General features: G+C 39.0%; 2 protein-coding genes and 1 pseudogene across 4 annotated transcripts in view; 2 read left to right on the top strand and 1 right to left on the bottom strand.

Annotated features, from left to right (window-relative positions):
- Nucleotides 1–26197: 26197 nt before the first annotated feature.
- Nucleotides 26198–85108, bottom strand: ZC3H6 (zinc finger CCCH-type containing 6). The gene is made up of 12 exons (XM_030827625.1): nucleotides 84665–85108; nucleotides 60461–60641; nucleotides 57112–57234; nucleotides 50302–50578; nucleotides 48533–48666; nucleotides 43899–44015; nucleotides 43148–43259; nucleotides 38628–38737; nucleotides 37533–37786; nucleotides 35770–36281; nucleotides 35234–35467; nucleotides 26198–29447 (listed from the first exon to the last, which is right to left on the bottom strand). The coding sequence occupies exons 1-12, from the start codon at nucleotides 84694–84696 to the stop codon at nucleotides 27964–27966; spliced, it is 3570 nt and encodes a 1189-aa protein (XP_030683485.1). The 5' UTR covers nucleotides 84697–85108; the 3' UTR covers nucleotides 26198–27963.
- A 4147-nt stretch (nucleotides 85109–89255) lies between these two features.
- Nucleotides 89256–89352, top strand: LOC115838489 (annotated as a pseudogene).
- Nucleotides 89353–105587: 16235 nt separating this feature from the next.
- The window catches only part of ZC3H8 (zinc finger CCCH-type containing 8), a 41510-nt gene continuing 2918 nt past the window's right edge, over nucleotides 105588–144179 (top strand). The window contains exons 1-9 of one of the 3 annotated variants that reach the window (XM_030827821.1): nucleotides 105588–105811; nucleotides 109758–109839; nucleotides 121052–121274; nucleotides 122854–122987; nucleotides 125259–125375; nucleotides 126123–126234; nucleotides 127572–127681; nucleotides 128565–128612; nucleotides 135036–135063. In XM_030827821.1, the coding sequence (XP_030683681.1) occupies nucleotides 105738–105811; nucleotides 109758–109839; nucleotides 121052–121274; nucleotides 122854–122987; nucleotides 125259–125375; nucleotides 126123–126234; nucleotides 127572–127681; nucleotides 128565–128597 (885 nt within the window). In that variant the 5' untranslated portion in view covers nucleotides 105588–105737 and the 3' untranslated portion in view covers nucleotides 128598–128612; nucleotides 135036–135063. Of the gene's footprint in view, nucleotides 105812–109757; nucleotides 109840–111948; nucleotides 111987–121051; nucleotides 121275–122853; nucleotides 122988–125258; nucleotides 125376–126122; nucleotides 126235–127571; nucleotides 127682–128564; nucleotides 128613–135035; nucleotides 135064–144179 lie in introns of those variants that run through there. The other 2 variants (XM_003277675.3, XM_030827822.1) reach the window with 2 other exon arrangements.

The raw sequence follows: 144179 nt of genomic DNA on the forward strand, positions 1-144179 counted from the left end.
CCCTGGCAGAGAGGGGTGTCTAGGAGAGAAGAGTGGGTGTCAAGGCATCTCCTGACTAGGTGACTGCAAAGCCAAACCCAGCAGCCCCACCACACTTAAGACGGACCTTTTCTTGTCCTGTCTTCCTCCCAACCCCTGCCCACGACAGCCAATCAGCCTGTTGACCACCTGTGTGCCAGCAGCGAGCAAGAGCCACTCCTGCAGTCATTATCCAGGTTAGGAGACTGTAGCCGTAATGTGTGTAAAATAAAATACCCACAGGAGCCAGGCGTGGTGGCTCAGGCCTGTTAATCCCAGCACTATGGGAGGCCGAGATGGGCGGATCACGAGGTCAGGAGATCGAGACCATCCTGGCTAACACAGTGAAACCCCGTATCTACTAAAAATACAAAACAATTAGCCAGGCGTAGTGGCGGGCGCCTGTAGTCCCAGCTACTCGGGAGGCTGAAGCAGGAGAATGGCGTGAACCCGGGAGGTGGAGCTTGCAGTGAGCCGAGATCGCACCACTGCACTCCAGCCTGGGCGACAGAGCGAGACTCCATCTCAAAAATAAATAAATAAATAAATAAATAAATAAATAAATAATAGCCATAGGAAACGGGGTGAAGGGGGCTCTCTCTCACCCTTCCCTCTCCTGTTCTTTTAGTATTCCTTTTCATTCTTATTCTAAAGACCAGTGCTTCTCAAAGTAGGCAACCAAACCCCATTTAGTACAGGAAGAAAGCTGGTAGACGCAAAGAGCTCACCCACACCCAAGACTTATCCAAAGAGAAGCCAAAGTTATATTTTAGGACTCACTTGCTAATTCAAAACAAATTCTCAAGGGTATGAGGACCCACGTATTCTCCTAGGAGGTCGTAAACAACTGGTGGTGCCTTGGGTATCTTGGGTGGGTCTTGGCTTGGGATTGCCACACGAGTCTTTAAAAAGGAAGGAGCAGCACGATGCCAAATGACCTGGTACAGGTCTGGCTAGTTTGGGAACAGCCGCTTGAGTCCTGCATTTCAAAAAAGCTTTCCCTGTTTGCAGAGGTTTCTCTCACTGGCCTGCCATGGTGTTGGAAATACTTACAATTAGGTACTGGACATGGCTGTACTCACTCCCTTCTGATTGGAATTGCAAATTCCTCTAATGCCAAGTTTATTAGGGTTGCTTTCTTGTTGACTGGACAAGCTGGGGCCACATGCCACACAGAGGAGAGGGAACCAAGAAGTGGTTCCCCACCAGGCCAATCACTGAGAAGCACGGGGCAAGCAAAGTGAAGTTCTGCTTCCTGAGTTAGTGTCCATTCCTCATGGCATTCGGGAGGCTCCTCAGCAGGGCAGCTGCAATAGCCTGACGCCACTTTTCATGCTTGCTGACTGACAGCTTGAAAGCCCCACTCCTTCCTGTCCCCCTCCTGCCCCCTATCTGGGCAAGCCAGTAAGAAAGCCCAGACGCTGCCTCCTTTGGCACCAGTGGGAAGTTTAAGCCACATAACCCTGGCCCATGTGTGGAAGCCCTCATCCCAGCCAGTCGGCGCAAAAGCCAAGCCAGTCTCCTTTCCTTGCTCTCTGAAGCCATGTCACACCTGGTTGGGAGCCTGCCCTGCTCTGCTGGAAAGCCTCCTTCTGTGAGTAACAACCCTTTCCATACCTTCTGGATTCACATATGGCATCATCAGTCCTGACACCTGAACCAGATTTTGGGAGGGGAAGTCTATCCTTTCTGCAGGGTGCCAGGGCCTACAACAGTAGGACTTCTGATGTTTTCTGGGTTTTCGTCTTCTGTGTCTACTTCCTATGGCCTGATGAAGGGCCACTTTCCCCCTCATGCCAGACAAGGAGGTGAGGTTTTGGTGTGCCTCTATATTTACTGGAGCAGCCTATCTTTTATTTGTGTTAGCTGCCTCAATATTCACCATTATGTTGAAGATTTTTTTTTTTTTTAAGAGACAAGGTCTTGCTCTGTTGCCCAGGCTGGAGTGCAGAGACACAATCATAGCTCACTGCAGCCTCAACCCCTAGGCTCAAGTAATCCTCCCAACACAGCCTCTTGAGTAGCTGGGACTACTGGCACACCACTGTGCCCAGCTAATTCTTTTTTTGTAGAGATGGGGTCTCGCTATGTTGCCCAGGCTAGTCTCAAACTCCTGGGCTCAAGCCATCCTCCCACCTTGGCCTTCCAAAGTGCTGGGGTTACAGGCATGAGCCACTGCACCTGGCTGTGTTTAGGATTTTATTTGAATAGAGGGTTCTGTTGCTTAAAAAAATAGAGAAGAACAGGTATGGAAAAGTTTATTTAGTCCAAATCTGTCTTTTAAAAGTAAAGAAAAGTGAGTCCCCAAAAGGTCAAAATTTCAAATCAGCTAATGGCTACAGTCTCTGAGTCATTAGTTTCCAGCTGGTAAGTTCTACATGTGACTGTAGTCCTTCGGCCCTTGGTTCCAGCCACTATCCCCTTCAACCTCTATGTTTTCCACCCTGGCCCTCCCCAGGAGCCTCATACCTGCCCTGGGCCTGCTGAAAACTAACTCTGGACGTAGCGGAGGCCACAGCCTCTGTGGGGATGGGCTAGATCATGACCAGGAGGCTGGACTTCCTTCTCTTCAGCAGCCCCACCCAGATAAATGGGCCCCTGCCACCTTGTTCTGCTGGCTTTCAGGAGAGTAAACTTCTTACTAACCCAGGAAGATTTGAAGCCTTTGGAGGAGGTTCAGGAGATCACGGTTTAAGCTAAAATATGTTCATTTCGTGAGCTGAAGTAAGTGTGTCAAGCAAATTTTGGACACGTTTTGGTTTGCCACCAATTTCTTGATATTTGAACTCTCATTTCTTTGATATAGACCAAAGATCAGCTCATTACCTCTGCTAGGAAAATTGCGACTTCTGGACAAGACTTTGCCAAACTTGTCTGCATCGTTGCTAAGAACTGCATAGATCAAAGATGTTCCCAGGAGCTTTTGTGTGTGGTGGAGCAGGTTCAAACAATGAGCAACCAGCTCCGCATCATCTCCAGGTAGGAAGTAGCTCTGCTTTCTCAAGACCTGGGGGTGGGGGTAGGGGTGAGGTAATTCCTTTAAAAAATATACTTCTTTTTATTTTATTTTTATTTTTATTTTTTTGGAGACAGGGTCTCTGTCGCCCAGGCTGGAGTGCAGGAGCGCTACCATGGCTTACTGCAGCCTCAATCTCCTGGGCTCAAGTGATCCTCCCACCTCAGCCTCCTACATAGCTGTGACCACAGGTGCATGCCACCACACCAAGCTGATTTTTTTTTCTTTTTTTTTGAGATGGAGTCTCCCTCTGTCGTCCATGCTGGAGTCCAGTGACGCGATCTCAGCTCACTGCAAGCTCCGCCTCCCAGGTTCACGCCATTCTCCTGCCTCAGCCTCCCGAGCAACTGGGAATACAGGCACCCGCCACCAAGCCCAGCCAATTTTTTTTGTGTTTTTAGTAGAGACGGGGTTTTACCGTGTTAGCCAGGATGGTCTTGATCTCCTGACCTCGCGATCCGCCCGTCTCGGCCTCCCAAAGTGCTGGGATTACAGGCGTGAGCCACTGTGCCCGGCCCTGATTTTTTAATATTTTGTAGAGGCGAGGCCTGTCTATGTTGCCCAGGTTGATCTTCAACTCCTGGGCTCAAGTGATTGTACCTCCTCTGCCTCCCAAAGTGCTGGGATTACAGGCATGAGGCATCACACCTGGCCTTTTTAAATTTTTTAATCCTCCAAGAGTTTATATTTATTTGGGAAATATTAAACAAATATTGTCAATATTTAAAAATATTACAGAGGGCAAAAAACACAAGCTAGAGCCATTTCTCATTTTATTACATCTGCATTATATCTGATGATAGACACAAGAAAGAAAAAAAAGATTTAACTTGGAAAGTTAGTTTCTGAGCAAGTGTGAGCATAAAGTTAACGATAAGAAATTTTTAAAAGTCAAATGTGTTAGAACTTACGTTGCCCTTTAACACTGGTTTCTGCTCCCTTCAAAACACCAAGCTCCAGTGATACTGCTGTGTTTACGACACTGCAGGGTTAATCGACAAACACAAAGGACTGATCTTACTTTAAAGCAATGCCTGGGCTGGGTGTGGTGGCTCACGCCTGTAATCCCAGCACTTTGGGAGGCTGAGGCAGTTGGATCACTTAAGGACAGGAGTTTGAGACCAGCCTGGCCAACATGGTGAAACCCCATCTCTACTAAAAATACAAAAATTAACTGGGCGTGGTGGCAGGCGCCTGTAATCCCAGCTACTCGGGAGGCTGAGGCAGGAGAATCGCTTGAACCTGGGAGGCTGATGTTGCAGTGAGCCGAGATCATGCCACTGCACTCCAGCCTGGGCAACAGAGCAAGACTCCATCTCAAAAAAACGAAAAAAAAAAAGAAACAGTGCCTGAATTTTGACCATTAACTCTCATTTGTGTTTTTACTAATCATAGCTAACAAAAAACAATTGCATTTTAAAATAAATTAATTGCAAAGTTAATGTACTGCAATTGTCATCTGCCGAAGAAGAACAATGCCAGCACAGTGCTTATGTGAAAGTTAATCTATTTAATATGCTCAAACTCTGGAATTGAGCAATTTTCAATAAGTGCTTCCTTAATACAACTTCCCTATTGGTAATATAGAACATCATAATATAATTATGGAATCAGGCTTCATTTCAATCTGAGTCCCTTCGTTTCTACAGCAGCACATTTACCAATAACAAACTTCGTTTAGTAATATTATGTTATGGAAGAGCTTCATAGTTAGAACTATTATCAATTGTTGTAAGGCATAAAAATTGCATTGCCAAAACCAAGGCATATAAATTGTTTTTAAATTAAAAATAAAACCTGGCTTCTGTTCTCCAGGAAATAATATTTCAGGCACATCATTGTTTTAAGATTAGCTACTGGGCCCGGTGCGGTGGCTCGCGCCTGTAATCCTAGCACTTTGGAAGGTTGAGATGGGCAGATCACTTGAGCCTGTAATCCCAGCTACTCAAGAGGCTGAGGCTGGAGAATCGCTTGAACCTGGGAGTCAGAGGTTGCAGTGAGCCAAATTCTCGCCACTGCACTGGGCGACGGAGCAAGACTCTGTCTCAAAGATACAGCAACTACAATTAATTTGGGGTTGCAAATATGAGTATTGTTGTAAGGGTACCCGAGACTTGCTTTAATCAGGCAGACATGGATATGAAACATGCAGACATGGAAATGACCATCATGAAGGGGGAAGTCGTTATACTTACAGATGCCTAGAAACAGAAGGCACAGATGCCATGCGGGGCCACCAGGGAAGCACTAGGGTCGGTCAAAAGGCAGAAGTCAGGAGGAACCATGGGCAAGAGTGTTTACTGTGGTTTTCACAGGAAGGAATGGGCCAGGCAGAGAAAGCAAGCTAAGGAGTTTAGGATTGGTTAGTTTGAATCATTTCAGTGGGCTCTGGGGGTATAGGGGTTGTCTCTAGCTGTCTGGAATCTGGCCTTGGGGTGATTAGGGCAGGTGACTAGCGGCTTGAAATGTCAGAGCTTGATGAAGGAGGTGGTTGGGGGCTGTGGGCTCTGGATTGGTTGGTTTGCATATGGAAGGTGTGCTTACAGGTGAATCATTGACTGTCCCTAGGAATTGACTAGCCCTAGGAAGTGGCAGTCTCTGAAATACAGACAATAAAAAGGCATGATTTTTTTTTAAACACAGGTGTATTTATCAAGCTGTCAATCTTCTAAAGGATCTGGAAGTCCTGAAATTTTGCCAAAGTTAAAGTCACTTAAGTTTCACAGCATTTTCATTCTCAATGGTAGAGAGAAACTTGTTTAACTAAATTTAGTTACATTCAGTTTCAAAAAAATACCATTGAGATGTGCAATTCAATTAGGAAGTACGAGCCTGATTTCTGATTAGAACTTTTTTTTTTTTTTGAGACGGAGTCTCACTCTGTCACCCAGGCTGGAGTGCAATGGCATGGTCTCGGCTCACTGCAACCTCTGCCTCCTAGGTTCAAGCAATTGTCCCGCCTCAGCCTCCCGAGTAGCTGGGACTACAGGCACGTGCCACCACACCCAGCTAGGTTTTGTATTTTTAGTAGAGATGGGCGTTTCACCATGTTGGCCAGGCTGGTCTCGAACTCCTGACCTTGTGATCTGCACACCTCGGCCTCCCAAAGTGCTGGGATTTCAGGCGTGAGCCACTGCACCTGGCCTGATTAGAACTTTTAATCCTAGCCCCCAAAACAATTATATACAAAATTTCTCATTCCCTTTCATTAGATATGGTAGTTGGCATTTGTTCTGCTTCTCAGTTATTTTCATTGAAAACATACTTCTTAATTTATAGATACTGTCATATTTTCTTAAATTAAAATTGTATTTTAAAAAGTTAATTTAGACCTTTAGAACGTTCTTTCTCTGTGCCGGGCATGGTGGCTTACACCTGTAATCCCAGCACTTTGGGAGGCTGAGGTAGGAGGATTGCTTGAGGCCAGGAGTTCAAGACCAGCTTGGCCAACATGGCAAAACCCCATCTCTACTAAAAATACAAAGATTAGCCATATGTGGTGGTGCATGCCTGTAGTCCTAGCTGCTTATGAGGCTGAGATGGGAGAATTGCTTGGACCTGGGAGGCAGAGGTTGCAGTGAGCTGAGATTGTGCCACTGCACTCCAGCAGCCTGGGCAGCAGAGCGAGACTCTGTCAAAAAAAAAAAAAAAAAAAATTCTTTCTCTGAATAGTCCCCAGTCCTCACAGAAGCATTGCAGCTTTCTGAAAGAGAGTCACATTGTAAAACCTCCTAGTACTTATTTGAGATTGCATCTCTTACTTGGAGTAAAATCCACTTTTCTCCTGTAAACTTCCAAGTGTAAAGGCCTCCCTGGCAAGAAGCAAGTCCTCTGAAGAGCTCCTAGTGGAAAATGCACAGCAGCTCCTCCAGGCTGTCTTCAAGACCATGAGGGCTGCAGAAGCTGCGAGTCTCCGGGTAAGTGCTGACTCAGAGAGTGGGTGCCAGCCTGGGGTACACATGCACACCACAACTCAGGGTCACAGGCCCACAGACACATGGCAAGCTGGAGACATTCACAGCATACCCTACCTTCTTCTTAGTGGCTATATTCAACTTCATTTCTTCCCTACACCTGTCACCTGATTCCTGTGTGTTTCCGTTTGGCTAATTTCTCTCAACCTACCTTCAGTTTCACTGATCATTTCTTCACCTGCATCTAGTCCTCTGATGAGCCTGTGAAAAGCATTCTTTATAGCTGTTACCGTGTTTTTCCTTATTTCTAGCATTCTGTTTGTTTTTAATAGTTTTTATCTCTTTATTAAAATTCTCCATTTTTTGTCCTTTTTTGTCCACTTTTCCCACTCATATTATTTTAATTTTCCTATCTAATAATTTCAACGGGCCCTGGGGTATAGGGGTTGTCTCTAGCTGTCTGGAACCTGGCCTTGGGATAATTAGGGCAGGTGACTAGCGGCCCAGAATGTCAGAGCTTGATGAAGGAGATGGGTGGGGGGTGTGGGCTCTGGCTTGATTAGTTCACATATGGAAGGTGTGCTTACAGGTGAATCATTTTGCCCTAGACAAAACCCTATGCATAGATGCAGACTTTTCTTGTGTTGTAGCTCCATGGGTTCTATACACCCACACTAGCCTATTCTTGGCTGTTAGCAGTTTGTTAAAGTTTTGGACTAAATCTTCTTATCAGATTATATGCCAGCCCATCTTCCTCCTGTGCTGTGTTCTGTGTAAGCCAGTGCTTATCTCTGTCTCTCCTTGGAGGTGGTTGTCTTTTCTAACTAGTTAGTTGCCCTTCAACCTCAGCTCTCTAATGGGTTCAAGAAAGGTTATATTTTTGTGGATTATCTGACTTTTTCCTTCTTGTTAGGGTGAGAACAACACTCTTTTCAGCTTTCTGTATCCTAAGTGGAAGCTGGAAATAGTATTTAAGTGCCTACCTGAACACCTTGCTTGGGGCCTCTGTGTGTGCTGTCCCACATGTGCAAGACCCATCCCTGCCCCTGCACTTCCACCACCCCTGCCTGGCTTCTTGTTATCCTTTAGACCTGAACTGAAGTTCCACCTCCTCAGAAGGGATGACACACCTTCACTATAGCTAAACTAAATCACACTCACTTTCCTCTGTCTTAGTACGTTGTATGATTCTTTTGCAGCACTCATCGCAGTTTGTAAATATACATTTATTTTCATTCCTTGCATTTATGTATGTGTCTGGCTCTTTTCTTAGAATGTAAACTCCATGAAGCCACAGACCTGGGCTAGTGGTCTAGTGTGTTGAGGTGCTGAAAATAGAATGAGAGTTTTCATTTCAAGTTTAAAGAAACTTTGTACCAGTTAAGTTCATAGCACATAGACAAAACATGCTCAGTGAAAAGCGTTTGAAAAATGTGCAGATTTCAACTACAAGTTCCACACTCCCTTGAATATAAAGAAAGCTGAGAGAAAAGCTCAGGCCTGGCCCCTGTGGAGCAGCATCTCTCTCTCCCCACGAGCTCTGGCCACAGCCCACAGCTTTCTACTGAGCCCGCAGTGCCAACCACAGCACTGAGGCAGGACTACTGCCTTTCCCCCATCTCTGGACCGTTTGGATGCAAGAGAACCTGAGAGCCAGGCTGAGCATCTGCAGCATACACCTGTGTCCAGGCTCTGCTTGGGCCACCGGCCTAAAGACCCATGGATATTTTACATGAAGCAAACCGAATAAAGTAATATCCAAAAGGAGGAAGAACTTGGAGTGGAGGGAAAATTTCTAAAAACCAGCTACATTCTTAGAACTTTCCACTGGCATCAATATAAAGCCCTTTGATGTGTTTTGCCTCTTCTTCCAGAATGGGTAGGCTCCAGTTCAGGGCACCTCTCCAAATATGATTCCCTGATCCCTGTACAATTAGGGCTAGAACATCAGAAAGCTGGTCCCTACTCTGCTCAGAGGAATTCCATAAGGAAGATTCCAATCAGCTGAAACTGGGCAAGTGCACAGCGTCCCCCAGTGCTTAATTATCTTTCTCTCCTCCAGGGTTTGAGAGAACCTTCCCCAGATCCGGAGGAATTGGAAGTTGCTGCCTTCTGCCTGCAGTGGAGGAGGAAGCTGCTAAGGCACAGACTTCAAGAAACCTCAACCATGGACTGTGATGAGCTGGGCCTGCGGAAAACAAGCAGTAAACCGCCCCCCCCAACACTCGCTGCCCTGGTTCAGGAAGCATTATAAAAGCTAAGAGATAGCTCCCAGTCAAGTTCGCTGTTGACCTGTACTCTGACCTGACACTCTGGCAGCCTGTGGGAGGCGCCTTTTTTTTTTTTTTTTTTTTTGGAGATAGAGTTTCACTGTGTTGCCCAGGCTGGAGTGCAGTGGTGCGATCTCGGCTCACTGCAAGCTCCGCCTCCCGGGTTCACGCCATTCTCCTGCCTCAGCCTCCCAAGTAGCTGGGACTACAGGCGCCCGCCACCACACCCGGCTAATTTTTTGTATTTTTAGTAGAGACGGGGTTTCACCGTGTTAGCCAGGATGGTCTCGATCTCCTGACCTCATGATCTGCCCATCTCGGCCTCCCAATGTGCTGGGATTACAGGCGTGAGCGGCCGCGCCCGGCCTGGGAAGCGCCTTTTAAGTTGAATCAGATTGCAGGGTCACAGGGTGACACGGTGGTTTGGATGGGTGCAGTGTGGCCAGGGTCCAGCCTTGCACAAGGCTGCCCTGACAACATTACTTGTTAGGGGACATCCCTGGGCCCCTGGTGAGGCTGATTTCCTCATGAGAAGGACACACGTTTCTTGGCTTGGAAGGAACAGCACATGTAAACTGTGGAAGGAGAGGGAGAACATCCAAGTACCGTTAGCTTAAGCCTTTATTAAGGTGTTATGATGGGAGACCATTCCCAGAATGTTCTGCAGGGAGCCAGGAGCTGAAAGATATATAAGTTAGATAGAGGCAGTGAGTCAGAGCTCCCCTTGCTCAGATATGCAGACACTGTTCCAACTCTGAACTGATGGAAAACAGGTGTGCTAGTCAGGGGACAGGATGCAAGGGCTACGCATTGGGGCCGTGAAGCTCTGGCACTATTTTGTAAATCTGGGTTTAGCATTTGGGATGGAGAGGAATATTTGGGAGCTAAGGCCTTAGCCGATGCAGTAGGAGTTTTTCATTTCTTCGGTGCCTTTCACAAAACCTATTTGGTAAAGGAGAGCAAGGAGACTGATGACCTTCACCTCAGAAAGCTCACGGCCGGGAGCAGAGACCTGAGTCCTGGCCAAGGGTCAGGGAAGGAGGCTGGGGATGCAGACTGGGAGTGGGGGGTGCCCCGGAGGCAGGGGCAAGGGTCTTGCTTGTCTGGGGGTCACTGTAAGCCTCCTAGATTCCACTGCAGCCCTTTGGGACAGGGGGCCAACTGGATACTGCATGAGATTGAATTGCCCTCAGTCGGGTGGGATGATGGCTTGGATTTATAGTAAATAAAGACAAGGATTTTTCCTTTTTTTTTTTTTAAGCAGGGCACACTTAGATGAGTTTTGACACACATGCCCCCATGAAACCATCATCACAATCGAGATAATGAACATATACATTGTCTTCCAGAGTGTCCTCAAGCCACTTTGTAATCACCCACCTCCTACCCCGTCCCTGTGATGACTAATCTGCTGGTTCTTCACATGTCTGTCTTAGCATAATTTTTTTCAAAGTTCATCCATACTGTAGCATGTATTAGTACCTCATTCCTTTCTATTGCCAAGTATTGCCATTGTTTGGATATACCACTTTGTATTTATCCATTCATGAGTTGATGGACATTTGGGTTGTTTCCACTGTTTGGCTATTTGGAGTAAGACTGCTATGAACATTCATTTAAGTTGTCAAATTTATTGACATAATATTGTTCATAATATTTCTGGCCAGGTGCAGTGGCTCACGCCTGTAATCTCAGCACTTTGGGAGGCCGAGGTGGGTGGATCACCTGAAGTCAGGAGTTTGAGACCAGCCTGGCCAACATGGTGAAACTCCATCTCCATTAAAAATACAAAAAAATTAGCTGGTCATGGTGGTGTGCACCTGTGGTCCCAGCTGCTAGGGAGGCTGAGGCAGGAGAATCACGTGAACCTGGGAGACAGAGGTTGCAGTGAGCCAAGATCATGCCACTGCACTCCAGTCTGGGCAACAGAGCAAGACTTCATCTCAAAAAAAAAAAAAAGCTGTTGTATTCTTTTTTTTTTTTAATTATACTTTTAGTTCTGGGATACATGGATAGGACATGCAGGTTTGTTACACAGGTATACATGTGCCATGGTAGTTTGCTGCACCCATCAACCCATCATCTAGGTTTTAAGCCCTGCATGCATTAGGTGTTTGTCCTAATGCTATCCCTCCCCTTGCCCCCAACCCCTGTGTGTGATGTTCCCCTCCCTGTTTCCATGTGTTCTCATTGTTCAACTCCCACTTATGAGTGAGAACATGCAGTGTTTGGTTTACTCTTCCTGTGTTAGTTTGCTGAGAATGACGGTTTCCAGCTTCATCCACGTCCCTGCAAAGGACGTGAACTCATTCCTTTTTATGGCTGCATAGCATTCCATGATGTATATGTGCCACATTTTCTTTATCCAGTCTATCATTATGGACCCCCGGCCTTCTAGGATTTCTTTTGTCCCACTGCTGAGGCAATGCCTTTTTTGAGTATCTCACTCTATGTCTCATTATTACCTGGTTTATCCACTCTGGATGGTGGAAATGCAAACTGAGGGTTACAGCCCTGTTTGCTCTGGGGATTGTATCCTTTAACACTTGTCCTAACCGTAGGTATTTGTTCACACACGTGTCTGATCAGTACTTAGCTGGAGATTAGGGGAGGACCCTTTATGGCTCTCCAGGGTTTTCTCTGTGTGCATTCTCTCACCTCTCTCATACTCTGCTTGGCAAATTCTGTCCACCTTGTGCCCTCTGGACTCTCAACTCTGTTCTCAGCCCTGGGAGATTGCTGCTCTTGGACTGGACTCCTCTGTTGCACTACAACTTAGAAACTTACTCCAGGGAGTAAAACTTGTTTAGTTGAAGGACTCATCATTTTAGTTTCCTCTCTTTTAAGGATCACTGTCCCATGCTGCCTGATGCCCAATATCTGAAGACCATTGTTTTAAATGTTTTGTTCAGTTGTTTGTAGATTGAGATAAGGGGTAGGTGTGTTGGGAAATCTGGTCTTTGTTACTTCATCTTGGCCAGTGATGAAAAATACTCACTGTCTCTTTTTAGCTACTTTTCTTCTGTCTATAGACATGCTTGAGTTTTCTTTTTATTAATTACATTTCCTGGACTCTCTTGCTCTATTCATAAGTTTCTATAACTTATAGTCCATCATTGTTGTTTTGTTTACCATCCACCAATTCTTCAAAACAGTGGCTTAGTTTTTCATTGTTTCACATTTGTCAGATCCAGTGGGTTCTTCCCAGAACTCGGACTCTTTGACCTTTCAACCCATCCAACTCCAGTGACCTCCTCTTGCCATCCTCTCCTACTGGCCTCCTCTCTGCAGTTTTCTTCTTTGTTGTCCAGGGCTTTTTACTCCTTCTGCTCCATCCTACCTCTACCTATTACATTCTCCATACTGTTGCCATTCTAACCTCTCTAATTTACAACTTTGGGCATGTCTCTTTCTGGCTTCAGACTCTTCCATGGCCTTAACTGCAGGGCTGACCAAGTGTGGCTTGAACTATCCATGATGTCCCTTCTCCCCATGCCCGACCAACCGACAGACAGACAGACACACACACAGTTTCCCTTAGTTCCCAACTTGTGCTCTAGCATTACCAAGCCACTTGTGGATGCCTGGACAGAAATGTCTATTTCATACCTTCATGCTTTTGCTCTCACTGTTTCCTCTTCATAAAATGCCCTGCTCCCTGCCCCAATCCACCTGGCAAGCTTATATTTATGTTACAGGACTCAGATCAATTGTCTTCCTCTGTGAGGCATTTCTTTTTATTTTTTCACTTTGTAGAGGTGTGTGTGGGGGTCTTGCTATGTTGCCCAGGCTGGTCTTGAACTCCTGACCTCAAGCAATCCTTTGGCCTCGGCCTCCCAAAGCACTGAGAATACAGGTGTGAACCACCACACCTGGCCTGAGGCATTTCTTTAACCCTGACACACACTAACAATTCTATTCAGAATCAACAAGCTCCTCCTGGGTGCTTTCTCTGTGCTCTTCACCAACTTCTGCAAGTTCTCAAGACAGTCCTTAAGATAGCATTTGATCTGGCTCCTGCCTCTCCCGCCACCCTCCGTCTTCCCCACCCTTTTCTTATTCTCTTGCTCAGATCTGACAGTGTGACTTCATTTAATTTCCTCAGGTATAGAAATGTCCCTTTCTGACTCAGGACCCTTGAACAGCTATTCCTTCTCCCTGGAAAGCATCCCCCATCAGACTTCAGATCTTAACTTTAAAAAATCACTTTCTTGGAATGTCTTTCTTCGTCGTACTCTGCCCTTACTATTTTTTTTTTTTTAGCACTTGTCACAATTTGTATGCATATTGGTGTGATCTTAGGGTTTCTTCTCTTGCCTTTCTAGACTGTGGGAACTACAAGGATGGGGACTGTATCTGTTTTGGGGTTTGGTTTTTGTTGTGTCTTACTAGTTTACCCCTAGAACCTGCACAGAGCCGGAGGTGTTCGGTGGGTGTTTGTGAGCATTCTGCAGCATGGCCTCCAGAGGGCGAGCAGGCTCAGCCGTCCTTCCTGCAGAGACCAACCCAGCACAGGCCAAGCCCCTCATTGGAAAAGGGAGGGGAGGGTGCCCCGCAGCCCTGAGAAGTGGCATTCATCACACTTTAATAACATGCTTCACATGCCAGCCCTTCCAAACAACTGTAAACTCATAGCCTATCTGTCCTGTTTGCTGCTGAATCCCCATAAAATACCTTCCTGTATAATCTTGCACACAGTGCAGAAAACTATACATGTGGACACCCCATTTTTCCTGCTCGTATTGTCAATAAACAGAAATAAAATCAGGCTGCGTGTGGTGGCTCACACCTGTAATCCCAGAACTTTAGGAGGCTTAGACAGGAGGATAGCTTGAGCCCAGGAGTTGGAGACCAGCCTGGGCAACAGAGTGAGATCCTGTCTCTAAAAAAAAGAGATAAAATTAATACTCAGCAGCAGTGCTCCAGATTTACAGAACCATGAGCCCTGTTTTCTCTATTTCAGTATATTTTCTGGATGTAAACTCTGGATTGGAAGCTGGGCCATGTGATGACATCCATAGGCCCTAGGTACTCTAATGTCCAAAGACCCCACTCTGTCATACAGCATATGACACCCATGTGCATCCATGTTCTACATTGTTTGTGCACTCATATATATATTATCTTAATTATATACAAGCATTATGAGAATAACTTTGCTTTTGAAATCATACATCCACCTTTACAATTTTCTTTTTCTTTTTCTCTCTCTCTTTTTTTTTTTGAGACAGAGTCTCCCTGTCACCCAGGCTGGAGTGCAATAGTGTGATCTTGGCTCATTCCAACCTCTGCCTCCTGGGTTCAGGCAATTGTCCTGCCTCAGCCCTCCAAGTAGCTGAGATTACAGGTGCCTGCCACCATGTCTGGCTAATTTTTGTTTGTTTTTTGTTTTGTTTTGTTTTGTTTTGTTTTGTTTGAGATGGAGTCTTGCTCTGTCGCCCAGGTTGGAGTGCAGTGGCGCGATCTCGGCTCACTGCAACCTCTGCCTCCCAGGTTCAAGCAATTCTCCTGTCTCAGCCTCCCGAGTAGCTGGGACTATAGGCACACGCCATGATGCCCAGCTAATTTTTGTATTTTTACTAGAGATGGGGTTTCACCATATTGGTCAGGCTGGTCTAGAACTCCTGACCTCAGGTGATCTACCCACCTCGGCCTCCCAAAGTGTTGGGATTACAGGCGTGAGCCACCATTCCCAGCCAAATTTTTTTGTATTTTTAGTAGAGATAGTGTTTTGCCATGTTGGCCAGGCTGGTCTCGAACTCCCGTCCTCAAGTAATCTGTCCACCTCGACCTCCTGAATTGCTAGGGGACCTGGGAATGTGCACACACCTCATGGATAGAGGCCCCTGATTTGAAATCTTGGTCTGTCATGTCATAGCGAGGACTGGCTGAACTCCTGCTGAGGAACAGATGTTGTGTGAGGTACTGGGGAGAGGGAGGCAAATACAAAGAGAGCTCACAGTGCAACAGAGGAGACACAGACAGCCAATTGAGATTTAATCTGATCAATACCAGGGGAGCACACAGAGAACACTCAGTCCTCCCATGCAGATCCAGATGTGTGATAGACCAAGTGGAGAAGCCACCAGAAAAGGGTCTTGACTTCCAAGCCAACGAGTTTGGACTTCCTGTAGAGATGAGGAAGTCATGGAGGGCTTTTAAGCCAAGGAGTGGCGGGATGCTAGCTGCATTTTATGACAAACCAGTTGCTACATAGAGGACTTCAAATGGTGTTCTCTCCCCGTGTTCCTTGCTCCTTTGAGGTGATTCAGGAGTGGCACCCAGCACCCCCACCCCAACTTCAGCCAGAATGTCTCCACTGTTATCCATGTTGTACACTGGGGTTTCACAGAAATGCTTCGTTTGGAAAACGTAGAATATGAACTCCTTGAGGACAGTCTTTTCGTTCACTAAGGAACCAAGTATTGGCCCTGAGTAAGCGCTCAATAAATATTTGATGAGTTAATATGAATATATGATGCAGGGAATTGATTTGAGTGTTGGGATAGTTTGAATTATTATTCAGCAATTACTTACCCTGCTACCAGTTCCACTGTGGCAGAGCGCACTTTCCTGGACTAGATGTTAGTCTTGGCTGTGTAATTTGCTGTGGCAATGAAATGTTAGTGGATGTGATGTGAGCAGAGACTTGAAATGTGCTCATATGGTTGGATTTACCCCTTTATGTTCTTGTGTTTTGCATTAAGAATATGCCTTCAGGCTGGGCATGGTGGCTCACATCTGTAATCCCAGCACTTTGGGAAGCCAAGGCAGGTGGATCACTTGAGGTCAGGAGTTCAAGACCAGCCTGGTGAAAAATAGAAAAATTAGCTGGGCGTGGTGGCACAGGCCTGTAATCCCAGTGACGTGGGAGGCTGAGGAATGAGAATCTCTTGAACCTGGGAGGCAGAGGTTGCAGTGAGCTGAGATCGCGCCACTGCACTCCAGCCTGGGCAACAGAGCGAGACTCTGTCTTCAAAAAAAAAAAAAAAGAATATGCCTTCAGGAGCCGCTGACTAAAGAGAATAGGATGTGGACCTTAGCTGCAGCTTCACAAATGGATACACCTGTGTAACCACCCGCACTCACGCTATAGAATGTTTTCCAGGTCCCCAGAAGTTCCTTGGGCATCTTGAAAGGAAAGTTTCCCCCATCCCTTGCCCCAAGCAAACTTTGATTTGCTTTCAGTAACTACAGATTAGTTTTGACTGCTCTAAAATGTTATATAAAAGGAATCACATGGTAACTTTTGCATCAGAATTCTTTCATCCACATTTTTTATATACTGCATGTTGCTCTGTGTGTCAGTAGTTTGTTAACATTTTGTGGTTGAGTAACATTTCATTTGTGGATATAGCACATTATCCTCATCCATTTGCATGTTATAGATATTTGGATTCTTTGCAGGTTTTTGCTATTTTGAATATAGTATGAATGTATGACATGTTGTGTGAACATATTTATTATTTCTCTTGAGTAAATACAGTAGTCTCTTCTTCTCTATGAGGGATATACTCCAAGACTCCCAGTGGATGCCTGAAACTATGTTTTTCCTATGCATACCTGCCTATGATAAAGTTTAATTTATAAGTTAGACACAGTGAGAGCAATAAACAACAATAACTCATAATAAAATAGAACAATTATAACAATATACTATAATACAAGTAAAATAAGAGTGACTTGAACACAAGCCTGGGGATACTGCAACAGTCAATCCGGTTGCCAAGATAGCTACCGAGTAATGGGCAGATAGTGTATACAGCGTGGAGACACTGCACAAAGGGTTGGTTCATGTCCCCAGTGGGACAGAGCAGGATGGCATGAGATTTTTATCATGCTACTCAGAGCAGTGTGCAATTTAAAACTTACAAATTGTTTATTCCTGAGATTTTCTAGAGTATTTTTATTTATTTATTTTGAGGCGGAGTTTCATTCTTATTGCCCAGGCTGGAGTGCAATGGCGTGGTCTTGGCTCACTGCAACCTCTGCCTCCCAGGTTCAAGCTTTTCTCCTGCCTCAGCCTCCCAAGTAGCTGGGATTGCAGGCACCTGCCACCGTGCCCAGCTAATTTTTTTGTATTTTTAGTAGAGACGGGATTTCACCATGTTGGCCAGGCTGGTCTCCAACTCCTGAACTCAGGTGATCCTCCCGCCTCAGCCTCCCAAAGTGCTGGGATTACAGGCGTGAGCCATGGCACCCAGCCTCTGTTGAGTATTTTTGACCTGCAGTTGACTATGGGTAACCGAAACCAATGAAAGCAAAACTGCAGGTAAGGGGGAACTACTATGCATAGGAGTGGAATTGTTGAATAAAATGCTACTTGCATTCTTATTTGTATGGGAAACTACAAAACTATTTTCAAAAATGGTTGTTCCATTTGACATTCACACCATCTGTCATTACCAGTCTGTAAATTTGTTCATTCTCAAAGGTGTGTAATGACATCTCATTGTGATTTTAATTTGCATTGCCTTAATGACTAATAACATTGAGCATCTTTTCTGGTCCTATTGGCCGTTTGTATATCTTTTTATCCCGAGTAGCTGGGATTACAGGCGCCCGCCACCATGCCCAGATAATTTGTTGTATTTTTTAGTGGAGATGGGATTTCACCATGTTAGCCAGGATGTTCTCAAGCTCCTGACCTCGTGGTCCACCCACCTCGGCCTCCCAAAGTGCTGGGATTATAGGCATGAGCCACCGCGCCCGGCCTTAAAAACTGTTTCTGATGCTACTTAGGGGTAGGAGGTGGATATCAGGAATGGAGAGAGGCTTGGCTCACTTTTGGAAAAAGTGCTTCCATGGATAATCAGAGACACTTTGAAGCTACTCAAGAGACCTGCTGTATTGCATGCTTGTAAGATCAGTGGAGACATTTGCAATCTTTGGTTGTGGCTAATGTGTTCCATATTGGAATTTTGCTTTGCTTTGTAGGAATGTTTTAGGTATTTTTGCTTTCTCGAAACCATTAATATGACAACATTGCCCATGTGTCATTACTCCAACTTCAGCAGCTGATTGATTTATTGTCTTGGAAACCCCTGAGGGAAAAAAACAATCAGCATTCTTTCTTACTCATTAAGTACTTAATGTACAGTAGAAAATAATTGCAAGTATGTTAACCTTTCCAAAGCTTTTTCTAAATTGAAATTAATTTCTTCAGTCAATAAATATTTATTGAGCACTTTATTGATGGGGTTTCTAATAACTTATTGTAGTAAAAAAAAAAAAGTAACCTGCATGTATATCTCATGGTGAACGTTTAATGAATATGTACTTCTGGTCTATATTTATTTAACTCCATCTGGTCCCCTACTTTAGCTTAAATTGTAACCACTGGCATAAACTGAGTTCTTTATCATTTCTAAACCTTCAGTTATCAGATAAAGAGAGAGATTTGAGATCATCTAGCCCGAAATCCCTTTCAAGGCTTAAAAAGACCTTTATGATTTTAATTATTCCCTAGATAAAATTAAACTATTCTTTGGCTGTAAATACCATGTCTTGAGTGGACATGAAGTTTTGCTGTATATGGAGGGGTCAAACCCCAGTCTTTGGATGGCAAAAGTGAATCTGTTAAATCATCCAAGAGTGATCCCAACTGGCCCTTTATGGAAGACGTGGAAGGAGTGAGGGTGGCAGATCCTATTTTCAAGTATTGAGCTGCCAATCACTACAACAAAATACAGAATGTGCTTCTAAAGCCCCAGGAAAGAACCTGGAGAGACCACTGAAAATGGTCAACCTTAGTTCTCATTTTGTAAAACCTGAGAACACCATTACTTGAGAAGTTGTTGAATTAGCAAAGTCAAATTAATTTTGCGCTAAGTAATGATAAATATAAACACCTGCCAAAAGCCACTTGCAGACAATGGAATGAGGTCTTGAGAGTTGCAACTAAAGTTGGAAATCGCTATTCTAAGAGTTTGTGCTGTTTTCTGAGTATTGAAAAGCAGCCATGTTGTTGTAGTTAAGAACACTGGTTTGGACCCAGGCAGGTGTGTTTAAATCCCAGCTTTGTCACACATCAGTTATGGTCTTAGGCGAGCTATCTATCCTCACGATGCTGTTTGCCCATCTTTAAAATGGGAACCAGGGCTCACCTTACTGGACTGTCCTGGATACTAGGTATGGATTTGATAAGATGATGCACATAAGCCCTTGAGCACACCATCACCCAATTCGCATATATTGAGGCTTTACCGTAATTATCATAAATACTTTTGGGCTCAAAAAATGCTGGGTAGACTAATGTGCCATTGCGGAAAATGAAGTCAAAGGGGTGAAACCAACACCAGTGTGAGGATGGCAGAGATGGGCATTGTTTGATTTGAAAAAAATTATGTAACCCTACATCCACCATACTTTTTTTGATCCCTTTAGTTACTAAAATGTATCCTTGTGTGCTTGATCATTTGACATCCACCACAAAGCAAGGTGACTTCATTCACTTTGCAGTAAGCAATATTCAAAAAGCAATCCATCCTATTACTCATCTCTGTATCTCAACACCTAACAGCATATGCTAAGTGCCCAATCTTTCTTAAATGAGTGAATGAATAAATCTGCATTTTGTAGATGAGGAAAGCAATGCTCAGTGAAGTCCTGACTTGCCCAGTATTACATTGCTCAGAAGAGAGGGTACCAAGTCCAGACCATGCTATCTTTTAAGGAAGAAGCTTCTGACAGAATTGCTCAGGAATTACATCCAGTAATCTACTAGGCTCCCGTGTTTAAGACAGTGTGTTCTTGACCATTGAACATGTCAGAACAGAAGCCAGAAAACATCTTTTAATGACATTTCCTGACTTCAAGGGAAGCAATGACCAGTTCTCTGAAAGCCTTTCCTGCAATGAGATCCCATTTTGATCCTAAAGAGTTCGTGCTCTATTAAGCAGTGCATTTGCTAACAACTTCTTAGGTTCAGATCTTCTAACAGAAAATTAACTTTAGCTAATGTAAGAGACGTTTTCTGGAATGAAGGTAGTATCAGGAAATGGGGCTTTAAATGCTAACAGCATCTATGTAGTTAAGTGAAGCACAATGTCGGTGTACTAAAGATAAATTGAAGGGCAAATAGTTTAATGCTATCCCCCTTTTTTTTCCAGGAAAGTCTGGGAGGGTTCCAGTTATAAGCTTTTAAATGTGCACATGGTTCCCCTATGTTCTGTCTTTAAATGCTGAAGATTTATTAAAGCAAAGCATCACACTGCCAGACAGATATTATTAGAAACATTTTTATTTAAATTCAGACAATAAAAAGGTATGCAGAAAAAAATTACAGAAACTTGCAACAACAGTATGCAACTTGGAAAATTTATTAGTAAAGAAGGAGGGGAAAAGTTATTCCTAATTTTACCAGGTACTGGGTTAGTCCTTAATAGAATAATTTATCAGTTCAGCAAAGTATACCTCCTTGCTGGTGTCTTTTGAGCAGACAGATTAACAATGTCACTAATCTACTAAACTGATATCTAGTAAAACCTTCCAAAGTAAAATAGTCGAGGCAGCATTTCCCCAACATTTGAGATACAACTTGGGGGAACTGAAATAATTACAGTAGAAAGTTAAAAAAAAAGTCATAGTGAATAGGTACAACCTGGATTTCAGCCCACAGATATTGCTTGTGGATCTGATGGAAAACAAACAATCTTAAACCTAGACAACTCCCACCTGCCCCCGTCCCTGGCCCCAACCAGCAACACACATACAAAGATGCCCTGCCTAGACTGTGCAGGACAAAAGCCCTAGACTAATAACAAAATGACCTGGGCCCTAGAGCCCTGGATCTATGCCAAACCCTTTCTGAATCCTGGGTGGATGGAGCAGTGGGTTTAGGGTAAGGAATGTAAAAAACTTATAAACTTTGGCAAGTATACAAATGAGTCTTTTTTGATTGTCACTTTTATAAGGAAATATCATTCTACCCTTGAAAAGATATTTTTCTATCATATGTGACTTCCCTCTCAAACATTTGAGGGCAAATTTCTGTAAAATAGAGGTGGAATCAAACCTCTATTTTATAATGGTTAGTTTATCATTTTTCACTTTCTCTATTTAAAAAGTGTATAAAAGGTATAGTCTAGGCCAGGTGTGGTGGCTCATGCCTGTAAGGCCAGCACTTTGGGAGGCTCAGGTGGGTGGATCATTTGAGGTCAGGAGTTAGAGATCGGCCTGGCCAACATGGTGAAACCCCATGTCTACTAAAAATACAAAAAATTAGCTGGGTGTGGTGGCAGGTGTCTGTAATTCCAGCTACTTGGGAGGCTGAGGCAGGAGAATTGCTTGAACCCGGGAGGCAGAGGTTGCTGTGAGCTCTACTCCAGCCTGGGTGACAGAGCGAGACTCCATCTCAAAAAAAAAAAAAAAGAAAAAATATATATATACACACACATATATATAGTCTATCATTGACAAATAACCCCAAGATATTAGTGGTAATGGAGGTTTGAGAACAATATGGTTAATTATTTTTTAATTGAGCCTCTATATATTTAATTTCTTTACAATAAATTACATATCAGACCTCTGATAATGCAAATTTCACCATTCCTTTCAACCTTAATACTCTCATGAAGGTATTAAAATCAGTAATGAGCCAAGGAGTATGGGGCCTATCTGCAGAGCTAATTTCTTCTAAAATGCTATAATTAGCTATATATTCACTTTTTTCTTATAAACTCTAAGCTTAAAAAACAAGGTCAAGAATAAACAATGCTGTAAAATACTATTCCAAGAACTCACAATCTTTTTGAACTCACAGCTCTTCCTTATGCCTATAATAATTTTGTTAACAGTAGCATGACTGTTCTGTTCCAAAGGGTAACGAAAGGTGTTTAAAGACCAGATACAAGACCCAAAATTAGAGTCAAATCATAACTTGAAAGGGAAAATTACTGTTCATGGTGTCAGGATAAAAGGAATTTTAAATGCTATTGATAATTCACTAGGTTAGGACTAAGTATTTATTTTAAAATAAAAGACTGGCCAGGCACATTGGCTCACGCCTGTAATCCCAGCACTTTGGGAGGCCGAGGCGGGCAGATCACTTGAGGTCAGAAGTTTGAGACCAGCCTGGCCAACATGATGGAACTGTGTCTCTACCAAAAATATAAAAAATTAGCTGGTTGTGGTGGCGCATGCCTGTAATCCCAGCTACTCAGGAGGCTGAGGCAGGAGAATCGCTTGAACCCGGAGGCAGAGGTTGCAGTGAGCCAAGATCATGCCACTACACTCCAGCCTGGGCAACAGAGCAAGACTTCGTCTCAAAAAATAAATAAATAAAAATAAATAGTAATTAAAAAAAAAAAGACTGGGCCAGGCGTGGTGGCTCATGCCTGTGATCCCAGCACTTTGAGAGGCCAAGACTGGTGGGTCACTTGAGGCCAGGAGTTCAAGATCAGCTTGGCCAACATGGTGAAACCCTGTCTCTACCAAAAAAATACAAAAATTAGCTGGGTGTGGTGGCACACACCTGTAGTTCCAGCTACTCAGGAAGCTAAGGTGGGAGAATTGCTTGAACCTGGGAGGCGGAGGCTGCTGTGAGCTGAGATAGTGCCACTGCACTTCAGCCTGAGCAACAAAGCGAGACTGTCTCAAAAAAATAAATAAATAAAAAACAGGCTGAGCACGGTGGCTCACGCCTGTAATCCCAACACGTTTGGAGGTTGAGGCAGGTGGATCACCTGGGATCAGGAGTTCAAGATCAGCCTGATCAACATGGTGAAACCCCCATCTCTAGTAAATACAATAAATTAGCTGGGTGTGGTGGCACGTGCCTGTAAGCCCAGCTACTTGGGAGTCTGAGGCAGGAGAATCACTTGAACCTGGGAGGCAGAGGTTGCAGCGATCCGAGATTGCACCATTACACTCCAGCCTGGGCAACGAGAGTGAAGACTCCGTCTCAAACAAACAAAAACAACGACAAATAAAAAATTAAAAAAAAAAAAAGACTGGCTATGCAGTTACTTTTCTGGTGACAGAAAAAATCCTGCAGACATTTATAGGAATAAATTATTAATCAATCCAAACTTTCACCATGAAGTAATCTTGTAAGTCTGGAGGACTCTTAAAGTTATGAATTATTATGGAAACATGGAGCTCCTAAGTTGCCATAATCTGTCTTCACATTGCTTGGGGTGAGGGTGGGGACAAAAAAGAGCAGGTGGGCTGTCTACCAAGAGAGATACAACCCATAAGGTGCATTCTTCCTAATGCAGTCATGGAATACTTCTGCCACACCTGTTTAACGGGTGACAGCATCTGTAAAACTGACATTTGGATGGATGTCAGGAAGCCATCAACAAGCAGTTAACAAAGCACCCACTGTGTGCCTACAACTAGGCTTGTTTCTATGGCAAGTATAAAAATAAGGAGATACATGTGGGTGCTGCCTCCAAAAGCATAAAATATTATCTTAAATGTGCTTTCTGTTTCTTATTTTAAAATTAGAAATTCTAAGTACTATGTAGATGTTAACTTTTCTTGGGTCTGTATCCTTTCCAGGAAAGGCAGGTTAATAGGGTGGGCTTTGTCACGACTGGCAGATACTGCTGATAAATGACATACTCAAACACAAAACTCCAGCAATACAGTGACTGGTAGCTGCCAAAACTTTCTGCCAACCACATTAAACTGCTTGGGGAAAAGGCATTATGTAAATGCTAAGGTGTAACACCTAAGAAAATAGCTTTGAGCCCTTAGGCCGTTTCGTTATATATGTCAAAGCTTAGATTTCCTAAACTAAGTCTTATTTAAACTATAATTATAGTTTACAAATGCTTATATATTTTTCTGGACTTAATTTTGAACATAATGTCATCAAGTGCTGCCAAACCATTTTTGAAAAGATAATTCGAGAAATTAACAGAAAGCTCAATTATTGAAGCTTGTGGGGAGGGGGACCCTATCAGTGGACTGCATGACTGCAGACTACCCCCACCAAGGTACAGCCTTCAGCACAGTCCAACCCTCCAAAAACATCAGGGAAAACATCTCCACCACAGATTCTATGTCATGCAAATGGAAAGATTCTGACAGCCTCTTTAAGATCTCATATCCTGCTCCCTAGGAGCTTCCTAACTTCTAGTGGCCATTAACTAAAGAAACATAATACCTTTATGAAGTAAGTGGTCTTTCAGGAAGACCTCAATGTGACATGCCTGAAGAAATACATATTACAGACTGGGTGTGAATATATCTGTTGTTTCTAAGAGCTGGTGGCTCTTATATTGAATGAGCTGGCCACTTTGCCTAAACATGCTATGATTTAAACAAACACACCATGCACCATGAATTGTCATAGCATTTTTAACCCTCCATCAATATCCAACCTGTATAAAATGTGCAGAGAAGTCAGATCTTGAAGAGGCACATGTCTATATAGCTCTAAGGTAGGGAAGTCCTGTCTTCCTGATACTCATGTATTTAAGGAAATTGCTAACTTGATGGGTTAATATTCACTCAACCTCTCAGGAAATTGTACTGTTGTGTCATCAGTGCATGTCATCTGAAGCTTCATAAAATTGCTAAACCATACAAACCATACCATGTTATTTTGGAATTTGTACAACTTAATGCACCCTAATGGGAGCATAATGATTATGTTCATTCAAGTTATAAAGCAATTTTATATTTACAAATACTTTACAAAAATAATTCATTCTTTACATCAAATATGTGATCAATAAAAATTAACCCAATTTCACAAATAAGCAACTAGATACTGATATAAATTACACAGAAATCAATTCAGAACAAAAAATATGAATTTATTCTCTTTAAACTTCCAGCCCTTGTTAAGTCCTTCCTACTTCTAATTAATTCAGCAGAGTAGCTGAGCTAAAAGTTCACACAGGATTTACTACTCAATTCTTCTTCCACGCTTAAAGTAAGTAGGAAGAACACTACTCTTTAAAGTTCCATGGCTACAGGATAAACAGAAACATAAGCGCACATCATTTCACAGTTAGGCTCTTTCGGTTGCAGCCTAATTTGGGGGTTTGAAACATTCAGCTGGGAAATAGAGGGTCCATATAGAAACAGACCCCATTGTTGAAATAGAGTTTGAAATCACTCCAACATCTGATTTGTTTTCAAGGTTCACAATGAGGTCTTAACCAAGATATGAGAAAGTAGTTGCTGAATCTCAATTGTCATGATCTTCTGTGTGTTCCATTTCAACGCCCTGATATATCCACTCTATTCATCATCACAGTAAACAGGTATAGAATTTCTGTCACAAACGGTATGTGACATCTCAATGGATGAGCCTATCCAGACTCTTAAGACTCAAGTTATTTCTGTTATCTCTAAATGTGTGGCTTCTAAGAACAGGAATGTAACTTACTTTTCAATCTAACAGTGCAAATCAAATTACATGGATTCTAAAAACACCAATTGACCTAAAAGAAGAGGTATTCATTGGGGGAAAATGGCTATTCAATTTGTATGAGAAAATGGGAAGAAAGAAGAAAAATAAACTATGTTTACAGGATATGACAGAATATCCCATAAACTAATGTTATCACAATAAAAATGCTGCATAATAAATAACAATTATTTTAAACAAACATTTTCATATAAAATATATTGTCAAATTTGAAACTAAGTTCAAACTTTCTTGTAAAATAGCCTCTAGAACACCAACTGAGGTAATAGGGACTCAAGAATACTGAAAAAATGAACATTACATAATTTGCATTAATAACTTTTAAACCTGACTTTTTAATACATCTTGGAATATCTCTTTTAGTTGTAAAAAAGATATTCTGTTAAGAGTTTGGATTCTATTTTGATGTTTAGCAAGCCAAATTATCTTTTTTGTATGATGCTTAAAATGTAAACAGCATTGCTTGACACAATAATTATAAACTACATGAATGAAAGATTTGCTAAAAATTTCATTTACTAAAATCAGCCATTTTTCTGATTTTATCCTGACAAAAGAGTAAATTACACCTTGGGATATATATATGTTTTTTTCTGTCAGTTTAATCCATTTTATTGACTTCTCAATTAACAACAAAGTTCATTTGGACAGTAAATCAGAAAATACTTTCTATGGTGGCTTTAAATTACATTTTTTAACCTAAAAAATGTTATCCAGAGCCATTTCAGACAACAAATGTATCTGAAGTACAAACAGTAAAAATTCACATTCCCTTCAGTAACTCTCCTTCCACTGAGAACACAATGAACTTCTTAGGTAGGCAGAGTTCTCGTTCACTTAACCACAACCCCATTTTAGCAAAGAACTGCAGCAGGAAGAATTGAAGAAGTGATTAGAAAGGATATGCATTATTAATAATCCATATGCTATGTGAGTGTTAGGTTCCCATGAAATATTTTACTGTATATTTTTTAAAAATCCCTTCTCAAGGGCACTGCTTTCATTCAAGGAATGATTTCATTACCTACTTTCATTATCTTTTATAGTGAAATGCTCCTTTTCAAGTTATTAATACACATTGGAGTTGTTACCAGCAAACACTGTCCTACACCTGCGGTTCAAAATATGAGTAGCAGTCTAATACTTAGATTCAGTTATAAATTATGTATGTATAAAACAAATAGAGTTGCCATTATTTATATATTGCAATAAATACACAAGAATGAATACAAGTTATTTTTCATAAAATACAATTTCTAATCAATTTAGGGGATTTCCACACTATGAGGACATTAAATACTTAAAACACCAGGTAATCCCCTCTGTTACAGAATGCCAGCCGGGAGAGATCTTAAAGAGATTCTTTATTGATAGCCAAATACTGTTGACTATACTAGCAATCTGTATTTTCTTGCTATTTAAGAAAAAAATACAGAACCTAGACATTTAAAACATTATCCGTGTAATAATCACTACAGACTCTCACTGGGTCTTTAAAAATTTTGTTAAAAATTGCCAAAGTCATGATGAACACAATTAATGCAGCTACATCATTTGAAAAAGCAATAAAAATTATGCTGCTAAAGACAAAAACATTGACATACATAAACATCACAATGTAACACAGCAGTAACTAACTGCTATTTCATATGAAAAATTAAATGTAAAAAGTTATGCTAGAGAACTTGGAAATTTTTCACTTTAGCAAAATGTTCTATTTATATATCTCCAACTTCTATGATACAGTATACAATAAAATACTTTAAAAAGATATGACATTCAAATGCTTCATTTACACAAATAATATTGCCAATACTAATAAAAGTGATGCCCTTAAACATGAACTGCTCTGCTAATTGTAATTTTAAAATGTTTTCTTTACTTGATTTTACATTTTAATTAGCAGTTAGCATTACATATTAATCAGTTCTGTGCTGACAAATAGAGAGGTCCTAGTCAAAATACTGTTTCTCAAAAGTAATGTACATTATATTGCTTGAAACTAAACAACCATATAAAAAGTGGCAATCATTTATCTAAACATTGATTATGAAAGACAACTGGCATATTCAGGCAGAGTGTTGAGTTCATGATTGTTTATTTACAATAAAAGTACTTTTACTGAAGCTAACATAAGTTTTTAGGTCAATTACTACAGTCTCTTAAAGTTATAAAAATATTATATAAAATACCACAGGCTTTAGAGGCTATAACTTCATGTGGTTCTGATACTAGCAGCTGAAAAGTGTTTATAATTTAAAAATAAATAAACTATAGAGGTAAACCAGTTACAAAACAGCAGAGGACTGAGATAGTCACAAAAGTGAAAAGAATTGCTCAATTACACAATAGCTAACAAAATGGTGAAGCGGTTGGATCAAAAGTTTTGAAAACCTCTTTCAGAGATTTGTCATCTGTTTCTCTACCGGGATCATTATCTGGGGTTGGGCTCCCCTGTCCTGGCTGCCTTGCCTGCCTTGGATCACTGTACTGTGGCCTAATTAAGCCTGTTAATGCCTGAACAGGAAGGCTGTGCACTGCTGGGACCTGAACCTTACCAGAACTCCTGGGAACATCTGCCTGTGGGTCAGCTGGCCCATCAAGAGTGACTTCCACATTTGGATTGGTTTTCTGTGGAAGGATAGCTTCTCCAGGAGAAGGTTCATTTTTGTCACTACTTTTTAAGCCACCACTTTTTTTCTGGTTCTTTGAGTTTTCTCCTGAAGAAGCTGTTGCTAGCTCTGATGTGGATGATGAACCATGATCCCTAGGGTCATACAAACTAATACCACTAAGAACTGAAGTTGAAGTTCCCAGTGGAAGGCCAGCTGAGGAAGAGAGTTTAGGGGCATATGGAGGCAGAGCCCCGGAACCAGAATTGCTAGTTCCTGCCCCTGAGGGCTGTGATGAACCAGGGTTTGATCTGGCTAAGTGAAGGGCACCCTTTGATGTATGTGAATCCTTCATAACCACTTGATGAGACTCTGTATTGGGCAGTCTGTGAAGCCTAGGATCAAAATTTTTTTGTAGTCTAGGATCTCCTAATTTAGCTCCTGAACTGTGTGAGTCTCCAAATTGTTCTAGGTAGCCTTCTCTGTTTGTTGTATTAATTTTGGCTTTGGCTGCTAATTTTGGATCAATGGACACTGTGTTTTGATGAAGATCACTTTTTGTATTCCATAATCTATTTAGCCTCTGGTCAGCTATAAGTGGGGGCAGAGGTAAATTGATTGAAGACACTGGATCAGGTTTAGGTAAAGGTACTGGAAGTAAGTCTTCCGGAGCCCACACGATGTGTTTTGCAAAGTTGGGTTTGGTTAGAGTAATGTCCATTTTAATGTGACTGAACTGTCTCAATTGTGACCTTGGATCCTGGAGCATTATGCCAGGTGAGGCATCCAAAGGTATTAAGAAAGCTTTTTCTCTCAGTTCTCTTTCTGTATCTTCATCATCATCATCGCCTCTTTTGTGTTTGACATTAGTGCCAGCATTTGCATGATGCAAATCAAACTTTGCTCCACCAACAGAAGAGCCTACGTGACCACTTCCATTCCCTCTCAATTTCCTGGGATCCCATGCAAGTCTAAGATCCACTGGGGCAGACTCAGAAGGCTTTCTAATGTCTTGCCTTGGGATAGTCCTAAGCCTAGGGTCAACCACTTGGTTTCCTTTACTTTTCTCTTTAGCAAGTCTTGGATCAGTAGGAGTGCTGAGTTCTGTGGAAGGTTGTTGCTGATTCCTTAAAGTTTCTGTTTGTTTCTGTAATGTTTTCAGTATTGATTTGACACTGCTTCCTTCTTCCTCTTCACTACTGGAATACCAGTTAACTGTATCATCTAAATGCAGACAAAAACTTATTATAAACTTTATATTATAAACTTATAAAATAATAAAATTATTATATTATAATTATAAATTATTCTTTATAATATGGCTACATTTATATGTAGCCTTAATTAATATTAAAAAGCACATACTATTTCCAAAATAAGTATAATCTAACTTCAAGAAAATGCATAACAAAAATGCCAAATTTCAATACTGGAACAAAGTAAGATGTGGTAAGAAAACTATCGATTCAGTCATTATACTCTATTAAGGAAGCGGGGTGATACTAGAATATGTGTAATGTCCTTTCAGTAAGAGAAAAGGCAGGACCTTTCCTTCCAACTGGCCAAAGGGAATTCAGATATGTGTGTTGTATGTGTGGTGGGCTGTAGGAGAAAGGAAAATGCTGTTAGCATTCTAAAATGTGCTAGATCTCTTCAAATCAAGCATTCCTTAAGCTTCCTAGCTCTGAATTTATCAAGTTAACAATGGACTAAAAAGAAAACAAAACACTGAAAGTGATGGTTAAGGTAGCAATGGAAACTGAGTAAATGAGGAATGGGGTACAGACTTTTCATTTACTCTTTATTGTATGTTTAGATATTTGACCTGTGTGACTATATTAGCTATTCAAACATTAACTTTAAAAATAACAAAACTGGCTGGGCGCGGTGGCTCACACCTGTAATCCCAGCACTTTGGGAGGCTGAGGTGGCGGATCACGAGGTGAGGAGATCGAGACCATCCTGGCTAACTCGGTGAAACCCCGTCTCTACTAAAAATACAAAAAAATTAGCCCTGAGTGGTGGCAGGCACATGTAGTCCCAGCTACTCAGGAGGCTGAGGCAGGAAAATGGCGTGAACCCGGGAGGCAGAGCTTGCAATGAGCTGAAATCTAGCCACTGCACTCCAGCCTGGGCAACAGAGGAAGGCTCCGTCTCAAAAAAAAAAAAAAAACCTACCATCCTAAAACTTACATACTTTATGAGAACACTTTGAGTCTTACTCTTAAAGCCTATTTAACTCTAGCGTATTAGACACAAGTTTAAGAAGGCTACCGATCATAAGTCTTTTCTCTAGCAGAAGGAATTACAAACTGATGTTTCAGAAGGGTGATTCTCCCTCCTCTCCATTAAAATATATACATGTTGGCTCTGAATTGGCCACAAGGTATCTACTGTTCACATTCTTGCCAGAATGTAAGAGTTAGAACATGGAATACAGATATATAGATATACTGTATATGCATATATGTATCTCCATCCTAGAGTATCTTGGATCAGCAGAATATCCTAGATATTCTCATTTTTACCTCATCTCACTGCTCATTAATGCATGCCTACTACATGGAACTTTAGTGTTACAGGGTTAGTTTGAACAAAGCAGTGCTTACAAAACAAGCATTGGTATTTAGGGTAAAATGTGGGTTAAAACAGCATACGTATGTCACAATTGCAAAAAGTTTTACTCAGATCTCAGTATCTGAGAAAACTACTTCTAGACACTAGATCTCTTTTCTTCTCTTTGACATCAAGGAAATCTACAGATAGATTTGTGATTCACTTTTACCTGCTGCAATTACTTTAAATATTTCTGTATAGTAATTTCACTCCTCATAGTATTTGTTACTTCTATCATTACTTTCTTTTCATCCCCATATCAATATATTTTATCAGCATTATATATATATTTTATGATTTATAAAGCATACTTAAAATCTTTCTTAAATGAGAGTGAAAACAGTAACAGAGGGAGAGTAGAAGAATAGAGACAGGCCGGTGGAAAACAGATATTAGATAAAAAATGATAATTAGCAGCTTTTTATCAAAGCAGAGATAAAATGCATAAAAGCATTAAAATCCATAAAAATTAACACAAACACAAGTAAACCTAGGTGTTCAAAATATTTCTGTATCAGAGCCAACAACTCCCATAGAACATTACCAATTATATAACATTATAAAATAAAATTTTCTATTATCTAAAAGTTTCAATATCTTCGTTTATGAAAACATAAAACTTTAAGACTACCGGAAGATTACCCCCCCCCCTTTTTTTTTTTTTTTTGAGACAGAGTCTCGCTCTGTTACCCAGGCTGGAGTACAGTGGCATGATCTCGGCTCACTGCAACCTCCACCTCCCAGGTTCAAGCGATTCTCCTGCCTCAGCCTTTCGAGTAGCTGGGACTACAGACATGCGCCACCATGCCCAGCTAATTTTTGCATTTTTAGTAGAGAAGAGGTTTCACCATGTTGGCCAGGATGGTCTCGATCTCTTGACCTCATGAACTACCGGCCTTGGCCTCCCAAAGTGCTGGGATTACAGGCGTGAGCCACTGCACCCGGGTGAAAGATTACTATTAAAATGTTTATAATTTAAATTGTACAGGAAATTCACTTATTAGGAATCCTTCATTCTCCTGTGATGTTAGGTAAACGAAGAATTAATAATATCTTCTTTGAAAATGTAACAAAAAATGTTCACTTACATTGATGCAAGAAACTGAAGAGGACACCAAAAATTGGAAAGATATTCCATGTTCATGGATTGGAAGAATCAATATTGTTAAAATGTCCATACTACCCAAAGCAATCTACAGATTCAATGCAGTTCCAATTAAAATACCAATAGTGTTCTTCACAGATATAGAAAAAACTATCCTAAAATTTATGTGGAACCACAAAGGACTCAGAATAGCCAAACCTATCCTGAGCAAAAAGAACAAAACTAGAGGAATCATATTACCTGGCCAAATTATACTACAGAGCTATGGTAATCAAAACAGCATGGTACCTCCATAAAAACAGACACATAAGCTGGGCACAGTGGCTCACACCTGTAATCCCAGCACTTTGGGAGGCCGACGCAGGCAGATCACTTGAGGCCAGGCGTTTGAGACCAACCTGGCCAACATGGTAAAACCCTGTCTCTACTAAAAATACAAAAAAATTAGCTGGGCATGGTGGCACGCACCTGTAGTCCCAGCTACTTGGGAGGCTGAGGCAGGAGAATGGCGTGAACCCAGGAGGCGGAGGTTGTGGTGAGCTGAGATTGCACCACTGTGCAACAGAGTGAGACCCTGTCTCAAGAAAAAACAAAAACAAAAAAATAAACTAACAAAAAACAGACACATAGACCAATGGAACAGAACAGAGTAGGAACAAACCCATACATCTACAGTGAACCCATTTCGACAAAGGTGCTAAAAACATATATCGGGGAAAGGACAATCTCTTCAATAAATGGTGCTGGGAAAAACTGGATATCCATATGCAGAAGAGTAAAACTAGACCCCTATCTCTCACCATATACAAAAATCAAATCAAAATGGATAAAATACTTAAATCTAAGACCTCAAACTATGAAACTGCTACCAGAAAACATTGGGTAAACTCTCTAGGTCACTGGTCTGGGCAAAGATTTCTTAAGTAATACCTCACAAGCACAGGCAACCAAGCAAAAATGGACAAATGGGATCACATCAAGTTAAAAAGCTGCATTGTGAAGGAAACAAATGATGAGACAATACACAGAATGGGAGAAAATATCTGCAAACTACCTAACTGAGAAGGGATTAATAACTAGAAATATATAAGGAGCTCAAACAACTCTATAGGAAAAAAATCAATAACCCAATTTAAAAATGGGCAAAATATCTGAATAGACATTTATCAAAAGAAGACATAAAAATGGCGCACAGGTATATGAAAAGGTGCACAACATCATTCATCATCACAGAAATGCAAATCAAAACTACAGTGAGATATCATCTCCCCCCAGTTAAAATGGGTCTTATCCAAAAGACAGGAAATAACAAATGCAGGCAAGGATGTGGAGGAAAGAGAACCTTCATACACTGTCGGTGGGAAAGTAAATTAGTACGACCACTATGGAGAACAGTTTGAAAGTTCCTCAAAAAACTAAAAATAAAGTTACCATCTGATCCAGCAATCCCACTGCTAGGTATATACCCAAAAGAAAGGAAATCAGTATATCAAAGACATATCTGTACTCTCACGTTTACTGCAGCATTATTCACAATAGCCAAGATTTGGAAGCAACCTAAGTGTCCACCAACAGACAATGGCCAGGCACGGTGGCACACGCCTGTAATCCCAGCACTTTGGGAGGCTGAGGTGGGCAGATCACCTGAGGTCAGGAGTTCGCGACCGGCCTGGCCAACACAGTGAAACCCCATCTCTACTAAAAATATAAAAATTAGCTGGACATGGTGGTGCACACCTGTAATCCCAGCTACTCGGAAGGCAGAGGCATGAGAATTGCTTGAACCTGGGAGGGAGAGGTTACAGTGAGCTGAGATCGTGCCACTGAACTCCAGCCTGGGTAACAGAGTGAGACTCTGTCTTAAAACAAAACAAAACAAAAAACAGACAATGGATAAAGAAAATGTGGCATATATACACAATGGAGTACTATTCAGCCATAAAAAGAATGAGATCCTGTCATTTGCAACAACAAGGAACTGGAGGTCATTATGTTAAATGAAATAAGCCAGGCACAGAAAGACAAACTTCTCTTGTTCTCACTTATTTGTGGGAGCTAAAAATTAAAACAATTGAAATCATGGACATAGAGAGTAGAAGGATGGTTACCAGAGACTGTGAAGGGTAGCTGGCAGATAGGGAGGAAGTGGGGATGGTTAATGGGTACCAAAAGTTTAAAAGAATGAATAAGACCTAGTATTTGACAGCATAACAGGGTGACTATAGTCAATAATAATTTAATTCTACGTTTAAAAAAAAACGAAAAGAGTGTAACTGGATTGTTTGTAACACAGAGGATAAATGCTTAAGGTGGTGGATACTCTGTTTACCCTGATGTGATTATTATGCATTGCATGCCTCTATCAAAATACCTCATGTACTCCATAAATATATATACCTATTATGTACCCACAAAAATAATTTAAAAATTATAAATATATATATTTTAAATGCTCATATAATAGCTTGTAGCTACCTAGCGTTACATAGTTTTACATAGTTTTTCATAAATGTCATGTTTAAGAGTGGCCAAACATCAGTTTTGTAATTCATAAACAGAACTGGATGCTTTAAACTTTTCTCATCCTTTACTGAATTAATGTTGTATACTTACCAATATCAAAAATATTAAGATAAACTTAGTTTCCATATAATCTTTTTATATTTAAAAATATTTCTTATTATAGCAGATCCCTAATTATATAGCCTATGACATAAAAATATCTCTAATAACTGAATCATTTTGAAATTGGGCTAGAATTCAAAATCCTTAAACTGAAAGGTGTCCTTTTCCTGTTCTATTTATTTTCTTCAAAAAAAAAAAAGCAAAAGGCTTAATTACTTGCAAGTCTGCACAACCTTGAACTCTAGCTTCAGATGTTTTCACTGCTTCAAGTCAAACCTTTTGCAATTAAGTATTAATGCAATTAATGGCACTGAAACCACAATCACAAGATACTGGCTATGAAATACATTGGAAATAGAAGAGAGAGCTCATTTTTAATTCTTTTTTTTTTTTGAGACTGAGTCTCACTCTGTTGCCTAGCCTCACTGCAACCTCCGCCTCCCAGGTTGAAGCGATTCTCCTGCCTCAAGCTCCAGAGTAGCTGGTAGTACAGGCACATGCCAACACGACCAGCTAATTTTTGCATTTTTAGTAGAGATGGGGTTTCACCATGTTGGCCAGGTTGGTCTCGAACTCCTGACCTCAGGTGATTCACTTGCCTCGGCCATTTAAAAATTTTAACCCATCCAAATAGGTAAGATGCTATCAATAACTTCTGACACACCTTCTTCCTTGCTTGGTGCCCTGTGAGGTTGGGTGCTGGTTTGTTCTTCATCTTCTTGGTATCTCTGAGTAAGTCTGACAAAAAGAGCTCTTTGCACTGCAGGGAGGAGGCCTGGTACAGGCAGAGGGCCATGGCCCGTCCTAGTGCTGCTGCCTTCAGACCCACTCCCATGGTTAGGTGAGTCTTGAACAATAGGAGGCTGCTGCTGGGCAAATTCACCATGCCACATCCCATCTACATGTATAACATGGGGAGAGACAGTCATTGAGTGAGCACAAAACTTCACCAGAGTCATAAGAAATGAAAGCTTTCATAACAGGCACACTGGATTATCAAATTATTTCATTTAAAAATATTTCTAAAAGTTATCTAAAATTCTATTGTTTCAAAAGTTTGGCAAACTGAAAACATTTTAAGGTTTCAATCTTATCAATTTTACTTAGCTTTACTTAAAACATACGTTTCTATCATGCTTTTAATGAAAAATAGGACTGTATTTTAAATTAGGAATAAATTATTTCAAAAAGTAAACTTACCACCAGAGTTACTGGGTGGCTGAAAATTATGTACAGAATGCTGTGCATAGTAATTATCGTAAAACTCAGCTGGGTTTTGCAGGGACTCATAATTGGTATTGAGCTGCATTTCACCAGGACTTTGCTGGTATGATGAACCTGGAGAACAGTGATTCTCTCTGGGTACTTTCATCACATGTCCTGGAAAGCCTGGGGAGTGGTAAGCCCCACCCATGCTTGGTGGTGTCAAAGATGTGTCTGGTTGAACAAGTATTCCAGCTTGATTTTGAGGACCTACAATTTCAGGTGGACCAGGTGGTAAAGGTGGGCTCTGTGGCACTGGTAGACCAGGAGGTCCTGCACATGGGTGATGTCCAGGGGAGCCTGGGTGCATCACAGGACTACTGTGTCCCTGAGACATGTTAGGTCCAGGACCTGGACTTGACTCAGAACTATAGATATGTTGAGGGTGTGGACTGCTTCCCTGAAATTGTGGTCCTGGTGGTGAGGCACTGTTATAAAATGCTGGTGGCCTGTAGACAGAAATAATAATATTTCTTAGTTCAAGGAAAAAGAAACAAACAAGAATGTTAACACTTCTAAACAGATATTGGTTAAGTACTTTTTTTATATCAGAATAGAATACTGTGTGTTTAAGAAGCAATTTGTTCCATATCATCGATAGGTAGAAACACAAAATAGACCTCTTGCTTTCATTTTAGCCCACTTGCTGCTTACCGTTAGCTGTTCTAAAACTTACTGTTTTGAAAAACACAGAAAAGCACAAAGATAAATAAGAATCCCCCCAAATCCCACTACCCAGAGATAAAATTTTTATTGGTTCTCTCCTACTAGTCCCCTTTTTCAGGCATATATAACCTTTTACAATAAAATCAGAATCTACTATATAAACATCCAACTTTTTATAACAATTTGTAATTGGTTATTGCTGGCATATAAAAAGACATTCAGTTTGTGAATGTTGCTCTTCTTTCTTGACATCTTGCTAATTTAATTATTATTTCCAATAGTTTTGTCTGTTGATTCCTTTGGGTTGAGGGAAACTTCCCAAATAATTAGGCTGCCACTCCACTTCTAATCTTTGTAACTTTTATTTCTCTTATTTCATTGACCAGGATACAATATATAGTATTACCAAAATAGTAGACATACTTATCTTCTTGACATTAGTAGAAATACTTTTAATGGTTCAAATGAATTGTGATATTTGCTATAGATTTCTTGTTCCTCATTGGCTGAGACCTCCTTGCTTTCCTGAGTTGTCAGGACTAAACGAATGCTCAACAATGCGACTTAGGGCCCAGGTGCACAGACGCTGGGGGACTGGCAGCAGGGCTGGAATGATGGTGTTAGAAAATGAAAATCTGGATCCAGAGGTTTTCCGCCAATAGCCTAAGGAATTGCTCTTCAAAAATAATCAAATATGTGGAGACCTATTTCCCACAATCTGAAGGCATTATCAATGACAATGCAGCCTCATAATCAAGTGAAGATGCCAAATCCACCCACCAGGCAGGGTCCCTCAGGATTACTATGCTGAGAGGTTTCAGAAGCTGTGTAAGGATTCCATATGGGAAAGCACTGATGGCAAGCAGCAGGTGGGAACGGAAAACAAAGGGGGAAGCAACCATCTGCATGCATGCTAGATATGTGCTATCTCTAACCAAGTTTAATTACATGATTAGCTTGGAGTATGACTTAGTTTCTTAATGATAATTTTCAGGAAAAAAAATTTGATGTCATTTTGAAAGTTTTTCACTTACTTCCTCCCAATTTTATGCGCTAAATCCACAGTAGGTTTTACAACTATTTCAAAAAGAGATGGAATTTTCCTAAAATCATCAGAGAAATCTGTCTGAAAATCGTCTTCAGGATCAGAAAAGGGAAAATGCTCTGGAGGGGTTGGCAGAAGCCCAACCCCTGGAGGTGGTTTGGGAAGAGGAGTTATGCCACGCTTTCTAAGTTCCTCTAATTCTCTTTCATCTTCATTTATGAGTTCTTCATCAGTATTCAACACCTAAAAATAATTGGCAAAGATTACTATTTCAAAGCGAGTCTTTTCCTCACATTTAAAACTAGAAGACTTAAGTTTGATTAGTAGAAAAATAATATTAAAGTTGAAATGGGCTGGTTGCAGTGGCTCACGCCTATAATCTCGACACTTCGGAAGGCCAAGGCAGCTGGATCGCTTGAGCCCAAGAGACCAGCCCGAGCAACATGGAGAAACCCGTCTCTACAAAAAATGCAAAAATTAGCTGGGCATGGTAGTTCCCGCCTCAGAAGGTTGAGGTGGGAGGATGGCCCCAGGGGCGGGGGCGGGGGCGGTGCAGGGCAGGGGGTTGGCAAGGAGCAGGGTGTGGAGGTTGCAGTAAGCTGAGCCAAGATCGCGCCACTACACCCAGCCTGGGCAACACAGCGAGACCTTGCCAAAAAAAAGAAAAGAAAAGAGACAGACAAAGAGAGAGAGAAATAAGAAAGAAAAAGCAAGCAAGCGAGGGGAGGGAGGGAGGGAAGGAAGGAGGGAAGGAAGGAGGGAAGGAAGGAAGGAAGGAAGGAAGGAAGGAAGGAAGGAAGGAAGGAAAGAAGGGAGGGAGGAAGGAGGGAAGGAGGGAAGATGGGAAGGAGGGAAGGGAGAGAGAAAGAAAAAACAGTTGAAATGGTTTGGAGATAGCTAACTCCTCATTTTTTATAAACAGAATGAGGTTCAAAAAGATAAAGAATATTGCTCAAATAGAATAAAATATAAAACAGTAAACTTTCAATTTCTCAGCAGTTTTATAAAATATCACTTATAAAATATGATTCAAGTCAAATGTATTTGTGGAGGGACATAATCAAGGTACAAAAACCTTACTCACTTTGTCCAAAAGTTTCTTTGTTTCTTTAGTTAGATCATCATGGGAAAATTTACAGTTGTCTCCCTGGTAACATTTTGCTCCACTATGATAGAACTTGCATGGAAATTCATGTAAATAAAAATATTAAGGAAAAGACCAAGTAAAATCAAGGTCTAATTTTTTTTAAACCAAAATCTACAACTGTTAGACAAGATGATTAAGTTCTAGAGATCTGCTATATAACATTGTACCTATAGTCAACAATACTGTATTGTATACTTAAAATTTTAAGGGAGTAGAACTCATGCTAAGTGTTCTTAACACATACACACACAAAACCATAACTGTGCTGAATCAATAAGGCTGTATTATTATATATTATACTGAATTTACTATAATCACATCAGCTTATTTTTAATTCTATTAAGGTTAAATATTTTAATTACACAAAAACATTCCAACAGCTTTTTTCTCTATTAAAACTAGAAAGCCACTTTTTAAAGGAAAAAAACATTTATCACGATTATAGCAAACACTATTATAATTACATAAGCTCTGTTACTTTTCACAATAAAATAAAATATTATATAAATTTTGTAGCAAGAGCATATGTTTATAAAGAAAATTAAGAGGCTTAATATGTCATGTTAAAGGCAAATATCCCAATAATCAACTACAGACTAATCTTAAGATTTTGGAGACAAACTTATAGAGAAAATATTAAATCTAGAAGTATAGTGAAAAATATACCACTCTCAGGTGATGCATGTTCAGGGAATAGCTGGACGGTTTTAGGAAATTTATTACTGTAAACACTGATAAGGTCAAGAAAAAAATTATATGATCATGTTGGCAGATGCAAAAGGCAACTGATAAAATTCAAAATCTGTTTTAGATTTCTTTTTCAGGTTTAAAAAAATCCTCTTAGTAAAATAAAAATAGACTTTCTTAATTGATTTTTTAAAACTTACTTTAAAACTGCAGCCACAAGCTAAAACAAAAAGGCACTATCATTAAAACATGTTTATGTCTGCCACAATCACTATTATTTAACATTCTTCTGGAAATGTGGCCAATACAATTAAAATTAAATAAGAGGTATAAATATCGTAAATGAAGTAAAATTATTATTATTTACAAACGGCATAACTATGTAACAAAAACCCCATAAGAATAGATGGAAAGCTTTCAGAAACAGAATAAAGTATTTGTTTTCTAAAGAAATGTGTCAAATCTGAAAAAAATTATTTTTCTTGAATAGGACAAATTCATTACATTTTGTTTTTACTATTTGCCAAATCACTTCTGACCTGAGAATATTACATTTTTTAAAAAAAGGAAGGAGTATTTGCCTTACCAAATACCAAACATACTCTTACAGAGGGGAATAACCAAATACCACAATAGATAGGAGTAGTATAGAAGCCGAATTGTGTACAAATGAGAATTTAGGGTCTGGTAAAGATGCCATTTTAAATCAGTAAAGATGAGACAATGAGTTAATCATATGGGAAAAAAAAGGTCCTTATAACACACTGTGTATTAAAATACAGTCCATATTAATGTAAATGTTAAATTTAAAAATACAATATTCACAATCATTATAGATTTCATTTTTGTAAAAAATTATGTGTATAGGCTGGGCCCGGTGGCTCACACCTATAATCCCAGCACTTTGGGAGGCCGAGGCAGGCGGATCACCTGAGGTCGGGAGACTGAGACCAGCCTGATCAGCATGGAGAAACCACGTCTCTACTAAAAATACAAAAATTAGCCAGGCGTGGTGGTGCATGCCTGTAATCCCAGCTACTCGGGAGGCTGAGGCAGGAGAATTGCTTGAACCCGGGAGGGTTGCAGTGAGCGGAGAACACGCCATTGGACTCCAGCCTGGGCAACAAAAGCAAAACTCCGTCTCACAAAAATAAAAAATTATGTGTATAAATATATACAGATCCATTCATACATACATACCAGCATAGAAAAAAAGTCTGAAAGGCTTTATGCCATACTGCAAGCATGGTTCTCTGTAGGATGACATTACTTAGGATTTTTTTTCTAAGTTTGTTTGAAGGTCATCAACCATACCAAAGTAGAGAGAATAATAAAACGAAGTCCCTCTCATGTTGACCTCATAGGTTCAACAACTTTCATCATTTGTTGTAAATATTTCCATACCTATTCTCAACAGATAAGGACTATTGTTTCTATTGTTTCTTTCCTTTTTTTTTTTTTTTTGAGACGGAGTCTTGCTCTGTTGCTCAGGCTGGAGTGCAGTGGCACCATCTTGGCTCACTGCAACCTCCGCCTCCCAGGTTCAAGCAACTCTCCTGCCTCAGCCTCCCAAGTAGCTGGGATTACAGGCGCACGCTACCATCCCCAACTAATTTGTGTATTTTTAGTAGAGATGGGGTTTCACCATGTTGGCCAGGTTGGTCTTGAACTCTTCACCTCAGGTGATCCACCCGCCTCGGCCTCTGAAAGTGCTGGGATTACAGGCATGAGCCACTGTGCCCGGCCCCTTTCCTCTTTTAAATTAGTTATGGGAGTGGGGGAGGTGTCTCACTATGTTACCCAGGCTGGTCTCCAACTCCTGGCCTCAATCAATCCTCCCACCCCAGCATCACAGGTTAGGATTACAGGTGTGACCTACCATGCCTGGCCAGAAATACTTTTTCTTACCAATCACGACTTCATTACCAACCTGGCAAAATTAATGTGCTAATTTCAATTAGTAACCAGTCAATATACAAATTTTCCAGACTTTTAAAAAAGTATGTTTTTATAATTCCTTTCTTCAGATCAGGACATAGAGATGATCCACAAATTGTATCTAGTTAATATATCTCCCAAGTTACTTTTATTGATTTCTAGAAGTTCCCCTTTCCCTTTTATTTTTGTATCATTTGTTAACTTTAATACTGGTGATAGATGGTATTCAAATACTCTCTACTGTATCATATCAAAAGGCATTTAATATCTGGTTGTTTCTTTTTAGTAATGTTAAGACTGATCAGTCCTTTCAGGTGTTGTCAGCTCCATCCATCAATTGTAAAGTTCCTAATTAACTTTTCACCTCATGATTTTAGCAGCCATCAGTAATCACTGTCCAGGTCTATTGCGGAGAAACTGCAAAACGTGAGATTGCTGGCTCAAAGGGTAAATGCATATTGCATTTACCAAGCTCTCCTCCATAGGAATGCACCATTTTGACATTGCCAGCATCAAGGTTTTCTCACATCCTTGCTAACAAATTTCGCTGTCACGATTTTTTTATTTTTGCAAACCTGACACAGCTGCAAATGTTATATCAGTGTAGCTTAAATTACATTCCCCTTATTAGGAACAAGATTGAACATCTTTCTATATGTTTTGGGACCATTTGCATTTCTCTTTCTGTGAATTATCTGTATCTCTTGCCTCATTTTTCTTCTCAATGTTTAGAAACTCATATATTAAGGGTATGACCTCTTCGTAAGTGATATAAATTACACATAATCTTTCTCACTTTATTATTTATCTTATTATTTAGCTCATGTTATATGTATTTGTTTTGCAAATGCAAGCTTTTTCATGGAGTCAAAATTTCAATCTGTTCCCTTTTGGCTTCTGGATTTTGAGACACAGGAAATTTTTCTGTTCCAATTTATCATGTATTCCTCTGGTAATTGCATGGTTCCATTTTTTGACATTTTGATCTATGATAACAGGCATTTTTCGTTTTATTCACTTTCTTTGTTTCACATTTTTTAAACACGACAACAGAATTTAAAAATTTATCTGGAAAAATAAACATCAGAATCTACCAAATATTACAGTGGCTGTTGTGGCAGAAATAATCACAGCAAAGCAAGACAGACATGAGGGTGAACAAATCCATGGAGCCAAACATGAAGTCCAGAAAAAAAATCCATATATAGAAATATTTTATCTGTGACACAGTTTCAATTCTGTGGGGGAAAGCTTCATTAGTCATAAGTGGTACTGAGCAACCTGATAGGTATTTGGGGGAAAATTAACATGGAAACATTGCAGAATACATTTTTTTAAAGGACCAGAACACTATATATAGTGAAATTCCAATTTGGGTAGAAGCAGGAATACAATTTAAATTTAAATGTAGAGTGGGGAAGAATATACAGCATCTACCATTGAGTGGTAAGATTTGATAAGACTTTTATAATTTTCACAATGATAATTTATTACTCCCAAACTTAAGTAAAATAATTATGGAATAAAATAAGTATTTTGCCAACTACTCCTTCAGGAAGCACAATCTCTTGAAACACTTTAAGCTGATTATATTAAAGTAACTTCCCTTCACAGAATTTTTTCCAAAGGGCATTTATCTCATTTCCCTAAAGAATAAAAGTCAGTTTGCTCTTTTGAAGTACAAAGTTTAACCAGACTGGGTTTATGTAATGTGTTGTTTTAAATTTAAAACCAAACTAGGCTTTCTAGGGTATATTTATTATTTTTTAAAACCTCAATGATGCTTTAAAACCCCAGCATTTTATTTAACATACATTTTAAATAAAGGATATTATGCATATAAATGCAGTTCTCTCCTTTGGTACAATATCCTTGTAAATAAAATTTGCAGATCTCTTTTCTTTTCTCCAACTCTGCATCATGATCAAATTTACACTGATCTCCCTATTCACAAAAAAAAAGAAAAAAAAGAAAAGAAAAAGAAAAAAGGTAAGAAACAAAGAGAAACAAAGAAACAACAGCTGAATTTTCTACATGGTGTCTCATGGTAAAATTATGATCATTATCTTCAGTCTTTAATAATGAACAAATAATAACTCAAATGACCCCTTAGAATTCCTGCCCGAGACGGTGGATGTAGCTACATGCATTGAGGCAGCACAGTGAGCAAGACCTCACAGGATACTGCCTGAATTGGCAACCAGCACTCATCATTTCTTGCTGAGCTACCATGGGAACTTACTCAACCTCTTGGTGCCATGAATAAAATGGGGATAACAACATTAACTACTTTGTAGGGTCACTGTAGGATTAAATCATTTAATATTAGTTGTACTTTGAACAGTACTTGCCATGTAGCATTATGTGTCTTTTAAACAAATCCGATTTCAACAAATTATGTTATTGTCCCAGAACATAATTAAATGAGCTCTAATGTACGGTATTTCCATGCAAGATACATTTTAAAGACCTAGTTTTACTACAACTACATGTGAAGAGAAAAAAATTCACCATCCCCCAAAAGACTAATTTTAAAGATTATTTTGGAAGTTAAAATGACTTATGATACCTCTATAAATTTACCTTAATACATCTCCCTTCCAGGAAGTATTTACAGATTTGTTTTCCTTTGTGTTCCACTGTGTGCTGATTAATAAATTCCTGAGTCATAACCTTCCATTTTTTCCCTGGTTTACTATACTGCAAGAAAAAAATTTCATTTGAATGCAACATATGAAATACTAATAGGTATCAAAATGTATGATTAAGTTGATCTGGAAAAAAGTACAAATTGTACAAAAACTGATCAAGATTGAACATTCTGATGCTACTCATTTATTTGGAGAGAGATGTGTGTCTAGTAATCTACTTATGCTACTAGTGATTGCAAAACAAAGCCTATTTCTTTCTATTTTAATGAAGATGAATAACTATTTTTAAATTATAAAAAGCTTAAAAATTCACAATTCTCAATTTGGGCAAAGACACAATAAAATATGCACTCATATTATTGATAGGTATGTTAAAAAGACTTTAAAATATCCATATTGTTTGACATACAACTTGTACTTTTTGTGATTATTTTGAAAGAATTATCAGGGAGACACACAAAGATCTATTCATATAATAAAATACCGACATAGTAAAACAAATAGAAAAACGAGAAACACTACACACATTTAAAACTAGAAGACTGGTCAAATATATTATGATACATTTCGGTGGTAGAATATTATGCAGTCATTAAAAAATCAAAAACTTTGGATCATAAAAAATGTTTACAGATCAGGCATGGTGGCTCATGCTTGTAATCCCAGCACTTTGGGAGTCTGAGACCAGCCTGGTCAACATAGTGAAACCCTGTCTCTACTAAAAATACAAAAAGTTAGCCGGGTGTGGTGGCACACGCCTCTGTAATCTCAGCTACTTGGGAGGCTGAGGCATGAGAATCGCTTGAACCTGGGAGGTGGAGCCTGCAGTGAGTCAAGATCATGCCACTGCATTCCTGCCTGGGCAACAGAGTGAGAGTGTCTCAAACAAACAAACAAAAAACAAAAAAAAAGTTTACAATATTTTATGAAGTAAAAAATTGATCCCAATTCTACAATAATAAATAAAGGCAAAGGAAAAAAGACAAAAAGAATATACCCCCATATTTTACAGTGTATGTCTCTGGATGGCAGGATTAGAGATTTTATGTGTGTGTGGTTATTTTGTACTTTCTTTAGGGGAAAAAAAGGGCAAACAAACAGGCAGCATGTATTACCTTTAACTTTTAAATATAAAAAGTTAAGAAAAAAACTTAAGAAAATTAAAGGAAAAGAAATCTTATAGCCCTACTTGTTTTCCTTACTTCTCCTGAGTCCCCTATTCAACTTCTGCTTTAAGTATAAGATTGAGTAACAAGGCAGAGTATGATGCCTAGCCATGTTAAATGTAATGAGTTACATTCATCAACTCTAAAAAACAACATTATTTTTCAAGCACCTGGCATGCACTGTGCCCTGTACATCACAGGAGTTCAATGACTATTTACTCTTCTGATTTGATTTCTGTTTTCCCTTTTCTTTTAATTTGCTAAAAGATAGAGCATAAAGTTCAAATCTACTGAAAACAAGAAACTGCCTCACAGCAAACATTGAGGCAATAGATGTCTAAATTGAAATCTGATCCCCAGCACTCACAGCTGAAATCACATTTTACTGTAAGAATTCTAAAAAAGGTACAAGAATACCAAGTAAACAGATAATCCTACAGATTCGTTTTAAAAATATAAATATACCTAATTTACCCCAGGAAAACACAATGAAATTGCTTATAATATACTCTGACAGAATCATTTAAAGTGTCTCAAGTCTATATAAATTTGATTCACAAACATTTTTATGCTTACAGATTCGTTTAGAATAAGCAGATATAAATGACCAGCTCACACAGGCATTCAGTACAAAGAATCGTGACTGTTATAAAATAAAATAAACAGCCAAAGAAAGTAAATTATGCAAAAATCAATGAGCCAACCTGAGGAATATAACTCTGAAATTAAAAAGTAAAAAAATTAGGTAATCTCAACACACACACACACACACACACCCTGAAAAATGCAACAATGAAACTTAACGTTTCATTAATAACTTACTCTTTCTGTATACATTACTTCCAAATAATGTTTCATTGTTTTAATAGAGGATTGTGGTGAGGAAGTGTTTTGTTTTGTTTTTTAGTTTAGTTCCACTTAAATGAGTAGAAAGTATCTCAGTGTCCACAGCTATGGGAAACCTGACTATAATCAAGGTACTACAGAAAATCTAAAGCAACTTTAACAAATAAATTTTTAGGGCAAAATTAAGTGCCTAGAAGATATGGCAAGTTAGCAGACTGACAGAACTCAGGAATTGTGCCTTGCAACTCCTCCTATATTCTTTGCATTACAACACAGTACTGTGAATAAAAAAACAATATAAGAAAGAAGGAGAGAAAGAGGGAGAGACGGAGGGAGAAAAAAAACCAAGCTACCTACTGTACTTGGTCGTTTTAAAACTTATTTATTTTAGAAGATATATTGATACAAGAGACAACAGCATAAAATATTAATATATATCAGGTAGAGGAAATGTAAGGATCTACCAGGAAAATAATATTTACTACAAAAAATGTAATAGGTACAGTAAACACTAAAAAAATTTAAGAGTATTATGGCCAATAAAATGAAGAAGCCTTTAAAATTCAGTGAAAGTTTGCTTCTTCGTGACTACTCTTGATTTTTCAAAAAAATTATGATGCATCTGAAGGTACCCCTGAATTGATTTGGCTTTGGAGACTCTCATAGTCTCTGAAAGGCCTAGGATGGAGACGGATCTATCTTGGCCACTCTGCTGTGGCCTGCATGTTCATGCTATTCTGGATGGGCCACCTACAGACCATTCCTGAACATGAACTGCTTCCTTGGGCTCTGGCACACTCCCAGTTGTTTCTGGAATCATAAGAAATGTCTCTCATGATAGCCAATAAACTGACATGATTGATAATGTATTTTTATCTTGATTTTTCTGTTACATGATTATCTTTTAGGTATAGCCCAGATCTACAGACATCTAAAATGTTGTGCTTGATGGGGCCCTTAGAGTTAACTTAATACTATACCCTCATTTTGCAGATTAAGCAAATTGAGACAAAGAGACAGGTATAACTTGCTCAAAGTCACACTTTCCTGGAAGCTAATTTTGTTTAAAGGTATAGGGTGTAAGAACTGGGTATAGGAGCATGCTTACTTAGAAAGCATTTGTATTAGTTTGGGTTAGGGAAATCAGCATATTCTAAAGGTCTACTGGTGTCTAAGAAGATGACAGGCAGGTTTTTAGTCACCCCAAAATTCTAAAATAATAACCATAATAATTCCAAAGCTGCTGTTCCATGGAACAGTGAGTGGCTCAGTGAATGTTAGTAGGTGTGTAGGAAAAAAAAAAGTTTGTAGTTGAGTAAATGATGTTTGAACAAAATAAGCTTCTTTTTGCCTAAGCTGCTCAGAAGCTTTACTACATTAATGTCAACTGAGACTCTCCAAAAGCAGATGGCATGTGCTGGGTTTCGCAAATTTATTTGGGTCTGAACTTCTTTTTTTTAGGTCGCATCTGTTAACATCTCCTTAAACAGTATACTAAGGAGTGCATATTAAGAAATCTCTGCCCATTATCTTTAAACTGAGAGATCAGAAAACCAAGCATTTTCAAATTATAGCATATAGCTATTCCTCTCCGCTCTCACACAAAGTTGCAGCTTTTTTTTTTTTTTTTTTTTTTTTGAGATGGAGTCTTGCTCTATCACCCAGGCTGGAGTGTAGTGGAGCCATCTCGGCTCACTGCAACCTCTGCCTCCTGGGTTCAAGCGACTCTTCTGCCTCAGCCTCCCGAGTAGCTAGGACTACAGACGTGCACCACCACATCCGAAAAATTTTTGTATTTTTGTAGAGATGGGGTTTCTCCATGTTGGCCAGTCTGGTCTTGAACTTCTGACCTCAGGATCTGCCCGACTTGGCCTCCCAAAGTGCTGGGATTACAGACATGAGCCACCGTGCCCGACCAACGCTGCAGCTTTTAATGACCCACTATTGCCTGTATAATTCAATCAAATCTTACTAGAACAGAAGTAGAATACAGGAATTGGACCACTGTAATCCAGGGAGTCACTACAAGCTTAAAGTTCATGAGTACAACTCAATTTGACATATATTTATTGAATATCTACCACATGTAACATACATAAGTTCACCTTTCCAACCATTTATATCCCCCTTTCTTCTCTTTCAATCTTTTCAACTCTAAAAAGGAAGTTAATTTACCAATGCCTCCCTTCTTGTCCCCCCTACATATTGAGCTATTAGCATTTCATTGCCAATTACATCTGGGGAAGATGATTCCTAGGAAAGAAAAGCACAAAAGAAGACTAATAGAGGATATATTTTTGCTTTTAAACTTATCAATTTTATTTTGAGGTTCTTTCAAACATAATAATTTTATTTCAAAGTCACTGAAATCTGTAAATTAGTTTCACAACTCATTAACAACTATTTTTTGGAGGTTATTGATACTCATTTTATCTGAACTGGTAATTTTTCATTTACTAGAGAAGTATCATTAAAATCACAATGCTTTCTTTGCCATCAAATAAATTAAAAGATGAGAAAGCTCCTCCCCTCCTTATATATAAATTCTTAGTACCTCTTGAAAGTCATCCGATACTGAAAACACATTAGGCCCTTTATTGGTTCTTCCCCCACGTTCTTTTCGTTTGATTTTCTTCGGCAAGCCACGTCCACGACAAACATTAAAACTTTTAACTCTCTGTTCAATACCTAGAAAAGTTAAAATGTACTTAAATTTAAAAGAAAAACAGCATACCTTTCAATTTATTAGTTTATAAGGAACAGCACATTTTAATAGTCTATAATATACAGTGCATTCTTTTTTTTCCTTCTAGATTCAATGAAAAAATTAAATCTTTATATCTTATCTCCTTGGTACTGTTTCTTAAGGGATGTTAACAACACAGGAAGGCAAGGAACAAGGATACACGTGGCTAGAGAAGCAAAATCAAGTTTTATTGTGTTTAATTTTCCTTAGCATAAGATCATTAACAAGGCTGTTTTTAAGAGAATCAAATATTATATTCCTATTTAAGGAAGACATTGTAGGTATCAGTGGTTAATTAGTAGCAAATCAAATTTCCACTGGTAATTTTGAGTAGATATATATACATATATCTCCAGGAAAAATTATACTTCTTTTGTTTTTGAAAAACTTAGTATTTAAAAGTATGTAAAAAGATACCCAAATTACAAAAATTAGTTTTTCTTTTTAGAGGCAGGGTCTCACTCTGTCACCCAGACTGGAGTACAGTGGTGAGATCATAGCTCGCTGTAACCTTGAAGTCCTGGGCTCAAGCAATCCTCCCTCCTCAGCTTCTTGAGTAGCTGGGACTTTAGGTGTGAGCCCTTGGCCTGGCCAATACTCAGTTCTTTAAGAGCACAAACAAGTAGGAGCTTGAAAAGAAAAGCCCCAGGTGGGAAGGGATGAGCAAGACTTCTTTGTATTACCCTTATTGTCCAAGTGGGATGATCCCTGATACCACAACATCTAGGCTACAGGAACAAACTTGCTCAGTACAACCGCATATGTGTAGAAAAATTATTTTCCCTTTATTTCAGCTAAAGCCTACATTCATATTTTTCAAAGAAATTTTGCTAGGAAATCGAGAAAAAATAAAGTCATAGAAATAACCAAATTTACTCATAACTGATTCCTGTATGCAAAGATAATTAAAGGGTAGTTATACAGAGTGTGGCTCCTCACTACTTCATTTCAGTCTCATATTGCTCCACTTTTCCAGAAGCAGATATATTGACTAGCCAATACTTAAGGCTGATTTGAGCCTTAAATGACTCATAGTTTCTTCACTTATTGTCAAGAGCTGGCAACTTGTCCTAGTCTCTCCAGGGACCATGTAATACAATATTGCAGATAAACAGGTGATCAGTGCAGAAATGTCTTTAGATTGTTTTTATCTCCAATTTTAAAGGATGTTCATAGTCCATGCACATTTGCCTAGCAAAAATGACTGCTGTATTTTAAAGCCTAATAAAAGAACAGCTTCCCAGCTGGTCTAAATTTAAAGCAATACATACAGCAACAGAGACAACTGTATACTGACATGATACAGAAGCAAGGGGAAAAATGTATGAAAGTTGTATTGCATTTTTATGTATTTTTAAATCATTAGAGTATCTTTCCAACTGAAATATTCGTGTATCATACGGATTGAAATATTTGTAGATTCTGTTCTCAAGGTCTACAAAATAAAAGAAAATTAATTTAGGTTCCACAAGAACAAGCTAATCTTGAGCGGGGATAAGTTTCTAACTTTTTAATCCATAGCTGCCTGTTTTAACAAGGTTCTCACATTCTAAGACAGACTGTAATTTCAAACTTACCTTGCTGAACTCCTTTCATTCTCTGTTTTTTCCCTGATTCTTTAGAAAATGATGACCCTAAAGCAATATTTGAGGTTTCTTTAGCTTGCCTGTATTGTTTCAGCTGATTGGCAAAATCTTCGTCTGTTTCCTGACCGTAGTTACCAAAGTTGTCATCACTGTAGTTACCGAAGTTGTCATCACTGTAGGTGCTGTACTCATCATATTCTTTATTTTTAAATTTTTTGTTATGTTGACCCTTCTTTGATGTCATGTAGCTTCCTGATATATGTCCACGCTAAGTGAAAATGGACAATCATTATCAGGATTTTTCAATTATATATAGCAATTGACAGTAGCACAGGACATCCTTTTCCCCCCAGCAAGTTCGGAGAAAGGAGAAAAGATAGTTATAAGTTCTGACTCTTGATTAGTACTTATCTATGATACTACTTAACACTAACTTCAAAAGCCTAAATGTTATCCTGAGATAATTAAATATTGTAATCTTTATGCTTTAGCCTTTGCTTTCTATGTTCTATGTCTCAGTATCTTACACACAGGAAAAAGTAAAAATACACACCATCATACATAAATTTTTCCTCCAAAAAATGAAAAGGGCTTTTTTGAAAATAGGGAAAAGACAGTTAAATAGCTTGGGGTGGAGGAGTGTGGTAAAACATACTATTTCTCCTAATACTGGAAAATTCTCAAATTACATTATATTTAATAAAAAACTGTATTTGTGGAAAATTTTATAAAAAGAAAATGTCTATATCAAGGATCTAACAGAAAAAACAGAGCTTTCCCTAATAGTGAAAAACATCTAGTGAATAAGTTGCTCATTAGAAACTGTTCATTACAACAAACATTATTAATTTTATTGCTTCCTTACTAAAGCATGTGAAAACAAAGAATACACTTTAGTACTACAAGTTTATTAAATGACAGTATTCAGGTCTGTCTCTATTCACTGAAATATTTTTATTAGTTCTATTGTAACCTCTGTCAATTTTTTTTAGTAAAGCGAGAAAAAATTGCACATAATTACAACTTAAGTATCTAGACAAATCCAAACCAAGTAATTCATCTTTAGCTTAGTGCATTTTATTTTATTTATTTATTTTGAGACAGTCTCGCTCTGTTGCCCAGGCTGGAGTGCAGTGGCATGATCTTGGCTCACTGCAACCTCGCCTCTTGGGTTCAAGCGATTCTCCTGCCTCAGCCTCCCAAGTAGCTGGGACTACAGACGTGCGCCACCATGCCCGGCTAATTTTTGTATATTTAGTAGAGATGGGGTTTCACTATGTTGGCCAGGGTGGTCTTGAACTCCTGACCTCGTGATTCGCCCGCCTCAGCCTCCCAAAGTGCTGGGATTACAGGTGTGAACCACTGCACCTGGCCAGCTTAGTGCATTTTAAATGTGATATTAAAATACTACTCTGGCCGGGCACAGTGGCTCACACCTGTAATCCCAGCACTTTGGGAGGCCGAGGCAGGTGGATCACTTGAAGTCAGGAGTTCGAGAAGAGCCTGGCCAACATGGTGAAACCCCATCTCTACCAAAAAATACAAAAATGAGCTGAATGTGGTGGTGTACACCTGTAGTCTCAGCTACTTGGGAGTCAGGCGGGAGAATTGCTTGAACCCAGGAGGCGAAAGGAAGTTGCAGTGAGCCAAGATCGCACCACTGCACTCCAGCCTGGGTGACACAGTGAGACCCTGTCTCAAAATAAATAAATAAATAAATAAATAAAATAAAATAAAATACTACTCTGGCAAAATACCAATATGAGACTACGTATTTAATGAAATGCAATGAAGTATTAGATCTTTCTAATTATAAAAGAGAAAAAATAACTAATCAAGAAAACCAATTCACTCATCAATTTTAAATTTTAAAAACACTGTATCATATTTTGGATTTGTTTTAAGTAGTACTTTTTAAAGTTTATAAACTCCATTCTTAGTCTAGCACTTCAGAAGTTCAAAAGGGAATTTATGATTGTAGCCAAAACAGTGTTTCTGACATTTTTTAAAAGCCACTATGAAAACTAAAGCAAAACAAAAAATAATTGCTTAGATTAAGTTGAAGATTAAATTAACTAGTTAAATGATGGTTACATTTCCTTTTATTAAAACTGTGACTATATTAATACTTGATATATTTCAACACTTTATGATTGAAGATTACTTTGTTAATAGATGAGTATAAATTTTTCTCTGGAGATTAGATGCTTCTCATAGAAGTTTTAAATTCTTAACATTAATTCAGTTCTCTGGTTGGCACAGCTTTATCAAAATAATCTCCATGTTCCTACCTTAAGTAGAATTATCCCTAAATTTTTATTTACCTCCTCCCTAGATTCCCAACTGTAAATATTCTTAATAGTCCCCTAAGAATGCACATTGCATCCCAGGGCTCCTTCTGTGGTTAAAGACTTCTAGTGTGGACTCCTAAGGTCCTTCACATTCGCATTCACACCATGTTGTGTGAGTTTTCCAGGAAGCATGAAATGAATGAAGGGATACAGAGCAGCCCCGCTTTTCTAGAGTGGTTCATATATTCCTTATGGTTCATACAGTCATCACTGGGATGAACAAAATCCACTCATGGGCAAGTGTCTAGCAAGTATTTTTTCAAGTCTAACCAAGAGAAGATAAATGAAAAAGACAATAAATTCCACAAAAATAGATAGCTTTTCTAATCACTTTGCCGACTGATTATTTGGCTATACAAACTGCTAGAATGTCTGTAGGGATAGATTTGGTTTCTGTAAAACAAAAACAGGCCCCACAGCAATCACTAGAAACAAATAAAGGAAAAAGAGGCCTTGAAAAAAGATGAGGAAAAAGGAAGCTAAATTAAGTTCTCTAATTTAACTGCTGGGGGGTTAACAGTATATTCAAATTTTGCCCTGTAATTGTAGAAGTTACATAGCAGATATTTGTTATCTAAGAAAAAAGGATTTTTAGATGTAGTTAGGATATAATCTTAATTCTCAGTGAGTCAACTGTAAAACATATATATGGAAGAAATGGTATTGAACTTTCTCTTCCTGTAAATAGCAGACTGGGTAATTCAGACTAGTTTTCTCTCTTTAAAAAAGTAGAAAAGATGGACAAAATATTTTTCTTAAATCCGTTTGTAGACACCAGACAGCTAACAAATTAGTGAAGGATTACTAGACCAATACCACGGAGTAAATGAAAATCCTGAGAAGTGGGCAGCATTTGGAGCTGCATTTGCTCCGAGAGTATCATCCCATCAGGAAGAACCAGGTGAAAGATCCAACAGCACTTTAGACTGTCTCTGTTGTCTATGGAAACAAAAGGTGGAGTCCAGAGTCTGGAAAAGGTGGAAGCTTAGTAATCCCCATCCTCAATTATAAGGGGATCTCAAAATGCGAATCAGAGACTGCAACCCAGCCTTCAGGAATCTGAGTGGCTCAGAAGTCTCAAATCCTGAAATTGGAATAAAGTTTGTAAGGGTCACCAGAAATCTGGCAGAAGTAAGTAAAAATCCTTTCTGAAGGAAAAGAACATCATCCTAGGCCTAAAGTTATTTCCACAAAATGCTCAGCACAGAATAGAAAAAACTGAAAACAGAAATAGGCTCATGAAGAGATAGGATCACATGAAAGAGAACCAGCAAAAAATAACAGGCAATAGAAATACAGACTTCAGTCTGTGCGCGGTGGCTCACACCTATAATCCCAGCACTTTGGGAGGCAGAGGTGGGCAGATCACCTGAGGTCGGGAATTCCAGACCAGGCTGGCCAACATGGTGAAACCCCGTCTCTACTAAAAATACAAAAATTAGCCAAGTGTGGTGGCGTACGCCTGTAGTCCCAGCTACTTGGGAGGCTGAGGCAAGAGAATCGCTTGAACTCGGGAAGCGGAGGTTGCAGTGAGCCAAGATCACACCACTGCACTCCAGCCTCGGCAACAAAGTGAGACTCCGTCTCAAAAGAAAAAAAAGAAACACAGACTTCAGATATAGAAATTTATATCTGAAGTCTGCTATTTTCAAGTAAAAGACAATATAAGCATTTCAGCAGCAAACTTGAAACTATAAAAATGACTTAGAAGATTTTAAAAAACCAAACTTCTACATACGAAAAATACTTAATAGATGGGTTTAAAGGCAAATTACACTCTAGCCTGGGTAGTAGAGCAAGACCCTGTCTCAAATAAATAAATAAATAAATAAATAAAAGCAAATTAGATCTCTCTGAAGAGAAAAGAAGACTAGAGAAGAAAGATTAGGTAAAGCATATGTGGTAAAATGTTAACTGGGGAATCTGGATGAAAGATATACAGGAGTTCTCTGCATCATTCTTGCAACTTTTTTGTAAGCCTAAAATTATGACAAAATGAAAAGTTATAAAAAATGAGGATAAAATAAACACATTGGCCCAACAGCTGAGAGAATTTGATAGCAAACCTGTGCTATAAGATATGCTAAGCAAAGGCTAAACGATGCAGTGCATCTGGCTAAAAGAAAATGGTAACATATTAAAACTCAGATCTACAAAAAAAGTGAAGAACACTGGAAATGAAACGTAGTGAAATATAAAAGACCATCCTTTTTCTTAATTCCTTTAACTGATTTTTTTGAAGCAAAAATAGTAACAGGATGTCTACAGGGATATATAATAGTCAGTGTAATATTAACAATACATATTTATTAACAATAAATAACTGCATAATGTTTAAAAAATGTGAGATACCTAAAACATCTGCATTACTGTTTATACATACAAATTGATTTTGCCTCCCACAGTGGTCACATAGAAGGCTATGTACTTATTACAATAATGCTGCCACTATTTTAAATATTTGGAACTTCCTCTTTGGGGTTACTTTCAGTGATAACTTAGGAATCCAGAACTTGTCTCATTACTTGATATTTTCAAATGTCTTCTTACCTGAAATAATAATGCCCATCCTTAGCATCTTTTCATTCATTGTAAGAGCCTCCAAATGACTTTTGAATATTTCTAAAGGATAAATCTAACCACATATCAGTGTTGCTGAATTAAAAGTTTTGTCATTTGTGGTAAAAATATTTTTAATGAATAGTTATAAAATGTTCTGAGAAATAGCAACAACCACTGACTAAAATCACTGGACATATTGACCTTATAAACATTCTGATATTTACCTAACTAGATAAAATTATTAACTAGTGTATAATTCTTTTCAAATTTTAAGAGAAGATATTTTAATAAAACCTCATTTATTTAATGGTCACTTAGCAATCTCAACTGTAAAGGCGGCAACAGTGAATCAGACTATAGAAATAACTCTAACAAAAATAGTATTTTGGTTTCTAAACTCACAAGAGATTAGGAACACCAAATTAGGAGAAAAAATAGTGCTCTTATAGACCAGAACAGTGACAGACTTGCAAAAACGAGAACTCAGAAACTCTGGGGCTTTTCAGATAAGTGCACACTGATCCAAATACTTCCTTGTGACTCTGAGAAGCATCATTACTTGCCTAGCACAAAATACTGTATATTTGGAGATAGGGCCTTTAAAGAGGTGACTAAATTAGAATGAGCCTGTTAAAGTGGGCTCTAATCCAGTTTGACTGATGTCCCTACAATAAGAGGAAATTTGGACAGAGAGAGACACCAGGGGTTCCTGTGCACAGAGTATGACCATGTAACGACAAAGCAGTGAGAAGGAGGCCAGTGACAAACCAAGGAGAGAAGTCTAGCACAGATCCTTCCCTTACAGCCCTCAAAAGAAACCAACCCTGCTGGCACCTTGATCTGGGGCTTCTAGACTCCAGACTGTGAGAAAATACATTTCTATTGCTTAAGCCACCCAGTCTATAAAATTTTGTTATGTTAGCCTTAGCAAACTAATACATTATGTATTCTTTATGTTCAAAGATTTCAAATTTATAGCCTATGTCTGATAAAATATCAGAAAGAATAAAATTGAAAGCTTAATTTTTCTCTTAAAAGGGCAATACTCAAAACCACAATGAGATGCTACTTCATACTCATTTTCTGTTTCCAAAAGAAAACAAGGAAAAAAAAACACGTTGGCAAGGATGTAGAGAAATTGAAACCCTCAGGCATTATGTAAATAATGTAAATGTATTTTTATACTTACATTATTGTAATGTAAATAATATGTAAATATTGTAAATAATGTAAAATAGCGCAGCCACTGCAACTCCAACAGTTTCGTGGTTCCTCGGACAGTTGGACATAGAATCACTATATGATCTAGCAATTCTACTCTTAAATATATACCCCAATAAACTGAAAGAAGTCTTAAAAAGATTTTTGTATACCCATGTTCATGAGCAGCATGATTCACAATAGCACAAGGTAGAAGCTTTTTTTCCTGAACACCCACATGTCCATCAACAGATGAATGGATACACAAAATGTGATATATACATACAATGGAATATTATTCAGCCTTAAAAAGGAATGAAATTCTGACACATGCTACAGCTTGGGTGAACTTTTAAAACATTATGGTAAGTGAAATAAGCCAGATACAAAAGGACAAATACTGTATGATTCCACTTACATGAAATACCTAGAATAGGCAAATCCATAGAAACATAAAATAGAATAGTGGTTTTCAGGGGCTAGAGGCAGGGGAAAACGAGGTGTTATTTCTTAATAGGTGCTGAGTTTCTGTTTGGAATGATCAAGAATTTCTAGAAATGGATAAGTGGTGATGATTGAACCACACTGTGAATATACTTAATACCACTGAATTGTACAGTTAAAAGAGTTAAAATGGTACATTTTATGCTATCTATGTTTTATCACAAAACAAAAAAAATGGCAATACCTGAGTAAATGGAATGTCATAATCCCTGTAGAAACCAGTTCTTTTTTTATGGGAACTTTCTGTATGTTCAATATCTGAATCAAGGCTGTAGTCCGAACTATCATCACTAGATGGGGAATTATGCTGAAGGGAGGGGAAAGACAAATATGTTACATTTGCAAAAGGAAGAAAATTTAACTAGTAATTAGATAAGCTTGTTTCAGCCTGAGATACCAACCAGTAGATTATATTATTCCAGGAGACTCTGAAGTACTACTGAAAAATTCTTGCCCCAAAGGCCACCACCATTCCAACTTCACTGAGGTTTTCTGAGAAGTATATCTTCCTCTCTGCTCAGAGACTTTATGACATTTTCCTCATCATCCCTTTGACCTAAACAGAAATATTCTGCCCCTGTGCTCTAAAATGATCTACATTTAAGCTAAATCTAAAGAAAGTAAAATTGGCTCCTAGATCACCAAAAAAGGTCATAGAACATGAGTAGAGTATTAATTTGTTTTTACCTAAAATGGCTTTGGAGTTCTTATTCTATTGCATGAGTACCCTAAAACTAAAAGATACCAAAACATTACAAATTACAAAAATAAAATAAATCTGGCCCACAAAATTGAACAAAAGTGAAAGGAAAAGCATAAGTAATTGATAATGATTATTGATGTCAAGTATAATGATAATTGATAACAAGAGTAAGCTTTTTCAAGTATTAATACAATTTCAAAAAAAATGGGACCAAATCTCCTCCATCTGGTCAGAATGATTACCTTCCCGAGTTGAGCATTCTCTTTAAAGAGTTCTTACATTTCTTAGCAATGAAAACACTAGCTCTGTGTATTATTATTGTTGCAGTCCTAGCATCTAGATCTAGTACGAACTCAGTAAAAATTTGCTGAAATGATTGAACTCTGATGCTCTTACAAGAGAAGGCTCTGTTTTTCTCTAACCCATCCTGAAATGTTATTTTAGGAAAGACAAAGTGCTTTCCTCCATCTTGTTCCTAAATGGTCTGCAGTTTGGTTTTTATGATTTTATTGCTTTTGTCTTTGTTGATTTGATAGGTGATATAAAGAAATATTTTTATAACTATGCTGTCAAATGCTTCAACTTTAAGTATCTAATCATTCTTGGCTAGGATTTAAAATAAATAGTGTCTACTTAAAAGCCAAGTTTGCTCAGTCACCATCAGAAGTCAGCTCTAGCTCTAAGGAAAACCTTTCACCTGAAAAATACTAATAGAATTATACTCTAAAAAGATTTGGTCTTTGTGTTTCTTGGTAGGGTAGATTACAAACTCCAAAAAGTCTCAGACTTTTTGACTCTCTAGAATTAATTTTGTTGGGTAGTACTTTTCTAGAAAATTTTCCATTTCATCTTGCTTTTAATATTTATTTTCATAAAATTATATACATAAATTTCTTATGATTTTAATTTCCTTTTTGGTAGTTATTTTGCCCTCAGCATATATACATTTATTTTTCTTTTCCTTTTTATTATTTAGTTTGGTCAATGATATATATGTTGTTGATCTTTTTAAAAAAACTATTGGTTTTCATTCTAATTCATTCACTTCTGCTCATAACTTTATTAAGTACTTCCTTTTTGTTTTGTTTTGTTATTATTCTATGCTGTTTGATCATAGCTTATATTGTTTTCTTAATTTTTTGTCATTTTAAAATATTAGGTTAAATTTTTCATAGACTTTGTGGGCATGCTTTCTTTTCTGGGAGACTTACTCTCCATTATTCTCTTTTATCTTACAATAACAACTATGGAATGTGACCATAGTCCTATCTTGCTTCTCATGTGAAAAAAATGGATGGAATGGACCAATAAAGCTTTCCTAGCTTCACAGCTCTAGGGTTATCTCTTCAGTTGTTAGCATGAAGTATTCAAAAATATGGCTATTTTCTGAGCTATGCCTCTTCTGCTTCCTTCCCCCATTTGTTATCTGACTATTTCTTTCCTTGGCCCTATATGCCTGTTTCTCAATGTAGATTTTACTTCCAGCTGTTACCTCCTCAGTGTGGGACTCTGTCGTAAAAAGGAATTTGGTTGATTTGTTTTTGGGGTTCATCAGGTCCAGATCTTTTCAGCACCATCCAACTTCTGTGGTCACCTTATATTCATGCATTAACTGGTGATAGCACAGCCCCCTCCCAGTTTCTGTTGCTGTTCTCAGGCCCATGAGGTTTCCGTGCTGGGCATTGACCATTTGAGGTGAATATCTGTTGGCAACTTGGTTTCTGGAAGTCCCTTTATTTTCCCTCTGCTTCATTTGTACTGATGCTGTTGTTACACTGGTCTTGTTGCTGTCTATTGTTTGGCTCCAATCATTTGTATTTTTTAGGTTTATTAGAGATAACTTGTTTCTTCCCTTTTTTGTAGATGTTGTCAATGGGTTTTGGTTGTGTTATCCTAATTGATGTGATTTTAATGGAGGAAATTCAGGGAGTTTCAAAACCTGCTCCTCCATTGCTGCCAACTTGTCCGTGATTTCTCAGTCAGCATAGGTTCCCCTTCTTCCCTACCCCCAATCCACATAATTCTCCATCTAGTACCCTGTTGTTTTTTTGATAGCATTTGTTTTTCATTTGTGTGTTGCCTCTCTCCTTCCCATTGCAATGTAATCTCTTTCAGAGCCAACTATTTCACTCACTACTACAACCCTCAGCATACAGCATAAAGGTTTCCATAGTAAGCATTTGATCATACATCTAAATGGATAAGTAAATAAATAGATGGACAATGCCAGTGCTGCTAATCTGTATCTGTAGAGAATGAAACTCTCTTTCCTTAATCTTCCAATATCCATGTATACAATCTTCCATCAATTAAAATATTATTTATTTCAATCTGCATTAAAATTTCACTTGAAGCCTGGCGTGGTGGCTCACACCTGTAAACCTAGCAATTTGGGAGGCCATGGTCAGCAGATCACTTGAGCCCAGCAGTTTGAGCCCAGCCTGGGCAACATGGCGAAACCCTGTCTCTACTAAAAATAAAAAATTAGCCAGGTGTGGTGGCGTGCGCCTGTAGTTCTAGCTACTCAGGAGGCTGAGTGGGGGATCACCTAAGCCTGGGAGGTCGAGGCTGCAGTGAGCCAAAATTGTGCCACTGCACTCAAGCCTGGGCAACAGACCCTATCTCAAAAAAAAAAAAAAAAGAGATTTAACTTAATTACTTTTTAAATCTTTAAGATAATTCATATAATCTTTGTTTAGAAAGTTTAATCACATAAATGAAAATATCTAATCCATATGTTTTATAATAAAATGACTTCTACTTTCTAATTTTCAGTATCTTATATTTCATAAAAATTTATCAAAAGAATAAAAAGTAGATTCTAACTAACCTTATGTTTCTCACGTTTTCTCCTTTTGGATTTTTTCTTCTCTCTCTCTTTCTTATGTTTTTTTCTTGATTTTCTGTAGGCTTTCTCACTTTTCTGCTTTTCATTCTCTTTTGCTTCTTTTTCTTGTATTTCTTCAAATCCTGCATCATCTATTTCACCATCTTCTAATTCGCCATCTTCCCTATAGAAGGAAAATTTTAATTTTCAAATATCATTCTAAAACAAATCTTACAGAAAGATTTTCAAAAGAAAAAAGCATATGCCAAGGATTTATGTTATATTCATTTAGACAAGCACTTGAAAAATTTTTCTATAAAGGCCCAGATAGTATTTTACATTTGCAGGCCATATATGGTTTCTGTTGCGAATTCTTCTTCATTTAACATTCCTTTAAAAATGTAAGAACCATTATTAGCAGCCGAAGTTTGCAAACCTCTTAGATTAAAATCACTGATTCTCACAAAATGAATGCATGAATAAATACAGTGCTATCCCAAAGTACTGCAATAGTTACCATCTACTAAACTTTCTTCAAAAAAAGAATTAAACTAAAATGCTCTAAGAAACACTCGACTTACAGGAAGTTATTTTTAACTTAGTGGCTCATAGACAGCTACAGTTTTAAAATAAAAGCAATCTAAGAACCAAGAACGGGCTGCCCTTGGGGAAAGAGGATCTAGGATCCAGTTGGTGCAGCTTACGGCTTGTCCCTATGCGTACAGTTCTTAAATTTTTTTTTTTTTTTTTTGAGATGGAGTCTCGCTCTGTCGCCCAGGCTGGAGTGCAGTGGCACCATCTCGGCTCACTGCAAGCTCCGCTTCCTGGGTTCACGCCATTCTCCTGCCTCAGCCTCCCAAGTAGCTGGGACTACAGGTGCCCGCAACCACGCCCGGCTAATTTTTTGTAATTTTAGTAGAGACGGGGTTTCACCGTGTTAGCCAGCATGGTCTCGATCTCCTGACCTCGTGATCCACCTGCCTCGGCCTCCCAAAGTGCTGGGATTACAGGTGTGAGCCACCCACCACACCTGGCCAAATTATTCTTTTTTTATTTTTATTTCTAAAAAATAATTCTTTTAATAGATAATACAAACATGTGGCTTAAAGGGAAATCTCAAAAGGCACATAAGGAGCTGTCTCGTTTTAAGTTAAAAAATACTGTATCAGTATCAAATAATTAAACATTTCTTCATTTGAATCATAACTTTTTCCTTTATTGTATGTTCCCTTTCCTGTGCTTATGTATTTTCAGAAATTTTAGTTGGTGTGCATACCACAATTTGTATTTTGTACTTAAATATTATACATTTCATGGCCGTATATTTATTTGATCAAGTTCTTTTATATCAAATAATTCACATAGAGCTGGGCATTTGATTGCTTGTCAATAACTCAGCAATAAGCATTTTTAAGCATGAAGTTATTCTTTGGTTGAATTTATTCTTGATATGGAGCTTACTTAAGAGTGAGATTTCTGGTCTACAGAAATTACCATGCTCATGAATTTTGACATGTATCGCCATGGCTTTGCACAAGGGCTGCAGCAATTTAGATCATCTTTAGCAGTGAATCAGCGCATTAGTTTTACTACAACTTTACTAATGTTGGTGGTGGAATTTTAGTTGGTTTTCTTTGCCAGCTTAATAAGTCAAAAATTTTACTTTCTTTGATGCCTAGTGAAGTTGAATTTTCCCTGCCTGTTATATTGCTTGCATACTTTGCCTGTTTGTCACTGTCCTTCTTTTGGATTGGGGTCATACTATTTTTTTAAACTTATCTGTAGAAAACATTTTATTCAAAACTAGTACTGTTGGTCATATTTAATACAAATATTTTTCCTAATCTGAAAAAAATAAAAATTTTTTTAAAGGCAATCTATCTATCTACATGTATTTTTCTTTTTTTTTTTTTTTTTGTCTCACTCTGTCACCCAGACTGGAGTGCAGTGGCACGATCTCAGCTCACTGCAACCTCCACCTCCCAGGTTCAAGCGATTCTCATGCCTCAGCCTCCCAGTAGCTGGGATTACAGGCACACGCCATCACGTCTGACTAATTTTTGTATTTTTATGGAGATGGGGGTTTCACCACGTTGGCCAGACTGGTCTCAAACTCCTGACCTCAAGTGATCTGCCTGCCTTGGCCTCCCAAAATACCGTGATTACAGGCACAAGCCACCGTGCCCAGCCAGTCTATATTAATTCTTACCAACAAAGTAAACACTAAGTAAACAAACAAAAAACCAAATTTCCATACATAGTAACAAAACTCAAGCCACAAAACAATTCCTCAACTTGAATCTGTAAAAAAAGATTCATAGTAAAACTATAAATCTAATTTCCTTCCAAATACTAGTATCTTTGCTACTATGGAGACTGAATCCTAGAAACAAACTGCCTTTTATATTGATTATGACATTTTTATAGATAGAAACCAAAATATTCATTAATAGTATTTTAAAATGCAAATAAACCAACTGATACACATGGAAAGATGAATACATAATTTAATCACACTTCCAAAACACTATAGTTTGAAAAAGTACAAACTACTACAAATAGTACATGCAGAAAGGTAACTGTTTATGTATAAATGGCAGCAAATGAAAAACAACTAAACTATGGTGTGGGCATTTTAAAGGTAATTTAGAATTACCAGGTATGTGTAATTTCTAAAATACAAAACTGATCATGTCACTCTCCTGCCATAAATCTTCAATGATATATGATATATCTCAAATCTGCTTCAAAATAATCCACTATGGATAGTGGATACGGTCTTAATAAGATTGGCCATGAGTTGGTAACTGCTGAAACTGTGGAATGTGTATACGAGGATTCATTCTATTCTTTATACATTTGAAGTGTTCTATAATAAAAAGATAATCTTCAATGGTTCCCTCTGCTTACCCAGCTACCTTCAATTTCTCAAGTCTACAAGACTTAAAAAGTGCCTAAAATCTCTCAATGCCCAGCTCACGTCACCAGCCTCACCACACCTCATTCACCTGGCTAATTCCAATTCAATATTTCGGATGCAGTTTAGATGTCATTTCCTACAAGATGTCTCCCATTACTACCCAGGTTTAGGTGAGATGCTTCATTCTAAGTACTCCTCTGCTAGTTCTCATTTCTCTTATCATTGCACTCTGTACATTATGTCAAATGACTTGTTTGTTCATTGGTGAAAGCAGGGTGTATGACTGTCTTTTACAGAGGTATCTCTAGCGCCTAGCATGGCACCTTGCTACTTACTGAATCACTGAATGTATAATACCCATAACTCTTGCATCATGGAAGAGGCATATGATACGACCTTAAAGTGGCTGTAAAGTCACTGGAATTTTCCCCAGCTTCTATTATAAAATCAAAGAGGTAATATTCACTTAGACTTGAAAATTGCTTATGAGGCAGTCTTGGCATTCTGGCTATTTCAATTAAAATGTTTTAAACTTTTATAAACTATAAAACCTTATAATCCAAGAAAATGAGTGCACATAGTCACCAAAAGACAAGTATAAGAATGTTTTTGACAGCTCTAGTCATAATAGTAAAAAATTATAAATAACAAATCTCTATAAACAGGCAAATAGATATATAAATTATGCTTTATTTATATCACAGAATACTACAAAGAAAAAATTAACAACTGCTACAAAAAACAATAGAGAGGAATCTTATAGACATAATGAGGAGTGAAAGAAGCCAGACACAAGACAGTACTGTATGATTTCATGTATATGCACTTTGAAAACAGACAAACCAATATATAACAGAAGTCAGAATAGTGATTACCTCTTGCAGGAGTGCAAGTGACAAAAAAGGGGGTATTAAGAAAACTTCTGAGGTATTGAAATATTCTGTATATTAATCTGTGTGGTGATTACTATATATACATTATACATACTTGTAAAAACTCATCAAGTTATACATTTAAGTATTGTGTACTTTGCTATCTATATTTATACCACAATAAAATTTAAAACACAAATGACAAAAAAAAATCTATGAGTGTTTATCCTTTCTTTGACTGCGCCTCTCCTTCAACGTGAGCTCGTTAAAGCATAAAAAAAATTACATCTGGAAATCACTGCTTCATATTTAGCATTTTAACTAGAGCTATTTAAAAACAAAGTAAACATGCTAAAAATGCCCATAAACTTGTGTCCTACTTTACATACATTATTTAAGTGTGAAATATGGGTCATTTATATTTGTTATGAGATATAAAACATTGCAAGCTTTTAAAATTTTTTTTCTTTATTTTCCCTTAGCCTACTTATCATTTCAGCATTCATATAATAGCAGATTTACACTTGTACATGTTTGTATGGCTACAAAAAATACGAGAGAAAGAGGAAATAGAGAACAACGATTCACACTATGAACTGTTTCCAAACCCTTTGAAATGTCAGCTTTGGACACATGTGGAAAGCATGTGTGGTATAATGGAAAGAGAAGGAGATTTCACGAGAGGAAAGCTGGATTCTAATTCCAGCTCTATCACCAAAAAAATAAAATTTCTTAATTGAACACCTGGTAATGTATCAGATACTAACAGATACAAAAATAATGTATCAGATACTATCAGATACAAAAATAAAAAAAAATTTCTTAATTGAACACCTGGTAATGTATCAGATACTAACCTAGTGATCTTGAGAAATACCTAGAAGAGGTAACAGAAATAATTAGGAGTGCTTATCATTCTCTAGATTTTGAACTAGCTTAATACTATTATATAAGAGCTGTTTTGTTTACTAAACACAAGATTTTTAAAAAATGTAATACATCAAATAGGTAAGTTCCTTAGTCAATTAATTATATATAGGTGACGTTTTATTAATATAAACACAATAGACTGATTATGTCCTTTTTAAAAAAGGAGCATATTCATGTTCTTGTACCAATGACTGGTAAATAACTGTCCAGTTAATAAACAAAAATAATTTTAAAAGATTTTATATCTTAGGCAAATCTATATAGATACAAAGTAGATTAGGAGTTGCCAGGTGGATTAGAGGGAAAAATAGGGAGTGAATACTAGTGGGTAAAGGGTTACTTTGTAGAGTGGTGAAAATGTTCTAAAATTAAATAGTGGTAAGGACTGTACTACTCTGAATATACTAAAAACCAGTGATCTGTACACTTTAAAAGTGAAATTTATCTCAATAAAGCTGTTATTTTAAAAAATAGTTAAAACATTTTTTCTCTAGATCTAAGTATCTAGATTGAGACAACTGGGGAAAATCATAATACACTATGGTATAAAAATTCAAGACTCTGAAAATGGTCAGTACCCTCGTCACCCATGATGTTCTTATTCTAAGGTAATTATTCATTAAATCTTTACAAACTGATATGCCTTAATAGAGGATTCTACTTTTTTCCACTCTGATATTGATGGCTATTAAAATAAATTAACCTCAACTATTCAGTCTTACCTCCACAGTAGTTTCTGCTTTTTCTTTATGCTTGCCTAAAGGCTCCTGTTACAAGCTACAGATCAGAAACTGAGTCTTCTGGAAGAAACACAAAAGCCTCTATAAAAGACTATACAAGTACTCCTGATAGATGATAGCACAATGACATTACTCATGAATGCAAACTTCTTGGGATAATATGATCACCACAAAAAGAGACAATCTTCAGAATGCACCAAGTGACTGTGTCGGAATCTCTAGGATTTCTTTCCAGTCCAGGAGCAAACAACTTAATAGAAGTAGAATGCTTATCCTAAGACCAACAGAACAAAATTTCCTAGATGTTTGAAATGATTACTTAGAACACTTTTCTTTTCATGCTTTTGTACTAATTCACACGGTCGTTTCTTCCTTACTATAGATAATAAGGTAGGATAACTGCTCTGCACTGGTGCCCTGGAAAACTTGCATGCCTCCACGTAGGCCACTTAGGTAAGCCCAACGATAGGCTGACCTAAGCCTTGGCAGAATGCTCTGTGTTCCTTCAGAATATGGAAAGATAGGCAGTATTGTGAGGTGCTGCTACAAGGCTATTTCTTATCTACCTCCATATTTTGTGGGAGCCTGCTGGGAGGCAGTTTCTCATCCACCTTCCCTGGTTCCGTAAGGTCTGAGATTCACCACCTTGCCCACTCCTTAGGATGTAGCTGTAGGCTAAAAAATTGCTTAGCTACAGGATGGAAACTGTTCCTCAGCAATAGAGTGCCCACCATTCATGTTACCTATCATGTGGCCCCGTTTGGTTTCAGTGTTACCCTGCAGATGAGGGACATGATGAGCTGACACCATGCTGATCATGCATTTGTCTAAGTAATTAATAAACTGAATATGTCAGCTTGCTTGATAGGTAACTTGATTGAGTCTAGGCTTTGCCCATGCCTATTCTGATCTTTTCCCTCAACCTAAATAGCATATATATAGTTCTCTTGATTAATCCTTAAACTAAGTCCCTACCTTACCCCCACCAAACTAGTATTTCTCCTCAAGGAAAATACTGTCTGCTCACACTGGGGCCATGGAAGATCCATCTGACATGAGTTTTTGTGATTTTGTTTATCTCAAAACTTGGCCTTCGGCATTTATATCTTGGATGACTTTTCGTATCTCCATTTTCTCTTTATAGTTTCATAAACAGTTCCTCTTGAAAAATTATCAGTGGTAAAATCTGATGAGTATCAATAGTCTTCAAAGTGTTCTTTATCTTCATCCTTTATCCAATACATTCTTACACCCTCTGAAATTATTTAGTTTGCAGAAACTTAGCTTACCCCTTTTTGACTATCTACAGCCATGGCAATTTTTACTTGGTTTGTTTTACTGCTCAAGCCAGTCTTAGAATTTGTCAAAGCCTCAACCCAAATATAAAATCCTTCAGGAATGAGACTTAGTACAAATATATGGGCAGTATTATAAATTTTAATTAGCCTAATGGCCTCCATAGTCCTATGACAACCTTTGCAATTTTTGTTGAACTCTATGCAAGTTATCTCTACCCAAGAGATAACTGAGAATTCCTTTCTTACTTACTTTTGTTACAAGTAATTCCTCTTTTGTTTTTAAAACTACATGTGGCTCTCCTAATTTTTACCTCCTGAATCAACAACATATTTACTTACATTTGCCTCATTAGAACCTAACTTGCATATACACATAATAACTCTAGGTAACAATGTAATAATTAGATGATTTAAGAGACTTCTCATGCCTTCCAGGAGATCATGCTTACCTGGGAGTGTCTGAGAGGACACTGATCTCCCTGGATGGGGGTTACAAAACTTGAAAAAGCTATCAAAACTTGGTTAATAATGCTGACTGAAAAGATAAAGCCATAAAGCCCTAGAAGTACAACAATCTAATCTAAAATAATTAATCCAAGTGGTTACAGATAACGGCATAGCTTTACATTGCTTAATGGTACGCCAAGAAAAAAATATGACATATTGCTAACATTCCCTGATGAATGTGGAGGGAAGGTTGACTAACCTATAGTCAAACTGAAAGAAAAGACAATTTGGCTAATCAAAAGTGGACTCAGAAGGACCCTTGAGATCTGACCTCCTGGTCAAAGTAAGGAAATCTTTGGTCATCAATCTGAAGTGACTTCCAGTGTCCCCTTATCATCATTCTGGTTATTCTTGTCTCACAGTCTTCTAATGCCTGGTCTCCAGAGCTGTATATGCCACTGCATAGCTGTTACTTCACTGATGGCACAAAAAATTATTTTGCAATGGAAGGAAAAATAAAGGGATTCTGATATTCAGTCAGGCCAAATGCCAAGCCCTTCAGTTAGAATTCCTACAAAGGTAATAAGCCATACAGCAGTGAATACGTAATCATCTGCTCTACTTCCACAGGACTAAGGGATGGTCAAAATAGGGAAGGGGATTGTTAAAACTCTGCCAGGTTCCCAGTCTGTGCACTCAAAAGTGTTGACCTTATGTCCCTGAGCTTAACACTCATATCCCATCTCAGACCTCTTTGTTAAGCAATGTCTGTGCTTTTGTGACAAAAGCAGAAAAAATAAAATAAAATAAAATGGAGAATTTCGAGTCCCCAAATGAACCAATTAGAACTTAATGCCTAGAACTGGCCAAGCACAGTGGCTCACGCCTGTAATCGCAGCACTTCAGAGGCCAAGGCGGGCAGATTGCTTCAGGTCAGGAGTTTGAGACCAGCCTGGTCAACATGGTGAAACCTTATCTCTACTAAAAATACAAAAATTAGCCAGGCGTGGTGGCAGGTGCCTGTAGTCCCAACTACTTGGGAGGCTGAGGCCAGAGAACCTCTTGAACCTGGGAGGCGGAGGCTGCAGTGAGCTGAGATCAAGCCACTGCACTCTGGCCTGGGCAACAGAATGAGACTCTGTCTCAAAAAAAGGAACTTAGCAGCTAGAATCCTTCCCAACATGTAATAAGCTTTATTTTCTTCTTCATCTATCTCTTCCACTTTCTGTGCGGAGAGAAACATTGAACCCAGTACTTAACCAGCAAGCAGATTGATTTAGATTTATTTAGTTAAGCCCTGGTGGTGGTTGTATTATTCCTTAAAGGTATTTATAAAATATTTTTTTGAGGCTGGCACGGTGGCTCATGCCTGTAATCACAGCACTTTGGGAGGCCGAGGCAGACGGATTACCTGAGGTCAGGAGTTCGAGACCAGCCTGGCCAACATGGTGAAACCCCGTCTCTACTAAAAATACAAAACTTGGCCAGGCATAGTGGGACATGCCTGTAATCCCAGCTACTCAGGAGGCTGAGGCAGGAGAATTGCTTGAGCCCAGGAGACAGAGGTTGCAGTGAACTGAGATCGTGCCACTGCACTCCAGCCTGGCCGGCAGAGTGAGACTCTGTTCCAAAAAATAAGTATTTTACTGAACAAACTATAAAATATGTAAATAATCACATAATCACAGTTAAAATTCTAGAGATTAAGATGAAACTAAAACTGCGATTAGCTTACACAGCGTATGCCAGAAACTCCTAACTAATTTTTAGATGTGAGTTGCAAATCTGGCTTTAAGCTTCAGGAAACAAAAATTAGGCCTAAGACAACAGTGTTTCCAAGACAAAAACAGACCAGTTGCTCAAGAAAAGCACACTTTTTTTCTGGGAGTAAGATCAGAGAGAAATTTCTCCTCTGAGTCCTCATAATGACAATATTACCTGATATAATGGATAGTACTTGATATGGCAGACACTGTCCTCGAGAGTGTCCATACAATCAATGCAACATTTTATTGCTTACAGCATATGACAATTTGAGCCAAGGGCACACTACCAAAGTTCAATTAAGAAAAAACAATTATGTAAAGGAACAAAGTACTACTGTGCAAGTACACAACTGTCTTGACATTCTGACTTAATCCAGAGATGAAATCCAAAATATCTGGAGCCACAATTCTTAAAAACTATATGTATGTAAGAATTTTATGTCCTTCCAGCTAAAAAAAAAAAAAAAAAAAAAGGCCATTCATTCATTTAACATCTATTTATTCACCATGTTCTCAGTGGGAATACAATGGTAAACAAAAACAAGAAAAAGACATGGTTTCTCCTCTCATGAAGTTTTTAATCTTGGGGCAGCACAGACACCAATCAAAGAATCACACAAATAAACATAAAATAACCACACAAGTATACGAAGTATGTAAATGGTGCTATGAGTGCACTCAACAGGGGAAAGTCATCCGTCAGGGAAGTGTGGAAGGCTTTCCCTGAGGAAGTCATAAATAAACTGAGATGAGGAGTCTGCCTGAGAGATAGGGGATGGCGAAGGGACCTCTGCAAACAAAGGAATAGGATGAGCAAAACCTCTGTGTAGAAGAGAGTATGACACACTATAGGAACTGAGACAAGGCCAGTGTCACTGGGTCATAAATGTGAATTTCTTCAATTCCTCAGGAGTTATTTGAATGTTTGTCAGGAAATGGTGGTCACCAGGGCAGACCAGTTGGGTAACAGTATGGGATTTGGAGTTATAAGACGCTATAGGTTTTTTTTTTTTAATTGAATAACATTTTTTTTAAGTGCTCAAAGAACATTAGTCCAAACTTTTTATTGCACAGGTTTTTCAAAAGCTGGGCATGGTGGTTCATGCCTATAATCCTAGCACTTTGGAAGGCCGAGGAGGGTGAACTGGTCAAGCCCAGGAGCGTGAGACCAGCCTGGGCAACATGGTAAAACCCCGTCTCTATAAAAAAAATACAAAAATGAGCCAGGTGTTAGATGCGTGGCTGTGGCTCCAGCCATTCTGGAGGCTGGAGTGGTAGAATCACCTGAGCCTGGGAGGTCAAGGCTAGAGTAAGCTGTCATTGGGCCACTGTATTTCAGCCTGGGTGACAGAGACCCTGTCTCAAAAACAAAACAAAACAAACAAAAAACGGTAAAAAGACTTAACTATATGAAGCCAGAAAATCATATAAAGCTAGAAAATGGGTCACCCTATTTCATTTCAGGGTCTCAGATAAGTTGATAAAGAGCGGTTCAGGGCTGGTGCAGTGGCTCACGCCTGTAATCCCAGCACTTTGGGAGGTCGAGGCAGGCGGATCCGAAGGTTAGGAGATCGAGACCAGCCTGGCTAACATGGTGAAACCCCGTCTCTACAATAAATTAGCTGGGCGTGGTTGCAGGCACCTGTAGTCCCAGCTACTTGGGAAGCTGAGGCAGGAGTATGGCGTGAACCCGGGAGGCGGAGCTTGCAGTGAGCCGAAATCATGCCACTACACTCCAGCCTGGGCGACAAGAGCGAGAGACTCCATCTCAAAAAAAAAAAAAAAAAGAAAAAGTGTTCAGGGCCTGGCACGGTGGCTCACGCCTGTAACCCTAGCACTTTGGGAGGCCGAGGTGGGCACATCACTTGAGTTCGAGACAGCCTGGCCAACATGGTGAAACCCCGTCTCTACTAAAACTACAAAAATTAGCCGGAAATCGCTTGAATCCGGGAAGTAGAGGTTGCAGTGAGTCAATATTGTGCCACTGCACTCCAGCCTGGGCAACAGAGCGAGATTCCGTCTCAAAAAAAAAAAAAAAAGAAAAAAAAGAGTGGTTCAGTTCAGCTCCACATCAAAGTCAGTAGGGTGGTGGTGGCGGGGGGTGGGGGGGGGGGTCGGTGGACGGTGAGAAGAGGAATGCTCAAAGAAATGAAAACTATTTTATTAATAAGGTTTGCAGTTCGAAAAAGGGCTGAGCACCAACATCCAGAAGAGAGAGTGGAATATAGTGAGGTAGGTGATTGCCAGAACAGCAATTTCTACCTAAAGTTAGAGAGGATCCAAACCAAAACAAAAACCAAATGAAATCTCTTATTTAATGAAGACCCACGGTTCTGGCAAAGTGAGGTCACCTGAACCTGGAAATTAAAATAGGAGTGTTAAATGAGAATAACCAGCAACAAAAGATTTCTTAAAAGGACTACTTAAGGCTTTAAACTTAAGTGGCATGTTAAAACTAATTACTTATCATAGTAAGGTAGAAGAACACAAAGCTCTAGAATCAGAAAGATCTGTGTTCAAATTCTGCTTCCCAATGTACTACCTATATGAACATGAACAAATTATGCCATCCCTCTAACATTCAGTTTCCTTCTCTACAAAATGGGATGAATTAATCACCCTTACCACTGCAGAGTTGTTTAAGGATTGAGATGACGTTAATTACCTAGCACTGTACCACCTAGTAGATAGCCCTCAACGAAAGCTTCCTTTCCCTTCGCGACTTAACTCAACTATACATATCTGAATAGAATTACTATGCTGGACTACAAGTACTTCCACAGAAATGAACTGGGAAAGGTTATAAATCCAAGGAGAAGGGATTCTAAGAGGAAAGTTCTCTTATTTTCCTTCAGAGAATACCAATGAAAAATTATCTGGAATAGGTTTAAAAAAAAATGAAAGGAAGCTGGAATAGACCAAGTTTGGAGTCTGTTCCTGAAGGTATTTGTACTTTATTCCATCTCTATGAAATACTCAGCAGCAGTCTGCATGAACACCTCTCATATTCTCAAAGTCTCCCCAAGGCAACAATAAAACAAAATGGAGTATGACATCTAGTCATCACAGGGATTATGGTGACAATAGATGTTAATGATGATTCAAAGTAACCAAGTAAAGGATAAATCAGCAACTGTCTAGTAAAACAGAAAGGCCATGTATTTTATGTACAAAGAGTTCCTTCAAAATGTTTCCAACGGCCGGGAGCAGTGGCTCACACCTGTAATCCCAGCACTTTGGGAGGCTGAGGCGGGCGGATCACGAGGTCAGGAGATCTCGAGCATCCTGGCTAACACAGTGAAACCCTGTCTCCACTAAAAATACAAAAAAATTAGCCGGGCGTGGTGGCATGCACCTGTAGTCCCAGCTACGCGGGAGGCTGAGGCAGGAGAATAGCATGAACCCGGGAGGCAGAGCTTGCAGTGAGCCGAGATTGCGCCACTGCACCTCCAGCCTGGGCGACAGAACGAGACTCCGTCTCAAAAAAAAAAAAAACTTCCAACAAATTGGTTTTTGATTAAAAAAATCTGATAATTATTAATTATCTGCCCCCATCCAATGCAAGATGGAAGTAGTGCTGAACATTAATCTAGAAAATTAAGAATTTTTAAATATGTCCATAAGCTTGTATGTTTGACATCATGAAGAAAACCACACTATTCCTAAAATATATTATACTTTATGCCATAAGCAGAGACAGACTATTGCATGAATAAACCAAACTGTGAATTAGCTTGCCATAGCTTTTTTTTTTAACATTTTAAAAGTTATTATTTTTATATTTCATTTACTGTCTTGGGTATCTAAGCTAGAATTGACTTACTTTCATTACCTTTCAAATTATCCTCTTGATTTAGGCTTTCAGTGCAGACTGGAGAACTAGAAATTCCACAGAAACAAATCTCAGAAAATAAAATTCCCCTAGAATATGAGTATCAGAAAATAATATTCTAGGTGTCATGACATCAAAAGTTTAAAAAGTTGATACTTTCCACAATATTTTCATATAGCAGTTCTCTAGAAATGCTTACTGGATGAACCTAAAATGAACCAGAGTGAAACCGCCTGTTACCCAGTAATATCCCAATGGGCATTTGGTCTGTAAATACCTAATATCCCAATCCAGTATCTACTACTAGATTAACTGTAATTGTAAGGTACGCAACTGGGGGGCATAGGGGAGTAGATTTTTTAAAATAAGTGTTCCAAATTACACTTTGGCCTAAGTATTCAGCCAAAGCATGCTTCTCCAATTCTGCCTTGGCCCATCTCAAGTCATTTTTGGTATCTCTGAATGTCACATGGTCAGAGATTGCATGATCATTCAGTTACCATCATATCTAAACAGTATAATAAAAATCTGGCCAGGCACAGTGTCACGCCTATAAGCCCAGCACTTTGGAAGGCCAAAGCAGGCAGATCGCTTGAGCCCAGGAGCTTAAGACTAGCCTGGGCAACATGGCAAAACCCTGTCTCTACCAAAAATGCAAAATTTAGTCGGGCGTGGTGGCGTGCACCCATAGTCCCAGCCACTTGGGAGGCTGAGGCAGGACAATCGCCCGAACTCGGGAGGCGGAGGTTGCAGTGCGCTGAGATTGCACCACTTGCACTTCAGCCTGGACGACAGAGCCAACCTCGTTTCCAAAAAAAAAGTGAGTTGTGCGCTGGGTCGCCAAGATGTCGTTCCCAAAGTATACTCCTTCGTGCCTGGCCACTATGCCCTCAACCCAGCCAAATAGGACATATTTTCGGAAAGCTGGCGGGCGCAAGCCAAGTGGTTGACCATTAAGAGCCTGGCTGAAACCTACTTACCCTAACTGCTGAGGGCTCATCGAAAATCCTGCCTTGATTCCTTGGACCTATGCAAGATCAGCAAATGTCTTTCCTAATTTCAGACCCACTCCTAAAAACTCACTCTTGGGAGCTCTGTGTGGAACTGGGCCCCTCTTCTTCTGGTATTATGTTTTCAAAACTGACAGGGATAGGAAAGAAAAACTTATCTGGGAAGGAAAATTGGGTCCAACATTTAACCTGTCACATTAAGTCTGGCAATGATGACTATATGTATTCTTGCTTAAATAAATCGTCTATTAATCATTAAACAAACAACAACAGAAAGTGAGAATTTTTTTTTTTTTTTTGAGACGGAGTCTTGCTCTGTCGCCCAGGCTGGAGTGCAGTGGCACAATCTCTGCTCACTGTAGCCTCTGCCTCCTGGATTCAAGCAGTTCTCCTGTCTCAGCCTCCCAAGTAGCTGGGATTACAGGCACATGCCACCACACCCAGCTAATTTTTGTATTTTTAGTAGAGATGGGGTTTCACCATGTTAGCCAGGCTGGTCTTGAACTCCTGACCTCAGGTGATCCACCCTCGACTTTCCACAGTGCTGGGATTACAGGCGTGAGCCACTACACCCGGCCCGAGAATATTTTTTCAAGTATGTCATTTAGGTGCAGTGGCTCATGCCTGTAATTCCAGCACTTTGGGAGACTGAGGCCAGCAGATCCCTTGAGGCTGGGAGTTTAAGACCAGCCTGGCCAACATGGTGAAACCCCGTCTCTACCAAAAAATACAAAAATTAGCCGGGTGTGGCATTGTGGGCCTGTAGTCCCAGCTACTCAGGAGGCTGAAGCAGGGGAATAATTTGAACCCGAGAGGCAGAGGTTACAGTGAGCCAAGATCCTACCCCTGCACTCCAGCCTGGGTGACAGAGTTAGCTGCTGTCTCAAAAAAAAAAAAAATTTACTCTTAGTATTTGAATATTCATTTTTCAATTTAAGGTGTTTTACATAAAACTTGGAATGAAAATCTTTTTGTGTCACTTTGTTAAAATTTTCTCAATTAGATGAAGTATAAATGTACATTAATGCAAGAAGAAAATGTCACAATGATTATGAATGCTACTTATGTACAAAAGAAAGTAACAATTTTCAAATAGGCAAATAATAGTGTAATAATATTGAGAGAGTTAGCTAATGAATTTAAGAAGAATATTAAATCCTTTTTCAGATGACAATTATAAAAACTTTAATGAAAAATACACAGCAGAATAGAAACTTTATATCATAATTTCAATTGCATTCAGTTGTCATACCAGTATGAATTATACTAAACAAAATCATTTCTAAAGACTACATTTAATTTTTAGTTATTTTATTCCATGAATTTTTTTTCTTCCTTTTTTTCTGAGACTCACTCAAAATCCATGAATCTTCTATGAGAAAATCTTATTTGGGGATTCTTCACATTTTTTTGTAGACAAATTAAAAGCAGAATGTTAACTCTACCACTTCAGAATTTTATGAGGAGGAAAACCTCCAAAACTTATGTACAACATAATCATTTTTGCTCCAGATATTATATATGTGTATACAATTTATATACACACACATATATATAAACACAGACACATATAAAGATGTTAGAGGAAGAAAGTTCCTCCACCTATTTTGTATTCCACTAACTTCAGTGGAAAGTGACCCTCAATTTAGTGTCTGTGTGCATGACAGCAATCACAGGAACAATCTAGCAACAGGCAGCCCTGAGAAAATTATCATTACTGCATTATAATGTCCTACTCTTAAAATAAGATTACTAATATTTCTAAGAACAAATTATAATAACTTCAGGGATAACATTTCATATCTTCACATATGCCAGAAGTTTACTCTATGATGATGATACTGACTTCTGCTCCAGCTTTAACAAATACTGGTTTTCACATTTGGCCATTTGGCATTCAAAAAAGGGGTATTTTGTGCACTAAATGTACAGCCAAAATATGTAGGTAATTCCTATGTCAATTCATTATTTCATTCCATTTTCATGTGCTTATATAAAACATAATTTTAAAAGAGGATCTTATATATTCCAAGGATGTAGAAAACAACTCACAGCCTCCCTTATGGGTCTAACAGGAGATATCATAAAAAACTCAATCCCACACAGAAGCACCAGTGATCTAATAACATTTTATTGTTAACTGCCAATAATCAAGAAAAATCCATGCAAGAAAAGTGTTAGTTCTTCTGATCTCTATGAATTTCCAATGAATTCCCTTCACAGGCTGAAACTTGTAAACAATAGAATTGCTTTCCATAGGTAAAAACTTACAGATCTAAGTTAGCTAGACTTGACTTCATAGTCTCTTAAAATATAAAGATTATTAACATCCTTATACATTAAAATTTTAATATTTTAAGCTTTAGAAAAAGGTATATTTTAAGATTTAGACAAGTGTCACATAAGATGAATTTTTAATTAACTAAGATGAAATTGTCTGTGATTCAGTAATATCCAAAATAAAAAAATTTATAAATGCCCAAAATCTCAATCCGGCAACTGATACCAGAGTAACTATCCTTATGAAGCAAGGGAAAGATGGCTGAAACTGCCATAGATAGGCTGTGGTTCTCACTCAGCTACTTAGTCATCTTGGACAAGTTATTTGCCCTTCTAAGTCTGTTTCCTAAACTGTTAAAATGAATATATTAATATCTTCTCTGTCTATATGTACCAATTGAAGTTATGGAAATTATAAACTCTGATATATGTAAAATATTGAGTATCATGAGGGTTCCAAATCTAGGATCTTTATTTTCATACCAACTTTATGAATAGACTGTGATTGATTTTTATGTAGTTTTATGTTTACTTTTAATGTTTACTCTCTTTAGAAACTACTTGGAACTTGATTATTTATTTATTTATTTGCCACTCAAGAATGTGGGTATGATTTATGAAAGTGTATTAACAGTTATCTGAAGTACTAATGTTAAGCTAGAACTCAAATTACAAATAAAGAAAAACAAAACAAATATAAAATCATTTATAATAGAGAAAGCTTGCTCTTTGCCAAGAGTAATAATAATCTGCTGAAATCATTATTGTTAGTCACTTAATGACTACTGTCTTGGTTGGTACACATCAGCAGCAGTCAAATAACACCTCCCAGAACCCAACCACCCAAAAAAAGATATTGGGAATAAGAATGTCCTCAGAAAGCTCAACTGTAAAACTAAAACATAAACCAGAACATAGATTAGGAAGTCAAACACAGAGGACCAAGTAAAAGATAGGACTAAATTTAAGATACTAACATGCAATGAAAAGAAATATATCTACCAGAAATACGGAGGTGAGTAGTTTGGTAAGCAATGGAAGCAGTGAAAAAGGAAAGGTACAAAACACTATCATGTAAGCATTAACCAGGAGAAAGGATATCCTATAAGGCAGATTGATGTAAGTAACTGCTTGACAAATATATCATGGAGCTGAGGTTATCACTTTATCACAGCCGATGCCATTTAAAACTTCTAGTCATTTATAATCAACTCCCTTGTTGTTATCTCATGATCTTGTTCAGTAGGCAACTATTGAAATTTGGTTTTCCTTTCAGCATTCTACATTGAAAGAATACACTCCCTGATGTACAATTCTAGTCCTTATTTTACTTGAATAAACTGGCGCTCTCTTGTGATGGGGATGTATATGCTCAGATAAGAGTGTGGGCTCTGGAATCAGGTTACTTTGAGTTCCTACTGACTTACTTTGTGATCTTGGGAAATTTACCAATCTGTTGTCTGTTTCCTCATCTGTAGAAAGGGGGCCTAATACTAGGACCTATTTCCCACGGTTGTTGTGAGGATTAAATAATTCATGTAAAGCACTTAAAACAGTACCTGTCACATAGCAAGTGCTAAACAAATGCTAGCCTGGTTATTATTTTTGAACATGAATTAACATTCCTGTGTCTGATCGCTCTGACACTGATCAGTTTCTAAATCTAAAACATTAAAGCAGGGCCACTATGTTGCACAACTCCGGGGGCATCAATGCACAAGAGAACAGAGTTCTCCGGCCACTCTGAACTCATGGCATGACCTGGTGAATTCAAGGTCACCCACCTGTGAGGTTCTTTTTGGTAGCCAATCTGTCCAAGTGAAAACTTGACTTAAGAGTCATAAACCTAAAATGTCTACCCTAGTGAGGCAGATCTCCTAAATAAGTGGGCACACCTTGAGTGGTGAGTTTGCCAAGAAACTGAGTGATAAGACTGTGGAGTGTAGAGCACAAGTCAAGCCTTAAATGCTTTCAAATACAGATATTTTAAGACATTCTGTCAGGCAAAAACAACAGTATAGGCAGATTTTAGGCCTGAAGTCCACCAGTTTGCAAACCCTGAAGCACCCTTTCATTCAAACCTTAAAATATTTTAACTTAAGATAATGTATATCCTGTGACCTATTTTTAACCTTTATTTTTCTTTACTGCTCTGTGACTATCCCTTCTTTTCTCCTCCCTTGGTTTCCAAAAAGTTCTGTGCTCTTCTCCATACCTTTTGACACACATACCTTGAGTGGTATCATTCATTTCAACTAACATTTCAATCAGCTAAAAATTCCAGATATTTATATCCAACTCTATCAATGCTAAGAAATACCTCATGAATTGTGCCTGTCTACTTTCTCACTGCCAATGCCTTTGGTCAAGTCCTCATCTGATTTCTAGACATTTACAATAACTTTGGCTTATTCTATTCTCTCATTGTCCACATCCAGCCACCAGCAAATCCTATTGGTTCTAACACCAATCAAACCATATCCACAATCCAACCATTTTCACCTAAACCATCATCATCTGTTACCTAAATTACCACAGCAGTTCCTTTTACTATTCATTTACCTCATTTACCATACTACTCATTTACCATATACCATAGAGGATTCTGTCCCTCCTCTGTTTAATCCCCCATTAGCTCCCAGGTCACTCAAGAGTGAAATCCAAGGTCCACACAATGGCTTACAAGGCCCTATACAATTGCCTATTACCCCTCTAATTTATTCTCTTATTACTCTCCCCCTTGCTCATTCTTTTCTCTGGCCACATCCCTTGTGTTTTTCTCAATCATACCAGGCTCATTCCTGGTCCAGGCTTTCTCTACCTCCCACTCCCTTTATATGGATGCTCTTTCCTCAAATGTCTTGGGTCTGGATTGTTGTCTTGTATCAGAGCTCTTTGCTCAAATGTTACTCTTTCATAAGTGCTTCCCTAAACACCTTGACTCCCCATCTCCCTTTCTGCTTTATCACCATCGAACACATCTGTTTTTCATGTTTATTTTCTGTCTCTCCCAAGAAAATGTAAGTTTCATTACAGCAAGGTTTTTCTTTATTGCTGTATTCCTGATCCTAGAACAATATGTATTAAGCTTCATGTTTAACGAAAATGACTGAAAAGCTTCCTAACTTGTCTTCCTTCTACTGATCTCCCCTTCTGTAGTCCACTTCCTCCTATCCCCCAGGTAGTATACCAAAAAATGCATCTGATCATTCTCCTGCTTAAAAGACTTTGATGGGATCCCCACATCCTTCATGGTCTGGCCCCAAATTTAATCCGTTTCCCCATTCCCCAAAATAGTTGTACACTCTCCACATACTAATACTTTTATCATCCCTGAACCTACTTGTGCCATTTATCCATGCTTTTCGTGTATCTCTGTATTTACTTGGCCAAAGTTTTATTCATCCTCCAGGTCTAGTTATGCCATGATGTCTCCCAGAAGCCTTCATCTGTGTACCCCCACAGCACTCAGTTCAGGCCTCCATTATAGTACTTGCGCTATACTATGTATTTACCAATCTGTTTCTGCAACTAGATTATAAGATCCCAGAGAGCAAGTTCATGATGTTGTGTCCAGAGTTGTTTTACCAGTGCTTAATACTGTACTTGGCAGAGAGGAAACACTGTAAGTCTGAAGAATGAAAATGTAATGAATGAAATTTTAAAATGAATGAAATAATTTGTTCATGAGAGGTTGGGGGAAAAAAGAGTCTTCCTAAGAGTCAGAGTGCTTCACGATATCAAACCTGAGACCTGATATAGTTTTTACATTTGCTAAAGAAAAATTTCCTTTAGTAATTTCAACAATAGTTCAATTAGTGGATTCAGGAATCGAAAGTAAGTTAATAGCTAGTCAGGTATTTACTCCACCGAACATACTAATTTACAAAACAGATATTGTGTGAAGCAAAAAGTGTACTCTAATCTGAGAAAAGGCATCTGCAATTTTTTTAATTAAAATTGATTTTTTTAAGTGGGAAGGAAAATTGAAAATGCTCTAGTGCAACTACTTCATTTCACAAATGAAAAAAATCATGAAAAGGGGAAGAGCATTAACCCAACTTAGAAGATCAGGATCAGTACCAAGGTTTTATTCAAAATGAAGGGCTCTCTCTCAAATGTAACACATTACAATTCCAAACTACTCAAGAATGAAAGCCCAGAACTTACTCCATTACTTTGCTGTGCAAACTTAATGAAGAGTGAAGATAATATTGCAAGTAGGAAAATAATATTGCAAGACTGAAAATAATAATACCTGGGTTCTTATCTAGGTTGTATTTGTGAAATCTCAGACAATTCACTGAACCTTGTAATACTACCTTAATTAACTACCACATGGCATTAATGTGAGAATTAAATGAAAGCCCTGTTGCAAATGAAAAGTATAATCATCTTTTCCATCCTCATCCCTTCAGGTTCTCCAGTGCAGTCTCTTAGCAAATTTTCAATCTATATGGGGGGCCATAAACCACTTGCAATTCTGACTAGTTGGACTTTTGTTATTCTTGTAGTACAGGACAGAAAGCTGCGAGGGAAGGGTAGGGAGGTTGTTTATACATTATAAACCTCCTCCCAAAGGAGAGTATTATCCATATCACCTATCAATTAAAGACTCTTTGAGACTCACAAGCTCTTAAAAGGTTCATGTTAAAAAATTATCTTTTTCCCCAGTACAAGCCCTACAAAACCTTTTACCATTAGTATATTTCAGAAAATTCTTTAACAATTACTTGGGTTATATTTATCTTTTCCTACTCTACTACAGATGTGTCCAAAGCAGGGACTCATAGTATTTCATCTTCAGGAGCTGTGAATTGTTTTAATTGGGTCAACATCCAGTTGAAATATAAAACTAAGCGGCTGGAGTCCTGCCTGAGAGAACTGAATGAAAAAGAACTGAACGATGAGAGACCAGAATTATACCTCCCCCTGATTTCCCCCAACTCTTTCTTCTCTTTGTCTATTATATATTTCTAAAGACCTTTAGAAACTAGGCTCTGGGCTTATGCAAAAGTCCTCTACTACATTCTACATAGCCACAAGTTTATTTACAAGTATTTTTATATTAATAACATTTTATAAAATACAATGTTTTAACTCCAGGTGTGAAAATATTTAAAGGAAAGTACGCTAAATGGATTTTTTTAAAAAATTATTCATTTGGCAAACAATCTTGTACAAAATGCTCACTATATAACATGTAAAAGGCCGGACGTGGTGGCTCACGCCTGTAATCCCAACACTCTGGGAGGCTGAAATGGGAGGATGGCTGGAGCCCAGGAGTTCGAGACCAGCCTAGGCATATAGCGAAACTCTATTTCTTTAAAGGAGAAAAAAATTATGCATTCTGTGAATTCCATTTACATTTAGAATCTCATTCTCACATAAACAGTAATATTTTAATTTGCATAAAATCAAAGCAATTGTAAATATAAATCATAGGCTTCATTTTTTTTCCTGCATACACAATATGCCTTAATATTTGAAAATGTTATAAAAAGAATATCCTTGGCTGGGCACAGTGGCTCACGCCTGTAATCCCAGAACTTTGGGAGGCCAAGGCTGGTGGATCACTTGAGGTCTGGAGTTCAAGACCAGCCTGTCCAACATGGTGAAACGCGGTCTCTACTAAAAATACAAAAAATTAGCCAGGTGTGGTGGCGGGTGCCTGTAATCCCAGCTACTCGGGAGGCTAAGGCAGGAGAATGGTGTGAACGCAGGAGGTGGAGCTTGCAGTGAACTGAGACAGTGCCACTGCATTCCAGCCTGGGCGACAGAGCGAGACTCTATCTCAAAATAAATAAATAAATAAAAATAAAATCCCTGAGACAAAGCCTAGCTCCATATACCAAGTTTCATATATTTTTCTCCACTTAATTCACAGAAACTTTTATAACAGCATAAAATAGCTATAATATGGAAAGATACAGTATTTTGGGAGCCTGCAGATTAGTCCATTTTTTCCCCAAATTTCTTAAGAATTTCCCAGGGAGCCTATGAAAAATATCCTAGAGATTCTGATTCAGTTGCTGTGGGCAGAACAAAAATTTATTCCCCAAAGTGATTCTCACGATTAACTATCATTGGGAAACACTGATCGAGTACAGCGGTTCTCAATTTGGCACATATTAGAACTTCCTGGGGAGCTTTTAGAACTCTTAAACACCCAGGCTGAGGTCCAGACCAACAGAAATAGCGCCAATACTTTAAAGAAAAAAAGTCCCCCAGGGAAGGTTTAGAACCATTGATCTGATCTTGTAGAATTTTTCCTGACTTCTAGTTCACTTTGTTTTTGATGTAGTTGTTTTGTTTTTCATGTGGGTTGACAAAAAAAAGTGTGAAAAAAAAAACCATCTCCTTCATCTCAGCACAATGATGCCACTTAACAATTGGCTAAGTTAAAGTGGAGCTAACCTTTTTGTTTCAGAAATCACTAGAAAATACTTTTAGTCCGAATTTTAAATAAAATAGACTAATCTTAATCTTTAGCTCCTACTACCAACCTATTAACATATCTTACAAATAATTCTTTAAAGTTTTCTTTCTAACCTCTAAACCAGTATTTTAAAATTTCAAATTCTTTAAAAGGTCTGTCATCATAGTTCCTTACCAGCAAAATTATTTCGATACTTGAATTTGATGACATGGTTTTTTTATGATGTACAATACATAACTCCATATACTGAAGTTACTTTGTGCACTAAGAGAGGGGAACAGATATCCTTCTTCCATATTAAAAAAAAAAAAAGGATTTTAGGCTCCATTAGCAAAACCCCATCATTGGTTTGTCCATACCGCAAGAGGAAGGTATTAGTCAACCCATTCTAAGAATTTCCTTTTTAATACAAAAGATAACATTTAAAAAATCATTAAAAATGTGCCAAGTGCAAGCTTATCATTTTTAAGAGTGCATTTTACTTTCCAAAAATTATTACACTTTGATTGACGTGCCCTCTGGGAATCTACCTTTATTATTACAATACTGAAGTTGTTGAAATACCATTTTTATCCCTCTCAAGATTGCTAGGTATTCAGATATTTCAAATTTCAGCAGTGTTTGTGATTTTTGCTTCTGGGTTTTAAAAAACGTGTTTAGGATGCTTTACCAAGCCGATCACATTACTACAGATAAAACTTCAGCAATGTATATAGTCTATAGCAAAATGTATATTTTTGATTACTTCTATTCACAAAGGAGTAATTGTGAGGTTCTAGATTTTCAAATTAATATTCTAAGTAAGAATCAGATGCAATGGATTTTGTTTCAGTAAGTTTAATGAATGAAAGCCCCCCTTTCGCATTTTAAAGATATATACGAATGAAAATTTGAATTATAACCAAAATTTAAGTATGCTACAGTATACTTTGTAAATGTCCCCAAACTCGAATGGAATCAAGAATGTGCCTCTTAAGGCACAGAGCAAAAATAAAAAATCAGAATCTCAATATTCAAGTGATACACACCATCTAGAAAATTGGGCTAGCCGGAATAATCCATGGAGTTTTTCCGTTAGGGTAAAACTATGCTAAACTAAGTTTCTGCAAAGCCTAAGTATTTTGTGTTAACATATTGAACTTGAAACTTGCCATCTCAAATTCCAAGGGATAAGACTGTATACAACAGATGGCCTTTTGGTTCTGCTTAAAACTTCCCTGAAAACCAAATGTTTATTTTTTAGAGGTGTTCTCGGTTCTCGGGAAGTAGTCAAATAGCAAAACACCCGTTCCTGAAAATTCCTGGCTGGTCCTATCTGGCCGGGAGCACCGACACCTGGACAGGAAGAGGCAGGACCTCAGCACCGAGCCGGGACGCTGAGAGCCGCCCGGCGCACACGGAGCCCGCCCGGGGGCGGGGGGCTCGCACGTGCCCGGCCGGGGGCGGGGCCGGCGCCGGCGAGCAGCGACCCCGGCTCGGGGAGGCGGGCGCGGCCGGGCCGACCTCCCCCGCGGCCGCGATCCAGCAGTTTACATAAGGGTGCGCGTCATGGAACTGACGGAGCCACACAGAGACGTCTAGGTCATGCAGGAGGCGCCCGGCCCCGGCCCGCTCCCGCCGCCCCAGACCCCTCCTCTCATCCGACAGAAAGACAGACAAGAAGGGTTCCCGACCTGTCGTGCCCTGCATGTTCAGAGTCTGTCATGTTTGGTCAAGAACGGGGCGGGGCTGGAGGGCAGGTCTGCGAGGCCGGCGGCGGCGGGGCGCGGGGAAGACCCCTGCGCCGCCTGCGGGAACCTGCTCCCGGCCGCCGCCGACAGGTGACGAAGTGGTAAAAACTCACGGTTACTAGTGAGCGACACAGACACAGACTTTCCAGTCTATTAACAACCACGCCAGAGAGGTGGGGCTCTAACTGCAAACACTGGGCAACGGCCCCGCGCTGCCGGCGCTGCCGCTCTAGTCTCTATTCGCCGCCGGTGGCTGTGGCGTGGGAGCGGGCGGGCGGCGTGCAGCGACGCGGGGATTTGGACAGTGGCCGTAACGGTGATTTCTCCTCACCAACATGGCGGCACCCGAAACAGGCGGCTCGAGAAAATGGCGCCGGCCGCAACACCTTGCCCGGGACTAAAGGGCAAGAGAGATTCCTCCGCGAGCCGCGGCCCTTGCCCCGCCCCCCGGGGCCGAGCGCGTTGATCATTGGAGGAGAGTGCCCGTCAATCACCTGCAGGGGCGGGTCTTCGCCCTTCTCTGTGCAGCGGCGGAGGCGGCAGCCTAGTGGCGGGGCCGGGCTGCGAGAGACGCGGCCGGATGGCTCCTGGAGTGTCTGCAGGAGGGGGAGGCGGCCCACGGGACCTACCAGGGCCACCAGTGCCTCTGCTCCCGGCCCAGTACGGGCCGCGGTTTTTCCTGCGAGACGCCCGCTGCCTGAGGAGTTCCAGACGCACCAAGCAAACGGGCCCCAAAACCATTAGCCGAGGCGGACAGGGGTGGGATAACAAAGAACAAGGCGGCTGTAGAATCCTTAAATTTTTTTGTTAAAACCTTTGTTCTTGTAATAGGGAAATGCAGTTTCTCCTTCACAGTTGTAGCAAGTATCTGTTTTTGTAACGTTTAGTGCTCAGAATCGTGTTTTAAGGAAAATAGCTTGCCATGCAGTTTTTTCTTATATTTGCTGTTAAATTTACCCAAATATTACTTAAAATAGTAATAGCTATTGAAATAATTATATAAACGTTACTATTTCGTAATAATATTAACATGTAAAATGTATGGGAGTATTTTATAAATAAAAAGTACTAGGCATGCTTTTTTTTTTGAGATGGAGTCTCCTCTGTCGCCCAGGCTGGAGTGCAGTGTCGCGCTCTCGGCTCACTGCAACCTCTGCCTCCCGGGTTCAAGCAATTTTCCTGCCTCAGCCTCCGTAGTAGCTGGGACTACAGGCACGCACCACCAGGCCTGGCTAATTTTTGTATTTTTGGTAGAGATGGGGTTTCCGCATTTTGGCCAGGCTGGTCTGGAACTCCTGACCTCAGATGATCCGCCCTCCTGTGTCTCCCAAAGTGCTGGGGTTACAGCCGTGAGCCACCGTGCCCGACCATGCGTGAGTTTTTTATACTTATGAAGTGACCTTAAAAATTTTTTTAATGACAAGTCAGTGTTTTGGCTTAATATATTAGTCCTGAAGGAAAGTTCCTTGCTTTTTACTAAAATGATAGACTTAATAATTAATCCAAATATCTGACTTAATTTGTCTTTCCTTAATAATACATTTTACTAATACATAAATGGAATGCATTCAAAAACAATTGCAATGAGTGGATTAAATTAGAAATGTAAAGTTTTTTGATATTAACATATACATTGAAAATAAAGGCCAGGTGTAATGGCTCACGCCTGTAATCCCAGCAATTTGGGAGGCTGAGGCGGGCAGATCACCAGAGTTCGGGAGTTCGGGACCCGCCTGACTGACATGGAGAAACCCAGTCTCTACTAAAAATAAAAATTAGCCGGGCGTGGTAGCCCATGCCTGTAATCCCAGCTAATCGGGAAGCTGAGGAAAGAAAATCGCTTGAACCCGGGAGGCGGAGGTTGCGGTGAGCCGAGGTTGAGTCACTGCGCCCCAGCCTGGGCAACAAAAGCGAAACTCTGTATTAAAAAAAAAAAAAAAAGTTGAATACAGCCAGTGACAGGACCTGTAGTCGCACTTTTTTTTTTTTCAGTTGAATGCAGCCAGTGACAGGACCTGTACTTATAGCCACATTTTACCATAATAAATTTGTAGGAAGCTTCATAGATCTGAAGAAACTATGTTAACATTTGGAGTTACATTAAAATCTCAGGACTTCGGTTTTATTGTAACTGTTTTAGTTACTTTAGGCCTTTCTATAGCTAATTTGGGTAGCTGCTTTCTTGAAGTTATCCAAAGGCCCTTGTGGTAAACAGTTGCTGTTCTTTCTTGCACTTCTGTTTTCCCTGTCCCCTGTATCTGGAGGTCTGAGAATTCCTTTCAAACCTTCGTTAAGGTGTTTGGTTTGTGTTGGTGTAGGACAGTGCAGTTCTCTCTGGATGAAAAGCCTCCTTTTCTAACCGTTGGCATGCGCCACTTAAGTTTGATGATGAAATTTGTCATCAGGCCTTGGTCTTTTTCTCTAGGTAACAGAAAGGGGAGGTGTGTGTGTATGAGCATTGAGGGGCAGTGCTCCTTTGAGGCTATGGGTTTTTAGAATCTAGAAGTGCTTAGAGATCTGTGACACCTTGTCTTTAATTGCCTCAGTTAAGGAGCAATATAGGTATCAAAGAGATTACACTAATTAATTTTAAACCTAACAGATTTTACCTGATAATGACATATGGATCATGAGAACTGCAGAACTCTTGTCACATAATGACCTTGTCCAAACCTCAGCAAAAAGAGACCACCAAACTATAGCAAGGCTTGTAGCAGCATAAGGTCGTGTTCGTAGGATGATCGCATATCTCTCCCCAGGCCTCTCGGGTTAAATGTCTCCCAGAGAAAACACTGCCCACCTGGCCGTAGGCGCTTGACCCCCTTTCTTGGAGCATTTACAAAAAAAAAAAGCTTAAAATTGTGAGTCCTTCCTCTGTCCCCTTGACATGTATGTGTTCTCTCCTACAATTCAGGAGTATCTTTCTCAAGGACCTGAAAGCCATTCCTTTGAAATTTAATCATCTGGAAGGTTGCTATCTCCCATTCTTGGTGGGAGGGTAGAATCCTGACTTCAGTGATAATCGCTAGCTAGCTGATGCAGCTGGTCTAATCACTTTCATACTGACTGACTTTGAAATTTTTTGCATGCATTCCGGCTCTTTCCCCCTCCCTTATTCTCTCTTTAAGCTGCTCAATTATCTCTGCATTGAAATGGAACGCTGCTCTTTCCCCTTCTGTTAGTAATTACTGAATAAAATTGGTTTTCACCACTTTAATGTCCAGTTTTTTTTATCTTTGTCAACCTTCCCCACCCCCTATGCACACAAAAATTGTAACGGACATAAAGGTACCAACACTTTATTTTGCTAAATAAATTAAACATATTAAACATCTTACAGTTATTTCATAAAAGACATTTTAACATCAAGAAAGTAGGAAGGATATCATTTTTGTTTCGTTGGTTTTTGTTGTTGGTGGTTTTTTTTTTTGAGACAGAGTTTCACTTCACCCCATGGAGTGCAGTGGCACGATCTCGGCTCACTGCAACCTCCGCCTTCCGGGTTCAAGCAATTCTCATGCCTTAGCCTCTCGAGTAGTAGCTAGGATTACAGGCACGCACCATCATGCCTACTAATTTTCGTATTTTTAATAGAGACGGTGGTTTCTGCCATGTTGGCCAGGCTGGTCTCTATCTCCTGACCTTGAGTGATTCATCCGCCTTGGCCGTCCAAAGTGCTGGGATTACAGGCATGAGCCACCGCGCCTGGCCAAGGATATACTTTAAAAAGCCAATTACTTTACTTTGAATTCCTTCACATTTAGTGTTAAGAAAAATTCCTTTTATTGCCCGTGTTTTGTCCCAGATGGTAAGAATAAGCCCTGGTATACCAAGGCTCCCAATATTGGACCACTAGACATTCGGAGACTGGTCAGGCTTGGGACAAAAGCGGTCTCCTAGGTGATCGTCCTAGCTGGAGGATTAGGGGGCCTTTTCCCCATCCTTCCTGGTAGCTTATACAAACCCTAAATGTATATGTGACCCTAGGCAGGGGGACGGAGCCCCAGTTACAACTATTTTCTGCCTACCTACCAGCATAGGGGCTTAGAGTTAGAATTAAATTGAGAGGAATAATTCCCTGTACAGTACACATTGAGGTTACAAATGAATGCTTGTGTTATTCACTGGAAAGTTTTTAACACACACACACGCACACACACACCCTAAAAATACAAGCATCTGAACAGTAGCCATGTCTTTGAAAAAGTACTTTTATTTTATTTTAAAACAGAGTCTCACTCTTGTCACCCAGGTGGAGTACAGTGGCATGATCTCGGCTCACTGCAACCTCCACCTCCTGAGCTCAAGCGATTCTCCTGTCTCAGCCTCCCGAGTAGCTGGGCCTACAGGCGTGCACCACCACACCTGGCTAATTTTTGTATTTTGTAGAGACAGGGTTTCACCATGTTGGCCAGGCTGGTCTCTAACTCATGACCTCAGATGATCCGCCCACTTGGGCCTTCCAAAGGGCTGGGATTACAGGTGTGAACCACAGCACCCGGCCTGAAAAAGTACTTTTAAAATGTTGCCTCCAATTCTTTTGCGGCTCATAAGCATGATGATTAGATTTTCATGTGCACGTGTGAGATGTGCCTCCTCAAGCCTTGTTATGACCTCAGCACATCCAGATGTGCTGGAGTGCAGTGGCACAATTATAGTGCTTAGTGATCTGTGACACCTTGTCTTTAGTTGCCTCAGATAAGGAGGAGTGTATGTATCACAGATATCACACTAGATAATACAAGAACTAGAACTGCAGCCTTCTACCTCAGCCACCACCATCACCCGCCGTCCACACCCCCCCACCACCCCAACTAACTGGGACTACTGGTACACTCTATCACATCTGGCTTATTTTTTATAGAGGTGAGGTCTTATTATGTGCCCAGGCTGGCTAATTTATTTGTATTTTTGTAAAGTCAGGGTCTCGCTGTGTTATTTAGGACTCATTTCTCTTAATACAATTTTGTAATTTTTTCCTATGTCTTTATTTTTGTAGAGACAGGGGCTCGCCGTGTTGCCCAGGATGGTCTTGAACTCCTGGCCTCAAGCAATCCTCCAGCCTCAGCCTTCCAAAGTACTAGCAATACAGGATTAAGCCACCACACACGGCCTTAAGTTTTAATATAGAGTTTAGAAGTAGTCATTTAGAATTTATAATTTGATACAACTTTTAGAGTTATCAAGTTCCATAAAGAAAACTTGAGATTTTTATTAGCATTGCCTTGAATTGATAGACCAATTTTGAAAGAACTGACGATTGCTTAGTTGTGTCTTTCATTTTATGAATATGTAATATCTCTCCATTTATTTAGGACTCATATCTCTTAATGCAATGTTGAAATTTTTCCTATATGTCTTTCATTTATATAAATATCTTGCATCTTTTATAGATTTATTCCTAACTATTTGGTATTTGTATTAGTTTTCTGTTGCTGCATAACAAGTTACAACACACCTAGTGTTTTATTTCTTCCTTTCCAATCCTTAGACTCCAGTTTCTTTTTCTGCCCTGGCTGGGATCTCCAGCACTAGGACATGCAATCCTGTGTTAAATAGAAGTGGTTATGTTGGATATCCTTGTCTTGTTTCCCAGTGTTCAAGGAGATGACTATAAAGTTTTCCCATTTAGGATGATATCTGCGTATTTTATATACAGTCGTCCCTCAGCATACATAGGGGATTGGTACCAAGACCCCTGCATATACCAAAATCCACGCATACTCGGCCTTGGCAACTCTATTATATGAAAAGTGGGTCCTTTGTATACGCCGGTTTCTGCACCCCTCCGATACTCCCAAGTTTGGTTGAAAAAAATTTTCATATAAGTAATTCATTGATTTTTTTCCCTAAGAATTCACTTTTTACTGTAGGTCATAATTTTTTACTCTTATTTTTATTGTCTCTGTTTCATCAATTTTCACTCAATCATATTATATCTTTATTCCGCTTTCTTTTTGGTTATTATTTTATTTTTAACTTCTTCATTCATTAATTTTGATGTATCTTTTCTATTATAAGTATTTATGGCTATAAATTTCTCTTGAAGAACTGCTTTTGCTGAATCCTATAAGTTTTAACATGTGGTATTTTTATTTTCATTCAGTTATTTTATAATTTTTATTATAATTTACTCTTTAACCCATGAGTTACTTAGCAGTGTTTTTAACTTCTAGCTTAACTGCCATGAGGTCATAAATTGTGGACTGTATAACACCTATTCTTTACAATTTTGAGGTTTTGTGTATAAGATTCATTTTTGTAAATGTTCCATTTGTGCTTTAAAAATGTAAATTCTCTCATTGTTAAATGCAGAACTCTATATATGTCCAGTAGGACAAGATTATTCATTGTAAAGTTCTTATTTTCTATATCCTTGCTGATTTTTCTTCATCTGTTTGATGAAACAATCAAGTAATTTAAATCCCTTGCAATGATGTATTTCTCCACTTCTTTTACAGTTATATCACATATTCTTCATTTATTACAAGGATATTGTACAAAAGTGCCCAAAGTTGTTTCCCTTCCTAGTAAGTTATTTAGTAACTTTCTCCATTTCTAATGATGCTGTTTTTCCTAAAGACTTTTAAATCTTTTTTTTTTAATATTCATATAGCTATAAAACCTTTCTCTTAGTTTCTGTCTGATGAGTCTTTTTTTTTTTTTTCATTGTTTTTTCAGCATTTCACAAGCTCAAGGCTCTGTACTACCCTGATTTTAGTTTGGAGGACACCAATATAAAATGTGGGTCACTGTCTGTCCAAGGCAGTGGTGAGGGAAACAAGGGCACAATTGGAACAGTTTCTTTTCTAATTTATCCTCTCACAACCTTCCCAAGCTGCTTCCTGCCCCAGGCCCAAGACACCAACTGTTGTGGTTTGAGTGTGTCCCCCAAAATTCATGTGTTGGGGACTTAATCCTCAATGCAACAGTATTGGGAAGTGGGGCCTAATGGGAGGTGCAGAGGTCATGAGGGGTTTGCCCTCATGAATGGATTCACGCTGCCATAAAAAAGGATTGCAGGAGTTGTTTCTCTCTCTTCTGCGGCTCTACCATGCGAGGACATGGTGCTCTTCCCTTTCTTGCCCTTCCATCTTCTACCAGTGGGGACACAACAAGAAGGCCCTCACCAGGCCACATGGCAGTGCCTTGATCTTGGACTTCCCAGCCTCTAGAACTGTGAGGAATACATTTTTGTTGTTTCTAAGTCAACTAGTCTCAGGTATTCTGTTATAGCAGCACAAAACATACTAAGACACCAACCCACAGCCATCAGTTTAAAACAGCACCTAGTCCCACAAACTCCACCATTGCCATGGAATCTCCAGAGGTTTCTCACAATTTTCTGTTACTTGTTACTTTGTTAACATTTTACCATATTTATTACACTATTAGCTATCTATTCTTTCCTTTATCCATCCATCAGTTGATTTTATCTTTAGACACATTTCAAAGTAAGTTGCAGACTTCACTGGTTTTAGTCTGTTTGGGCCACCATAACAAATTATCATAGACTGGTGGTTTATAAACAACAGAAATTTATTTCTCACAGTTCTTGAGTCCAGAAAGTCCAAGATCAAGGTGCCAGAAGATTTGGCTGGCTTCCTGATTCACAGATGGCTGTCTTCTCATTGTGTCTTCACATGGTGGAATCGACAAGGGAGCCCTCTGGTTTCTTCACATGGTGGAATCGACAAGGGAGCCCTCTGGTTTCTCTTTTATAAGGGTACTAATCTCATTCAAGAGGGCTCCAACCTCATGACCTAATCACCACCCAGAGGCCTCATCTTCAAATACCATCACATTGGGGATTATGTTTCAACATACTGAATTTCAAAATTTCAAATTTTCAACATAAATTTGGGAGGAACACAAACATTCAGTCTATAGCACCTTCTAAACACTTCAGCATACAAATCATTAATTAGAATGTAATATTTTTGCAGTACCATTTTAAGGTAAATTTTACATACAGTGAGGTGCAGAATCTTGAGAAAACAATTTGATGAGTTCTGAAAAATGCAGGAAATACATACACCTGTGTCACCCAAATCCTTATGAAAACATAAAACATGACCATACCCTAGAAATTTCCCTCCACCCCTGCCCATTCAATCCTCATCTGCATCCAGAGGCAACCATTCCTCTGACTTTTTTCACTATAAGTTAGTTTTGCCTGATTTAAAACATGGTGTGATTTATAAATAGAATAAATGCTGTTTTGTGTAAGGCTTTTTTCACTCAGAAAAATGACTTTCTTCATTTATTTTTTATGTTAAAAATTGCCTTTTTTCAGTTTTTATATCTCTTGCTTTTTCAAAATCTTAGAGGGAAAGCATTCAATCATATGAAGTATGCTATTAGCCGTAGTTTTTGACATGCCCTTATCAGATGGAGGAAATCTATTTTTTTGTTTTTGAGATTTTTGTTATTTATTATTGATTTCTTTTTTAATTCCACCGTAGTTAGAGAACATACTTTATATTATTTCAATTCTATGTCATTTGTTAAGGTTTATCTATTAAGGAAATCTTTCTGTTAAGGAAATCTATCTATGCCTAATTTGCTGAATTGATGTTGGATATTGTCAAATAATTTTCTGCATCAGTTGATGAGATCATATAGTTTTTCTTGTTTTGACTCACAACATGTTGGATTGCACTGAATGATTTGCAAATAACAAACCACCTTATATTTCTGATATGAACTCCACTTAGTTGTTGCATATTATTCTTTTTATATTGTTGGATTTGATTTTTAACATTTAGTTAAGGATTTAAAAATCTATGCTCAGGAGGGATATTGGTCTGCAGTTTTCTTTGTTTGTTTTTGACTGTTTTTGGAATTGGATTAATGCATGCCTAATAAAATAATTTGGGAAGTGTTCCTTTCTTTTCTATTTTCTGCATGAGGTCATATAAAACTGGTATTTCTTCCTTAAATGTTTGGTAGAATTCTCCAGAAAAACCATCTGGGGCTTGAGATTTCTTATTTTAGAAGGTTTTAAGCTATGAATTTAATTTCTTCAATAGTTATTGTTCTGTTAGATTGTGTACTTTACCTTAGATGAGTTTACATGGTTTGTGGTTTGTGAGGATTTGGCTTTTAATCTAAGAGGGTTTCATAAAATTGACTTACTTTTTTTTTTTAAATTATCGGTGGAGTCTGTACTGAAATATCCTCTTTCATGTCCGATTGGTAATTTGTATCTTTTCTCCTTTTTCTTTTCAGTTTTGCTAGAGATTATCAATTATCTTTTCAAATAATTAGATTTTGGTTTAACTTTATTGTTTTTCTGCTCTTATCTTTCATTGATTTCTGCCTTTATCTTTAATATATCATTCTTTCTGCTTGTTTTTTCTAATTTCTGAAGGTAAAAGTTTATTTATTTGAGATCTTTAAGTATTTAGAGCTCTAAAATTCCTATAAATACTGCTTTAGCCATATCTCACAAATTTTGCTATGTTGCATTTTCACATTCATTCAGCTCAAAATATTTTCTTTCTTTTTTTTTTTTTTTTTTTTGAGACTTGAGTCTTGCTCTTTCGCCCAGGCTGGAGTACAGTGGTGCAATCTCAGCTCACTGCAACCTCTTCCTCTCTGGTTCAAGCAATTCTCCTGCCTCAGCCTCCCGAGTAGCTAGGATTACAGGTGCATGCCACCACACCCCACTAATTTTTGGTAAAGATGGGGTTTCACCATATTGGCCAAGCTGGTCTTGAACTCCTGACCTCAAGTGATCCACCCGCCTCAGCCTCCCAAAGTGCTGGGATTGCAGGTGTGAGCCACTGCACCTGGCTTCAGTTCAAGATATTTTCTGATTTACGTCGTGAATCCTCCTTTGACCTATGGAATTTTTAGAGGTATGTTGTTTAATTTCCAAGTATTTGGAGGTTTTGTTGTTGTTGTTGTTATTTATTATTGATTTCTTATTCAATTCCATTATGGTTAACAAATATACTCTCTATTATTTCAATACTATTACATTTGTTAAAGTTTATTTTATAACCCAGTTTATGGTTTATCTTGGTGAATTTTCCATGTGCTTTGTATATTTGTGCATACCTATTTAGGACTATTATGACTTTATGGTGAATCTGCCTTTTTGTAATTACACAACATCTATATTTATCTCTGCTAATTTTTTACTGTAAGGTCCACTTTGTTTGATATTAATACAGTCACTTTGGCTTTCTTTGGTTTAGTGTTTCTTAGTATGTATTCTACCAACCTTTACTTTTAACCTGTCCATATCATGTTTAAAGTGAGTTTCTTGCCAGGGGTGGTGGCTCACACATGTAATCCCAGCACTTTGGGAGGCTGAGGTGGGAGGATCACTTGAGCTTAGGAGTTCGAGACCAGCCTGGCTAATATGGTGAAACCTCATCTCTACTAAAAATACCAAAATTAGCCGGGCATGGCGGAGTGCACCTGTAATCCCAGCTACTCAGGAGGCTGAAGCAGGAGAATCCCTTGAACTTGAGAGGTGGAGGTTGCAGTGAGCTGAAATTGTGCCACTGCACTCCAGCCTGGGTGACAAGAGCGAAACTCCATCTCAAAAAAAAAAAATAAATAAATAAATAAATAAGTAAATAAAATAAAATAAAATGAGTTTCTTGTAGAGAACACACAGCTAGATCATATTTATCCATTCTGACAATCTCTTTGTTTTATTTGGTAAATTTATCCCACTTGCATCCAATGTACCTATTAATATGTTTGATTTTAAGTCTATCTTTAACATTTTTTCTATTCATTCTCTTATTGCTCTTCTATTTTTTTCTTTTCTGCTTTAACATTTTGGGATATTCTATATTTGATTTACTTATTGTGTCTTTGAATATTCATTGAGTTTTTAATTTTAGTTTTTATATTTTTCAGTTCTCAAAATTCCATTTGGTTCTTTATGTCTTCTCTTTTTTTACTGAGATGCTCTACTTTTTCCATTTGTTTCAAGGGCATTTAGTGTAGCATTTTTATAAAAATCTGTTTCAAAGTCTGTCAGATAATTCCAACATATAAGTCATCACGGCTTTGGCATTTGTTGATTGTCTTTTCCCAGGCAATTTGAGATTTTCCTGGTTCTTTGTATGCCAAATAAGTTTGAATTGTATCCTGGAGATTCTGAATAATAATATGCTATAAAACCTCTGGATCTTAGTTAAATCTTATGCAGAATGTTTATGTTTTTGTTTTTATAGGTAATAGATCAGGTTAGGTTCAGGCCTCGATTTCTAACACACTGCGATTCCAGTGCCTGTTCAACTGAATGCCTTTGCAATGCTATTTGAATCTTAGATCTGTACTACCAGGGACCAGTCAAGACATGGATGAATTATGTCTATTCAACTCTCAAAAGTCTTTGGCATGCCAATTAGGATCAGATCCATGCATGTGCAACTGTATGGTAAGCCTGGGGGTTCAGAAATTTATGATGTCATTTTTCTAGGCCCCTTCTTCATTATGGTCTTCTAGAAATTTTTCAGGTCCCTGAAGCTTTATGTTCTGGTTGTCCAACCAGAAAGCTTGAGCTTCAGTTACCCCCACTTCTGCATACATTTGCAATTGTACCTATGTTTGGGCTTAGTGGCAGGAGGACCACAGAAAGAAGAAAATTTAAAACTTAACACTATTTCAGTGGTACTTTGAATTGTCATCTTCTTCACCAATCTGCATGCTTTAATTACTTTCTAGAGTCTTCAAACAATTCCATGCATCCTATCTAGGTAAACCTATATTCAGGGGATATAATGTGCTTTTACTATGTTACCTAGAACCAGAAATCCCATCATATATAAACTTTAACTACCAAATACCTTAGTAATATTGTTCTATTCACTAAATATTTACTTAGAATGATCAGTTTCTTCATTCTCCATTTTTTTCTTGTAACTCAAACCTTTCACCTGAGATTTGCTGCTATCAAATTCATTCTTTCTAATTTCTAAATTTATTCAGAATCTCCTAAATAATTTGCTCATAGTGACCTCTCTGTTTTTGTTTTCCTAAATATATCTTATAGCTCACCTCCATTTTTGAATAATATTGTTTCAAGGTATAGAATTCTAGTTCCTAAGTTTTATTTCTTTCAATTTATTGAAGATATAATTTTATTGTCTTCTGCATTCCCTTGTTGCTGCTGTGAAGACAGCTGGCAGTCTAATTGTCATTATTCTGAAGGTAAACTTTTAAAACTTTTCTGTGGCTATTTTACATATTTTCTCTGCTTTTCTGTAGTTTCAGTATGGTGTGTCTTAGTATGGATTTCTTTTGATGATCCTGCCTAGTATTTGTTTAATGTCTTGATCTGTAAATTGGTGAGTTTCAACAATCTGGAAAAGTCTGTCTTTTCTTTTTTTTCTTTCTTTTTTTTTTTTTTTTTTTTTTTTTTTTTTTTTTTTTGAGACAGAGTCTCATTCTGTCACCCAGGCTGGAGTACAGTGGCACAATCTCAGCTCACTGCAACCTCCACCTCCTGGGTTCAAGCAATTCTCCTGCCTCAGCCTACCAAGTAGCTGGGATTACAGGTGTGGGCCACCAAGCCTGGCTATTGTGTATTTTTAGTAGAGACAGTGTTTCACGATGTTGGCCAGGCTGGTCTTGAACTCCTGATCTCAAGAGATCCACCCGACTCGGCCTCCCAAAGTGCTGGGAATACAGACGTGAACCACCACACCCAGCCAGGCTTTTCTTTTCAAATATGTCCTCCTCCTCTTTCTTTTTTTCTTCTGTTCTTATTATTAGTTATATGTTAGACATTTAAATCTATTACTTATGTTTTTATAATAATCTGTTTTGTAACTTCCCTTTTTTGGGTGGCAGTCTCTCTATGATGTACTCTGGATAATTTCTTCTGACTTATCTTCCAGTTCACTAATTTTCTTTTAAACCCTGTCTACTCTATTAAAGCCATCTTATTACTCAAAGTCTAATTGGATAATCAGAATCACTAGAAGATAAATAAATAGATAGATGACAGATGATAGCTAGCTAGATTTACAGGGATTTGACCTTATGCAATTGTGGGAGCTGTTTAAAACAGTCTGTAAAGCTCTCGTCTGATATTGGAGCTTCAGAGCTGCAAGATGGGGCCAGGCACAGTGGCTTATGCCTATAATCCCAGTACTTTGGGAGGGTGAGGTAGGAGGATTGCTGAGGCCAGGAGTTTGAAACCAGTCTGGGCAACACAGTGAGAATCCATGGGAGTGCAGTGAGCTATAATTGTGCCACGGATGGAGCAAGACCTTGTCTAAAAAACTTTTAGACCTGCAAGGCACATATTCAGGAAGGGAAGTTGGATGTAAAGTGGGAGAGAATAAGGACAATCTAGAATCCCTGAGCATAAACCCAGAACCTGTATTAGTCTCTTAGTCTGCTCTACTTTAATGATGTAGGTGTTGTGCAGGAGACTCTTGAGCCCTTTATCATGGAACTAAAGACATGCTTGGCCCAGAATTTAGAAAATCTGAAGGAGGATCTGGGATGAGTTATATCAGGTCTTGTTGTTGTCCCATATCAACAAGGTAAACCAGTAAACAACAATGTGCATGAGTTGCAATAGCATCTTCTGCCCCTTCACTGACCTCCTGAATGTAAAAAGCAATATGGCTACTGTTTTACTTCCACCTCCCAAATTTTATGCAAAATCTATCTTGTGGTCCACCCTAACTAGAAATATGCAGGATAAGAATCCTGGAAAACATGGGTTAGCCTACCTAAGATGACATGTTACAAAATCACCAAGTATACACTAAGATGACATATTACAAAATCATCAAGTATACACTTATTTTTTTTTGAGACAGAGTCTTGCTCTGTCACCAGGCTGGAGTGCAGTAGCGCGATCTCGGCTCACTGCAACCTCTGCCTCCCGGGTTCAAGGGATTCCCCTGCCTCAGCTTCTTGAGTAGCTGGGACTACAGGAGCCTGCCACCATGCCTGGCTAATTTTTTGTATTTCAGCAGAGATGGGGTTTCACCATGTTGGCCAGGATAGTCTCCATCTCCTGACCTCGTGATCAGCCCACCTCAGCCTCCCAAAGTGCTGGGATTACAGGCATGAGCCACTGCGCCTGGCCCAAGTATACACTTTTTAACTAGGTACCTATAAATATCTCTTTAACCCATATTTAGTTTTCAGATAAAAGCAATAGCAAAGTCATGCCTCTGCCTAACATGATGCAACAATCCCCCATTCCACCAAAAACATGCTACCCATTTTCCCAAGAAAGGATAAAAAGTCCCTTTTTCACTTCTGGGTGATGTTCATTCTTCTTTGAATTCTTCTTTTAGCTCAGTCACATGCCTCCTTTTATATCCTATAACTTAAATAGAGATATAAAGTTAACTACTATTAACATATTTTGTGTTAGATGGTAGGGGAATAGTAGAAGGGAAAATTTTAAATATATATGTGTGTGTGTGTGTCTATGTGTGTGTAATTCCACACACATATTTCCATAAATTTATATCAAATTAAGAATGATACATTCATAAATCTTGCAATCATTTTTGCTACTGGTCATGTAGTTGGGAAGCAGCATCATTCGTCTGGGGTAATTCCTTAGGTTCATTGTCTCATGCCAAGGAAATCGAGGATGCAGACACACAAGGACTGAGTTTAAGAGCAGAAGTTTAATAGGTGAAAGAAAGAGAAAAGCTGCCTCGTGCAGAGGAAGGGGTCCCCCAACATTTCCAGGTTCAGGGAGAGATGTGGGTGGTTTTATAGATGAGTTTGAGGAGCTGGTATCTGATTTACATAGAGTGCAAAGGATTGGTCGGACCAGGTGCGCCATTTACATGGTGCTTGAAGAAGCTAGCAACCCCGCCCTAATCTTTTATTATGCAGATAGGTTTGCTACCTGGCTGGTGCCATGTTGCCTGTTCCCTGACTGTACATGTGGTGACAAAGAAAAGGGAAGATGGAGCCTCCATGTTGGATATGCCTGGCTCCTAGGTAGCCCTTTTCTATTGGCACAGCTGCCGGCATTTACCTCTGCAAGGTTCTAGCTTGCTTTTCTATGTGTGCTGCTTGATTTTTCAGGCTGCTCTTTGTTAGAAATGATTTTGAAGCTGGTTTTTTATTAAAAGGGAAACCTTACTGAGGACTCTCTTACCCTCACTAACAGCCTAAACAATTTCTTTTAAGCTCCTGTATCAGTTGCAGCTTATATTTGTACAACTACCTTCTGCTCCTACCCTTTGCCATGTTCTCTTTCCCAAGCTGGTCTTGACTCCTTGCTGGGTGTGAGGCAGGAGAATAGGGTCTGGAGGCAGGGAACTTAAGGCCAATTCGTGCTGAATCAAGGAAAAACACCAAGGTCTGGGGGCAGGGAATCTGAGGCCAATTCATGCTGACTTCCCAAAGCTGGATCAAAAGGAAAACACCTGGGTCTGGGGGAAGGGATCCTAACGCCAATTACTGTAAATATCCTAAAGCTGAACCAAAAGGAACTCCCCCCCATCTCCTCACACCAGAGTAGCAAAGGATCAAAGGCTACTCTCCCTACAACTCTCCCCCATCTACCACATCTCAGATGGAAAAGGAAAGTGTCCTGGATTGGCCGAGGGCCTGGCAGGGACCATCGCTTCATCTACATAGGGCGCCAATTCACCTCAGCCTTTAATTAGCCAGAGACCAAATCCTTCATCTATAGGCACCTCAAAAGGAGTACTTAAAACCCAGAAAACTTTGCAACTGGGCCCTTGAGCTGCTTGCTCTGGCCCATTCCCACCCTGTGGAGTGCTTTCTCGCTTTAATACATTCCTGCTTTTGCTGCTTCGTCCCTGTGTTTCATTCCTTTGTTACTTTGTGCGTTTTGTCTAATTCTTTGTTGAAAATACGAAGGACCACCACAACTTACACTCAAGTGCTCTCCTTCCGATAACAGGTGGGTAACCCAAACCTTCATGCCTGAAGGGTTTGGGGCACTTTCAGTGCTGCCTGTGGTGGTGGTGTTTTCTATTAGCTTTAATCATAGAGCATAGGATTACTTAGTCTCCCGCCCAGGAAATCAGCTGCATCCTAGACATACTATTCCTTAACTGTATTCTGTAGTCAGGATAACTTGATAGTTAGGATTAATCACCCCCGCCAATACAGTAAGCCCCTTCTTTACCTGTTAATGCACTGGCATGAGGAGCCTAAGGTGGCCAAACGGCAGTCTCAACGTCAAGTTTAATGGACTCATTGTCATGCCCCTTGATGCAAACATTCCTACTTTGGGGATTAACTGTACACCAGTGGTTCTCAAGTGAGGACGATTTTGCTCCCCACAGAGGACATTTGGTAATGTCTGGAGACATTTTGGGTTGCCACAACTGGGGAACAGCCACTACTGACATCTAGCGGCAGAGGCCAGGGATGCTGCCAAGCTTCCTCCAATGCGCAAGACTGTCCCCAATTATCCAGGCGGAAATGACAATAATGTTGAGGTTGAAAAAGTCTGCTCTAAACCAGCAGAGCCCAAAGTTGTGGAGATAGGAAGCAAACATTATTCTAGGGCATCACTAGAAATAATACAGAGAGGATCTATTCCCACTTGCAAGCCTTGATTCCCAGACCCCGAGTATACTGGCTATGGGAGAAACAGCACCACCTATTGGTGATTGCTGATTTATAGCACATACTCATAAGGTATTATATCTAGCTCATACTGTAACTGAGTTATCACAGGCCATTTCACCATTTTAACATGCCAGCTGCTTTTATTTTGGTAAAAGAAATATAATATAAAATTTGCCATTTCACTTTTTTTTTTTTTTTTTGAGACGGAGTCTCACTCTGTTGCCCAGGCTGGAGTGCAACGGCGCCATCTCGGCTCACTACAACCTCTGCCTCTCGGGTTTAAGCGATTCTCCTGCCTCAGCCTCCCGAGTAGCTGGGATTACAGGCGCCTGCCACCACGCCTGGCTAATTTTTGGATTGTTAGTAGAGACGGGGTTTCACCATGTTGGTCAGGCTGGTCTCGAACTCCTGACCTCAGATGAGTCACCTGCCTTGGCCTCCCAAAGTGCTGGGATTACAGGAGTGAGCAACTGTGTCTGACCAGCCATTTTTAAGTGTATAATTCAGTGGCATTAGTTACATTCACATTGTTGTGCAACCATCACCATTTATGTATTTCCAAACTTTCCCATCACTCAAACAGAAATTCTGTCACTTTTAAGCAACAGTTCCCTGTTTCACCCTCTCTCAGTCCCTGGTAACCTGTAATCTACTGTCTGTCTCTATACAATTCCCTATTCTAGATATTTTGTATAAGTGGAATCATACAATATTTGTCCTTTTGTGCCTGGCTTATTTAATGTAGCATACTGTTTTCAAAGTTCAGCTAGGATAAAAAATTCAGTTCTGACAGCATGTATCAGAGCATCATTCCTTTTTATGGATAAATAATATCCTATGTGTATATCACATTTTATTTATCCATTAATTAGTGGATGGACACTTGGTTTGTTTCTACCTTTTGGCTATTGTGAATAACGCTGCAATTAACAAGAATGTACAAATATATGTTTCAGTCCCTGTTTTCAATTCTTCTGGGTATATACCTAGGAGTGGAATTGCTGGGTCATATGATAATTTTATGTTTAGGCCATCTGCTTTATAATAATAGGGAATTTCACTTATCTATTGCTATACAGGATAGCAAATTAGCCTAAAACTTTGTGGTTAAAAAAATAAACATTGATCTTCTTTATTATTATTATTATTATGTTTTGAGACAGAGTTTCACTCTTGTTGCCCAGGCTGGGGTGCAATGGAGTGATCTCGGCTCACTGCAAACTCCGCCTCCTGGGTTCAAGGGATTCTCATGCCTCAGCCTCCCAAGTAACTGGGACTACAGGCATGTGCTACCACGCCCAGCTAATTTTGTATTTTTAGTAGAGACGGGGTTTCACCATGTTGGCCAGGCTGGTCTCAAACTCCTGACTTGAGGTGATCCACCTGCCTTAGCCTCCCAAAGTGCTGGGATTACAGGTGTGAACCACTACACCTGACCCAACATTAATCTTCTTATATCCTCTGTGGGTCATGAATCTGCAAGCTACTTAGCTGGGTGGTTCTGTCCCACAGTTTCTCATGGGACTACTGTCAAGATGTCTTCTGGCTTGCTTAGTGCTGGGAGATCTGTTTCCAAGGTACCTCACCCATATGGCTGGCTCTCCACAGGCTGCCTGAGTGATTCATGACATGGTGACTGACTTCCCTTCATGCAGATGATTCAAGAGAATAAGGCAGAAACTACAATGTCTTCTTAGGACCTCAGAAATCATGCATCATCACTTTTGCCACATTGTATTTGTTAGAAATAAATCAGTAAATCCTATCCACATTAAAGAAGAGGGGACTAAATCTCCAACTTTTGCAGGGAGAAGTGTTAAGGAATTTTTAAACACATTTTAATATGAACACACCATCCACTGTTTTTTTTTTTTTTTTTTTTTTTTTTGAGACAGTCTCACTCTGTCTCCCAGGCTGGAGTGCAGTGGCGCGATTTCGGCTCACTGCAACCTCCGCCTCCCGAGTTCAAGCGATTCTCCTGCCTCAGACTCCCGAGTAGCTGGGACTACAGGCGCACACCACCCCACCCAGCTGATTTTTGTATTTTTATTAGAGACAGGGTTTCACCATGTTGGCAGGATGGTCTCTGTCTCTTGAACTCGTGATCCACCGGCCTTGGCTTCCCAAAGTGCTGGGATTACAGGCATGAGCCACCGCGCCTGGCCCCATCCACTGATTTTTAAAAATTTCAGTATTATATTTTTTATTTCTAGAAGTTCTACTTGGTTACTTCTCCCCAATTTCTCTATGACACTTTTTATAGTTGCTTTTTTATTAGTTACATATTACTATATAGTAAACTACTTAAAAACTTAGTGGCTTAAAACAAGAACCATTTATTTAGCTCACAATTATGTGGGTTAGTAATTTGGACTGGGATCATCTGAGAGACTTCGGTTCTCTGCAGGACTCCATCATGTGTGTGCTCCGCTGTATGTTGCCTAGGAGGCTTTGCTTTTAGGGTTTTGCTAGCTGTTGACTGGGTGTTTTTGCTCTCCTCCGTTAGCCTTATCTTCCACATGCCTCTCCCTTATCGTCAGCAGGGTAGCCTGAGCTTATTGTCCTGAAGAAGGCAGGCATATAAGAGACAGCAGACACATACAAAGCCTCTTGGGGCCTTGGGTTGGTATTGGCAGGCCACCTCTGCATTCTACTAGTTAAGACAAGCCATTCTATCAGGCAAAGTCAACTCAGATTAAAGAGGAGGTGAAATAGATCCTACCTCTTTGTGGGAGGAGCTGCAAAGTCACATTGCGAAGGACATGGATACAGGGAAGGTTGGAGAATTTGGGGCCATTTTTGGCATCAATCTAACACAAACATATGTAGCCTTTTATATAGTCTTTGTCTGAAAATGCTAGTGTCTGATGCCTTTGCAGGTCAGATGTTTTAGCTGCTTTTTACCTACCAATCTAATTTTCATTTGTGTCTGGTTATCTTTTGCTGTATGCTGGACGTTTTATATAAAAAAGTGTGTATGGTAACAATGAGTTCTATAATAATGCTTCCTGCTAAAGAGGGGGTAATTCTAGTTTTTATCTCCTTAATTCAATTTTTCCTCTCAATTTTTAGTAATGATTCATGTTCCATAGGTGATGGCCTATAATATAAACAACATGGGAAAGTAGAATTTCCCTGGGGAAGATGTCTGGCTTATAGTTCCCTTCACTAATCGGTAAAGGGATCCTGATTCATGCCAAGAATCAAACAATCCCTTCACTTACAGAAGCAAGTCAGGTTCTCTATCACTGGCCCAACCTAGGGTTTGAGCCTTCCTTTCTACTAGTCCCTTAAATGGCATACATTGAGCAAAACTGAGCAATTCCCTGTTCTGCAACAGCATGCTCTATTTTCTTGCCTTCATACAATTCTCTCTACTTGGAATGCCCACTTCATCTTTTCCTATGGAAATATCTCAAGACCCAGCTCAAATACTCCCTTATTAAGAAGCCTTCCCAACTGGATGCAATTTTTTCCCTCTTCTGAATCCTCTTAGTATTTGGTACTTTTTAATGGACTTTTCTGTCTTGAGGTTACTTGTGTATTCATTTTAATTCCCATTCAAATGTAGAGACCCTACAAGTTACATTACCTGACTACACATCTGTTTATTCATTTCAAAAATGTGAATGGTAATAGAACATCTTTTACAGGGCCGTTGTGAGGATTAAGTTAGCTAACATATGAAACGCTATTTCTAAGGAATAGTAGTGGAGTGCTCAGATAAATGTTAGCTGTTACTACCATCTCTTAGAAATACTGTGATTTTGATGGAAGAGTTTTTACCAAGGTGAAAGCAGAATCCTAACAACTCATTTTAAAAATTCTGGGCTGGGGCTGGGCGCTGTGGCTCATGCCTGTAATCCCAGCACTTTGGAAGGCTGGGGCGGGCGGATCACGAGGTCAAGAGATCGAGACCATCCTGGCCAACATGGTGAAATCCCTTCTCTACTAAAAATACAAAAATTAGCTGGGCGTGGTGGCGGGCACCTGTAATCCTAGCTACTCAGGAGGCTGAAGCAGGAGACTTGCTTGAACCCGGGAGGCGGAGGTTGCAGTGAACCAAGATCACGCCACTGCACTCCAGCCTGGACGACAGAGCTAGACTCTGTCTTTAAATAAATAAATAAATTAATTAATTAAATTAAATAAATAAACAAAATTCTACTATCTGAGGTGATGGACAAAAAAGCTTACGGAAGGGCAACCACCGCGGCGCCTGCGCAGAGCCGAAGCGAAGGAGGCAGGGAGAGAGCGGCCTTGCCCAGAGTCGCGGAGGGCGGCGCAGCGCATGTGCGGGGCGGTTGGCTGCGCGGGGCGGAGCCTGTGGCCCTGGCCGGGCTCTGAGTCCGTCTAGTCGCGTCCGGGTTGTTACTCTCTCGGGTTGTCACTCTCTCGGGTTGTTACTCTGTAGCTTCCCGGCTCGCGAAAGGGAGGACCTGTCTGGGTCATGGATTTTGAGAATCTTTTCTCAAAACCCCCCAACCCGGCCCTCGGCAAAACGGCCACGGACTCTGACGAAAGGTGATCTCACATCTTTTCATCCTTTGAATGCAGGGGCTCAGCGGGACTCCGCCTCTTAGTTTCTTCTGGATTGGAGGCAGTCAGGGGCCACGTCCGGGCCGCGTCGCGAGGGCCCGTGGGGAGCACGTGGGCCGGCCGGGCGCCACCGTCTGACCTATAGAGGTGCGGGGTCCGGGTGGGAGCAGAAGCTGAACACGGGGCTCAGGCGTAGGCCGCCACGGCCGGGGCTGTCGAGAGCCTGGGCGGGGGAGCGGGGTGGAGGCGAGAAGGCTCCGGGATGCGCCCCTTTCTCTGCACAGCAGCGGGTTAGGAGCCCGCCTCTGTGGCCCCGTAGCGTCTGTCTTTACCATCGTTGCCTGTTTCCACGAGAACGTAAATTCCCAAAGGACACTGATTTGACCTTTTTCACTGGCACATGCTAGGCTGTTTTCTGTAGAAAGGATGAAACCACAAGTTTATTAAAAGGTAAAGAATAGGGAATACTCTGCCATTAGTCCACTGATTTGCATGGAAAGACCCGAAAGACTACAAGAAAGCAACAGACATCATTTGGACTTAATATTTCCATTAGATTGGAAAAGCAAGTGAGACTCTTGGTCAAATGGCCCTAATTTGTAGATTATATTTTTGGAGCAGTGTACAGTGATTTGAAATGCTAAAAACCACCATCTTTGTTCTTAAACCTACGTCTTTTATTTCCCTCAACTGAGATATGTTTCCAATTGTGATTGATTTTACCTCTCAATATTGCTCAGCTGTTCACTATCTCAAATTTTACCTTAACTGATCATCCAGAGTTTTACCTTGTGCTTTACATGAAATAAATCATTTAATCCTCAAAACAAACTTAAAGAGAAGATGATGCTCTCCTCGTTTTACAGATGGGAAAACTGAGGCACGGGGAGGCTAAATAACCTGCCGAGATTGCACAGTGTAAGTGAAAGAGCTATGTCCAGGATCCATGATTTTACCACCAAGCTTCTCATGCAAAATGACTAAAATAAAATAAGGCCTATAATTGGAAAGAGACAAAGACACTAGTTACTTGCAGATGATATAATTTACTAAGAAAAATAACTGGTACTAATTGATACATTAAAAAAATCCATAAGAATTCATCACAAAAAAAGGTAATAGCAACATGTAAAAATCCCAACAGCAGCTATCAGTTTCAAAGTGTATTGGACAAAAGCTCCATTCCCAAAAACTTGACTGCAATACATAAAAGACACTTGGAATTTTGCCAAAATGATGGGTGAAGGATGGTATGGAAGTATGGTGAGCTGTCCATATTATTTGCCCATTTTTCTCCTTTTTGGTCTTTTTCAAATTCTAGGATCTCTTATCTGCGAATACTTTACTCCCAATTGTCATTTGTCTTTGCCTATGGCATTATTTTTCAGTGTAAAAAGGAATGGGGATGTTGTGGTTTTGTTTTATGCAGTCAAATGAATCAGTCTTTTCTCATATGGTTTCTGTTTTTTTTCCGAGTAATTTGTGATGGGAATACTTCTCATTCATTCAAAAAATCGTATTGAGCACCTGCTACGGCCTTGGGGATATAGTAGTAAATGAAGAAGAGATGAAAATTTCTGTAGTAATGAATTTACATTATTAGGGGAAGGGGGAGACATACATAAATATATCATATTTTAGGTGGTACTAAATGCCCTGAGAAAATGAATGAAGGGTAAGGGGAAAATAAGTACTGGTGGGATGGCAGGGAGGGGTAGTTTTTTTGTTTTTGTTTTTGTTTTTTTTTGAGCAGAGTCTGACTCTGTCCCCCAGGCTGGGGTACAGTGGCGCGATCTCGGCTCACTGCAAGCTCTGCCTCCCAGGTTCACACCATTCTCCTGCCTCAGCCTCCCGAGTAGCTGGGACTACAGGCGCCCGCCACCACGCCCGACTAATTTTTTTGTATTTTTAGTAGAGACGGGGTTTCACCGTGTTAGCCAGGATGGTCTTGATCTTCTGACCTTGTGACCTGCCTGCCTCAGCCTCCCAAAGTGCTGGGATTACAGGCGTGAGCCACCGCGCCCGGCCAGGAGGGTGTAGATATTTTAAGAAGGTAGATAAAGAAAGCCTCACTGATAACATTGGTAAGTTTTAAAAATCTGTGTAGGGACCTGAAGGAGGTGAGGGGGTTTCATAGTCTAGAGGGGTGGAGAGGAGTCTGTGTAAAGGTCCTCAGGGGGAGTGAGCTTTGTGTGATTGGGTTAGGGGAGCAAAGTTGCCAGAAGGACAGCTGGGGTGGAGTAAGAGGGACTTGAAAGTCTGCGAGGTATTGGGGTAGGGTTAGGGGAGCCCAATCATGGAGGAACTGGTAGGTGCCAAAATAAGGACTTTGGCTTTTACTTTGAATGAGACAAGAGACCATTGGAGGGTTTTTCAGCAGAGTGACATTTGAAATATTTTAGCAGGGTCATTCTAGTTGTGTTGAGAGTAGAATGTAAGGGTGCCAGAGCAGCTTGTTGTATTAGTGGCAAGAAGTGGTCAAACGTGGGTACTTTGAAGATAGAATAAACTGGATTTCCTCAGAGATTGGATGGGGATGTGAGAGAGGAATCAAGATTGACTTTAAGGTTTTGGTAGGGATCTTGAGAGGGATGGCATTGCCGTTTTAGATAGCAAGAAGGATTAGGCTTCAGAGAGAAGAGCAAGAGTTCAGTGTTGGATGTTTTAAGATTACATATGTCTAGTAGATGTTCAGGTGGTTATGTTGACTAGGAAGTTAGCTCTGTTTGGTTTTAAGAAGAGGGGTTTGGGTTGGAAACTTGGATATTGAAAATCAACTACGTACAGATGATATTCATAGTGATGATATAGAAAGGGATAGCCTGGAATGAGAATATAGATGAGAATATAGACAAAGAAGAGAAGAGGTGAGAACTAACTTAGAAAGCTGTGAAGATGAGGAACCAACAAAGGAGACTGAGAAGTAGTAGCTATGGAAAGAAGAAACTAGAAGAGTCCACTATCTCTGAAGCTAAGTAAAGAACATGTTTTACAGAGAAGAGGTGGTCAACTCTGTCCTATCCTGCTCATAGGTCTAATATGGGTGCTGAGTATTGCAGACCTTAACAGTGAAAGCAGACATCTATTTAGAATGGGCAGTGTTGAATAACAGTGTGATTGTAGGGCACATACTTGGGAGCTTTGCCATTATTCAGATACATCTATACATTTTATTCACCAGTTTCTTATATTTCCCATCCCTCTTGGGTTCATATTTAGTTTTGCTGGAATATCCTCAAGTAATTGTCTCAGACTATTATATATATGCATGGTCAACTTCTCAGTCCTGTAAGTCTGAAAACAGTTTTTCTTTTTCATCTTTACACTTAAATGTGTTTGTCTCGCTCCTAATCTCAAAAGGCACTCTGCATTCTGCCTAAAATACCCTTCTCTCTCACATTCCTCTTTCCTCTTTTTTGGCTAACCCATAAGTATCATTTAGGCTCTGAATGCCTTTGATCCCCAAGTCTGGGTTGTGTTCCATGTATATGCCCCCATACTTACCATACCATATTGAAATAGCTTTATTTTTTTCTCCCAAGGAGATAGAAAGCTCTCAGAAGACAGTGACAGGGTCTGTATTTTTCATTGTTGTAGTCCAGGGCCTAAGGCCTGGAGCCTCGTACATAGTGGGTACTTAGTAGTTGTTGAATTAATGGAATGATGGATGAATGAATGATTTATGTAGCTGCTAATACTTGAACATTAAGGTTGTATAATCTAAAATTTTACAGGCTATTCATAAATATATATTGACATTTATTGGTCATCATAATTTTGTACATTTTCTGGAGTATTTGGTGTAGAATTTGAATTTGTAATTTCTTTGCGGGTAAGTTGAAGACAAGCCAAAGCAGTGAATTGTAATGCTGTGGTATGAACACTTCAGGTTGAAAAAACTCTTTTGTGTTATTTGATATTTTTGCTACAGAATCGATGATGAAATAGATACAGAAGTAGAAGAAACACAAGAAGAGAAAATTAAACTGGAGTGCGAGCAAATTCCCAAAAAAGTAAGATTAAGTTGACAACTGTTTAAGTTGAAAACGCAGATTTTTTTTTCTCAGGTTCACATGGAACAACAAAAAAAGAAAAAACAGATAGAAATGGATATGAGAAATTAATGAAGGATCCTACTTGTCTCATTTTACCAGCATTTGGGACCCAGTTACTTAATATCAAAGAAAACTGGTTATACTTTCTAAATAAATTATTATTTAATAACTTTATTGTCATTTAACATGACGTATTTTTAATAATTGCATTTATTTCAATTTTTGTTATTTCTGAAATGGACTGTAAACAGTTTCAAAAGCTTCTTTCAAGTTGGGTTAACATTTTTGAGGGTTATGATTTGTTAACTTAACCAACCTTAGTGATTTATAGCTTAAAGCCCATATTAGTTCATTAGGGCTGCCATAACAAGGTACCACAGACTGGGTGGCTTAAACAACAGAACTTGGCCGGGCGCAGTGGCTCATGCCTGTAGTCCCAGCACTTTGGGAGGCCAAGGTGGATGGATCACGAGGTCAAGAGTTCGAGACCAGCCTGGCCAATATGGTGAAACCCGTCTCTACTAAAAATACAAAAAAATTTAGCCAGGCATGGTGGCACGCACCTGTAGTCCTAGCTACTAGGGAGGCTGAGGCAGAAGAATCACTTGAACCCAGGAGGCAGAGGTTGCAGTAAGCCAAAATCCTGCCACTGCACTCCAGCCTGGGCAACAAAGCGAGACTCCATCTCAAAACAAAAACAAAAACAAAAAACCCAGAACTTTATTGTCTCAAGGTTCTGGAGGCTGGAGGTCCCAACACAAGGTGTTGGCAGGGTTGGTTCCTTCTGAGGGCTGTGGGGAAGAATCTATTCATTCGTCTCCCCTAGCTCCTGATGGAGTGCTGGCAATCTTTTGTGATGGCTTGCAAAAGTATCATCCTGATTTCTGCCTTCATATTCACATGGTGTTCTCCCTGTATGCCTGTGTCTGAATTGTCTGAATTGTCTGAATTTCCTTTTTTTGAGACAGAGTCTTTCTCTGTCACCCAGGTTGGAGTGCAGTGGCACAATCTCTGCTCACGGCAACCTCCGTCTGGACTCAAGCAATTCTCAGCTTCCCAAGTAGCTGGGATTACAGGTGTGCACCACCATGCCCAGCTAATTTTTATGTTTTTTGTAGAGACAAAACATACATGGGGTTTCGCCATGTTGCCCAGGCTGGTCTCGAACTCCTGGGGTCAAGCAATCTGACCGCCTCGGCCTCCCAAAGTGCTAGGATTACAGGCCTGAGCCACTGTGCCCGGCTGAATTTTCCTTTTTTATAAGGAAATCAGTCACTGGACTAGGGCCCACCCTAATGACCTAATCTTAATTAATTACACTTGCAATGGCCCTATTTCCAAAAAAGGTCACATTCTGAGGTATTAGGGGTTAGAAGTTCATTATAAGAATTTTGGGAGGGTGCAGTTCAACTCATAACAAACATAATGTCTATTCCTGTCTTGCCCTTCTTTTCTGTTTTTGAACATGGAGAAACCCCATCTCTACTAAAAATACAAAATTAGCCGGGCGCGGTGGCAGGCACCTGTAATCCCAGCTACTCGGGAGGCTGAGGCAGGAGAATCGCTTAAACCCGGGAGGCAGAGGTTGCGGTGAGCCGATATCATGCCATTGCACTCCAGCCTGGGCAACGAGCAAAATTCCGTCTCAAAAAAAAAAAATTGAATTTTAACACACTATAGAAGAATGGGTTAAATTGTCACTGAGACTTATAAGACAGAAATAGACTTTAATAGTATATCTTTTACTTAGCTTGCTTGCTTGCTTGCTTTTTCTTTTTCTTTCTTTTCTTTCTGTCTCTGTCACCCAGGCTGGAGTGTGGTAGCATGATCTTGGCTCACTGCAACCTCCTTCTCCCAGGTTCAAGCAATTTTCCCACCTCAGCCTCCCAAGTAGCTGGGACTACAGGCAGATGCCACCACACCTGGCTAATTGTTGTACTTTTAGCAGAGACAGGGTTTCACCATGTTGCCCAGGCTGATCTCAAACTCCAGAGCTCAAGTGATCTGCCAGCCTCAGCCTCCTGAAGTGCTGGGATTATAGGTGTGAGCCACCATGCCCAGCCTCCTTAGCTTTATAAAAGAATACAGGACAGATGATAAAGCAGGTACAGTATCTTCATCTTCTTGGAAGCCTCTCAGCTACCCAAGTAAGCAACTTCTTTTCCCCTTTGGGGCCTATGCGGGTTCCAAAGATAAGAGCCAAGGTTGACGACAAGAAATTGCAACTTCAGCTTCCCGTAAGTTTTTTATACTGCTTGAGTCACATAGGCCTCAGTCTTTTTGCCCACTTTTAGCCCCTCCAGACTTTGTATTATATATTATAACCTTCCACAGCAGACATGCAGAAACAACATTCTACAATTGTCTTATGTAGTTTCCACAAAACAGTACTGTGAGAAGATGGACTCCTAGGTTATTCTCAACCAGGCTTGCTTCAGTGCAGGCTCTTCACTCACAAGTGTGTAAAAGGTGAATACATTATCAAATAAATATCACAGCTAATTAATTAATTAACTTATTTATTTTTGAGACAGAGTCTCACTCTGTTGCACAGTCTGCAGTAAAGTAGCAAAATCTTGGCTCTGCAACTTCCACCTCCCAGGTTCAAGCAATTCTCCTGCCTCAGCCTCCTGAGTAGCTGGGATTACAGGTGCCTGGCACCCACCTTGCCTGGCTAATTTTTGTATTTTTAGTAGAGATGGATTTTTGCCATCTTGGCCAGGCTGGTCTCGAACTCCTGAGCTCAAGTGATTGGCCCGCCTCGGCCTCCCAAACTGCTGGGATTACAGGTGTGAGCCACCATGCCTGGCCATAGCTTATTTAAAAGAGAATACCCAGGTAAACACTTTGCAAGTTAAGAAAGAGCATGAGGGTTTGATTTCATACCACCACAATAAAACAAATATTGCAGTAAAGCTAGGCATAGGAATGTTTTGGTTTCCCAGTGCATATAAAAGTTACGTTTATACTATATGGTAGTCTGTTAGGTGTCCAATACCATTATATTTTAGAAAACAGTATATATCTTAATTAAAAATTCTTTGTAGCTAAAAAATGTGAACAGTCAGAGAGTCATCTTTTTGATGACAGAGGGTCTTGCCTCAGTGTTGATAGCTGCTGAGAGTGGTGATTGCTAAACATTGAGGTGGCTCTGGCAATTTCTTAAAATAGGACAGCAGTAAAGTTTGTCACCTCAATTGACTTCTCCTTTTACAAAAGATTTCTCTGTAGTATGTGATGCTGTTTGATACCATTTTACCCACAGTAAAAATTTCAAAATTGGAGTCAATCGTCTCAACCCCTGCCACTCCTTTATCAACTAGGTTTATATAATATTCTAAATCTGTTGTCATTTCAACAATGTTCATAGCATCTTCACCAGAAATAGATTGCATCTCAAGAAACCACTTTGTTCACTCGTAAGAAGCAGCTCCTCATCTGTTCAAGTTTGATCATGAAGTTGCAGGAATTCAGTCACGTCTTCATTCTCCACTTCTAATTCTAGTTCTCTTGCTTTTCCACCACACCTGCAATTACTTCCTCTACTGAAGTCTTGAACTCCTCAAAGTCATCCCTGAGGGTTGCAATCACCTTCTTTCAAACTCCTGTTAATGTTGATATTTGACCTTCTGCCATGAATCACGAATGTTCTTAATGGCAGCTAAAATTGTGAATCCTTTCTAGGTTTTCAATTTACTCTGCCCAGATCCATCAGAGAAATCACTTTCCATGGCAACTATAACCTTAAAAAAGTGTATTTATTTCTTAAATAAGACTTGAAAGTCAATTATTCCTTGATCCATAAGCTGCAGAATGGTTGTTGTGTTTGTGGACATGAAAACATTCATCTCCACCAGAGCTCTTGGGTGACTGGGTGCATTGTCAATGAGCAGGAGTATTTTGAAAAGGATATTTTTTCTGAGCACTAGGTCTCAACAGTGGGCTTAAAATATTCAGTAAACCATGCTGTAAACAGATATACTGCCATCTAGGCTCTGTTGCTCCATATATAGAGCACAGGCAGAGTATATTTAGCATAATTCTTAAGGGCCCTAGAACTTTCAAATTGGTAAATGAGCATTGGTTTCAACTTAAAGTCACCAGCTGCGTTAGCTCCTAACAAGAGTTAGCGTATCTTTTTGAAGCCTTTTAAAGTATTTTATTTGTATAAATTTATGGGGTGCAAGTGCGATTTTGTTACATGCATAGATTGTAGTGGTGAAGTCAGGGTATTCTTTGAATTGAGGTATTGACTTCTCTCTAGTTATGAAAGTCCTAAGTGGCATCTTCTTCCAACAAAAGGCTGTTTTATTTACATTGAAAATCTGTTGTTTAGTGTGGCCACCTTTATCAATGATCTTAGCTAGATCTTCTGGATAATTTGCAGCTTTTACATCAGCACTTGTTGCTTCATCATGCACATTGCATTTTGAGATGGAGTCTTGCTCTGTCACCCAGGCTGGAGTGCATTGGCATTACCTTGGCTCACTGCATCCTCTGCCTCCTGGGTTCAAGCGATTCTCCTGCCTCAGCCTCCTGAGTAGCTGGGACTACAGGTGTGCACCATCACACCCGGCTAATTTTTGTATTTTTAATAGAGACAGGGTTTCACCATGTTGGCTAGGCTGGTCTTGAACCCCTGGCCTCAAGTGATCTGCCCGCCTCGGCCTCCCAAAGTGCTGGGATTATAAGCGTGAGCCACCGCGCCTGGCCTGTCGTGCACTTTTATGTGATGGAGACATCTTCTATCCATAAACCTCAAGAACCAACCTCTGCTAACTTCAGGCTTTTCTTCTGCAGCTTCCTCACCTTTTTCCACCTTCATAGAATTGAAGAGAGTTAGGGACTTGCCCTGGATTAGGCTTTGGCTTAAGGGAATGTTGTGACTGGTTTGATCTTCTATCCAGACCAATACAACTTCCTCTGTATCAGCAATAAGGCTGTTTTGTGTTCATATCATTAGTGTGTTCACTGGAGTAGCACTTTTAATTTCCTTCAGGAACCTTCCCTTTGCATTCACAAGTTGGCTATTTGGCTTACGAGGCCTAGCTTTCAGCTTGTCTTGGCTTTTGACATGCCTTCCTAAGCTTAAATCATTTCTAGCTTTTGATTTCAATAGAGACATATGATTCTTCCTTTCCCTTGAACACTTAGAAGCCATTGTAGGGTTATTAATTAGTCTAATTTCAGTATCTTAGTGTCTCAGGGAATAGGGAAGCCTGAGGGGAGAGGGAAGGAGAAAGACAGGAGAATGGCTGGTTGGTGGAGCCGTCAGAACACATGCAACATTTATCGATTAAGTTCGCCATCTTATGTGGGCTTGGTTCATGGCACCCCCTCAAAAATTACAATAGTAACATCAAAGACCACTGATCACAGATCGCTATAACAGATACATTGCGAGAATTACCAAAATGTGACACAGAGACACAGAGTGAACACATGCTTTTCAAAAAATGGTGCCAATAGACTTGTTCAATGCAGGGTTGCCACAGACCTTCAATTTGTAAAAGAAATGTGTTATTTGTGACACACAGTAAAATGAAGGACATTAATTAAGGTAGGCCTATAACTTTCTTTGTAGATATCTCACATCTTATATACCTTTTGTTATATTTATTGCTAAGTGTTTAATGAAACTATTGTGAATAATATTTTTTTAAGTATCATTTTCTAGCTGTTGGTTTCTCATTGGTTGGCATACACCCATCTGTAGGGATGCATGGAAGACAGATTTTTGAGTTCTTGTTAACATTTCTGAAAATATCTTGAATTTATCCTTATTGTTGATAGTTTGGCTGAAATAGAATTAAGTTTGAGGTTACTGCTCCATTGTCTTCTACTATCCAGTGTTACAAAGGTGAAATTTACCAATTTCATTCTAATATCTTTGTAAGTATCCTGTTTTGTCTGGAAGCTTTAAGGCTCTTCTCTTCGTTCTTGGCAGTCTTAACTATGAGATTGTGAATCTTTTTTCATTCATTCTGCTTAGTGCTATTGTGGTGAGATTATTTACTCATATCCTTTTATATGAGACATATCTCTTATTTTTTATCTTTTTTCTTTATATCCCAAGATATTTCCTCTGTTTCTATTTATCGTTATTTCATAAATTACAATTTAACTAAGATCTTATTCTTGTTTTGATAGCTTTCTAACATTGTTTTTGAATATATTTTTAATATTTGTGTATTTTTTAATTTTCAAGTTTTTTCTCAAATGATAGTTGCTTCTTCTGGATCTGTTTTTCAGTTATTTTCTTGCTTTTTTGTTATGTTCTGTAGATCAGGAATCAGTAAGCATTTTCTATAAAGGACAAGACAATAAATATTTTAGGTTTTTAAGGCAAGAAGCAAAATCGAGGATGTTATTTAGGTACTTATAATGAAGGAGAGAAAACAAGTTTCCACAACACAGCCTTTGACTGATAGACTTCAGTACATAATAATAATTGTTTTTTAATACAATTCTAATGAGAAGAATGGGATTCTTCTTTGTGAGGTAATTATTTGCTTAATTGGGGTTCAAAGTTACTGTTCCTTATCAAAATTGATTGCAAAGATTCATCTGTTAAGCTGATATATAATAAGACTTTATTTCATCTCTGAAAATGTCTTTTCACTACAGATGGATATTGCCAAATACTGATATCAGTTCACCAGAATATGATTTTAATTGAGCATATTCATTGCTTGGAAGACATTTATGGAACTTTATTCGATTCTTCTCTTAGATTTGTCTTTTAGCATGTTACTACATTGCAGATGAATCACTGCCAATCAAAGGTTAGGTGGAAGCTCCTCAGTTGCATAGTTAAATGGATTTTGAAGCACTTACTTTAAAGTCTGAAAAAACACTCTGGAACTGTTTGGGTATGCAAAATATATCTGCTGCAAATTAATGTAGGTATGGAGATCTTGTTCCTATTTTAACTTTGAACAGCACAGTGATACCGAGCAGTGTCAGTAACACCTGTGAACTCATTAAAAGCCAAGGAAAACCACTGGAAAGTGTTTACCTGGTTTTAAATTGTCTGATGAAGCTCCAGTTTCCTCATATCTTTGAGCAGCTGTTCTTGCCAAAAGGCCACTTGTCTTAAGAACTTTATTTTCTCTGGACAGATTTCTTTAACTGCTGTAATCAATCATGATTTAATTAACTCACTATAAGCTTTCTTTGGCTACAAATGAAACTTACTTTGATTATAGCTTTGTTTTTGTTTTATTTTTGGAAAGAAAGAAATCTGTGGATGTGATCATTTATTTTAAATTGTCTAATTTTTTTTAAAACTTAATTTTAATCAGAAGAGAGCTGGAGTAAATTTTTCTAATTTTTCTGTTACTCTCATGAATTGGGAATATTGTGATGAAATGCTTAATACTGTAATGTCAACATACATTGTTTTCTTTTAGCACTACTGTAGTATTGTTACATAATAACCACAGTGATTTGCCATCTGACTTGACAGTATAATAATCCACAATTCACTGTGCCTTTAAATACTTGACATTTGAAGTCTGCTTTTTGTGTTTTGATGTGGTAAGTACGCTCTGGAAATAAAAAAAATTAAATGGCATGAGGTACTCAATGAAGCACTCAAAATGTTGTCAATTTATAACAGCATCTCTGCAAAGTGATGAGAATGCCATGAAGGTCTCTTGCAGCTACTCAGCTCTGCTGTTATAGCAAAGAAGCAGGCCATATAATATATAAATGAATGAGTGTGCCTATGTTCCAATAAAATTGTATTTATGGACTCTGAAATTTGAATTTTATATAGTTTTCAAGTGTCATGAAATATTCTTTTGATTTCTTTTGTTTCAACCATGAAAAAATATGTAAAGTTCATTCTTAGCTTGTGGATGCTTACAAACACAGGTGGCAGAGCGGATTTTGCCCTTGGGTTGTAGTTCACTGACTCCAGCTCTAGATTTTTGTCACATGCTTTTGTATTCCTTTGTTGTCCATTCATTTAAGAAAAGCCCAGAGAGTTAATAGATGTCCTCTGCTGATGTGTTGGTAAGTCTGTGTCTCTAAAGGCCTTTTCTCTAAATAGGAAGCCTGACGGGGTGGTGAGTGAGTAGGCTGTGTGGATAGGAGGTTTCCCAGCAGTGTAACAGTTCTCAGCCCACTTTGTGCCATGCACCCCCTTTAGCAGTCTGGTGAAGCCTATGGACCCCTTTTCAAGTTTTTTAAGTGTATAAAATAAAATGTCTGATTACAAAGGAAATTGATTTGATTGAAATACAGTTTATCAAAATATTAAAAAACAAATGCTATAGAGTAATATGTTCTTTATTACTTTATCACTGAATATTAAGACCTAGCAGAGCAGTTAGTCTGATTCTAATTTTGCAGTGGTCATGAACATAAAAGATATTTTGAGATCTGCAGCAACTATAATGTGATACTTGAAAATACCTGTGATTTGTATTAGTGACAGTCACAGGCACTGCTGATACTGCTATATTTTGTTTCCTATGTTCAAAACAGAATAACATATTTGAACATACTTCCTTTGTTCAAATACTTCCTTTGTTCAAATGTCAATTTGGAGGTTGATGAAAATAATATGTGGTTTTCTTCTCATTCAAGTTCACTGACTTTTCTGAATTCAATCCATAGGCCCTTGAGGGGGGTCTCTGGACAGCAGGGTGAGAACCCCTGCTTTATGGTGAGTAGGATGGAGTATTTTTCTAGTAGGGGTTGCTCCCAAATGCCAGCCCGTGGAAGATGTAGTACCTCCATGTGGGTGGTCGTAGTACCCACATCTTAGCTTTTACCAGACATTCTATTCTATTTCTTTGGATAACAGCCTTCTCTTTTTTTCCTAGGGAAAGTACCTGGGTGATTGTGTTCTGGAGAGGGAGAGGGCAGAGAGAATTTGTTGTAACAGCTTTGTCTGTTTTATGTAGAATTTTAATTCATTCTCATTTATAGCCCCATTCTCACACTGTACCTAAGCCCACCCTTTAGAGCATAACTTCCTTTTTGTCTATCAGAAATTTGACTCTTAATTCCTGATGAATACACTTCATGCCTTCTATACACACACACACACACACACACACACACACACACACACAGAGACACTGTTACCTGTACTTTAATTTTGGAGGTTTCTGGAGGCCATACTAGTTCAGTAAACCATCTTGAATAAAAAAAGTTATTTAGACTCTATTACAAACGGAGAAAGGGGTTGTAATCATGTTCGTATACTTTTTAAATTATACAAAAAACAACAAACTGAAGCAATGAGTTTATAGCTAGCTAAGTGAAGAAAAGTATTCGATTATTTGTATTTTATATGTTTCAATGCCCTCTGAAAAGAATCATTAGTAATATTCATCCCTACTGTATTAATAAAACAGCACAATTGATGATTGTCCTGGCTTTATTAATGTTGCCAGATTGTTTCATGTCTTCATTTAATATAAGTCCAACGTATTATTACTTGTCGTAAAAGGAGTCTGCTTCAATACTGTAGGCCCATGTGTTTTGTGCAGGCAGAAGGAACTTAATCACTCATTTGGATCATTTTAATATTTTGATTCAGATGCACTGAAGAAAATCTCACCTCTATATATTTGATTAAATTAAACTTCCTAGGAGCTGCTGCATACCGAATAATCTTTTTGGTTCCCCCATGTCTACTAAATAAAATTAAAGGCCAAAACCAAGGTAAACATAATCTATCACAGGAGTCGGCCAACCTTTTCATAAAGGATCAGTTAGTGAATCGTTTCACCTTTGTAGGCCATGTTGTCTCTGTCACAAGTAAGACAATATGTAAATGAATGGATGTAATTGGTGTTACAGTAAAACTGTATTTCAGAAACAGGTGGTGAAGCTGAAAGTTTGCCAACCCCTGATCTATCGGTCCAGAAGTTATATTTACAAGTTTATTCTATGGTGTTAGTGGGAAAAAGGCACTCTTTCTTGAAGACCTAGAGCCAAGAAGTTTGGTGGCCTGAAGATATTAGATTGGTTGGTAGTCTTGTCTGGTGTAGTGAAGATAAGGTATAATTGAGGCCATTGTCAGATCAAGAAACTTCCTCAGCTTGTTTGGATTCTTTAAGCAGAGAGCAAGTTCATTTTCTAGGCTTATAATCAATCCTCTGGTGGAACAACTCCTAACTTTGAAGTTAACCATCAGAAGTAAACTGTTGGCGGGCATGGTGGCTCATGGCTATAATCCCAGCACTTTGGGAGGCCGAGGCAGGTGGATCACTTGAGGTCAGCAGTTCGAGACCAGCCTGGCCAATATGGTGAAACCCCGTCTATACCAAAAATACCAAAAATGATAGGCATGCTATTTCTTCCTGACATCAGAATAGGAGCCCTTTGATACTTGGTCATTTTTTAAAAATAAACTTTCTGATTAAAATGTGTCATACATACTAATTATACCGTTTAATATACCTGTGTCACCAACTGTAGACACACATGTAACCAATACCTGAAAAATTTTTATGCAGAAATTGCTTTAAGTCATCTGCTGTGATCAGCTTGGGCCCCTCTAGGATTAGCTCCCATACCTGGGTTCTTCACCCTTGCCTTGGGCACTTGCAACAACAGAGTTAGGAAACTCTTTCTGAAAGTAAAGTTAACTCAATTACAGAGAATAGGGTAGTTCTTTATTCCTTGTCATCATTGCTGCTACCACTCCTGCGAGTTACAGGAGAAAGACTAGGCTTTGGTAGCTTAGATGTATCTTAAGTGTAAGTGGGTTTTCATATGGACTATTACAATTTACTTGGTGTTTTTAAATGTCTTCAATAATTTATCATTTTGTAAATTATTGTTTCATTTAAAAGTACTGTCAATGCAAAGGCAGAAATGTAATGTGTGAACTGTAATACTGTAATCCTCTCATATCAAATAATTAAGATTTAGGGGTGTAGACTTTTAATTCAGTCAAAGGCATACAATGTACAAATTTAGAATCTTCCCTCAAATCATCTTTAAGGATAGATAAGTCATAGTGGTTTGTTAGTTTAATTCTGGAAATTTTCAAATATATGAGTGGAGAGAATAGTATATGAACCCCATGTACCTGTTACCCAACTTCAACAATGACCAGTTTATAGCCAATCTTGTTTCTTCTGTATCGCCAGATTGTTTTGAATCATGCTAGGTTTTTAAAATTGAAGTTTTAATTTTTACTTAGTTTAGACACTTTGGAAACTCTGCAATATCACCAAAAAGTTCGCTGCGTAGAAAATCAAGAAGTAAGGACTATGATGTATATAGTGATAATGATATCTGCAGTCAGGAATCAGAAGATAATTTTGCCAAAGAGCTTCAACAGTACATACAAGCCAGAGAAATGGCAAATGCTGCTCAACCTGAAGAATCTACAAAGAAAGAACGAGTAAAAGACACCCCACAGGGTAAGAGTCAAACTATTTTATCATTTAAAGTTTATGTAGAGAAGCAGTCACAGTTGTCCATATATGGACAGAGGATTTTTCCTTGCACTTTATCACATGGTAAGACTATGGTTTTCATGGATATTTATACCAGACATGAGCTTGCATGGCCAGAGACCCCATCTGAGACCTGGCCACTTGGTGCATTAAATGCTCAGTTTGTAGGGGGAGCTGGAGGATGGAGATGGGTTATCAAAGGCCATGACTATTTCTAAAGGGAGAATGCTAAAGCCCTGGCCTCTGCATGTATGAAGGATAGGATGTGCCTGTTTGTATTGCTGTCATTTAAAGAGGAATTGACTGGAATGGTTGTATGTCAGACTGTAACTCAGAAATATATTCTTCTAGATTACTAAAATGAGATTTAGCCATAAATATGAGGGCAGATGGCAATTATAAATGAAATTTTTGGCCAGGCACGGTGGCTTACGCCTGTAATCCCAGTACTTTGGAAGGCCAAGGCCGGTGGATCACTTGAGGTCAGGAGTTCGAGACCAGCCTGGCCAACTTGGTGAAACCTAAAAATAAAAAAAGTATCAGTATGGTGGCACATGCCTGTAATCCCAGCTACCCTGGAGGCTGAGGCACAAGAATCACTTGAGCCTAGGAGGCAGAGGTTGCAGTGAGCCAAGATTGCACAGTGCACTCCAACCTGGACAACAGAGCAAGACTCTGTCTCAAAAAAAAAAAATTAAAATTTTAATGCTGTCATTTTTTTGTTGTTTTCTTTTCTTAAAATGGATCTGTATTGCTTGAGCCCAGGAGTTCGAGGCTCCAGTAAACTATGATTATGCCATTGCAGGATGGAGGATAGATAAATAAATAAAAACTTGATCTATTTAAAATGTTTTCAGTGAAAAATCTGACAGTAATATATGAGGTCATTTTAAACACTTAGAGCTTTTACTGTTACAGTTCCTAATTAGATCCATCATACTCTGAACGCTTCAAAAGGATCTGCCTTAGAGCTTGTAAGACTGATTTTATTATCTTGCTTTTTTCTTGACAATGCCTTATATATTTTTAAAAACAATGAATGGAGAATCCAGGATGTATTATCATAATTCTCTTTTTGGTCCCGTAGTCCCAGAGCTTCTAGAAAAACTGATCAATATCATGCCAGTTTTCACTTATTGAGCCTTAGAGAACTTTCCTCAATTATTGTAAATCATACTTTATTTTTCCGTTTGTTTTGAGACAGGTTCTCACTCTGTTGCCCAGGCTGGATTGCAGTGGTGCAGTCATAGCTCACTGTAACCTTGAACTCCTTGGCTCAAGCAATCCTCCTGCCTTAGCCTATAGTCCCAGAGTAGCTGGACTACAGGCGTGCACCACCATACCCGGCTACGTTTTTGTAGAGACAAGATCTCTAGGCTGTCTAGGCTGGCCTTGAACTCCTAGCCTTGAGCAGTCCTCCTGCCTCAGCCTCCCAAAGAGCTGTGATTACAGACATGAGCCACTGCACCCAGCCCCGTACTTCTTAAAAGTAAACTGCTATTGTAACTTTATGTCATTTTTTAAATTAATTTTTTGTTTTTAGCTGCTAAACAAAAAAATAAAAATCTTAAAGCTGGTCACAAGAATGGCAAACAGAAGAAAATGAAGCGAAAATGGCCTGGCACTGGAAACAAAGGATCAAATGCTTTGCTGAGGAACAGTGGCTCACAGGAAGAGGTATAAGAACATATGCTTCTAGGAATACCTGACCCCTGCATGCTTTTGGACTTGATCTTATACTTCAGTGACAAGAAGTGCTATGTGATATGGAGAGGTGGAAGCATCCCACAGAATCGGTTTTCAGATGAAGATGTCCTTTTACTATCACTGGGTTCTCCGTGTTTCTTATTGCAGCTTTCTTTTTCTCACTAATTAGCTGCCAGCACCACTTTTAAGCCTTAGTCTTCTCACTGTTGTTCCTGAATATATGCACACAAGTTCCTTGATTTTTATTATTATTATTATTTTTTTTTTTATTTTTTGAGACGGAGTCTCACCTTGTAACCCAGGCTGGTGCGATCTCGGCTCACTGCAACCTCTGCCTCCCGGGTTCAAGCGATTCTTCTGCCTCAGCCTCCTGAGTAGCTGGGACTACAGGTGTGTGCCACCACACCCGGCTAATTTTTGTATTTTTAGTAGAGACAGGGTTTCGCCATGTTGGCCAGGCTGGTCTTGAACTTCTGACCTCAGGTGATCCACCTGCCTCGGCTCCCACCACCCACCACCTCCCTAAGTGCTGGGATTACAGGCATGAGCCACTGTGCCCGGCCGCTCCTTGATTTTTTTTTTTTTTTTTTTTTAGTGTTATACTATCAGTGACTCTGGAAAAATGGGAAGCCCAGAGAAGATCAAATAGTCATGAGGCATTTCAAAGGCCACTGAGTCTTACAAATTTTTTACTACTAAAGTCCCTCATCCTGGCTCCCTCTGGAAATTAAAAATCAGTATTTCTGAGCATTGGCCTTACCAAATCTCCCCACTCCCCACCTTCCGGTATTTTGATTTTGGTTTTTAGAAGTTCCTTTTCCTTGGTCTGTAGATGTAAGCAGGGTAGAATAATAAGTACCTCTTCTGGATTCTACTTTTCTGAGGGCTTTTAACTGGATGGCAACTTTTTTTATTAGGCTTGGTCATGGGGACAAGGGTAAGGGGTGTTAAAATATTAGAAATGCCAAATATTCTAGATTGAAAAACATTTATATACAGTCTATCCCCTGCCTCCATATTTTATGAAGGAGGAATCTGAAGCCCTATGGTTCAAATAACTACCCATAGTCACACAGGGCCAAGCCAGGACTAGGATTTTGTTTCTCGACCCCCTGTCAATATTCTCTTTGATGTGATTTACATGGCTCAAATGATTATTCAGCCAAAGCTGACAGCCCTTCTACACAAGGAAGAAATTGTAAACATACATAGTAGAATTTAATAATGTTACCAAATAAAACAAAAGATTTAAACTGGCAGATATTTATAAGACATAAATTTGATGGTGCCAAGTGGAAATTTGACATTATTATAAATGACTGTACACTCAGCTCCCTTGTTTGTACATACTGTATTCCTAAAACTGTATTCAAAAATTTGGTATACAGAAGCTGTAAGCTGTAGCATAAGTTAACATGTAAAAAGTACCTTATGTTTCTGAAGAGCTTAAATGTATTATAAGATTTTCTTCCTTTTTTTAATATAAAAATCTCCTTTTATACCTTTATCACCATCTTTGATCAACTCACACCCAGTGAGCATCTCATTGAAATTATAGATTCCACTGCTTTTGGTTCACTTTGATTTCCAACTTTGTCTCTATCGCTCTAAAGATCTTTGTTCTTAGACTTCATTTTTTAATCATAAAGACTATCACTTTCATTTAAATTTTTTTTTTTTCCTCCCTGAGATGGAGTCTCGTTCTGTTGTCCAGGCTGGAGTGCAGTGGTGCAATCTTGGCTCACTGCAACCTCTGCCTCCTGGGTTCAAGCGATTCTCCTGCCTCAGCCTCCAGAGTAGCTGGGATTACAGGCGCACACACTCCCAGCTAATTTTTGTATTTTAGTAGAGATGAGGTTTCACTATGTTGGCCAGGCCAGTCTCGAACTCCTGACCTCAAGTGGTCCACCCGCCTCGGCCTCCCAAAGTGCTGGGATTACAGGCGTGAGCCACTGTGTCTGGCCCATTTAAAAAATTTTTTTCATTCATTTTTACAAAATAAAGGCAATGTATAATATTCAAATCAATACAAACACTAATATGCAATGATGGAATGCTGTTGAAACTGACAAAACATTCATTTTTAACCTGGTGTACAGAAATCCAAGTTTTACATATGAAGGCCAATTTAGAAGAGTCACCTTTAAGGCTTTGAAGTTGGTTTAAATAATTTTGTGCAACATAATAAAATATTTAATTTTCTGTTTCTTACATTTAGTTTTTTTGTTTTTGTTTTTAAAGGATGGTAAACCTAAAGAGAAGCAGCAGCATTTGAGTCAGGCATTCATCAACCAACATACAGTGGAACGCAAGGGAAAACAAATTTGTAAATATTTTCTTGAAAGGAAATGTATTAAGGTATAAAAATGTGTAAGCAAAAGTCTACTAAAATGTAAAACTGCTCTTTCTGTTTGATACTCTTTTAATTCATACCTTTAGGTTTTTAAAGCTGTTTCATTCTGGAAAAAATTCAGTTAGAAAATTTTAGTGAAGTATGCTTTTATGTTTAAAAAAGTAGACAGGCCTTGTAATCCCAGCAGTTTGGGAGGCCGACACGGGTGGATCACCTGAGTCAGATAATTTTTATTTATTTATTTATTTATTTTTTGAGATGGAGTCTCACTCTGTCGCCTGGGCTGGAGTGCAGTGGCGCAATCTCGGCTCACTACAAGCTCCACCTCCCGGGTTCACGCCATTCTCCTGCCTCAGCCTCCCAAGTAGCTGGGACTACAGACGCTAGCCACCACACCCGGCTAATTTTTTTGTATTGTTAGTAGGGACGGGGTTTCACCATGTTAGCCAGGATGGTCTTGATCTTCTGACCTCATGATCCACCCGCCTCGGCCTCCCAAAGTGCTGGGATTACAGGCGTGAGCCACTGATAATTTTAAAAAATGCTTTATTTTTAAAAATGTTTGGGACTTAAGTAGATTTTAAGCAGATATATGTGATGTGGTTATAATTTATTAACAATTAGAATTTGCTACCTCTAAGACTTTGGTTCTTTCTGGAATCATTTGCTTATTTAAAGTTTAGTAGGAATTAAATCGTAATGACTTGACTATGAGAAATAATGGCTTTTCCTTGCTCCTTCTTTTGGCCTAGGGAGACCAGTGTAAATTTGATCATGATGCAGAGATAGAGAAGAAAAAGGAAATGTGTAAGTTTTATGTACAAGGATATTGTACCAGAGGTGAAAACTGTCTGTATTTGCATAATATCCTTTATCACAAGCTATGGTGACTTTATTATTTATAAATATTTACATGAACATTTTAAATGTGCAAAATTTTTAATGAAACCAGTGTTTTAGCTATACCAAAATGATATTATCCAAGCCCAACTTAGTATCAAAGTGATTAAATTGTACATGGATTTTTTCATAAGCAAGAAAAGAGGAATTCTTTAGAAAATCTCTCAAATGATGATTCTTTCTGCTCAACCTGGGTGGTATAGAGGGTCCATGAGACCTCTTCAAATCCCAGAAAGACTTATCACAATTTCTACTGTGACACTGACTAATTGAATCTATATTCAAATACGCTACTTCATAAAAAGGCAGGGATTACATAATTTGGTAGTACCTGTTTTCCGTGTATTCTGTACTATGTAGAAATTAATCATCCCTTAATTTGCAGAATAGCCTTAGCTCTTCAGTGCAAATGGCACAGACAAGTTGTAAAAACATGGAACATAAACATTTTAGGTTAATAGCACCTTTAGTCATCACAAAAAATTTTTTTTCTTCAGGCATTCAATATAAGGAGTATCAAATTGTAATTTGAGGATTGTTTTCCTAGAAAACAATATTGAAGTTATATAAATTTATTCTGTTGTAAACAAGTCTAATGTACAAAGGGTCCAGATTTGTAAGATATTTATTGTTGTTGACTTTGATTCCTCCACCCCCAAAAGAATGCTTTAAAAATGATCACATTTATCAAGGTATTTAAAATATATACCCCTTTCATATATGAAACATGCCTGTACTCTATTATAAGAATGGATGTGAAGGAAAAAAATGTCCTGTGATAGCCAATAAACTTGATTTATGTACGTAGTCTTTCTAAAATTAGATTTTTTAATGTATTCCAGTTAATTTATTATCTCATACTTTAAATAGAGAAATCCAGTTTCTACTAGTAGGAAAGGTCTTTTTCTTTCTTTCTTTTTTTTTTTTTTGAGACATTATCTTGCTCTGTTTCCCAGGCTGGAGTGCAGTGGCACAATCTTGGTTCACTGCAACCTCCGCCTCCCAGGTTCAAATGATTCTGGTGCCTCAGCCTCCTGAGTAGCTGGGATTACAGGCGTGCCTGCACCACCATGCCCAGCTAATTTTTTTGTATTTTTAGTAGAGGCAAGGTTTTGCCATGTTGGCTAGGTTGGTCTTGAACTCCTGGCCTCAAGTGATCTGCCCACTTGAGTGCTGGGATTACAGGCATGAGCCACTGCGCCTGGCCACAAAGGTCTTTATTTAGGAAAAATAAAGTCATTAAGTTAATAACATTATTTCAATTGGATTAAAACTGTTGTCTTCCTTAACACTTGGGTTACATGAATATCCTTGTAAGTTTTACCATACAGGAACAAAATGTTATCAGGGAGAATATTGCAAGTTTTCTCATGCTCCACTGACTCCTGAAACACAAGAATTGTTGGCTAAAGTAAGTATAATTTTTAATAATCTTTTGTTTTTTCTTTTTTAAGGAATATGTTTGAACTAAGGATGAGAATTTGAAGATAATTAAGGAGAGTGCCTCTTAGGTTAGCATATGGGCTATATTAGGACTGATAAGAATTCAGTTTAAATATTTTTCATTTGTATATGTTTTCTTGTAGCTGAAAGGAAGACGTATATTCACTGCTGATTTAAGTTGGAATGATGTAAAATCTTCAGTGTAATTAGCCATTTTAATAGCTAAACTAAGCTAAACAAAGCAAATCAAATAAGAAAAATAGTATTCCTGTTATAAAGACTCTTGGAAGGAAAGTTACGAGTTACGGGTTTATAAACATTTTAGAATTACATCAAATAATAGTTAAGTAGTAATTTCAAAGTGTTTTCTTCAGATATTCTTTCAGTCTGTGAGAAAAGGTTATTGAAAAATTACAGTCATTTGTATTCTTTCATTTCTCATGTTAGTTGTAGCTAGTCTCTTAAAAATTCAAAAGTATACATGAACATTTAAAAGATTCTTTTGAAGTCAACCACACGTATGATCTTGTGGCAAAATGTTCCCTTAAGCATATGCAAATATTACAAAGTCAAAGGTGCTTGTTTATAGATATTTTTAGGTTGTAAAATATGAATGGTTAATGTGGAATTAGAAGTTGTACCAAATATTTAGTTGTTTATTTGTATGAAATAGATACGGAAAAGTGATATATATAAAATAAGTTTTTCAGTTCCTGTAGTAGTAGTAAATAATATTAGATGATTATTAGGATGAATTTGATTGGAATCATTTGAAAGTTATGAGTGTGACAGTGTACCTGAATTAGACATGAATGCATAAAAATGATTATGTGATTTTTTTTTCATATTAGGTTTTGGATACTGAAAAGAAGTCATGTAAATAAAATAGACATAAAAAGGTAAAATTAGAATTTACCACATTTCTTTTTTTCTTGTCTGAACATCTCCAGAAGTTGGCATGCAACTTCAATAGGGTTCTCAAATAGAAGTATTTTTCTTCTTCCTCCCCCACTAAAAAAGAATTATAAAATATTTGATATATTTACATACCTATATGGATCTACATCAGCCTGCTTCCTTGTGTGGTCTTGTCAGGTATATTTTTGTTCTCCTCTTGTGTTTCTTTGTAGATTTACCAAATACATATAATTCACAAAACAATATATTTAGTTTTGCTTATATTTGGATTTTATCAGACTGTGTCATACTCTCTGTATTAATTGATGACGTGGCTATTTTCACTCAACATTATTCATTCATGTAGATGCATGCAGCTGTCATTCATTTTTACTCCTATGTAACATTTCATTCTATGTTTATATTAGTTATTTAGTCATTCTATTAATGAATATTTAGGTTATTTTCAATTTTTAAAAATACAAACTGTTGTAAATATCCATATACATACCTCTTGGTATGAATGTGCACAAGTTATCCACAGTTTGTGCCAAGGAGTAGAATCATATCATCATAAAATTTAATATAATATCAGTTTTTTCTCAAGTAGTCATACCAGTTTATACTCCTACAAACTGTGTAGAAGAACTCCTGTCACTCTACACTTGCCAGTACTTTATACTGTCAGTACTTTAATTTTAACCGATTTAGTGAATGTAAAAATAGGATCTTGTAACTTAATTTGCATGAAGTACAGCATCTTTTCTTATGCTTACTGGCTTTTGAGTTTCATCTTTGATGAAATGCCTGTTAATGTCTTTTGCCCATGTTTTTATTGGTCTGATTGTCCTTTATACATTGATTTTTATATATTCCTTATATAATTCTTTGTGAGTTATGTGTGGCAGGCCTTCTCCCATTTTGTGGACGGTCTTTTCATTTTTTTTTTTTTTTTGAGGCATCTCAGTGAGTAGAATTACTTATTTTGGGAATCTTTTTGTTTATGGCTAGTTTTGTGTTTTGTGTCTCATTTAAGAAATTATTCCCTATCATGAGGCTGTAAAGTAATTTAACTTTTTTTTTAAGTTTTGGAGCTTTGCTTTTTACATTTATATATTAATCCATTGGGAATTGTATTAACAGTTGGTACAGTAATGGTGCTTAGCAAAAACAACTACAAGGTTCTCAGTAGTGAATAACACAAAGTGCTTATTTTTTATGCATATATAGATTGGCTGGGAGTTGGCTGATCTCATCTGGCCTTGGTTGGGTTGGCTCTGTTTCATATGGCAGATCTGCTGGGACAGTTCTGCCCATACTTATCTAACTCTCCTGGGACCAGTGGGCTAGGTAGGGCATGTTCTTCTCACGGTGTTGGCAGAAACTGAAGAGGGCAAAGCCCTGTTTACAGCACATTTACTTATAACCCATTGGCTAAAGTAAGTCATATGGCCAAGCCCAAAGTCAAGGAGAAGGAAACTGTACTCCACCTTTTGTACTTTACATGTGGGAGGAACTGCTAGAATAAATGAAAAAAGAGTATAACTGTAACTCTAGGGAGAAAAGAAAAAATAATACTAATTGACTTTTTTTAAATGGTATCAGATAGAGGCCTCATACCATTCTTTTTTGTTGTTGTTGTTCCCTTTTTCCCATATGGATAACCAATCTCCCAAGCATTATTTAATTTAATAGACTGCTCTTTCCCCCACTAACCTGTAATACCCCTTTTGGTATATGTCAAGTTTCCATCAAGTGAAGATCTGAAGGTCTGTTTCTGGGATGTCAGTTCTTCTCCATTTGTCTTTTTCTCCAGTATATATTATCTTAATTACTGTAGCAACACTTGTTACTATCAGTCATTTTGATTATAGCTTTTCCAGTAGGAGTGACGCTGTATCTCACTGTAGTTGTAATTTTCATTTCTCAAATGACTGTGAACATCTTTTCATGTGCTTATTGGCCATTAGTCAGTTTAGATCTCTGCCCATTTTAAAATTAGATTGTTTTCGACCGGGCGCCGTGGCTCACTCTTGTAATCCCAGCACTTTGGGAGGCCGAGGCAGGCGGATCACGAGGTCAGAAGATCGAGACCACGGTGAAACCCCGTCTCTACTAAAAATACAAAAAAAATTAGCCGGGCGTGGTGGCGGGCGCCTATAGTCCCAGCTACTCGGAGAGGCTGAGGCAGGAGAATGGCATGAACCCGGGAGGTGGAGCTTGCAGTGAGCCGAGATTGTGCCACTGCACTCCAGCCTGGGCGACAGAGCAAGACTCTGTCTCAAAAAAAAATAAAAAATAAAAAATAAAATTAGATTGTTTTCTTATTGAGTTTTAGGAGTTCTTTACATATGTTGGATACAGATCCTTTATTAGATACATGATTTGCAAATATCCCAATCTGTGGCTTGTCTTATTTTATTAATGGTATCTTTTGAAGCATCAAAGTTTTCATTTTGATGTCATACAGTTTATCAGTTTTTTCTTCTATGGATCATGCTTTCCGTGTTGTAGCTAAGAATTTATTGCCTAACAAAGTCACAAGATTTGCTCTTATGTTTTCTTATAAAAATTTTCTAGTTTTAGCTCTTGTGTTTATGTCTATGATTCATTTTGAGTTAATTTTTAGGAATTGTATGAGTTAAGGGCAAAACTTTTTTTTATATGTAGATATCCAATTGTCCCAGCACTTTTTTTTTTTTTTTTTTTTTTTTTTTTGAGACAGAGTCTCACTCTGTTGCCAGAATGGAGTGCAGTGGCGCAGTCTCGGCTCACTGCAACCTCTGCCTCCCAGGTTGAAGTGATTCTCATGCCTCAGCATCCCGCGTAGCTGGAACTATAGGCGAGTACCACCATGCCTCTAATTTTTGTATTTTTAGTAGAGACAGGCTTTCACCACGTTGGCCAGGTTGGTCTTGAACTCCTGACCTCAGGTGATCTGCCCACCTTGGCCTCCCAAATTCTGGGATTACAAAGGTGAGCCACTGTGCCTGGCCACCAGCACCATTTTAAAAAAAGACTGCCCCTTCCCCCTGACTTGTCTTCACGCCTTTGTCAAAAATCAACCGACTATAAATGTATGGATTTATTTCTGTACTCAGTTGTGTTCCATTGACCTCTATATGTGTGTCCTTATACACTATCACAGTGTCTTGATTACTACAGCTTTGTACTAAGTTTTGAAATAAGGAAGTGTAAGCTGTCTAGCTTTGTTCTACTTTTCAAAGATTGTTTTGGCTACTCTGGATCTTTTGCTTTTCCATATAAGTTTTAAGATCAGCTTGTAAGTTTCTGCAAAAAAACCCATGCTAAGATTTTGATAGGCATTGCATTGCATCTGTGGAAAATTGCACATAGAATTCTGATCTATGAACATAGAATGTCTCTCCATTTATTTAGATCTTCAGTTTCTCTCCGTTTTGTAATTTTCATTGTACAAGTGTACGGTGTACACTTTTTTGTTAATTTATTCCTATTCTGTTTGATGCTATTGAATGGAATTGTCATTTAAACTTTATTTTTAGATTGTTCATTGGTAGTATGTAGAAATAGAATTTATTTTTGTTATTGATCTTGTTTCCCAAGACTTTGAATTCATTTATTAGCTCTAGTAGGTTTTATTTTGTGTGTGCATGTATTCCTTAGGAATTTGTATATATAGGATTATGTTATCTCTTCCTTTTTCTTTGAGACAAAGTCTCACTCTTCTCCCCCAGGCTGGAGTGCAAATGGTGCGATCTCAGTTCACTGCAACCTCGGCCTCCCAGGTTCAAGTGATTCTCCTGCCTCAGCCTCCCGAGTAGCTGGGATTACAGGCATCTGCCACCATGCCCGGCTAATTTTTGTATTTTTAGTAGAGACGGGGTTTCACCATGTTGGCCAGGCTGGTCTCGAACTCCTGACCTCAGGCAATCCACCCACCTTGGCCTCCCAAAGTGCTGGGATTACAGGCGTGAGCCACCGCGCCTGGCTACCTCTTCCTTTCTAACCTTTCTAATGCTTTTTATTTCTTTTGTGCCTGATTTCACTGGCTGAAACCTTCTATACGAGGTTAAATAGAAGTGAGAGCAGATAATGTTGTCTTTGTCCTGATATTTGGCAGAAGCATTCAGTCTTTCACCAATACATAGGATTTTAGCTGTAGGTTTTTATAGATACACTAGTTCAAGGAAGTTCTCTCCTATTTCTAGTTTTTTGAGTACTTTTATCATGGATGAATCTTGGGTTTTATCAAATGATTTCTGTGCATCTGTTGAGATGACCATATAATTTTTCCTCTTATTTTATTCACATGATATATTAGTTGTAAAACAAATCTTGCATTCTTGAGATAAACCCCACTTGGTCATGTTGTATATAATTTATTATTGGATTTCATTTGCTAATATTTTATTAAGGATTTTTACATCTTTTTCATGTTTATGAGGGATATTCATGTGTAGCTTTCTTTTCTTGTGATGGCTTTTTCTGGCTTTCGTATCAAGGTAATACTGGCCTCCTAGAATGAGTTGAAAGGTGTTCCAGCTTCTTCTATTTTCTGGAAGAATTCATGAAAATTTGTTATTATTTCTCCTTTAATTCACCAGTAAGACAACTGGGCCTGAGCTTTTTTTTTTTTTTTTTTTTTTTTTTTGAGACAGAGTCTCACTGTGTTGCCCAGGCTGGAGTGCAGTGGCACAATCTTGGCTCACTGCAAACTCTGCCTCCTGGGTTCATGCCATTCTCCTGCCTCAGCCTCCTGAGTAGCTGGGACTACAGGCGCCCGCCACCATGCCCGGCTAATTTTTTTGTATTTTTAGTAGAGATGGGATTTCACCGTGTTAGCCAGGATGGTCTCGATATCCTGACCTTGTGATCTACCTGCCTCGGCCTCCCAAAGTGCTGGGATTACAGGCGTGAGCTACCGTGCCCAGCCGCTTTTTTTTTTTTAATTAGAAGATTTTACATAACAGATTCAATTTCTGTCCTTGTTATAAGTTTATTCAGGTTTTTCTTTTTTAAAAAACATCAGCTTTGGTAATTTGTATCTTTCCATTAATTTTGCTATTTCATCTAAGTTGTCTACTTTGTTGGCGTAAATTTATTTATAGTATTGTCTTATAATCCTTTTGAATTCTGTATCATAAAGAGATTTTCTTTTTTTTTTGAGATGAAGTCTTGCTGTGTTGCCTAGGCTGGAGTGCAGTGGCACAATCTCAACTCACTGCAACCTCTACCTCTTGGGTTCAAGCGATTCTCCTGCCTCAGCTTCCCAAGTAGCTGGGATTACAGGTGTGCGCCACCACACCTGGCTAATTTTTGTATTTTTAGTAGAGATGGGGTTTCACCGTGTTGGCCAGGCTGGTCTCGAGGCTCCTGACCTCAGGTGATCCACTTGCCTTGGCCTCCCGAAGTGCTGGGATTACAGACGTGAGCCACCACGCTCACTCTGTTGTCCAGGCTGGAGTGCGGTGGCATGATCTTGGCTCACTACAACTTCCATCTCCTAGGTTCAAGTGATTCTCCTGCCTCAGCCTCCTGAGTAGCTGGGACTACAAGCACTTACCATCATGCCCAGCTAATTTTTGTATTTTTAGTAGAGACTGAGTTTCACCATGTTGGCCAGGCTGGTCTCGAACTCCTGACCTCAAGTGATCTGCCCGGCTCAGCCTCCCATAGTGTTGGGATTACAGGCATGAGGCACTGTGCCTGGCCAGCTTTGTGACATTGAGGCTTTTAATCTATGAATATGTTGACTGTAGTCTTTTTTTAGACATAGGGTCTTGCTCTGTTGCCTAGGCTGGAGTGCAGTGGCACAATCATAGCTCACTTTAGCCTTGAGCTCCTGGGCTCAAGCAATCCTTCTACCTAAGCCTCCCAAGTAGCTGGGACTGCAGGTGTGTGCTACCACACCTGGCTAATTGTTGTCTATAGTCTTTCAAAATGTCTTTTGATAACATTTTATTATTTTCCCCAGTGGGTTGCATATTTTTGTTAGTTTTTTTGTTAACAATTAACTATTTTGAGGTATACAGAACAGTCAATAAATTGCACCCATTTTAAATGCACACATACAAAATAAAACCTACTAGAGTTAATAAACAAATTCAGCAAAGTCTCGGGAAACAAGATCAATACACAAAAATAAATTCTGTTTCTACATACTACCAGTGAACAATCTCAAAATGAAGTTTAAACAACAATTTCATACAGTAGCCTCAAACAGAATAAAATAGGAATAAATTAAAAAGGTGTACACTTGTACACTGAAAATTACAAAACTGAGAGAAACTGAAGATCTAAATAAATGGAGAGTATACAATTCAATGAGTTTTGACACATGTATAACCATGTGGCTACCACCACAAACAATAAATAGGACATTCCGTCACCCCAGAATGTTCCCTGTGACACTTTACTACAATTCATTCTTCTCCTTTTCTCAGACCTCAGGCATCCACTGGTATTCGTTCAGTAAGTATCGATTAGTTTCGCCTGTTCTAGAATTTCATATAAGCAGAATTATATAGTCTCCACTCTTGTGTCTTTTGCTCAGTATGGTGTTTTCAAGCTTCCTGTTTTTATGTATATTAGCAGCACACTTCTCTTTATTGCTGAATTGTATTCTTTTGTATGGATATACTTGTTTATTCATCTGTTGATGGACATTTGAATATTATAAATAAAGCTTCAGTGAACATTTATGTTCAAGTCTCTGAGGCAATGTAATTTGAAATAAAAGCAATGATAGTGTATTTTTGTCCTGGGTTTTAAAGAGACTGCTATTAATATTTTCCCCACTGAATACAATGTGTCCTGCAATTTTCTGGTAGAAACTCTGTCAAGTTAATGAAATTCTCTTCAAATTGTAGCTTGGTAAGAGTTGTTGGACTTTTTGTTTCTTTGTTTTCTAATCATGAAGATTATGTTGACTTTTTTGGAATTCTTTTTGACATGACCAGAGTTTTTCTTTTTATTCTGCCAAAGGAACAGATTATATCTATGCATTTAAAAATACTAAGCCACCCTTACATTCCTGATTATAAATGTGAAGTTTTCAAATATCATTAATATTATGCCAAAATATTAATGCCTTTTGAGACACGGTCTCACTCTGTCACCTAAGCTGGAGTGCAGTGGCGTTATCTCAGCTCACCACAACCTCTGCCTCCCAGGCTCAAGCAATTCTCCTGCCTCAGCCTCCTGGGTAGCTGGGATTACAGGCACCTACCACCCTGGCTAATTTTTGTATTTTTAGTAGAGATGGGGTTTCACCATTTTGGCTAGCCTGGTCTCAAACTACTGACCTCAAATGATCCACCTGCCTTGGCCTCCCAAAGTGCTGGGATTACAGGGCGTGAGCTGCCGTGCCTGGCCTTTATTCCTTATATTGATTATTTGTGCCTTCTGTTTTTCTTCATCAATTAATCTGCAGTTTTGTAGTTACATTATTCTCTAGAAAGAACCAACTTTGCTTTCTTTAATTCTATTTTATACTAATTTTCTATTTCATCAATTTATCTTCTAGATTATATCAGTCCTTTTACATTGTTTGGGCTTATTTTGCCCAAAGATTGATTGTTAGCATTTCTTCTTTCTTAGCACATCTAAACCTATACATTTCTCTTAATGTAGTACTTTACTTACATCCCCAAAGTTTTTTAAATTAAATATTCTTATAAAAGTAATATATGCAGATAGTTTAAAAAGTCAAGAGGTTATACAAGAATTATCATGGAAAAACAGCAGTCCTTCATATCATGATTATTTTTGTAGATGCTAAAAAAGCTTTCTGCTAAATTCAACACTCATTTCTTTTGTTTTTTATGGCTTTATTTATTTTATTCTATTCTTGAGGATTGTTTGTGTGTTTCTAGGAATTTGTCCATTACATCTAAATTAATATATTGACATGCGATTGTTCATATTATTCCTTCTTTAAATATTCTTTACTTTTTTTTTTTCTTTTTTTAAATTGTACTTTAAGTTTTAGGGTACATGTGCACAATGTGCAGGTATCTCCTAATGGTATCCCTCCCCACTTCCCCTACCCCACGACAGGCCCCAGTGTGTGATGTTCCCTACCCTGTGTCCAAGTGTTCTCATTGTTCAATTCCCACCTATGAGTGAGAACATGCAGTCAACACTTATTTCTTATTTAAAAAAAAAACTAAAGAAAATAGGAATAGATGGATACATACTTTAAAAGATTTTATTGTGATAAAATACACATAATATTTACCATCTTAACCATTTGTAAATGTACAGTTAAGTAATGTTAAGTTCATTCATATAGTTTTGAAACCAATACCACCACATATATCACCAGAGCTCATGTTTTTAATCTCAAAACTAAAACCCTGTATCCATTAAACAAAAACTCCCCATTTCCTCGTCTTCAAGGCCTTGACAACTACCATCTTGTTTTCTGTCTCTTGTGATTTTGACTACTTTAGACATCTCATATAAGTGAAATCATACAGTATGTCCTTTTTTTATCTCATATAAATGAAATCATACAGTTTGTCCTTTTTGACAGACATTTCTGTCACCACCATCCTATTTTCTGTCCCTTGTGATTTTGACGAATTTAGGTATCTCATATAAGTGAAATCATATATTATCTGTCCTTCTTGACAGACTTATTTCATTTAGCATAATGTCGTCAAGATTCATCCATATTGTAGCATGTCAGAATTTCTTCTTTTTTTTAGGGCCCAGCCTCCTTTTGCCCTGGAAACACCCAGACAGCAGGGCAGGCAACTCCACCCACCCCCCACCTCTTGTAGCCAGACAGGCCAGGCCACACCTGCTAGAGCTTCCAACCCAGTGGTCCCACTTCTACCTGAACTCTGCAGGCAGGTGCAACTCCATGTTTACCCAAGAAGTACACAGACAACAGATTAGGGCTGACCTAGCAAGGATACAACCTATCTGTCAACTGAGGTTCCTGTCTGAGGGACAGCCCCATGGACAAGAACACTCAACAAAAGAAACACGGGCACAGAGACAGTAATCAGAGAGGGCTCCTCCAAGACCCAGGAGCAGGCTAGAATCTAAGCCAGTCAACTGAACCCACCTTATACTGTAATCAAACCCCCAAGGTTATCAAGAAGAAAAAAAGCAAAAAATCCACCCAAAGGACAGCAACTTCAAAGACTGAAGAACATCAGCCAATATAAATGAGAAAGAACCAGCATAAGAACTCTGGCAACTCAAAAAGCCAGAGTGCCTTCTTACCTCCAAATGACTGTACCAGTTCCCTAGGAATGGTTATTAACCAGGTTGAAATTTCTGAAATGTCACAAATAGAATTCAGAATATGGATAGGAACAAAGATCAATGACATACAGGAGATAGTCAACCCAATCCAAGAAATCTAAGGATTACAATAAAACAATACAGGAGGTGATAGACCAAATGACCATCATAAGAAAGAACCAAACTGACCTGATAGAGCTGAAAAACACACTAGAAGAATTTCACAGTGCAATCTCAAGTTATCAGCAGAATCAACCAAGCTGAAGAAGGAATCTCAGAGCTGGAAGACTGGCTCTGCAAAATACCTCAGTCAGACAAAAATAAAGTAAAAACAATAAAGAAGACTGTATTCGTTCATGCATTGCTATAAAGAAATACCTTAGACTGGGTAATTTATAAAGAAAAGGGGTTTAATTAGCTCATGGTTCCACAGGCTGTACAGGAAGCATGGAGGCATCTGCTTCTGAGGAGGCCTCAGGAAACTTACAGACATGGCAGAAGGTGAATGAGGAGCCAGCATGTCGCATGGCCAGCAAGAGAGAGTGGGGAGGAGCTACACACTTTTAAACAACCATATCTTGTGAGCATTCACTCACTATCACTAGGACAGTACCAAGGGGGATGGTGCTAAACCATTCATGAGAAATGTGCCCCCATGATGCAGTCACCTCCCCACCTTCAACATTGGGGATTACAATTCAACATGTAAGAGCAGGGACATAGATTCAAACCATATCAAAGACTGAACAAAACCTCTGAGAAATATGAAATTATGTAAAGAAACCAAATCTATGACTCATTTCCATCCCTGAAAGAGAGGAAGAGAAACCGAGCAACTTGGAAAACATATTTCAGGATATTGTCCATGAAAATTTCCCCAACCTTGCTAGAGAGGCCAACATTCAAGTTCAGGAAATACAGAGAACCTCTGCAAAATTCTACACAAGAAGATCATCCTCATGACACATAGTCATCAGATTCTCCAAGGTCAAAATGAAAGAAAAAACGGTTAAGGGCAGCTGGAGAGAAGGGGCAGGTCACCTACAAAGGGATCTTTTTTGTTGGTTTTTGAGACGGAGTTTCACTCTTTTTGCTCAGGCTGAAGTGCAATGGCACAGTCTCAGCTCACCACAACCTCTGCCTCCCAGGTTCAAGTGATTCTTTTGCCTCAGCATTCTGAGTAGCTGGGATTACAGGCATGCACCACCATGCCTGGCTCATTTTCTATTTTTAATGGAGATGGGGTTTCTCCATGTTGGTGAGGCTGGCCTCGATCTCCGGAGCTCAGGTGATCCACCTGCCTTGGCCTCCCGAAGTGTTGGGATCACAGGTGTGAGCCACCGCTCCCGGCCCTACAAAGGGGTCTTTAGGCTAACAGCAGACCTATCAGCAGCAACCCTACAAGCCAGAAGATATTAGAGGCCTATATTCAGCAGTCTTAATTTTCAACCAAGAATTTTATATCCAGCCAAACTAAGTTTCATAAGCAAAGGAAAATTAAATCCTTTTCAGACAAGCAAAGGCTAGGGGAATTTGTTACCGCCAGACCTGCCTTACAAGAGGTCCTGAAGGGAGTGCTAAATATGGGAAGTAAAGACCATTGCTGGCCACTGCAAAAACACACTTAAAAGTACATAGGCCAGTGACACTATAATGCAGCCACACAAACATGCCTGCATAATAACCAGCTAACAATGTTATGACAGGATCAAATCTGCATGTATCAATACTAACCTTGAATGTAAATAGGCTACACACTCCAGTTAAAAGGCACAGACTGGAAAGTTGATATAGAAACCCCAATGGTATGCTGTCTTCAGGAGGACCATCTCACATGCAGTGACACCCTTAGGCTCAAAGTAAAGGAATGGAGAAAAATCTACTAAGCAAATGGAAAGCATAAAAAGACAGGAGTTGGCTATTCTAATTTCAGGCAAAACAGACTTTAAACCAACAAAGATTTTTAAAGACCTATGAAGTGACTTAAATAACCACGCAATAATAGTGGGAGACATTAAACACTTCACTCACAGTATTAGATCATTGAGGTAGAAAAGTAACAAAGATGTTTGGGACCTGAACTCTATACTTGAACAAATGGACCTAGTAGACATCTACAGAACTCTCCACCCAAAAACATCAGAATGTACATTCTGCTTATCTGCACGTGACACATACTCTAAAACTGACGATACAACCAGGCATAAAATAATCCTCAGCAAATTAAAAAAAAAAGTCACCCCACTCACACTCTCAGACCACTGTGCAAGAAAAGTAGAAATCAATGCTAAGAAAATCACTCAAAACTATACAATTACATGGAAGTTAACCTGGTCCTGAATGACTTCTGGGTAAATAATGTTGTAAATAATGTTGTGAAGACTTTCCCGTATCTTTTCCTCTATGAGCTTTATAGATTTAGCATTTACATTTATGTCTTTGATCCATTTTGTGTTAATTTGTGTATGTTGTCTAAGACAATGGTCCAACTTCATTGTTTTGCATGAGGAGATCCAGTTTTCCTAGCACCATTTGTTGAAAGACTGTCCTTCCTTCATTGAATGGTCTTGGTACTTTTGTCAACAGTTATTTACCACAGATGTGAGGGTTTATTTCTACCCTCTCCACTGTGTTCCATTGCTCTATATGTCTATCTTTTGTGCTGTTAGCACACTGTTTTGATTACTGTCACTTTGTATTGAACTCAGGAAGTGTGAGTCCCCCAAATTTGTTCTTTTTCAAGATTTTTTTTTTGGCTATTTGTTCCTTCAGATCCCATATGAATTTTAAGGTGGATTTTTCTATTTCTGGAAAAAAACATCAATTTGAATTTGATAGAGATTGCATTGAATACATAGATTGCTTTGGGCAGTAATAACATCTTAACAATATTGTCTTCCAGTCCATTAACATGGGATGTCTTTCCATTTATTTGTGTGCCCTTGATTTCTTTCAGCAGTGTTTTATAGTTTCTATTACACAAGTCTCACCTCCTTGATTAAACTAATTCCTAAGTACATTTGGCCCTTGAACAACAGAGGAGTTAGGATTACTGACCCCTGCAGTAAAATCTGCATATATAGATGCAGTCAAAAATCTGCATATAACTTTTCACTCCTCAAAATCATAACTAATAATAGCCTACTGTTGACGGGAAGCCTTACCAAGAACATAAACAGTCGATTAACACATAAGTAAACTCTCTCTCTATATATATATATATTTCCAAATTGTAGTGAATCCCCAAAAAATTTTCCAATGTATTTATTGAAATCTATATATAAGTGGATTCATACAGTTCAAACTTGTGTTGTTCAAGAGTCAACTGTATTCTATTGTTTTTGGGTACGGTAAATGGAATTGTTTTAATTTCCTTTTTAGACTGTTCATTGTTAGGGTGTAGAAATACACCTGATTATTGTGTGTTGAGGTTTTCTACATAGAAGATCATTGGGGGGATACTTTTTTAACATGATAAAATATGCTATACCTTAATAGGAATGCATCATACTCAATAGGGCAAACAGTAGAGGCATTTCCACTAGAGGAGTCTATGTTCCATTGAGACTGCCTGGTTTCTAAACCTTGAGTAGAGTTCCCTTCTGAAAACATCTGCCTTTGGGGTGAGGTTCATTTAAGAATGTCCTTGATGAAGCAATAACAATTATTAATGTTATTAAACCTCACATACCATCTTTTCAATATTATGCCTAGCAGAATGGGAAGATATATACAGTACTTCTGCAACTGTATTCCTAAGAAAAGTACATGTGCTGTTTATCTGAGTTGCAAGCTGAATGAGTTGTTTTTCATGACTGCTATTTTTACTTGAAAGAACAACTGAGAGCTGGGTGTGCTGGTATGAGCCTGTAATGCCAGCTGCTGTGGAGGTGGAGGCAGGAGTTTGAATTCAGGTCCAGCCTGGGTAACACAATAAGACCCTATCTCTACAAAAACAAAAAACACACAAGAAACCAGACACACATACAAACACAAACAAACAAAACCAAGGGGCAAAATTTTTTTTCAGATATAGATGTTTGACAGGAACTTTTTCAGAAATGAACAGAGTGACCCTGTTCCTTTGAGGAGGACAACTGAAAATATTTGTCGTCAATGATAAAATTCAAGCTTTTAAGCAAAAATTATAATTTTAGAACATTTGATCTGTCCCTGTGAGCTTGAAAGCTTTCCTGTACCTAAAGACTGTTTTGGCAAGATTCATTGGTGATATTAAACAATGTGACTTTTTAAAAACACTGTACTATATAATGAAACGTGGAAGATCTGCATAGATTAGTAAACTGATATTTTCCAAATAAACAGTGCACAATATGACAAACTTACACATGCATAAAGCACCCATCCAGCCTACAAAGACCCATGGATTTTAATGTAACAGTATAAAAAGTTCATTGATGTGGTTTCAGATGTTATACTGCAACTTGAAAATGTTTCCATTTGCTTTTAATATTCATTTGCCCGTCACTTTATTTTTAGCTTTTCTGTTTTTTTTTTTTTTTTTTTGAGATGGAGTCACCCAGGCTTGAATGAAGTGGCAAGATCTTCGCTCACTGCAACCTCTGCCTCCTGGGTTCAAGCGATTCTCATGTCTCAGCCTCCTGAATAGCTGGGATTACAGGCATGTGCCACCATGTCTGGCTAATTTTTTTGTATTTTTAGTAGAGACGGGGTTTCACCATGTTGGCCAGGCTGGTCTTGAACTCCTTACCTCAAGTGGTCCACCCGCGCTGGTCTCCCAAAAGAAGTGCTGGGATTACAGGTGTGAGCCACCATACCCGGTCTATTTTTAGCTTTTCTGAATAATTTTTAGGTTTGTTTCTTGTATGCAACATATGTAGTTGGGTTTTGCTCTGCAGGCTGAACCAAAAATCTTTTGATAAGTGGATTAAGACCGTTCACATTTATTGAAATGACCAAATGTTTGGTTTAGTTTCTGTCATTTTATGGTTACTGTGTTTCTTTCTCTATAATGTGTTTTGTTTTCTATTAAATTTTTCTTTTTTCATCTCATTTTTTGTTCTCTTTCTGCTTTTGTCTGATGTTTATCATGTTTCCATTTAAATTTATTCTTTCTTGTAGTATAGTCTTCATTTGTAATATGATTTTTTCTTTTTTTATTTTTTTTGCACACAAAACAAACATTTTCTAAAAGTACATACGAACAAAAAAGATGCATATCAAACATATTAGGAAGGTTGCACATGGGAAGACGGGGAATAGAAATGGGGGGTGGGAATTAAAATAAATAAGAGAGGGACTTTGTATGGATCAATGATAATAACTCAATCCTCTATTTGACAAAGAAGAAGGAGAAGGAAGAGGAAGAAAAAGAAAGTGGGATAAAGGATCAGAAAGGCAGGAAAATAGAAAAAAATAGAGTATGACTCCAGGGTAGACCTGTTTTGTTGTCGCTTGGTTCGTTGGTTGGTTTGACAGTTGTATTTTTCATATGTTTAGCTATATTGGCCAGGCTGGTCTCGAGCTCCTAGCCTCAAGTGATCAACCCGCCCCAGCCTCCCAGAGTACTGGGACTACAGGCGTGAGCCACCACATCCAGCCCCCACATTGCTTCTGGCCTTGTGGTAGACCTCCCAGACGGGGCAGCCGGGCAGAGGCGCTCCCCACATCCCAGACGGGGCGGCCAGACAGAGGTGCTCCTCACTTCCCAGACGGGGTGGCGGCCGGGCAGAGGGGCTCCTCACTTCCCAGACGGGGGCGGCCGGGCAGAGGGGCCCCTCACTCCCAGAGGGGTGGCCGGGCAGGGGCCCCTCACTTCCCAGACGGGGCGGCCGGGCAGGGGCGCTCCTCACTTCCCAGACGGGGCGGCCGCGCAGGGGCGCTCCTCACTTCCCAGACGGGGCGGCCGCGCAGGGGCGCTCCTCACTTCCCAGACGGGGCGGCCGCGCAGGGGCGCCCTCACTCCCAGACGGGGCGGCCGCGCAGGGCGCCCTCACTCCCAGACGGGGCGGCCGCGCAGGGGCGCCCCTCACCTCCCAGACGGGGCGGCCGCGCAGGGCGCCCTCACTCCCAGACGGGGCGCCGCGCAGGGGCGCCCTCACTCCCAGACGGGGCCGCCGCGCAGGGGCGCCTCTCACCTCCCAGACGGGGCGGCCGCGCAGGGGCGCTCCTCACCTCCCAGACGGGGCGGCCGCGCAGGGGCGCTCCTCACTTCCCAGACGGGGCGGCCGCGCAGAGGGGCTCCTCACTTCCCAGACGGGGCGGCCGGGCAGAGTCGCTCCTCACATCCCAGACGATGGGCGGCCGGGCAGAGGCGCTCCTCACTTCCTAGACGGGGTGGCGGCCGG

The sequence above is a fragment of the Nomascus leucogenys genome, chromosome 14 (assembly GCF_006542625.1).
Source record: "Nomascus leucogenys isolate Asia chromosome 14, Asia_NLE_v1, whole genome shotgun sequence".
NCBI classification, from domain to species: domain Eukaryota; kingdom Metazoa; phylum Chordata; class Mammalia; order Primates; family Hylobatidae; genus Nomascus; species Nomascus leucogenys.

Bases quoted from the DNA above. Each gene is read 5' to 3' on its own strand.
- ZC3H6 (XM_030827625.1), bottom strand. From the start codon at position 84,696: ATGACAGACTCTGAACATGCAGGGCACGACAG. The intron at 48,667-50,301 runs GTAAGTTTGAAA...TAACTTTTCTAG, and splicing joins AATGAAAGGAGTTCAGCAAG to GTATTGAACAGAGAGTTAAA. The intron at 43,260-43,898 runs GTAAATTTATAG...TTTTGTGAATAG, and splicing joins TGGAAGGGAGATGTATTAAG to GGAGATCAGTGTAAATTTGA.